Source organism: Trachypithecus francoisi, unplaced genomic scaffold, assembly GCF_009764315.1.
Source record: "Trachypithecus francoisi isolate TF-2019V2 unplaced genomic scaffold, Tfra_2.0 Lachesis_group1, whole genome shotgun sequence".
NCBI classification, from domain to species: Eukaryota; Metazoa; Chordata; class Mammalia; order Primates; family Cercopithecidae; genus Trachypithecus; species Trachypithecus francoisi.
The window spans coordinates 177,377,412-177,521,590 of NW_022681454.1; the positions used below are offsets into that span (position 1 = coordinate 177,377,412).

Consider the following 144,179-nt stretch of genomic DNA (forward strand, 5'->3'; position numbering starts at 1 on the left):
CTGTTAAATGGTGATAATAATAAAACCTACCTAATAACCTTGTTGTGAGGATTAAGCAAGTTAACAAAAGTATGTAAAATAGTACCTGGCACATAGTAAGCAATTTGAAAGTGTTTGCTCACTATTTACTCACTGGCTCACTCCTTTGTAAGGTAACATTCTAACTCCGCTCTTCCCTACAGGTTAAGTTCCCAAGGGCTTTCAAGGCTCTCTATTTTGCAAAATCTTAAATTCCATATTACTCACAGCAAGTCATTTAATAAGTGTTAAATAGAGGTGAGATTGGCTAGAAGTGATCTTCATTCTAAATGAAAACCTTGGGAAGCAGTGTGTGTGTGTTTGTGTGTGTCTGTGTGTGTGTGTCTGTGTGTGTGTGTGTTTATGAGAGTGCATGAGTGCATTTGTATTCTAGAACTCCACCTTCTGGAATATGAATATTTAGGAAGAACATATCTAGGCTTTCGGTACACCTATTGAAATGGGGGAGTTCCCTTATCTCCCTCGCATTGCATGTGACTGGCTTCTTTGGTGCCCCGCTGGTCAAACCCCTAGAGGAGCATGCAGACGGGCAGCTGCAGAGGTCGTGGGGAGCGTTTTTGGGCTCTGACCCCAATGCAGGGTCTGGGGGTGAGTGTTTGCGACTCCTGAAGCCCAAGTGGGCGTGTGTTACAGTGTGCTCCTTCAACTTTGCTGTCTGCTGATAGCTTGTGTTAATCAGCTTGATAGACCCTCTGCCTTACTGCAAGGGCAGAGGGCTTCCTGTATCTTGAGTTCTTGCCCAATGTACTGAAAAAATCGTATCACACGTGAGCTCAAAGGATGAGTGTAAGGTTTTATTGAGTGGTGGAGGTGGCTCTCAGTGAGATGGGTGGGGAGCTGAAAGGGGGATGGAGTGGGAATGTGGTCTTCCCCTGGAGTCAGGATGCCCAGCGGCCCCCAGTCAAACTCCCCTCAGTGTCCACGTAGTTCCCCCATCCCTGGTCTGCTGGTGTCTGCTGGTGTATTCCTCTGCTCCACTTGATGCCCAGTCACTTGTGTCTGTGCCTGCTAAGGTCTCAGGCTTATATGGGCACAGGCTGGCAGGGGCATGTCAGGCCAGAGAGGTCTTGGAAAATGCAACATTTGGGCACAAAATCAAAACAGGAGAACCTGTTCTCACTTAGGTCTGTGAGCACAGGGCCAAGGGTGGAGCTCTCACCAGGGACCCTGCCCTTCTCTTTTTTTTTTTTTTTTTTTTTTTTGAGACGGAGTCTTGCTCTGCCACCCAGGCTGGAGTGCAGTGGCCGGATCTCAACTCACTGCAAGCTCCGCCTCCCGGGTTCTCGCCATTCTCCTGCCTCAGCCTCCCGAGTAGCTGGGACCGCAGGCGCCCGCCTCGTCGCCCGGCTAGTTTTTTGTATTTTTTAGTAGAGACGGGGTTTCACCGTATTAGCCAGGATGGTCTCGATCTCCTGACCTCGTGATCCGCCCATCTCGGCCTCCCAAAGTGCTGGGATTACAGGCTTGAGCCACCGCGCCCGGCCGACCCTGCCCTTCTCTACCCAGCACTTTCCTGCCCCCGCTCCCGTATCACTATCAGTATAGTAATATATACAGATAAGTATCAAACCCTTGCTTGAAGAGTGAAAATCTCTCCAAATCAGAAAGTAAGTGATTTTTGGCAGAGGCATTGAAATAAATTATGTTCCTGGTTGCTGGTGGAATGTCAGTATTTCCATTATAAACGTCGATTCAAATTCAGATGCCACAGGATGGAGTTCACTGTGTTCCATTAAAGCCTTTGAATTCAAGGGTGTGTGTGGCCTGATTCCTTTCAGGTTATTATACAGTTTTCCTTGAAACATGGATAAAATTGGCTGATTCATTAAATTCCTCATGACATTATGCTAAGTAATAAATTAAAAAACAAACCCATACAGGAAATCAGGTCACAAAAACTAACAATCTTTCCTACACATCCACTTGTTTCATTTGCAGCCATTTTTATGTACTTCAGTTTAATTTATGAGGAGTTCAGTTTAATTTATGAGGACTCCTAGAATCTTTTGAAGAATCTGCTGGGAATTTGTTGCTCTGTGCAAGCAAAGACCTATGCTTCCTTTAAGACCCAACTCAAGTCACACCTCCCATTAATCTTACTTAACCCGAAATCTTAGGTAACTCTTCTTATGGACTGTGTGTTGTGTTCCCCAAAATTCACATATTAAAATCCTAGCCCCCAGTGTGATGGTGTTTGGAGGAAGGGTCTCTGGGAGGTGATCAGGTTACGAGGGTGGAATCTTTATGAATGGGATGAGTGCCCTCATGAAAAAGACCCCAGTGTGATGGTGTTTGGAGGCAGGGTCTCTGGGAGGTGATCAGGTTATGAGGGTGGAACCTTTATGAATGGGATGAGTGCCCTCATGAAAAAGACCCCAGTGTGATGGTGTTTGGAGGCAGGGTCTCTGGGAGGTGATCAGGTTACGAGGGTGGAACCTTCATGAATGGGATGAGTGCCCTCGTGAAAAAGACCCCAGAGAGCTTCCTCGTCCTCTTTCTGCCGAGTGAAGATACAATGAGAAGTCAGCAGCCAAACAGAGCCCTCATAGGAACCCAGTCATGTTGGCACCTTAATCTTGGACTTCCAGCCTCCAGAATGGTGAGAAATACTTATTTGTTGCTTACAAGCCACCCAGTCTAAGGTACTTTGGTATAGCAGCTTGAACTGACTAAGGCATTCCCTGGCCCAGTGTTTCCACTGGTTCATCATCATAATCACCTATGAGTTTTTGGAAAAAAAAAAAAACCCAGGCCAGATTTCTAAAGATTCCCATAGGTAAATCTGGAATAGACCCAGTAACAACTGTAAAAGTTCCTTTGGGGATTATGATGATCAGGCAGATTTAGAAGCCACTTGTCTATCTCAATCTTCTAGTACTTCATAGGTGTGCTGTAGATGAGTTTAGAAATACTGAGCTCTTGCAGACCTGCTTTTCTGAGAACGATTTCTCTATCCACAAGTAGTGGGTCCTGACAAGTTTAATTTTGGTACATTATTTTCTTTTGGGGCATGGTGATTTGACCAAGAGAAGGTATCTGATGTAAGCTGAGTCAGACTTTTTTCTTGTTTTATTTGAATTGAGAGATTGAGCCTGAAAGAGGTGGGAACTGTGTCACTTAGCAGAGCATCAGACTCAAGGTCCACAGTGCCCCTGCTGGGCTTCTGGGGCTTTTCTGCTTCCTGCCTTTTCTGAGGCCCATTGTCATCAACTCTTCCTGGAGTTCCTGTGGAACACTCTGTATTAGGGCCCTAGGACTGCCATAAAAACTACTGCCACCTGAGTGCCCCTAAACAATAGAAATGAATTCTCTCACAGTTTAGGAGACCAGAAACCCAAAATCAACGTGTTGGCTCACGCCTGTGTTCCTAGCACTTTGGGAGGCTGAGGTGGGTGGATCACCTGAGGTCAGGAGTTTGAGACTAGCCTGGCCAACATGGCGAAACCCCCATCTCTACTAAAAATACAAAAATTAGCTGGGTGGCGGGCACCTATGCTCCCAGCTACTCAGGAGACTGAGGCAGGAGAATCACTTGAACCTGGAGGGCAGAGCTTGCAGTGAGCTGAGATCACGCCACTTCACTCCAGCCTGGGTAAAAGAGTGAAACTCCGTCTCAAAAAAAAAAAAAAAAAAAAAAAAAAAATCAAGGTGTGGGCAGGATTGGTTCCTTCTGGGGTCTTTTAAGGAGAAACTGCCCCAAGTGTCTCCCCTAGCTTCCTTCTGGTGTTGCCAGCAATCCTTGGCACACCCTGGTTGCAGACACATCACTCCAATCTCTGTGGCCCCTCGTTTTTTTTTTTTTTAGGACACCAGTCATTGTATATAGAGCTCATCCTAAATCCAGGAAGAGTTCATCTCAAGATCCTCAACTAATTACATCTGCAAAGACCCTATTTCCAAATAAGGTCAGATCCTGAGGTTCTGGGTGGACTAGATTTCAGAGGGACACTATTCCATCCCCTACATGCTCATTTGCTTGAGTGAGTTGCCAAAGACAACATGCTCAAAATCTCAAAGACAGAGGGGATCTTTCTTCCCCAACATTTATATCAGTCCCATAAGGAACTCAGGAGTCAGCTTGGGTCATGTTACCACCCCTGGACTGTATCAAGGGAGGCGGGCACTCTGATTGGCCAGCCTGAGTCACATGCTCATGTGCACTGGGGGATTAGGAGTCAGGTGACTGACAGCTTCACCAGAGTCACATGGGATGGAGAAAGGAGTTTTCCAAAAGGGAAGGAATGCTGGGTAGATATAATTGCAACTCATCTGGTTTCAGATTTGAAGGAAAAATAAAAATTGCAATTGATATTTCCATAGTTCATAAAATTTAGAGCAAATTGGCCCCCAAACACTCCCTCTTTCCACAGACTTAGCAAGCTTTAGTTACAGGGTTCCTACTACCTATTAATAAAAGATAAAAATTCTCAGATAAAGGACCTAAACCTTAGTCTCTCCATCTCAAAATTGTTATCCATAAAATCACTGACTGTGTTCAAAGAAGTGATAGTTTTTCACATTGACACAGCACTTTGCACGTTCATATCTATTATCAAAATGGATGAGCACAGTGACTCCGGGAGACAGGCACGTGCTATTATCTCCATTTTGAGGATCTGGAAAACAGAGGGCAGAACACCTAAGACATTTGCCTGAGGTCACATGATCAGCTTGTGCAGAACCAGCCTCAGAATCCAGACCCGCCTGATTCTTGAACAGCCTCTACACTTATTATAATGGCCCTATTCTGGGATCCCTTGAAAGCCAGGAGAGCACTCTGGAGAACACCGTCTTCCTCTCAAGCAGCTTCTCCATAACACAGGGTTGCTCTTTTGCTGGGAGACGCTAAGACAAACTTTTGATCTCACAAACACGTTTTTCTTCCTCAGAAACACACATTCTCATTCCGAAGAAATGCAAAGCTCAGAGGTTTGTGGAAGAATCAATCTTTGCTCTCTTCTAGAAAATGAAAAAACAGGGAGCTTTGATATTGTCTTCTCCTCCTTATAATAAAACAACAGGCCGGGTGTGGTGTCTCATGTCTGTAATCCTAGCACTTTGGGAGGCCAAGGCAGGGGGATCACTTGAGGTCAGGAGTTTGAGACCAGCCTGGCCAACATAGCAAAACCCCATCAATACTAAAAAAAAATACAAAATTAGCTGGCGTGGTAGAGTGCCTGTAAGCCCAGCTACTCGGGAGGCTGAGGAATGAGAACCGCTTGAACCTGAAAGACAGAGGTTGCAGTGAGGTGAGATCACGCCACTGCACTGCAGCCTGGGGGACAGAGTGAGACTCCATCTCTCTCTCTCACACATGCGTATGGCTCCATTCTCTAGAACTTTGAGGACTGAGGCTTAGGGTGATGGGCTTCAGTTGTGACGAGAGGGACTCGTCAGGACTTGGGAAGGTATCTGTGTGTAGGTGTGTCCATGTACTTCGTGGGCATATGCATGTGGTGTGGCATGAAGTAACAATGTTAATTTTTCTGCAGTGTGATTAGTTCCCAGGCAATAACGACAGAAACCAGACAGCATTTCTTCACTATCTGCAGAACTGCAGGAATTTGCGCCATTTGCCTCTTCCCAGGCCTCCTGAACAATTGAAAAGGAACCCAGGAAAAAGGGTGGAGAAGAGGGTTAATTTTAGGTGTCAGCTTGGGTAGGTCATGGTACCCACATATTTGATCAAACACCCGTCTAAAAACAAATAAAAACAAACACAAACCTTTGTTGTTTGTTTGTTTTTGAGTCAGAGTGTCACTCTGTCACCCAGGTTGAAGTGCAATGGCATGATCTCGACTCACTGCAACCTCTCCCAGCTGGGTTCAAGCGATTCTCCTGCCTCAGCCTCCCCAGTAGCTAGGACTACAGGCACTGGCCACCACACCCAGCTAATTTTTGTATTTTCAGTAGAGACGCAGTTTCACCATGTTGGCCAGGCTAGTCTCAAACTCCTGGCCTCAAGTGATCTGCCCTCTTCGGCCTCACAAAGTGCTACGATTACAGGCATGAGTTCCGCACGCAGCCTCAAACACCTTTGTTGCTGCAAAGGTTTTTTTTTTGTTTTATTTCCTTTTATGTTTTTTGAGACAGGGTCTCACTCTGTCACCCAAGCTGGGGTGCAGTGGTGCGACATGGCTCACTGCAACCTCCGCCTCCTGGGCTCAAGTGATCCTCCCACCACGGCCTCCCAAGTAGCTGGGACTATAGGTGAGCATCACCATGCCCAGTTAGTTTTTGTATTTTTTGTAGAGGGGGTTTCCTCATGTTTCCCAGGTGGTGCAGAGGTATTTTAAAGATGAAATGAACATTTAAATCACCAGACTTTGAGTAAAGTAGATGGTCCTCTGTAATGTGGGCGGGCCTCACACAAGCAGTTGAAGGCTTTATGAGAAAACTGACTGAGATTCCCCTGAAGAAGGAATTCTGCCAGCAGACTGTCTTGGGATTTGACCTGCAGCATCAATGCTTCCCTGGGTCTGCAGCCTGCCAGCCTACCCTGCAGACGGTGGGGTCACCAACAACACTGTGTGAGCCTACTCCCGGGCACAAATCTCTGAATATAAATCTCTACACGTCCTATTGGCTCTGTTCCCTCCAGCACATCCTTGCACACACGCTTCTGGCCACCCCGGGATGCCTGCTTTCTCCCTTCACTGGTCACATGGCTGTTTTGTTTCCCTGTCACCCACCCCGGGCACATGGACTCTGCTGTATCTTTTCTCTTCCCTTGTAGGCTGGTCCTACCGAGTAAGGGGTTGTTTTCGCACATGGGGTCATTGCCTAGTATCTCCCCGTCCCCTGCTCAGATACACTCTGCCCCTTGGGCTGAACTTGAGCTGATGACTACCAAGCATTGCTGCCTTGCATCAGCGCTCAGGGACGTCAGCATCACAGCTCCTTCTGGTTTCCTAACTCCTCTTTGAAAGACATTTCTAGGGGAAGCCATCATTTCTAATTGCCTTCAGAGGTTATCACCAAAACCTCCTTTCTGAAAAACAATTAGTACATGTATACAGTAAGTCCTCACTTAACATCGTAGGTAGGGTCTTGGAAACTGTGACTTTAAGCAAAGTGTATATAGCAGGTCCTTGAATAACGTTGGTTATAATGTCGATGAGGGAAAAAAGCTGTTTCATTATACATTGTTTTGCTTAAATTTACAGTTTCTAAGACCCTATCTATGACGTTAAATGAGGACTTCATGTATATTCAAATGAATTCTCTTTCTGAGTCTCTAGATACAGACTATAATGTGAATTCTAATCATCACGTTATTTCCTGAGCTCCTGTACGCTCAGTTACATGCCTTAGCTTTGATTTTGGATATGCTAATCCTCATGTTAAGTTCACCATCATTTGGAAAGTAAAACATCAGATCCTCTATCAGCAGCCTAGGGATGCTCACATTTAATTAAATACAACTGGGAAGATACTTCTTTAATAATTGTTTAGTCTATTGCCACTTATCAAGTAAGTATATAGCAGCTCTAATCTTCAGGAATAAGTGACTGTCACCTGCCTTCTTTTCTGTAAAATGCACAAATTGCCATGAGCTCTTCTTGGTCTTGGAGCTACTTTTCTTTTGAGGGTGACAATCTGTTCCTTTACTACAGTACTTGAAAACTTGTCCTTGAAAATGACCCAAGAGACCAGGGAAAAATGCAGTGAGCCTCCTCTTTGAGGATGACACAGTCAGTGCTTATCTTTACCTCCCTCCCTAGCTCCCAAGATCTAATGAAAAGGATATACAATATATTTTCTTAAGAGAATCAATCCATTCTCCATCACAGAGATGGGAAGGAAGAAAGGCTGCCATCATTAAAGCAGAATTTGATGGGGTGGGGGGGATGGTACAGATTGCTGAAATATTGAAAACAAATGGCCTCAATTTAGGAAGAAACTAAGGCAGAGAGTTCCACCACTAAACACAGGCATTGTCAGAGGCGTGCCATTCTCCCAAACAGAGCCCCAGAGAAACTCCAAGCTTAGGGTCAACAGTAACGAACACAGACCTTAGTTACTGACTGCAGATTGTCATGTCTCACTGCCACTTTGCACATAAAAATAGGAAAACATAAACATCAAATAGAGATGTGTGTAAAGGATACTAATAGAGAAATACACATGGCCCTTATGCACATAAAAAGATGCTCAAATTCGCTAGTAGTCTAGTAGATAAGTGCAAAAAGAATGACGACAATATACCATATTTTACTCATTTGAAAGCTGATACTATCTTGTTTCAGTAAGTGTATGGGTGAATGGTCTCTGCCTGTTGGTAGGAATCTAAAGGTATAGTTTTTTTTTTTTTTCCTTAACTGCTCCAGAGCTAACTCCTAGGCAGTGCACCTAGAGTGAGTCTAAAAGTACAGTCTTTTGGCCGGGCGCGGTGGCTCAAGCCTGTAATCCCAGCACTTTGGGAGGCCGAGACGGGCGGATCACGAGGTCAGGAGATCGAGACCATCCTGGCTAATACGGCGAAACCCCGTCTCTACTAAAAAATACAAAAAACTAGCCGGGCGACGAGGCGGGCGCCTGTAGTCCCAGCTACTCGGGAGGCTGAGACAGGAGAATGGCGTGAACGCGGGAGGCGGAGCTTGCAGTGAGCTGAGATCCGGCCACTGCACTCCAGCCTGGGCGGCAGAGCAAGACTCCGTCTCAAAAAAAAAAAAAAAAAAAAAAAAAAAAAAGTACAGTCTTTTGGGATAATAATTTGTCGTCATCTAACAAAATGTCCCACGTCTTCATACAGCAATTCTTCTTCGACTTTACAGACATATTGACACATGCAGAAGAATACAAGTGCAGGAATATACCACGTAACATTGTTTGCAATGGCTAATAATTAGAAACAATCTATAGAGAAATGGATAAGTTACACAGTTTATTCATAGTAAGGAAAACTATGTTTAAAAAATCTGACATGGAAAGACCCTCAAGATATATTGTTTAAAAAAATAAGCAATGTGCACCCGGGATAATCCCAGTGAACCCAAGGTAATCACAAGTGTCCTTACAAGAAGGAGGCAGTGGAGTTAGGGTTGGAGAGATGATGTAAGGATGGGCACAGAGGTCAGAGAGACGAGAAGATGCTTTGAAGATTGAGGAAAGGGTCTTGAGCAAAGAAATGCAGAAGTCAGAAAAGGCAAGGAGACAGAATCTTCCCTGTAACCTGTGCCTCTTTTGTTGTTGTTGATTTTTAAACAATTACGAACATACTGAAATTTTCAAGAATAGTAGGACTTTTTTCCCTGAACCACGTTAAGAGTAATGCTGACACAATGCCCCATCATTCTGAATTCTGTAGTTTGTGATTCCTACAAACAAGATTATCCTACACAAGCAAAAATACCACCAGCAAAATCAGGAAATTAACAATGAGATCTTCCTACAACCTAACTTTACAGATTCCACCCCAGTTTCTCCAATTGCCCCAGTCATATCCTTTATAGCCAAACGATCCAGGGCAGGGTCTCCCGCTGCGTTCACTGGTCATGTCTCTACCCACCTTCAATCTAGAGGCTGTCTTCTCATTGCCTTCTATCAGGTGGCACATGATTCCAATTTGTCCATTCCTGCTGATATCAACTTGATTAAGGTGGCATTTGTCAGATTTCTCCACTGTGCATGACTAGTCTTTTGGAATCAGTAAGGAAATGTGAGACTATTTAAATATCTCCTTCCTTCCTGCCTGCCTGCCTGCCTGCCTGCCTGGCTGGCTGCCTGCCTTCCTTCCTTCCTTCCTTCCTTCCTTCCTTCCTTCCTTTCTTTTTTTTGAGATGGAGTCTTACTCAGTTACCCAGGCTGGAGTACAGTGGCGTCATCTCAGTTCACCGAAACCTCTGCCTCCTGGGTTCAAGGAATCCTCCTTCCTCAGCCTGGCGAGTGGCAGGGATTACAGGCGCCTGCCACCACATCCAGCTATTTCTGTATTTTTAGTAGAGATGGGGTTTTGTCATGTTGGCCAGGCTGGTCTGGAACTCCTGACCTCAGGTGAGCCGCCCACCTTGGCCTCCCACAGTGCTAGGATGACAGGCATAAACCACTGTGCCCGGCCTCAATATCCCATTTCTTATCAAACATTGACTCACTGATTTTAGTTTCCATTGATATTTTTGGATGGATTATCGCCCTATTAATCACCAAACAGTGCTTTTTCTAATTGCATCATTTTTTTCTACATTTACTTGTTGCCGCTTGCTTGAGTGTCCTATTGTATGTCATATTGCATTCGTGCTGCTATAACAAACTACTATAACCTTAGTGGGTTAAAACAACTTAAATGTATTATTTTATAACTCTGGAGGCCAGACATTCCCCATCGGTTTCAATAGGTTAAAATCAAAGCACTGGCAGGCCTGTGTTCCTCTTGAAGGCACCAGGGAAGAACCCGTTCCCTTGCCTTCTAGCTTCTAGAGAACGCCTGCATTGCTGGGCTGTGGTCCCCTCCTCTATCTTCAAGCTATCAGCGCAGCACCTTCTCTCCTCTCTGATCTCTGCTTTCATCCATTTATCCTCTCTCTGATTCTGCTCCTCATGGCTGCCTTGTGTAAGGACCCTTGTGACCACACTGGGGAACTCCCCCCCCATAATCCAGGATTATACACACTCATCTGTATTTAAATCTACATATTATACATAATATAGACATATATTTATATAATATATGTATTATATCTATATTTATCCATATAAATTTTTTTTGAGACAGGCTGTCATTCTGTCACCTAGGCTGGAATGCAGTGGCACGATCTTGGCTTACAGCAGCCTCAACCTCAACCTTCTGGACTCAAGCGATCCTCCCACCTTAGCCTCCCAAGCAGCTGGGACTACAGGTATGCACCACTGTGCCTGGCTGATTCTTAATTTTTTTGTAGAGAAGGGATCTCACTATGTTGCCCAGGCTGGTCTCAAACCCCTGGCCTCAAGTGATCCTCCCATCTTGGCCTCCCAAAATGTTGGGATTAAAGGCAGGTGTGAGCCACTGCACCCAACCCTTATCTATGTATTCAAAGCCATGAGTTTGCACCAATGCCTTTAATTCCAATCCAACACCACAAGGTTCAGATTAGTTGTCTTATTCACCCTGCTGGTCATTTCCAACAATGAAAAGTCTGACTCCTACCACTTTCAGTACGTTTCACTATTGGACTAATCCCTCTTGTGTGTGTTCATTCTCCCTTACTGGCCAGACTCCTCCACTCTCCTTACCCTACGCAGTCTGCCTGGCGAAAACAATACAGAGACTGCCACTAAGCCCTACTTTTCAAATTTTCTTTTTTTCCCTCCCTCCCTCCTTTTTCTTTTTCCTCCCTCCCTCCTTCCCTTCTTTCTTTCTCTTTCTTTCTCTCTCTTTTTTTTCTTCCTTTCCCTTCCCCTCCCCTCTTCCTCTCCCTTCCCTTCCCTCCTCTCCCCTCCCCTCCCTTTCCTTCCCTTCCCATCCCTTCCCTTCCCCCTTTTTTTTTTCAAGGACGGTCTGGCTCTGTCACCCAGGCTGGAGTACAGAGTGACCCGATCTTGGCTCACAGCAGCCTTGACCTCCCTAGGCTCAAGCTATCCTCCTGCCTCAGCCTCCCGAGCACCTGGGACCACAGGCCTGCACTACCACACTGGGATAATTTTTGTGTCTTTTGTAGAGACAGGGTTTCACCATGTTGCCCAGGCTGGTCTCGAACTCCTGAGCTCAAACGATCTGCTCACCTTGGCCTCCCAAAGTGCTGGGATTACAGGCATGAGCCACCGGGCCCAGCCTGTTTTTTTCTTAAATAATAATACTTATTTAGAACTAAATATGAAATCATCCAAATTTCATAGTATCCCAAATTAGATTAAGATGATTACTGTCGACTGGAAAAGGTAGTATTACATGTGGCTTAATTCCTTTACTGTGTAGTCCACAGAGATTGAGACTTTAATCTTCATATTGAGTGGAAAATAAGAGCAAATATGTTCAGATGACAATAAAAGAAAGTCAGATTAGACTTTCAGACAAAATTACATTAAATATATTTTGACATTGAAACAAGTGACCAAGAGCAGTTAAGGAATTTCCTTGACTCATGACCTTTACAGTAAGAGTTAACATAGAATCCAGGCGCAGTGGCTCACACCTGAAATCCCAGCACTTTGGGAGGCTGAGGCGGGCAGATCATGAGGTCAAGAGATCGAGACCATCCTGGTCAATGTGTTGAAACTCCGTCTCTACTAAAAATACAAAAATTAGCTGGGCATGGTGGCGCACGCCTGTATTACCAGCTACTCAGGAGGCTGAGGCAGGAGGATCACTTGAATCCGGCAGGCAGAGGTCGCCGTGAGCCGAGGTCACGCCACTGCACTCCAGCCTGGCAACATAGCAAGGCTCCTTCTCAAAAAAAAAAAAAAAAAAAGAAAGAAAGAAAGAAAGAAAAAGAAAAACTCAGCTGTTAAACATTTCTTGCTCAAATAACTTCTGTAAAATGCTTAATAGAATATGATCGTATCAGTCAGGGTTCTCCGGAGAAACAGAACCAATAGGAGATACACGTGTGTGTGTGTATACACACACACACAAAGAGAGAGAGGGGGAGAGAGATTTTAAAGAATTGCTCGAGTAATTGTGGAGGCCGTCAAGTCTGAAATCTCTGGGACAGGCCCACAGGTTGGAAATTCAGGTAGGAGTTGATGTTGCCATCTTGAATCCGAAATCCGCAAAGCAGGCCAAGCTGGCCGGAAACTCAAAGTTTCTGTGCTGCAGGCTCCAGGCAGAATTCCTTTTTTCTTGGGGGGGGATAATCTACTTTCCTCAAAGTCAGCTGATTTTCCATATCAATCACATCTACACAACACCTTCACAGCGACATCCAAGTTAGTGTTTAACCAAGCAGCTGGGCCCCACAGCCAAGCCACGTTGACACATAATGAACCGTCACCCGTAACTCTCTCTCTTTTCAAAGAGACATTGATTTTCTTTCGCAATCACTTCCGAAGGTTTGACTATTTCCTACGCACTGTTTAACTAACATTGAATTAAGTCTTAGTTCCTAATAAAGTTTTGTTAACACATGCATACAAATCTTATTAGAAAATTGATTTGCATGTGTTAGAAAACATATTTATTGCGTTATTTTGGAACAGTTTTTAGGTTTTGCATTTTCTCTTCTGTGGTCATATATTGGATTTTCTTTGATGATTTTCACTGATGTCAGCTATTTGGGGGAAATATAGATTATTTTTACAAAACGTGTCACTGAAAGGGTTTGGGCAAACAACAGTGGGTCTTTTGGCGCAGGCTGGCACTCACACGCACAGATGCTGCAGCTCAGTCTCCAACCCTCAGACCACGGCGGAGGGACACTTGGGTCCGGCTAGTTGGACTAACACAGCCCCGGACTGTAAGAGAAGGCCTCAGGGACCCCGCCCCCACTCAGTTGCGTTCTCTTTTTAAAGAGCAAACCCGAGTGGCCTTGCCAGGGGGAACAAAATGGCTGCTTGGGCATCGGGCAGGCTGGGCTTAGGTGACAAGCTGTTTAGGCAGCTCGCTGTCTGGAGTGCCTGTTGCCAGCACCTGTTGACCTTGTGGGAAGTTTCATCTGGGCACAGCCCCTCCTGCGAGGGGAGGGGGGAGGTTCTGGTCCCATTTAGATTGTTGCCAGGCAACCGATAACTTCAGGGTCAGACTGTCCTGTTTGTCTTTCCACAAAGTATACAGACAACCATAAACAAAGCATAGCTTAAGTAACGTTTAGATTGTTGAGGGAACATAAATAGGGCTTGTTTTTTCCGTCCCCCTCGCTCCTTGCCCAAAGATGTTACTGATTTGAAACAACTTTTAGATGATCTGCGTGCAAGAAAAAACATAGGGATGGTCAGGCGCGGTGGCTCATGCCTGTAATCCCAGTGCTTTTGGAGGCGGAGGCGGGCGGATCACCTGAAATCAGGGGTTCAGTTCCGGCCTGGCCAACATGGCGAAACGCCCTCTCTACTACAAAATACAAAACTTAGCTGGGCGTGGTGGCACGTGCCTGTAGTCCCAGCTGCTTGGGAGGCTGAGGCAGGAGAACTGCTTGAACCTGGGAGGCGGAGGTTGCAGTGAGCCGAGATGGCGCTACCGCACTCCAGCCTGGGTGATAGAGTGAGATTCCGTCTCAAAAACAAAACAAAACAAAAACCAAACGAGGACAAATATCCCATAAGCTAACGCTATGATGATGTTGTCACAAATTACGAGTGGCCTCAATGGAGTGTGGTAGTTTTACAATTTACTGTTTAAATAATGCAACTACTTAAGTGGTGTATGTTCAATAACACCACAGAACTATTTAATTGTTTAATCATTCAGGGCTACATTTCATTATTTCATCTCTGTTACATTTTAATCCATCCTCTATCAACACCATAGCAAACCTTCCCTCTAGACCTGTGTGTCCAATAAGGTAGCCACTAGCCACATGTGGTTATGTAAATGAAAACTGCAATTAACTAGTTTAAATGAACAGTTAGTTCCTCCCTCACCCTAGCCACATTTCAAGTGGTCAATAGCCACATGTGGCTAGTGGCTACTTTATCAGGTAACACAGCTAAAGGACACTTCCATCATTGCAAAAAGTCACATTGGACAGTGTTGCTGACCTTTGGCAGGAAACAAAATCTTCAAGTGTCTGGTGTTCAGGTTTCATAAAAAAGCTTGTTTACACCAGAAATGGGCAGAATAAAAAAGAAAAAAAAAAAGCCTGCTTAGGAGAAGCAATATTTATGGATGATTGGTGGAAGGGTGCCCATCTCCGTAATTTATTTGAGTTTTAGCTTTGAATCAAGCAAGCCCATAGCAGTGTTTCTGGATCACAGAGTCTTGGCGCTCTAGAAAACTTTTCTTGGAGCCACATTTTAGGATTTTGTCCAAGAACTCATTAAGAAATAACCTTGTGAATATTGCTGTGCAGAAAGTAAAGAATTAAGCATGATGGGGACCTGTCAAAGGACAGATGTGCTAGTCTGATGTAGCATTTGCCGGACAAATCTGAGAGAAATTGAGCAGCAAAATAAATAATGATGAAATGGATTACAGAATCAACCCAGCAAGAAAATAGTCTGTACTGGCTGGGCGAGGTGGCTCATGTCTATAATCCCAGCACTTTGGGAGGCGGAGGTGGGTGGACCACTTGAGGTCAGGAGTTCGAGACCAGCCTGGCTAACATGGTGAAACACTGTTTCTACTAAAAATACAAAAAAGTAGCTGGGCTTGATGGCAGGTGCCTGTAATCCCAGCTTCTTGGGAGGCAGAGGCAGGAGAATCACTTGAACCCGGGAGGCAGAGGTTGCAGTGAGTCGAGATCACGCCATTGCACTCCAGCTTGGGCAACAAGAGTGAAACTCCGTCTCAAAAAAAAAAAATTGTCTGTACTGATGTAAATTAATACATGGAGGCAAATGGGAAGTTGTTTCTAACCATGGAATGTCAACAAATGAATGCCCAGGGAATAATGGAACTCGAACATCCCCACTTGGCTATTGTTGTAGACATAATTGTTTTCTGGAAGAGTCAGCAAATAAACTAGTGGGTTGGATATGAGACAAGAGATTTTTATGACACCAAAGTGTCTCCTTATAAGTATTTATTAATTATAAAGGTAAAAAATAGTAACTTTACAGTGGAGAAACAGCAGACGCTACCTTAACCAAGCATTCAAAAGTAACATCACCAGTAATGGGAAGAGTAGATATCTCATGCCCCCTGACGGGATACACTGAGGACTCACTACTACTTCTGAGATGTTCCTGCCAAAAATACTGAATCTGGATCTAATGAGGAAGAATAGACAAACCCAAACTCGGAAACACTCTACAAAGCATCTGGCCTGTGCTGTCCAAAATGTCAAGGGCTTGCAAGACAAAGAAAGATTTAGGAAGTGTTCCAGATTAAAGACCAAAGAGACATGATAACAAGTACAAATTTGAGCCTAGATAAGACTGTTGAGCAGAAAAAAACCTCTTTTTTTCTCTTTTGCCGTAAAGGTATTTAAGAAAAATGATAACATCTGACAAGTCCTATATATTAGGAAATACTACTGTATTGATGGTAACTTCCTGATTTTGGTCATTGCACTGTGGTTACAGAAAAGGACATTCTTGTTTTTAGGAAGTATGCACTGTAGTGTTCAGAAGTAAAGGGGCATAGTGTCTTCAGCTATCTCTCAGATGGTTCAGAAATATGTAATCCCCCACTTACAGTCCAAGGTCTCCAGCGGATGTCTGAAACCAATCCACGTGTATACTGTATTTTTCCTATATGGGAACACCTATGGTAAAAGTCAGCTTAGAAACATGGCACAGTAAGAGATTAGTAACAATAGTTAATAAAAAAAAGAACAATTATAACTATACTGTAATAAAAGTTATGTGAATGTGGTCTCTCACTCTCTCAAAATATTTTCAAACCCCTTTGATGCAGGCAACTGAATCCACAGAAAGTGAAATCGCCGATAAGGGGGGATTACTGTATGTATGTACATGTATAGAGAGAGACAGAGGGAGAAATACATTGGGAGAGAGGCAGAGAAGGAGAACAGTAAAGTAAATATATGGGAGGCCGGGCACGGTGACTCATGCCTGTAATCACGGCACTTTGGGAGGCTGAGGCAGGCAGATCACCTAAGGTTGTTGTAACCAAGAGAGTTATAGAGAAACGCCACACTTTGAGACAAATTAAGGAGTCCTTTATTAGCCAGTGACCAGGAGGCAGCTAACGATCAAAATTCTCTCAGCCTCGAGGAAGGGGCCAGTTTTGTTTCTATACCATGGTCTAAATAGGGGAGGGGGGAGTTTAGCTGAAGCAATTTTTACAGAAGCAGAACTGGCATAAAGTTAAAAAATTAATTGGTCACAAAAGCTTTACAAAAAAATAAACAGTTCCAGGTGTAGGGGCTTAAACTATCACAAAGAGATAAATGCAGGGGCTTTGGGTGCCATCCACAATGCACGTCCCCAGGAGCTGCTGGTGCAACTTACCTCAATATCTTATCAGTAACTGCATTCCTGGACGTGCTTTGAGTCAGTTTACACTAGTTATGCCCTTAAGGGAGGGAGGTAAAGGGGGCTGCAAGTGAAGACATGAAAATGGAGTCTGTCCGGCTCTCTTTCTGCTAGGAGAGAGTCACTCAGGTTAAAACAAGGTAGGGTACCACAAAGTCCAGAGTTCAAGACCAGCCTGGCCAACATGGTGAAACCTCATCTCTACTAAAAACACAAAAATTAGCCGGACGTGGTGGCGTGTGTCTGTAATCCCAGCTACTCAGGAGGCTGAGGCAGGAGAATCGCTTGAACCCACGAGGCAGAGGTTGCAGTGAGCCAAGATCGAGCCACTGCACTCTGATTTGCTTTAATGCGACCCCCAGAGCAAATGCCAGAGAAAAGGCAAGTAGGCAAGGCAAAAAAACTTTATTTACAAGCCAATGTGAGGGAGGGGCGAGGTTCACCGGTCCACACAGGAGCAGGGGCCAAGGAAGCTCGCTCCGGCGTTCTCGGGCGAGGTTCCTGGGTCCCGCGCACGAGGAGGGGCCAAGGAAGTTCGCTCCGGCGTTCTCGGGCGAGGTTCCCGGGTCCCGCGCAGGAGGAAGGGCCGAGGAAGTTCGCTCTGGCATTCTCGGAGGAGGTCCCTGGGTCCCGCATACGAGGAGGGCCCGAGGAAGCTCGCTCTGGCGTTCTCGGACTAGGTTCCCGGGTCCCGCGTACGAGGAGCAGCCGAGAAAGGTCGCTCCGCGCGCCCGCCGGGAGCGGCTTTTATATCCTGGGCCCGGGAGTGGGCGGGCAGTGGGCGGGACATAGGCGGGTCTGGGGCGGGTCGATAGGCGTGGCTAGGCGGGTTCCGGTTTCTCTCCGTCGGAGGTCGGGTTGCGCCTGCGCAGTCGACCCATGTCTTTCCCGGGCGCAGGAAAGTTGACAGTGAAGAACCCAGAACTGCGCCATCTTGCCTCCGTTTGTCCAAACACACTCCAGCCTGGGTGACAGAGCAAAACTCCATCTCAAAAAACTCAAAAAAAAAAGTGAATATGTGGGAAAGTACAACAAATATAACATTGGGGAATCTAGATGAAGAGTATTAGCAACTTCTTTGTACCTTTTTTGCAATTGTTTGTGGTCTGAAATTACTTCAAAAATGAAATGAATAGAAGAAATAATCTTATGAAATCCGTTACTGTACTTGTGGGAGGCTTAAACCTCTGCATCCCAATTGTGAAACTTCATATGAGCAAATTCTTACAATTAAAAGCTATAAAAGCTTTAAGTTTTTCCAAAGATTGTACATTTTCTCTTTTTGCCTGTTAAAAGTATGAAACTGTTTCCCTTTCATCCTTTATGTTCAGAAGGCTCAGGACTAAGGAGCATCTGTAGTTCCTAGCTAACTACAGTGACCACGGAGGACCCTATAGAAAATGCTCTGTGGGCCGGGCATGGTGGCTCCCGCTTGTAATCCCAACACTTTGGGAAGCCGAGGCGGGTGGATCACCCGAGGTCAGGAGTTCGAGACCAGCCTGGCCAACATGGTGAAACTGTTTCTACTAAAAATACAAAATACTGTACATAAAACCCCACCAGGTGGCGACTCATGTTCCTGTCCCCACTTTACAGATGGTCAAACTGAAGCACAGACAAGTTAGGGAGCACACAAGCTTACCAGCTTAGAAAGCAGGAGAACCAAGGGTAGAATCCAGGCAGCCAGCACTGTTAACAAACTGAAACCACGCTGCCATTCAAAGGTGACAATCACAGAGGGAGGGAGCTCACTTCATGTTTGCATGAAGATCTCAGAGCAGATCTCAGCGCAGAGTTGACAGAGGCAACAGTTAAACAGTGTTGAAAATAAATACACGTCCATATTATATTCTTAAAAAAAAATTTTTTTTTTTTTTGAGGCAGCATCTTGCTCTGCTGCCCAGGCTGGAGTGCAGTAGTGTGATCTGGGCTCACTGCAGCCTCAACTTCCTCAGGCTCTAGTGATCCTCCCACCTCAGCCTCCTGGGTAGCTGAGATTACAGGCGCCTGCCACCATGCCCACTAAATCTTGTATTTTCACCATGTTGGCCAGGCTCGTCTTGAATTCCTGGTCTCAAACCATCTGCCCACCTCGGCTTCCCAAAGTGCTGGGATTACAGATGTGCACCACTGAGCCCAGCCTATTGTAACAATTTTTAAATTATCATGTGGAAATGTCTAATAAAATAAGAATTTTAGCAAAATACAGGGTATTTTTCATGAAATTTTCATATAAATAATTGAAACCCGTTGCATTTATTTTGGGGGTTTTATTTATTTTTACAGAGTCTCACTGTCACCCAGGCTAGAGTACAGTGGTGCGATCACAGATTACTGCAACCTCTGCCTCCAAGGTTCCAGTGATTCTCCTGCCTCAGCCTCCTGAGTAGCTGGGATTACAGGTACCCATCACCATGCTCATCTAATTTTTGTATTTTTAGTAGAGATGGGGTTTTACCATGTTGGCCAGGCTGGTCTCCAACTCCACCGTGCCTGGCCTCCCGTATATTTACTTTACTGTTCTTCTTCTCTCTCTCCCTCCCAATGTATTTCTCTATCTCTTTTTATACATGTACATATATTACAATAATCCCCTCTTATCGGCGATTTCACTTTCTGTGGATTCAGTTGCCTGCATCCACCCATCTCGGCCTCCCAAAGTGCTGGGATTACAGGTGTGAGCCACCGCGCTCTGTCCCCATTACATTTATTGATGATGCTCTCACGTATGATATCAGAGAACTGGATCAGGGAAGGCAGGATTTACAGGCTAGAAAAATATTGTTAGGGAGTCACAGATAAGGCAAAGTTATGAGGGTGAGTGTGGGTGTGTGTGACTGAGTGTGAGTGTGAGCAAGTGTGAGTGAATGGGGGTGACTATGAGTCACCCTAGGACAGGAGGGTGTTCTGGCCAGAGCGGGTCCCACCTGGTGCCCTAAGCTGCTGTGAAGGACTGTGTGGCCACTCCCGACCCTGAGCTGGAATAAGCAGGTTAAGTTTTTATCTGACTTGTTTCGATTAATCCAAGATGTGAAAGGAGTAGGAGAGCTGGCTGTTTCTCTCCATTATTGTTGTGTAGGAAAAAAGAAAAAAAGATCAATATAGATATAGTAATCCCTCAGTATCCACAGAAGATTGGTTCCAGGACCCCTTCAGATACCAGAATCCAAGGATGCTCAAGTCCCTAATATAAAATGGCTTAGTATTTGCCTAGAACCCATACACATCCTCCCATATACTTTAAATCATCCCTAGATTCCTTGTAATACCCAGTACAATGTATTGCTATGTAAACAGTTGTTATATTCTATTGTTTAGAGAAAATTGATCCTCCCAAAAATGTCTGTACATGTTCAGTGCCGGCACAATTTTTTCCAAGTATTTTCGATCCACAATTGGTTGAATCCAGCAATGCAGAACCCATGAACATGGAGGGCTGACCATATATATGTGTGTGTGTGTATGTGTGTGTGTATATGTATATATATGTTTTTAAACATATGTATGTATATATATGTTTTTAAACATATGTATATATGTAAAACTGTTTAAACTGTTTTTAAACATATGTATATAAGTATGTTTTTAAACATGTATATATGTATGTGTGTATACACACACATATATACACACATGTGTATATACACACATATATACACGCATGTGTATATACATATATACACACATTTAAAAATATATACATATATATACACACGTTTAAATATGTATATAGATATACATATGTTTAAAAACAGTTTAAAAACTGTCTGCGGGGGAGAGGCTGAGTAGAGAAATGTGGTCTTTGGGCCAAACACAAGTACCTACCAATGATAATAAAAAAAGCAGGAGTAGGCTGGGCACAGTGGCTCATGCCTGTAATCCTAGCACTTTGGGAGGCCAAGGCGGGTGGATCATTTGAGGTCAAGAGTTGGAGACCAGCCTGGCTAACATGGTGAAACCTTGTCTCTACTAAAAATATAAAAATGAGCCTGGCATGGTGGTATGTGCCTGTAATCTGTAATCTCAGCTACTCGGGAGGCTGAGGCAGGAGAATCTATTGAACCCAGGAGGTGGAGGTTGCAGTGAGCCAAAATCACACCATTGCACTCCAGCCTGGGAGGCAGAGCAAAAACTCCGTCTCAAAAAAAAAAAAAAAAAGAGTATTTACTAGCTGACTTGGATCCGTCTTACGTACCACCCCAGCCTGGCCTGGCCCAGCTGGAGTCTCAGAGGCCTAGGCAGGAGGCTGCCTGCCTGGAGCAGGGACCGGGGATGCAGAGGTCGGCTGCAGGCACCTACCGGGCTCCCTTTTCTTAGCATGAATTGTACCTACCACCTGGCTACTGCCAAACAAGTGTGGGTTCTTCCCATCAATCTAGCTCACAAAACCCTGTATTTTCCTTCATAAAATTACTGTAAGTTGTAATTATAAGCAAATGTACTTCTACTTAACTTTTAACAGAACAGCTTGCACAGATCCATCAAAGAAATTAACCAAAGAACCAAAGAAACTAACATCATAAACAGAGGCTGGGCACAGTCATGTTGAGGGTGACCAACTCGTCAGTAATTGTCTCGTTTTATCACTGAAAGTCCTGTGTCCTGGGAACCCCCTCAGTAGCCTTACTGTTGGGTGGTTTATCTTGGCTGCAGGATAACTGCTGGTACACACAGGCAGCTTTGTGCAAACTGGGAAAAGGAGACCCATCCTTTTGGCAGACCAACCAGGAAAAAGGTTTTCTTTGTCCACGTTGAGACTGTCTCAAGCCTGGGCACACCACTTGGTGATTCACGGGAGCCCCTTGAGCAAGTACAAACACAAAGTACAACAAGGATGGCCTTGCTTTGCTGGGATCACAAATTCATGGTCCAGGGGCTGAATTCTAGCCCATGGCCATATTGTTTTAGGCCTGTTTTAAAAAATATTTTAAGTATACCGATGCGTAAAATTCAGGAGAGTCTACATAAAAACACAACTTTTAGGCCAGGTGTGGTGGCTCATGCCTATAATCCCAGCACTTTGGGAGACCGAGGCAGGTGGATCACCTGAGGTCAGGAGGTCGAGATCAGCCTGGCCAACACAGCGAAACCCTGTCTCTACCAGTGATACAAAAACTAGCTGGGTGTGGTGGCACACGCCTGTAATCCCAGCTACTTCGGAGGCCGAGGCAGGACAATCGCTTGAACCCGGGAGGTGGAAGTTGCAGCGAGCTGAGATTGTGCCACCACACTCCAGCCTGGGAGACAAGTGTGAAACTCTGTCTCCAAATAAATAAATAAAAATAGAAACACAACTTTTTGTCTACTCTTTAAAAGATCTAGTAATACTCTACTTTTCTTCTTCCATGGCACCAGCAGGCTGAAGTCACATAGCAGCCGCTAACGTTGAACTCCACAAATCACCATACTCCGCATTACCCCTGACTGTCACTGACTTGGAGGCTGAGTAGAAACTCATCATTCCTTAGTCCTTTGTGTTGTTTTTTTCTCTAAACCGAACCTGCTTACGTTTTGTGACGGCCCAACCCCTGTAGGCTTTGTGGTTTTTGTCTGTTTGAGACAGGGTCTTCCTTTGTCACCCAGGTTGGAGTGCAGTGGAGTGATTTGTCACCCAGATTGGAGTGCAGTGGTGTGATTATACCTCACTGCAGCCTCAAACTCCTAGGCTCAAGTGACCCTCCTGCTTCAGCCTCCCGAGTGGCTGTGACTGTAGTTTGAGCCACTGTGCCCAGTTCCCGGGCGTTTTTGTAGCATTCAGTCCCTGCTACTATCTGACTCTCCACTGATGACAAGGTGAGGCTGCAGCAAGTTCAAACCTTACAGACTCTTGGCTTAAGCCAGAAAACAAGAGCATCGTCCTTGGAGTCCTGCCAAATCTCATTGCATACTACTGGTTCTTAGTAAGTCCAGACCAAACCTTCCTTGTTGGTTTTTGTTGTGGTTGTTGTAGTTGAGACAGAGTTTTGCACTTGTTGCCCAGGCTAGAGTGCAATGGTGTGATCTTGGCTCACTGAAACCTCTGCCTCCCGGGTTCAAGCGATTCTCTCCTGCCTTAGCCTCCTGACTAGCTGGTGTTACAGGTGTGCACCGCAACGCCCAGCTTATTTTGTATTTTTAGTAGAAACACAGTTTCACCATGTTGGTCAGGCTGGTCTTGAACTCCTGACCTCAGGTGATCCACGCACCTCGGCCTCCCAAAGTGCTCAGATTACAGGTGTGAGCCACTGCACCCGACCCAGACCAAACCTTCCAACAGCACATGAATGTTGTATTTTTGCACTTCCATTTGTCTGCAATCTCAGATTTGTCATGCATGTCTTTAGGGTTCTGGTGGCTTGGAGGAAGGATCATGTATCTACTGTGTTTGTGTTTAGATTTCAGGGAGAGTAAGGCTTTTAGGAGGACATTGCTCCTGAGCCAGATTTTGAGGAAGGTAAAGGACAAGAGGAGCGGGATGAGTATTTCAGATTGAGGATGTGGGCCAAGGAGAACCAACCGCCCATAGCGAGGGAGAACAACCTGCCCTGGGGCTCCTTGCAACTTTCCCGGCTGTCTTTCTCCCCCTTTCTGTAGAGGCTGATGCTATCTGTGATACCCATCTTCTATAAGCTGTCAGCCAGAAACATCTGCTGAAATAAAAGCCATCTGTTCAGGATGCTGAATGCGAGGTTGTTGGGATCTCCCAGGAAACACACACACACAGATGAACTTACTCCAGGGAAGCCAGACTTGACGTGGACCCTCTGGGGCTTTGACAGCCCTTGGCCTGCAGTGGATGTCCAGAATCAGGGAAGACATTGGTGTGGCCTTCTCGGTACACCACGGGCTCCCATCAGGCAGAGGCCGCGCTGTGTGAGCTGGTGTCTCCCTTTTGACTCAGGGAACGTGCTTGCTTGTCTGCACTGTAGTGAGTCCCCAGTGAAGTGAAACGGCAGGTCTTCAGAGGCACAAAAACGCCAGCTGTTGTGTGTCATGGACAGACACACCAGCCTAGGCGAGTCAGAGGCAAACCCAGAATAAATGGATCCGCTGTGAAATGGGATTAACACCGGTTTCTACCCCATGTGGAGATCAGAGACTGGGCAGTTATTACGTGAAAGTGGATCTTTGCTGTGCAGGTCAGCAGAAAGAGGGGTAGTGAGCTGGAGACGGGTGGGAGATCAACCAAGGGCTTCCATTTTTGTTAGCTGAGAGATATTGGAGCATGCTTGTTTGCTGAAGGGAATGAGCCGGTAGATAGAAAGTAGATACAAGAGAGAAACGGTTGACTTGTGGAAGCCTTTTGAGAACATTAGAGGCAATGGGGTTTAGAACCCAAGTCGGCCTTGGGTAAGAGCAGAGGCGTCTGATCCTGTGCACCAGGAAATCGAATATGGGTACTCCTATAGCCAGGCTGTAGCTGTGGTGCTGGGTGGATGAGTTACTTAAAGCAAAGAATTTTCCTCCAAACATAGATTGGCACTTAATTAGAGGCATTAATATGAGTTTCATGGGGAAAGGGGACGTGAACTTAGGATATGGTTGAGAGAGGCAGGTAAGGGGATGGGACATGAAGTTGAAACTCTGGGGTTTTACTGTAGCATGTGGGCTCTGAGAGTCTATGGAACAGTGCATCTATGCCGGGACAGGGAAGAGAGGTGGGAAACAGAATTGCCAATCTTTACAGTTTTGCCTAGGCTGTCTATGGTAGTGCCGCAAGTTTTGAGTTAATGACTCTTCACCAAAATCTTTTACTTAAGTGTCCACAGATCTACCTATTCCTGATTTAAGCTGTAAATCCAAGAAACCAAATTCTGTTGAGCCAGCCAATGAAGATCAGTTTCAGCCGGACGCGGTGGCTCACACCTGTAATCCCAGCACTTCGGGAGGCCGAGGCAGGCAGATCACTTGAGGCAAGGAGTTCAGGACCAGTCTGGCCAACATGGTGAAACCCCATCTCTACTAAAAATACAAAAATTAGCCGGGTGTAGTGGTGTGGTCCTGTAATCCCAGCTACTTGGGAGGCTGAGGCACAAGAATTGCTTGAACCTGGGAGGTGGAGGTTGCAGTGAGCCAAAATCATGCCACTGCACTCCAGCCTGGGCGACACAGCGAGACTCTGTCTCAAAAAAAAAAAAAGTTTCCACCACGGGGAAGAGTGAAGAAAATTGCTAGGGAAGCTGTCCAGCCCAATAGCCTCAGAAGAGGGACAGAATTCCCTGGAGTCAGATTTAGACATGGGGTCAAGTGTTTACTTTGCAGCCAGACCTGGGCCCATAGTCTAGGTGGAGATGTCTGCCAGGTCTTCCCTTCTGAAACAGTCACTCAGCATTTCTTTCAATAACAAATAAAATCACTGAATGTGCGAAAGCGAAATGATTTAAGGGCGACATTTAGAAAGATGAGGAAATTTTAAACTGATTATGAGCTTCTTCAGAATGATGTTTCTCCTTTCACATAATCACAACATGGAGGCCGGGCGCGGTGGCTCACACCTGTCATCTCAGCACTTTGGGAGGCCGAAGTGGGTGGATCACCTGAGGTCAGGAGTTCAAAACCAGCCTGACCAACGTGGTGAAACCCCGTCTCTACAAAAAATACAAAAACTAGCTGGGCGTGGTGGCACGTGGCTGTAATCCCAGCTATTCGGCAGGAGAATCGCTTGAACCCGGGAGGTGGAGGTTGCAGTGAGCCGAGATCATACCACTGCACTCCAGTCTAGGCGACAGAGCAAGACTCTGTCTCAAAAAAAAAAAAAAAAAAAAAAAAAAAAAATCACATGTCAGTTAATAGGATTGCAAAAAAAAAAAAAAAATCACAACGTAAGTGTAGAAATTGAATATATTTTTGTTTTTAATCACTGACTCAATGCAGAAGTAGATGTTCTGATTTCAAGCATGATGCGGTTGAAATGACAGGTACAGCTCAGGAGGGAAACAGTGTACAACAAATTCTGCAGCTTATTAAGAAACAGGAGGCTTGCTGGGTGCAGTGGCTTATGACGGTAATCCCAGCACTTTGGGAGGCTGAGGCGGGTGGATCACTTGAGGTCAGGAGTTCGAGACCAGCCTGGTCAACATGGTGAAATCCCGTCTCTACGAAAAATACAAAAATTAGCCGGGTGTGGTGGTGGGTACCTGTAGTCCCAGCTACTCAGGAGGCTGAGGCACTAGAATCGCTTGAACCCCAGAGGCAGAAGTTGCAGTGAGCTGAGACTGTGCCACTGCACTCCAGCCTGGGCAATAGAGCAAGACCCAGTCTAAAAAAAAAAAGAAAAGAAAAAGGAGGCTTAAGTAAAATGCAGGATTTTGCTCTATATTATACTTTGCTCCATTGTATAGGTAGAAAAAAAATAAAATTTTAAAGACGTTATTTACTAACAGTGGAAAGTGGTCAGGTTTTTGTGTGTGTTGTTTTGTTTTTTCAGTCTCAGACTGGACTCTCTAGGACATTTGCCCTGTTAAATGGGTTGGTGCCAGAGATAAAACGCTCTGGACACTCTAACTAGTGGATTGTTAAAATTCACCAGACTGACTCCCTGCCACCTTTGGCCTAATCTAAGCACTGTTCTGGTTCAATTCAAGGTCATCTGATTTGATTCCATTGAAAACCTCGCAACCATTGAAGTCAAGCAGCAACTTAAGATTTAGAAAAGTGGTTTTCAATTTTTTAAAATAGAACTCACAGATTTTATGTCACAACCCAGTACTTAAATATATACACACTCATTCTAAAGCAAGCCAAAAATGTTTCACAAACAGTATCTACTCTTAGAACACGTATTGCATTCTGATCAATATATTCTATTCAACTCTGTTCTGTTCATTAAAAAAGATGTTGCTAAAAATCTACTACATTGACATTGTTTTTTTTTTTTTTTTGAGACGGAGTCTTACTCTGATGCACAGGCTGGAGTGCAATAGCACGATCTGAACTCGCAACCTCTGTCTCCTGGGTTCAAGTGATTCTCCTGCCTCAGCCTCCCGAGTAGCTGGGATTACAGGCACCTGCCATCACGCCAGGCTAATGTTTGTACTTTTAGTAGAGACGGGGTTTCACCATGTTGTCCAGGCTGGTCTCGAACCTCTGACCTCTTGGTGATCCGCCTGCCTCGACCTCTCAAAGTACTAGGATTACAGGTGTGAGCCACTGCACCCGGCCCTAAATTGATTTTTATCCACTAATGGGTTACAAACCAGCCTGCCTGAAAAACACAGGTTTAGAAAATGTATTTTTCTCTATTTTAATCATATATGTATTAGAATAACAGCCAAGATTTTATAAACTGGAAAACATTTGATATTAATATTCAAGGACATCTGATTAGAACAAAGGTGACAAAGGTATTTATTTTAAAAATAATAACCACCACTTATTGCCTACTCTTACAGTATTAGGCTCTTTACAATATAACATTTTCTCGAATCTCTGCAATAACCTTGTAATTTAGGGTACTATCATTCCCATCAAGGGATGAACCCCAACCTCACAGAGGATAGCCAGGAGTAACAAGACCCCAAAGGAGACGACCAAGCAAGCAAACAGAGGGACCCGCCACAGTGCACGGTTGCTGGCAGTAGATGAGACTCGGTGGATCCGAGCGAGACAATTCATGACTCTCAGCACAGCACGTGACAGCAGCTCAGCGTGACAGAACTTGGTCTCCTGACCCCAAGTCCCATGGCACAGGCCAGGCTCTGCACCTTTGATAGCAAGTGGGAAGAGCCAGTCTCCTCCCCATGGGGCAAGCAGTGCCCGGGCAGTCATGCTGTGGTTGCCTCTATGTATAGCTACACAAATGGCTACTGGTCAGAGGGTGGAGGGCCTTGCAGGTTGGCATAGTCTGCAAAGACACGCAGGGCCCCGGGGCCGTGGTGGACTGACTCTCTCAATAATTCTCCATTTTATAGCAGAAAGACACCATTTTCTTCTTCTTCTTCTTCTTTTTTTTTTTTTTGAGACCGAGGCTTGCTCTGTCGCCCAGCCTGGAGTGCAGTGGCGCAATCTCAACTCACTGCAACCTCCGTCTCCCAGGTTCAAGCAATTCTCCTGCCTCAGCCTCCCGAGTAGCTGGGATTACAGGCGTCTGCTACCACGCCCCGCGAGTTTTTGTATTTTTAGTAGATACGGGGTTTCACCATGTTGGCTAGCCTGGTCTCGAACTCCTGACCTCAGGTGATCCACCTGCCTCGGCTTCCCAAAGTGCTGAGATTATACAGTAGGCGTGACCCTCCTTGCTCGGCCGAAAGACATCATTTTCTTAAATCTACACAAATAATGTGGCAGAGTATTCATTCTCATATATTCCCCTTACTCTGATGCAAATGCTTTCCTTTGATCCCCTATGTAATCTGACGCCTTTGACCCAGGACATACCTGAAGATAACTGATGAGTCTGGGCAAGTAATGACACAAGACTTTATCCCTGTCCATGGATCATTTCACACAGACAAGCATAGACGTGGAAACAATTTCTAGAAGTGGAATTTCTGGACCAAAGGCCTTTGTGATTTTGATGGATATTGCTAAATTGTCCTTTTTCAAGGTTGCATCAGCTTACACTCAAAACAGCTTGTGAGAGAGAACCGGTTTCCTCATACCTTTGATACGTCACCAAGCTATTCTGTCTTCGCCAATGTCACAGGAGAAAAACAGAATCTCTCTGCAGTTTTAATTTCTCTTGTGATGAGGGTGTGTCCTTTTGTTTAAGAGAAATTTACATTTCCTTTTCTGAAACTGTCACATCAAAGAGTTTGTTATGTATAAGGATACTAAAAGTACTTTTTCTTAGGTTTATTTATGCAATTTTTTTCCAAGCACAATTTTTTACATTTATGTCATCAAATGTAACATTTTCTTTATGGCTTCAGAGTCTTGTGTCATACTTTGGGAAGGTTGTCTCATCTGAAACTATTTTTAAAATCTCCTTTTCTTTTTTTTTTTTTGAGACAGGGTGTTGCTCTGTTGCCCAGGCTGGAATGCACGGGCGTGATCACAGAATCACTACAGCCTTGACCTTCCCAGCTCAGGCGATCTCCCACCTCAGCCACCTGGGTAGCTGGGACTATAGGCGCATGCAACCACACCAGGCTAATTTTTTAAACTTTTTGTAGAGATGGGGGTCTCACTGTGTTTCCCAGGCTGGTCTTGAACTACTAGGCTGAAGCGATCCTCCCATCTTGGCCTCTCGAAATGCTGGGATTACAAATCCATTTTATTTTAAGTTTTTTTCATCGCTCTGAATTTACTGCAATGTTAAGAGTGAGATAGAAGTACCTTTCCTTTTTCCCCCAGTGGTTGTTTGGCTGTCCAATACGACACACTCAAGAAATTGCATATTAAATTTTCTCATTTATATCTATATATATGTCTATTTCTGGGCTCCATTTTTCTTTCAGTGATCTGAGCAGGTATCAGCACAGTATCACTTTAATTCCTGCTGCTGGAAATGTTTGACTAATTTTTTTTTTTTGAGACGGAGTCTTGCTCTGTGGCCCAGGCTGGAGTGCAGTGGTGTGATCGCAGCTCACTGCAATCTCCACCTGCCGGGTTTAAGCAATTCCCCTACCTCAGTCTCCCAAGTAGCTGGGACTACAGGTGTGCACCACCACACACTCAGCTAAGTTTTGTACTTTAGTAGAGATGGGGGTTTTTGTATGTTAGTAGAGACGGGGTTTCACCACGTTGGCCAGGCTGGTCTCGATCTCCTGACCTAGTCATCTGCCCACCTCGGCCTCCCAAAGTGCTGGCATTACAGGCTGAGCCACCGCACCCGGCCATGTTTGGCTAATTGAAAGAACTAAACTCACATCATAACTGTTTTTGAACTTTTTTTTTTTTTTTTGTCTATTCTGGTATGCTTCGTTTTCCTTAAGAACTTTGGAATCAGCTTTTCTTTCTTTTAAAAATCCAGTTGCATTTTCACTGGGATTACCTTATTTACAGGATTGCCTTATTTCTAGGGTCAGTTAAGCAGAACTAATATCATTATCAATTGATTTTTTTTCAATTGCTTAGGCCAAAAACCAATTTGGAGTTATCTTTGATGCCTCTAGCTCTCCCATATCCTTCATCTGATTCACCAGCAAGCTCGTCAGCCGTTCCTTCACTATACATCCAGAAACTGACCGCTTCTCACCCACTCCCACCTCCCACCCTTGTCAAGGAATCATCATTCTTCACCCACTTCCTCAACAGCTTCCTAACTGGCCTTCCTGCCTTCCCTCTTGCTTGACTATTCTCAATACGCAAATCAGATCCCCTCACTCCTCCACTCAATACAGACACTCTGGAGGCTTTCCGCCTCACTCAGTAAAAAGCAGAGTTGGAGCAGAGGACACAGCCGGAGCAGAGGACACAGGCAGAACAAAGGCCACAGGCAGGATCGTGTTGGGGAAGAGCAGGAGGGGAGGGCTAGAGTTGGCAGGAGTCTATACGGCCTTAGAGACCAGTTCACCCTTAAAGTAGCCGAAACTAGTTACCCCCGCAGAGTGGGGACTGTGATAGGAGGCAAAAAGATCTTCTTTCACAAAAGTAAAAGCCTTGCAGAACTACTTGCCTTTAAAACTATCTACATGTATGACTTTGATAAAAATACAAAATAAGAAATTTTAAAACACTGACATACGAAAAGAAAAATATAGAAACCAACAGAAAAATGTAACAGATGGTATTTGTCAGCATGCAGTGGGAGTTCAGCTTTCCTTTAGCAGATGGATGGACATTCTTATAACCAAAACTGCATGATTTCCCAGTTATCATGAGGATTTCAAACAGAAAAACTCACATCCATCAATTTAAAATTTAATTTGTGAGATGCCCCTGGAGCTAAAGAATATTTTGTTAGTGTAATTTATCAAGTGAAATGGCAAAGTGACAATGGTAGGTTTAGCGATCTTCAGAAAAACAGAAGGGGGAGGAAAAGGTTTTATAGTTTGTTTTTTTTTGTTGTTTTTTTTTTCTTTTTGAGAGTCTGTCTCTGTCACCCAGGCTGGAGTGCAGCGGCACGAACTCGGCTCACTGCAACCTCTGCCTCCCGGGTTCAAGCAATTCTCCTGCCTCAGCCTCCGGAGTAGCTGGGACTACAGGCCACCCAGCTAATTTTTTATTTTTAGGAGCGATGGGGTCTCACCATGTTGGCCAGGCTGGTCTCAAATGCCTGACCTCAGGTGATTCTCCTGTCTTGGCCTCCCAAAGTGCTGGGATTACAGGCGTGAGCCACCACGCCCAGCCCATTGTTTTGTTTTAAAAATAATCATACTGTTGGGTAGATATTTGAAAAAAGTGTGACTTTAGGAATACACAGGATAGTGAAGAGAATAGGAACGCTGAAGCTTCCTGTGAAGAAGCCTCAGAGATGAAAATCTGCCGTAGGCTCCAGGGTCCAAATCTTCGTATGTTCCTTCACAAATGAGATCGACTGTAAGCGACGCAGAATACCTGCTGCCCTCCGTAAAAACAAACATATGGCATATGCAGCTTCATCTTGCCGTAGGAGCAGAAGAATGAAGAGCCGGAGCAGTTAGGAGGAAAAGCTTCCTCCTAAGTTGATTCCACAGCTACATTAAACACAAACCTTTTCCTCGATTGCTTTGTGTACTCTAAAAAGCGTCCCAGTGTTAAACTCTTAAGGTTGATTTCTAATCACCCAATTATGAAGCAAAATATTTTAAATCTGCATCCCCCTCCACTCCCCAGCAGTTTCCTCCTTTTCTAAGTTGGATTCCCTTTCACTAACAACAGAGCATAGACGTGGTTTGGTATTTAAAATCTCAAGAATAGTTTCCCAACAGGCCAGACTTCGTGGCAGGCCCAGAAAAGGACCTATTATAGCTCCAGAGGGCTGCAGCCAAACAGGCAAGATCACTTAAAACTTCCCAGGTGCCAGCAATAACAAACGGAAAATGGGCAGGGGTGGGGACGCTTCCTGTCTACCGTATCACCACCATCAACCTATTACAACAATTTATTCTGGAAACTAGATTGATACAGGAAGCTCAGGAAGCAAAAATGGTATTCCACTAGAAATGAGAAAGTCAAACTAATTTTCTTATTTTAGGTTCACATTAGTGAGAAATTAAGGCTATTAAAATTACTTATCTATTTATTCAAGCATTGCCTCTTAAAATGTTCTCAGCTCTTCATATAAGCAAAAATTATGCAAGAATTTTCATTATTACAAATTTACGAAGTCATTAAAGATGTCACTCTCAATCAAACACCTGCTCCTCTCCTCATACTGTGCAACGTAGCTTTACTTAATTGATCTTCAGGAATAATGCAAAAATCAATGATAAAGGTCCTTAGCACTTTGAAAGGCACATTTTGTGCCTCTGAAAATTAAGTCTTCATAGAAAAGTCGTTTCATCTTTCGCATGCTCTGATCAGTGGCTTTCACACTTTTTTCATGACTCATTTTAGTAAATTTTACATAGTGATTCAGTACCCATACATGCACACCCCAAATTAAAGTTTTCACAGTGGGAAGAAAACCTCTTACAACAGGTAGTGCATGCTGGTATTTTCTGTTCAATTCTATTGCCTCCCATTCCATTAAAAAATGCTAGTAAAGACCCCTAATTTCCTCACTAAAGGAACACAAATTTGAAAATCACTCTAGGTTACATATTTTTTTTTCACATTAACTGAAAATACTGAAATTTTGAATCTTAGATGACCAGGCAATCCCTCTTGTTCTGTTTTCACTATGGAATATTCAAAGGTAAAAACGCGCAAACACAAATCTCTATTGTTACTACATAGCATGACTCTTATATTTATTATTTTTGAGACAGGGTCTTGCTCTGTTGCCCAGGCTGGAGTGCAATGGCGCAATCTCTGCTCACCACAACCTCTACATCCCAGATTCAAGCGATTCTTGTGCCTCAGCCTCCTGAGTAGCTGGGATTACAGGCGCCTGTCACCTTGCATAGCTAGTTTTTTGTATTTTCAGTAGAGATGGGGTTTTGCTGTGTGGGCCAGGCTGGTCTTGAACTCCCAGCCTCAAGTGATCTGCCTGCCTCGGCCTCCCAAAGTGCTGTGATTACAGGAGTGAGCCACCGCACCCTGCCAAATTTATTGTTAAAGCAATCACAGACAGCCTTCCGGAAACACTGGCCGAATCCTCAAAACTGCCCTCTTCTGCGAATCTGGAGTCCTAGTTACTTGGGAGCCTAGGTCCTGGGGAGGCTGCAGTGACTTTCGATCGTGCCACTGCACTCCAGCCTGGGTGACAGACAGGGCAAGACCCTATCTCTCTACAAAAAAAAAGAAAAAGAAAAAGAAAACCCTCCAAAAAAAAATCCAAGATCCAGGGTTAGGCCTATCTATAGAATCAAGCAGGACTTGGTGAAAGCTTGAACCAACCAACAAATAAAAAAAGTTGTGGCCTGTGAAGAAATGATGTGGAATGATTCGAATGCTGCAATCAAAAGGAGAAAATCCAAATTGCCGGCTTCGTACCAGTTTCATTCCATAGGATATTTATACATATCAGAGTGGTCAAGGTTCACTGCAAGTGTATTTGTCATCTTTAACTTCAATTTCAATTTTTTCATTTCAAGAAGTTCTCTTTGGTTTTCAAATCTTGTCTGATAATTTTCTTGTTCCCTATTCAGTTTCTTATTTATTTCAAACACACTGTACAGTATCACTATACCCTTGCAGCTCCCATTCCCCTAAGATTTTTGTGGCAGGCTCTCACGCTTTGCTTTTATGTATTGTGATTTTTTTTTTTTTTTTGAGGCGGAGTCTCGCTCTGTCGCCCAGGCTGGAGTGCAGTGGCCGGTTCTCAGCTCACTGCAAGCTCCGCCTCCGGGTTTACGCCATTCTCCTGCCTCAGCCTCCCGAGTAGCTGGGACTACAGGCGCCCGCCACGTCGCCCGGCTAGTTTTTGTATTTTTAGTAGAGACGGGGTTTCACCGTGTTAGCCAGGATGGTCTCGATCTCCTGACCTCGTGATCCGCCCGTCTCGGCCTCCCAAAGTGCTGGGATTACAGGCTTGAGCCACCGCGCCCGGCCTGTATTGTGATTTTTGACGGTGAGAGCACACTCCATAAACTCTTTATGGGGCAGCTGGTTGGTGGTCTGGGTTCAAGTTGAGTTCTGAAAGAACACAGCAGATGTGTGTTCATTTCTCACCTTTACCTAGAGCCCCTAGCGATTTGGTTCTACTTTCAACTAAAACATTGGCTTGAGGGTTTCTGTTTTAAAATCACACATGGGGGAGGAATTTGGGCTGAAATCCCAGTGTGAGGTAACCTGGGGGCACAAACTGTCAGGAGTGTGTGTATATACACTTACATATGTGTATATATATGTATATACTTGTATTTCACTCTTCCATTCAGAACCACAGTTCAAGACAGAAATGTCCTCAGCGCTCGCACTGAAGGATGGGCCTCAGTTTTACAGATGTTTCAGGGGTGTGACTCCCTAACCTAGGCTGATCCTGGCCTTCATCTCGTGTCTTCTGGACCCTTGAAACTGAAAACTAAAGCTGTCCTTAACCTCTAGGTTCCAACTTTCACTGAATTTTTTAGCCTCTAGGCATTCCTTATCGTCTGTGAGCTCATTTGAAAAGTATTTTTTAGGTCGGGCCGTGGCTCACGCCTGTAATCCCAGCACTTTGGGAGGCCAAGGTGGGCGGATCACAAGGTCAGGAGATCGAGACCATCCTGGCTAACACGGTGAAACCCCGTCTCTACTAAAAATACAAAAAAATTAGCCAGGCGCAGTGGCGGGTGCCTATAGTCCCAGCTACTCCCCAGGCTGAGGCAGGAGAATGGCGTGAACCCGGGAGGCGGAGCTTGTAGTGAGCTGAGATAGCGCCACTGCACTCCAGCCCGGGCAACAGAGAGAGACTCTGTCTCAAAAAAAAAAAAAAAAAAACAAAAACACATTTTTTAATCCAACATTTTGAATAGTTTCTAGTAGGAGGGTACATCTTGCACCATAAGGCCATGCAGATTTATAAAATCAACAATTCTCTCTGAAGTGATGTGAAATAACACGTGAAGATAAATCACTGTGTGTAATTCAGACTTTATTGCTTATTAATTATGTCACTCCACAACATTTTAAGTAAACAGACATTGAGAAAATATACTGGGAGTGTTAAACAGATGACGGCAATATTGATGAGGCTGTTCAAGTGTTTTACATAAGGTAATAAGAGGCACCACCATCACCATCACTCCTAGAAATTTGTACATTTCATATAAAAAGAGTAAAAATAGTTCACTGGCATGTAAGTAGCATCATTCTCTGTAATCTATGAGCCATAATAAGCCTGAACAATTTCAGTCTCCTCAGAGCAAAACAAAGTATTTTATTCCACCAGCAGATGTTTCTTCCAAAACAAAAGACAAACCAATACAACGACAAATACTACCCACACACAACCCTGAAACGTAAGTTGCCATATTCCAGTGGTCCTGAATTTTAACGTTTTGCTCTATATTAATTCAAGAAATAAAATGTGAAACAGTTTTTGAAAATGAGATTAACTCCTTTGCTGTCATTATACTTACCCTATAATTCAAACTATTTAGCTGAAGTCAGTTAATGAGTGAAAACTGCGGACACAGCTCAAACTACTCTTAACTTCTTTAAACGTTTATTGTTCTATCAAAACTCAGACCCAAGCTGCACAGGTGTAACTTGAGGCACTAACAAGCTCCCTACCAGACATAACAGTTTTATGTGTTCTTAAAGCTGGGCGCATATACAAAATCACTGTACAAACACATAAACATCAGAAACTTTTCCTGGTACAAGCAGACCAATAGTTTCCTCTATTATTATTATTTTTAAATCAAGCACGTGTAACAGTTCAGCATATAAAAGACTCCCATGTACATGATTAAAAAGATGCTCAGGTTGAGAAATACATTTGAATACTTGAAAAGACACTCCAAAAAAGAAACAAGACTTGAAATGTGGCTTTATGTTGAACCATTTAGGAGACCTCAGTTATCCAACAACTAAAAGCACACAACAGCAGATAAATAGGATTTTATTAAAATCAATGTCTCCAACAATACAAAAATTAAACATTAAGGCATCTTTTACTCCCATCCTGGTATATGCAAGAGAAATGTTTTAAAGAAGGGCCAGTATTTCTTACTGAAATGCTTTCTAGTGTATTTGGCAGATTTGCTTTTATATTCTCCTATTCTGCATATCACTCAAAGCACTCATGATCAAACATCTTGAACCAAATCAAGAGAAAAGTATAAACAGATATTAAGTTATTAAAGGGAAGCAGTTGACCTTTCAAAAATTAAAAGAAACTACAGAAAGTATCATGTATAAAGTTCAAATACCAGCATTTAAATTTCTCTGAAGCAATTTATGGTTCAGTAATTAAGCAAAAGAAGAGATGAAGACTTAAAGATGAGAAGCCTATTAATATGGATTGCACCATGGAGTAACTGTTCACTGAGTACTCTGCTCCACTGGGATGACAGTTTGAAAAGGGCTTCATCCTCCTTTAAGAAAATAGCGCATCCACCAGGATAAGATCATATAAATTAACACTGATTCTTATTCCCCACGCCTGTTGATTTACGAAGCTCAAGAGGCTTCATAAAGTATACTAAACTAACATTTTCACCTTTTATTAAGGCAAGTTTGTGAAAATAATTTAATACAACCAGATCTCTTCATGAACTTTCAACTTACAACCTTTTTAATGTAAGAAACATACAAAAAATTGTTTTATAAAAAGCCACCTCAATACCAGAAAATAGTAATGAAAGATTTTGAACCCAGTTTTACTTTTTAAAGAATGCTCTTTCCTTGTCTCAAATTCCAAGTGCTACTCACTCATCATCCTTAGAGCCAGTTTTGCTTAACTATAAAAAAAAGAGAGAATATAGTCAACAAGTTTAAGTGATGTTTTCTGAGTTCATTATTTCCATGGAGTATCAAAATTAAACTATAGGCAACAAGGTTCAAGTAACTTAAATCACCTGTAGCTTTTATCACATGTAGCTACTTTTCAACTTCAAGCTCAGCTACTTCAAACAGGTTTCAAAATGTAACCTCGACAAAAATCTAAACTCAACAGAAAGAGGTGGTGGGTAGGTAAGTGGACACTCTTGAAGCTTTCTAGGGAATAAACTGGAACCAAGAATACACCAATAGAAGCACCATCTATAAAATGAATGACATTCTTCAAGTTCTTGTTTTCTATCACACATTCTTTTTTAAATTTTCTAAAAATAATTTTAAATTGTGGTCAAATAAAAAAATACGTAACATAAGATTTACCATCTTAACCAGACAATACATTCTTATGGTTTTGAAAATATAAAAGTCTTATTTTTGCATTGCAGTTTTTTTTCTAAGAAAAATCTTTGGCAGGGGTTGGCAAATTTGGGGTAAAGGGGAGCAGATAAAATACAAAGACGATTCTGATCAGACTAGTGCTCCAGCTACTGAGAAAGGCCACTGCACCTGACAAGAATGCTAGAGGGTGTGGGAAGTTGTGAAAAGCAGAAACTACTAAAGGTGCTGGTTCTCAAATATTTCGGCGCCTGAGGACCTCCTCCCATTCTTAAAATTTTAAAACTTTTTGTAGAGAGGGAGTCTCACCAAGTTTCCCAGATGGTCTTGAACTCCTGGGCTCAAGCAATCCTCCTGCTTAGGCCACCCAAAGTGCTGGGATTACAGGCGTGAGCCACCACGCCGCACCCCAAATCTCTTTATTATCAAGCTCAGTGGAAGACAGCTGGCTTTTCACAAATATGCTTCAACAGTAAATCAGGTATAATGGAAGACAGCTAACAACAACACAGTAGCAGTACTAAGAACAACCTGGGTTAATATGCACATCCTCAACCTACTAATTGAGAACATTCTGGTAAACACAAGAAAATACGTAAACACAAGCACACGTTCTCTTAGTGCTTTAAGAGTATTAGTGACGGCATCATCAAATGTCATGTAGCCTCTGGAAAACGCCAGAGAAGTTTCATAAGGAAATGGGTTAAGGCCAGGCGTGGTGGCTCACACCTGTAATCCCAGCACTTTGGGAGGCTGAGATGGGCGGATCACTTGAGGTCAGGAGTTCGAGACCAGCCTGGCCAATATGGTGAAACCCCTATCTCTACTAAAAATACAAAAATTAGCCGGGTATGGTGGTGCATGCACATAGTCCCAGGCTGAGGTAGAAGAATTGCTTGAACCTGGGAAGTGGAGGTTGCAGTGAGCTGAAATTGCGCTACTGAACTCCAGCTTGGGTGACAGAGCAAGACTCCATCTCAAAAAAAAAAAAAAAAAAAAAAAAAAAGGGTTAAAGGGCACACATCATCTTAGTATTATGATGCAAATAGTGTTGACCTTGCCTACCCTCTGAGACAGTCCCTCAGGGACATCCCAGGAGTCTAAAGCCCACAGTTGGAAACTACTGGCTTAGCATAATAGATTCAGAGACCAAATTATGTCTAAGCGGTAACCTCCTTAAAAATATCTTCTTTCGGGCTGGGCATGGTGGCTCATGCCTGTAATCCCAGCACTTTGGGAGGCCGAGGCAGGTGGATCACCTGAGGTCAGGAGTTCCAAGACCAGCCTGGCCAACATGGTGAAACCCCATCTCTACTAAAAAATACCAAAATTAGCTGGGCGTGGTGGCAAGTGCCTGTAATTCCAGCTACTTGGGAGGCTGAGACAGGAGAATCACTTGAACCCGGGAGGTGGAGGTTGCGGTGAGCTGAGATTCCGCCACTGCACTACAGCCTGGGTGACAAGTGCGAAACTCTGTCTCAAAAACAAACAAACAAGAAAAACAACAAAAAACTTCTTTCATCTCCCAAGATTACTGGATAATTTGAATTTTACTCTTTGTAACAAATTGGAGTTCTATTTATATTAACAGGGACTCTTAAAAATAAAAACTTCTGGAGCTAGGGAAGGAGGAGCACTATCAACACCTTTAGATCAGATTCTTTTTCTTCTCACTTTTGGCTTAAGAGCTGCACTAAGAGAGGCAACATTTTGACTAAGAAAATTACTCATTCTGGAGCACAGTATATTTGGAGGAAAGAATGAATTTAGCTGGTTAGGCTTTATGTTGGTACACGTAGGACACATGAGCATCCATCGAGCATCAGTGAAGAAGGGCCTGGGAAAATGAGAGAATGCCGGAGGCTTCACTCACACAGCCCAGCCGTCTTATACAGGGGAGGAAGAAATACTGCGTTTCTTCCAATTGTAAGTTAGGGCCGCACTCCCAGGAAATAATTTTGTATTAGCTACTGGGAGCACTAAGATTATTTTAAAGTTTCAATAGAAAATGCATTCCATGGAACAAACTGCTGGCTTTCACATAAAGTTTAAGAAAATGGCCAGGGCTGGGTACCGTGGCTCATACCTATAATACTAACACTTTGGGAGGCAGAGGCGAGGGGGATCGCTTGAGGCCATGAGTTTGAGACCACCCTGGTCTACATGGCGAAAGCCCATCTCTATTAAAAACACAAAAATTAGCCAGGTGTGGTGGTGCATGCCTGTAGTCCCAGCTACTTGGGAGGCTGTGGCACGAAAATTGCTTGAACCCAGGAGCAGAGGGTGCAGTAAGCTGAGATTATGCCATTGCACTCCAGCCTGGGTGACAGAGCAAGACTCAACTTCAAAAAAAAAAAAAAAAAAAAAGCCAGGAGCAGTGGCTCATACCAGTAACCCCAGCACTTTGGGAGGCCAAGGTGGGATGATCACTTGAGCCCAGGAGTTCAGAACCAGCAGCCTGGGCAACAAAGTGAGACCCTGTCTCTAGTAAAAATAAAAAAGTTGGGTACTGTGGCCCCCACTACATGTGATGCTGAGGTGAGAGGATCGCCTAATCTGGGGAGGTCAAGGCTGCACTGAGCCATGTTCACGCCACTACACTCCAGCTTGGGCAACAGAACCAGGCCTTGTCTTCAAAAACAAAACAATAACAAAAAACCCAAAACAAAAAACAAAAAGGTTTAAGAACACACTGCTTGTAAATTACCTGTATTTGTGGGTCCTCACTAAAATCCTAGTCTTTAACTACCCTTGCATCACATTAAACACTTCTCACAGTAGTTGTGGCACTAAATGGAATGCAAATTTATTTCATTAAGTCCTACAAAGAGAATTAATTTACTGTGTTAAAAATTAGTTTAAAGTATTTGAAACTACAGCTAATACAAGAAAAATTTGAGACGTGTAGGCAGATAAATTCAAAATGAAAGCAAACAATTTTAAACAAAAACAGAAAATTGTTCTTGGTATGATGAACAACTACGTTTAAGATCTGTCCTTAATAAAACCCACAAAAACTGGGGCCAGGTGTGGTGGCTGACGCCTGTAATCCCAGCACTTTGTGAGGCTGAGGTAGGAGGATCACCTGAGCCCAGGAGGTCAAGACCAGCCTGGGCAACATATCTGTCTCTGCAAATAACGAAAAAAAATTAGCCGGGCATGGTGGCACATGCCTTTGATCCCTGCTAGTCAGGAGGCTGAGGATCACTTAAGCCTGGGAGGTCAAGGCTGCAGTGAGCTGTGATCACGCCACCAGCTAGCCCGGGTGATAGGGCAAGATCCTGTCTCAAAAACAAAAAACTTAAAAGTAATTTCTACTAAGAAAGTAAAACATTCTTTTCTATATCTGGTTTTCTTCAGTTTCCACGTATTGTTGATAACTTGGAGTCATATTTAAGAATCTGCAGTATTTTTTCTTGAGATGGAGTCTCACTCTGTCACCCAGGCTGGAGTGCAGAGGCACGATCTCAGCTTACTGCAACCTCCGTCTCCTGGGTTCAAGCGAATTCTCTTGCCTCAGCCTCCTGAGTAGTTGGGACTGCAGTTGTGTGCCACCATGCTCAGCTAATTTTTGTAGGGTTTCACCATGTTGGCCAGGCTAGTCTTGAACTCCTGACCTCAGGTGATCCAACCACCTTGACCTCCCAAAGTGCTGGGATTACAGGTGTGAGCCACTGTGCCCTAAGCATCTGCATTCTTAAGATGTACTTACATAGTCATACTATATTGTAGTTGTAACTTCTGCAAATTTTCCATTATTTAAAAAAAAAAAAAAGGATCTAAAATTGAGAGTGTAGGGAAGAGAAGAATGTAAAAGGTATTTCAAAAATACTTACATGCTGAATGTAAAAAAGAAACAGACATCCCAGTAAATTTCAAAGGTTGTGAAGGGGAAAACAAAAAATGAGAATTTCATTATTTGCTGGTAATAATCATAACAAGTTCAAAGACTAGAATATAAATGTTATATACCTTAACAACATCAACCCAGTTCCAGCCTCGAGGAAGTTCTCCTTTGTGATCTAGAAGACAAAAAATAGTAACTTTATTTCTAAGACCAACCAACTAGCTTTAAATTAATATTCTAAATAATATGTAATAATATAAGATTTTATATACTATTGTTCACAAATAGGTTAAAAATTTAAATGACATATTACTAAGTTGGAAAAAGAGTTTATCATTATGAATCGATACTGTTCTCCTGGGAATACTTGCAAAATATTTTAGGTATACTCCTTTTTTACATTTATGGTATTGCTATCCAAGACAAAACCTGATATCAAGGAAAAAATACGGAGATGCGTTGGTAATGCCAGGAAGAGCAGTTAATCCATTTATTAGTTTCATGCATTTGGATGAAGCTACTGCTTTATATAAGGTCACTGTTTATTTAAGTAAGAAGTTGTATTGCTCTGTTTAATACATTAGTATTTCACACCCAGAAGCTAGGCTTAAGACAGGAGGACTCACAAATATATGTTTGGCTTGGCTTCAAGACTAAGAGGAGGGCTGGCTAACTTATGTATTAGTTGCTATGCTCTGATAAAATATTCATTATTTAATCTAACATTCTTTAAAAAGGGCTTTAATCTGTTGGGATTGCTTGGAAACTAGCTTATAATTCATTCATGTACAAAGTGCTTTTATTCCTTTAACAGAATATTCAAACTTAAAGAATAGTTTAACAAATACTATCTAAAAATTCTTCAATTTAAAATGGCTTGATTTCCTTTATGCTTGATGTATAACACACACATCTCAACTTTATGAAACCTTCAAAATTTACACTCAAAATAAGTACATTATATGAATTTTCCAGCTAGGGAAAAAGAAATTAACCCATGATACTTATAGGAGAGAAGCAATATTATTGGAGCTCAATTTTAGATGCTATTGGTTCTTTTCTCTTTCATGCCAAGAAGAATCGTATCCCACTGGTTACTGGTTATAGGGGGCACATCCCAGTTTTGGTTAACTAAAACTTAGCCACAGTGCCGTGGTTGTCCCATTAACATTTTATTTAGAATGAAAGCTCCAAGTCACAAACTCCTATACTGTCATTATAGGAGGGCAATGGCTTTAGGTGGGCATCATCAAAGAGATGAAGGTAGGGAGATATTAATGAAACAGAGTGATCACAGGTCATCACGTATGAAGGCAACAGTACCTCACTGACATAGACGCTACAACATTCAAAGAGAGATAAACCAAACTCTTGACAACAGACTGTAATGGCTAACAACTTACTGTTTCAGTTGTCTTTATACTTTAATGCTGCTCTGACATTAGGTAGAATGAATTCCTACATTTTTTTTATTTCACAAACCATTACCATTTCAAAAATGTTTTTTGGGGACAAACACAGAGTTGCTATTTGCCATAGACAGACATTAAATAGAACATAAATCACAGAAAACCTGCCATTCCATTGCAAAAGAAAGGGCATTTAAAAGGCCCTCACCAGGCCGGACACAGTGGCTCAAGCCTGTAATCCCAGCACTTTGGGAGGCCGAGGCGGGCAGATCATGAGGTCAGGAGATTGAGATCAGCCTGGCCAATATGGTGAAACCCCATCTCTACAAAAAATATAAAAATTAGCCAGGTGTGGTGGCACATGCCTGTAGTCTCAGCTACTCAGGAGGCTGAGGCAGGACAATTGCCTGAACCCAGGAGGTGGTAGTTGCGGTGAGCCAAGATCCGGCCACTGCACTCCAGAGCCAGATAGAGCGAGACTCTGTCTCAAAAAAAAGAGGCCCTCACCAAAATAAAAGGGTCTGTTCTTCTCAAGAGAAACTTTTAACCTCACATAGTAGCACACACATAGATACAAATGACAATGTCCTCATTTGCCCGGTGAAAAAGTTTACAGACTGTTAATCAATTTGCAAGTTTTCAGGTTAAATAAAGAAAAGCAATCAAATATTACTGTTGGTATGAGCTGGAGTTTATAATCTTCTTCTAAAGAATTCTTGTTTAGAACATATGAGAATTCTGTTCTCAAATATTATTGTTGTATAAATAAGTTAACTACAGGCAAAAATGTTAAATTATTTATCACACTAACACCTAATGGTATACCAGTATTCATTTCAAATGAAAGCTGTATTTCAAAAAATTTTTAATAACACACAGCTAATAAAGAGGTAAACACAATCCCAAACATGTTAGAGCTCCAGGTAGAACGTGTTTTTGTAGACTATTTGAATGTTCCTCAACCTCTAGACTCATTTATACTTTGCCACTCAGTTACCTTTTTTTTCAAATGGCGACCTCTTGTGATGAAGTAGTAGTAAAGATTTTCTTTTTTTTTTTTTTTTTGAGACAGAGTTTTGCTGTTGTTGCCCAGCCTAAAGTGCAGTGGCACAATCTTGGCTTGCTGCAACGGCTGCCTCCTGGGTTCAAGCGATCCTCCTGCCTCAGCCTCCCGAAATATTTTCAATATACATATGTGACCCAAAAGTTCACTGGCCCAAATGCTCCAAGAAAGAGTAGAGAATTAATCTAGATATAGCCACCAGATCACACTAAAAAGCAATCCATTTATCTGGGTTATAAAAGAAAAAGAACAGCCGGGTGTGGTGGCTCACACTTGTAACCCAGCACTTTGGGAGGCAGAGGCAGGCAGATCACCTGAGGTCAGGAGTTCAAGAGCAGCCTGGCCAATATGGTGAAACCCCGTCTCTACTAAAAATACAAAAATTAGCCGGGTGTGGTGGCATGTGCCTGTAGTCCCAGCTACTCAGGAGGCTGAGGCAGGAGAACTGCTTGAACCTGGGAGGTGGAGGTTGCAGTGAGCTGAGATCATGCCACTGCACTCCAGCCTGGGCGACAGAGCAAGACTCAGTCTAAAAAAAAAAAAAAGAGAAAAGAAACACACACAAACCTGTTTTGTCTGCCAGCTTACGCTTCTGGGCTTTGGAAAGTTGTTCTTTTTTGTCTTTTTTCTTACTTGATGGGGCTGTATTAGGAGTTTCAATTGAGATGATATTGCTTATCGATGTCTAAAAAAAAGAAACAATTATCAGCCTCATACCTTACAACTTGTGTTACACTAAATACAGCTATACCCTGAAGTGGGTTGATAATTTTTGCATTGATGAAATAAAAGAATCCTGTATTAGATGATTAATTTTTAAAATCAGGTGCCCTGAACACATTATTGGTTTCACTTTTTTAAAAGTTCAGATCAAAGGACGTCATATTAGTTCAATTGTTATAACCAACATCCTGGGAAGGAAGATCTGATTATCAGCATTATGTTCAAGATCTGAGGTTGTAAGGTAGTTTTACAATTCAATTAACTTGCTATTATTTGGAAATTCAATTAAAACCTTTTTTTTCTTTACAGAGCTATTTCTCACTGTGAATATTTGACAGTTTAAACATGTCTTTAGAAAAATCACATGTGCCTACCTAGAACATCCTGGTTTCCAGAAGAAAAAATGTAAGACACTTGGATTAATGTAGTCAGGGTATATGATAGCTAAAATTTAAAACACTTACTAGGTCTAAGCACTGCTGCAAATGTTTTCCACATACCACACATTTGATCCTCACCACAATCTTAGGAGGTCGATACTACATAACCCCCATTTTACAGATGAGGAACTGAGCACAGAAAGATTAAGAAACTTGCCCAAAGTCACAGAGTTGGTAAGTGGTGCAGTGATGTGAACCCAGGCAGTCTAGCCCAGAGTCCATGATCTTAGCTACCACCCTCCACTGCTCCTCCAGTTGCCTCTTGGGGTTCTGTGCCCTGTTGGGAATGTGAAAGCCAAAACCACTCAAACAGAAAACAGGCCTTGCTGCCAAAAGGTTACCACTGGGGGTTCACAAGACAACACTAAATTATACTGAACCACTCAAAGTCTTTTAGTTTTTAGTGCATGATGTGGTGCAAAGGGGTCTCATACACAGTTGTTTAAGGCCATGAAAGAAATATTTCCTAAAACTATTCTAGAAATAATAATAAAACAATTTTTTCTATTCAATAAAGTTTCCACATGCTGCAACACCTACAAATTGAACTGTGGCAAGACTACTTACAACAAAACAAGCCTCATGGAGAAAGCAATTTCATACTTATTTTAGCACTGCATAAGAGATCCCTTAGCTGTCTAAGCTTTATGAAGAGATTAGACAAATACTGGTCTTTGATAAAGGATAAAAATCTAGAGAATATAATATCATTTTCTAGGTTAAATAGAAAAAATCTGAAATTCATTGTTCTTATTTAACTCAGGGGTAACTCTCACTTTAACAAAGTCTTCTTCCAATTCTGAATATATATTAACTAGTACAAATTTATTACTAACAGCAAAACCAAAACAACAAAAGAATCTGGCAAAAAAATAATCACACACTCACTGCGGAATTAATGGGATTGTGATGCTCCATGAACTGCTCTTTATTGTCTTTGGCATATTCAAACAATGTATAGGTCATCGCGGTTCCCAGATTAGCGTCCACTGCTTCCTGCAGCTTGGCTAATATACTCTGCTTTACAGCAGACGATCTACAATACACAGCAAAAAAACCTTACTGAGAGAAAAGTGTAACAGAGCGTGAAATGAAAAGCAGTAAAAACAAGACACTACTCACATGGTGTTGTTAAAAAAAGCGTTCATAGATAGAATTGGAGGTGTTTGGGGATATGTTTCTGTCCAGGAAATCTCTATTAAGAAGGCTTTGGGATCACCATTTTCACCTATCTGAAGAGAAGGGGAAATCTTAGGCTTGTAGAAAGTGATAAAAAGACAGAAAACTAAATTATAATCTTCAAAAGGGTGAATTCTTTCCAATACTCATGCTCAGATCAGAAATGTAATATTCTGAAAAGTACAGGGATACAGGCTAGGAACGAGCAGGGGTGAAAGGAGTCACAGGACAGTCTGATTTTAATTTAGTCCTAGCATGCCTTCATAGGTTCAGTTTATGCCCATGTCCTGTCCCTAACCAGCCTACCAGCTTTTCTAGTACCACGCCTACATCTTAGGGAGTTTTTAGTGTTTTCACCAGTTTTCTGAGGATGAAAGTAAGACATCAACTTATCCGTGGGATACAGAAAGAGAATGGACAAAAGTAATTCACAAACTCGACACACCTCATCTTTGTTTTAAGTTATCCAACTGCTAAATCCCAAGAGGCACAACCCCAAGAGGTGTAAGAAAATGAAATTTAAAACTGAGAGAAAGAAGGAAAAGGCAAAGGATAAGGGAAAGGAATGCCTTCAGCTGATAACAATTTCTGAATAAAGACACTCTTCTTTTGCTCTGCCAACTTTTTATTTAAACATTTTTAATCTTAATAGAAATAGTATTTCTATTGAAATAGTATAATGAACACTCACTGACATTGATCTTATTCACCAAATACTTTTTGCCCCATTTACTTTATCCATGCCCCTTTCCACCATAGCATCAACTCCTCCTCTCCCCAATGTGATTTTTTCCCCCTTTGGTTTTTGCTGAAACATTTAACAGTAATGAAATTTCCTCAATATTTGAGTAAAGTATCTTAAGAAAAGGACAATCTTCTTCATAACCACAAGATCATTATTACACCCAAGAAATTCAACATTGGTACAAAAATACTACCTAATGCATAAACTATATTAAAAACTACCCAATCATATCTAAAGTGTCCTTTAATAGGCATCATCCCAATCCACAAATCCATAATCCATTGAGGGATCATGGATTGCACTGGGTTGCTCTGCCTCTTTATTCTGCTTTAATTTAGAACAGTCTCCAGCCTTCTCCCCTGCCTTTTTTTTTTTTTGAGATAGGGTCTCACTCAATTGCCCAGGCTGGGGTGCAGTGGCATGATCACAGCGGTTGCAGTGAGCTGAGACTGTGCCACTGCACTCCAGCCCAGGCGACAGAGCAAGAGTCTGTGGCAAAAGTGAAAAAATAAAAAAAGAAATCAGCTGGGTATGGTGGCTCATGCCTGTAATCTCAGCACTTTGGGAGGCTGAGGTGGGCGGATCACCTGAGCTCAAGAGATCGAGACCATCCTGGCCAACACAGTGAAACCCCGTCTCTACTGAAAACACAAAAATTAGCCAGGCGTGGTGGCGCGTGCCTGTAGTCCCAGCTACTCGGGAGGCTGAGGCAGGAGAATCGCTTGAACCCAGGAGGCGGAGGTTGCAGTGAGCTGAGATCGCACCACTGCACTGCGGCCTGGCGACAGAACAAGACTCCGTCTCAAAAAAAAAAAAACCACAAAAACCTCCCACCTCAGTCACTCAAGTAGCTGGCATATGCCCTATGCCAGACTAATTTTAAAAAACTTTCGGTAGAGATAAGGTCTCCCTATGTTGCCCGGGCTGGTCTCGAACTCCTGAGCTCAAGTGATCTTCCTGCCTCAGCCTCCCAAAGTGCTAGGATTATAGGCATGAGCCACTGTGCCTGGCTTCCCTTGCCTTTTAAACCAAAAATAATACAGGCTAATTTTCTTATATAATGTCCCCAGATCTGAACTCATTCAAATTAAACATTTTTGGTAAGAAAACTATAGAGGTGATGTGGCATCCTCCCATAGCACCATATAAGGAGGCACACAAGATCTTCCAGAATCATCACTGGTGACGCTAAGATTGATCACATGGTTAAGGTGATCTTCTCCAGATCTCTTCAACGTAAACCTTTTCCTTTTGTAATTAAGGAATAATCTCACTGGGTGAGGTGGCTCATGTCTGTAATCCCAGCTCTTTGGGAAGCTGAGGCGGGAGGATTACTTGAGGCCTAGAGTTAGAGACCAGCCTGGGCAACATAGCAGGACCTGTCTCTATTAAAAAAAAAATCATCATCTGTGGGGCAACTCTACAGTTGTTTCTCAACAACCTTTCACCCAAAGGCTTTAGCCTTCATTAACAGTCCTCAATGGTAACTGAATCAACTATCATACTGGTGGTTGCAAAATGGTGATTTTCTAGTAAAACTATGGAATGATACATGAATCAACATCTCATCCTTGCACAGGCTATGCTAATCTCCTCTGTATTGTTATTAAAATAAATGTAGGGATCTACTGATAGACCTGGATAAGGATTATCTCCATAATAGATGTCATTGGTTTATGTTTATTTATTTATTTATTTATTTTTTTGAGACGGAGTCTCGCTCTGTCACCCGGGCTGGAGTGCAGTGGCGCGATCTCGGCTCACTGCAAGCTCCGCCTCCCGGGTTCCCGCCATTCTCCTGCCTCAGCCTCCCGAGTAGCTGGGACTACAGGCGCCCGGCTAATTTTTTGTATTTTTAGTAGAGACGGGGTTTCACCATGGTCTCGATCTCCTGACCTTGTGATCCGCTCGTCTCGGCCTCCCAAAGTGCTGGGATTACAGGCGTGAGCCACCGCGCCCGGCCATGTTTTAAACATAGATGATAAGAAGTAGGCCGGGCGTGGTGGCTCAAGCCTGTAATCCCAGCACTTTGGGAGGCCGAGACGGGCGGATCACGAGGTCAGGAGATCGAGACCATCCTGGCTAACACCGTGAAACCCCGTCTCTACTAAAAAATACAAAAAACTAGCCGGGCGACGAGGCGGGCGCCGTAGTCCCAGCTACTCGGGAGGCTGAGGCAGGAGAATGGCGTAGACCCGGGAGGCGGAGCTTGCAGTGAGCTGAGATCCGGCCACTGCACTCCAGCCTGGGCGACAGAGCGAGACTCCGTCTCAAAAAAAAAAAAAAAAAAAAAAAAAAAAAAAAAAAAAAAGAAGTGATACAAGTTACCTGCTTCATGCAATCGCCACGTCCTTTCTCATGGTGCATTTAGGAATAAATTATCACATGCCTCACACTGTGCTGGGTACTGAAGATACAAAGATAGAAACAAGGCCATTCCTATCTTCAAGACAGATATTTATATAATTTACAAAACTGCAATATGAATAATAATTCCAAAGTAACAAAACAAAGTATGAAGAAATGGGGAATGGCTAATTCTGATTCAAAGTCAGAGCAGACACAGGAGACATGGCCCAAATATTAATGTGTCACAGAGGAGGCCTGAGCTAGGCCTTAAAGGAGAGGCAGGGGCATAATGGACCTGAGGTGAGGGAAAGATTAAACAGTGTGTGCAAAAGCACAGTACTAGAAAAAAATAACGGGGGAAAATCTAACAACCCATTATGTCTAAGGCAGGAGAGTGGTGGGGAAAGTTTGGAGAGACAGAAACAAACAGAAGGATTTGGAGTGTCATGTGAAAAAATTTAGTCCTCATTTTATAGGCAAGAGGAACCCATGGAGAAACATTCTTTTTTTTTTTTTTTTTTTGAGATGGAGTCTCGCTGTCACCCAGGCTGGAGTGCAGTGGCCGGATCTCAGCTCACTGCAAGCTCCGCCTCCCGGGTTCACGCCATTCTCCTGCCTCAGCCTCCCGAGTAGCTGGGACTACAGGCGCCCGCCACCTCGCCCGGCTAGTTTTTTGTATTTTTTTAGTAGAGACGGGGTTTCACCACGTTAGCCAGGATGGTCTCGATCTCCTGACCTCGTGATCCGCCCGTCTCGGCCTCCCAAAGTGCTGGGATTACAGGATTGAGCCACTGCGCCCGGCCTGGAGAAACATTTTTGAACAAGAGAATGGGATGACAGATGTTTCAGACAGCCAGCTAGTACTGTTGGAGGACTAATGGTGGAGTATAAGGGGGAAGCTAAAGAAAGTACTAAATCAAGGAAGTCAACTAGAAGGCTACCAGACTATTCTGTGCAAGAACTGAGTAGTGTGACTTAGGACACAGGCAGAACTTTACCCCTGACCCTTTGACTATCAACACACTGTCTCCTAATCTCATGTCTCATTCCTCTTAAATCCATGCTATGGGTCACATCAGTGTCTGTCTGATAGTACATATAAATGTCCTGCAGCATTCTGCACGGTGTGCTCTAAATCACTGCCATGGTGAATGAGACATTTAGGAAAGTATAGGGAAATTCTCAACCTCCCATTTGCTAAGGAGAGAGTAATAACTGGATTCAAATAGAAGGGCCTAGGACTTAGATCCACTGTTAACTCGAGACATTTGAGGTCCCTGGTCATTATATACTTGGAGATGGTGTAAGGACTGTTAAGCTTGAAAGGGAATTGAGAACAGAAACTTATTTTCTGTGATGGTCATCCATCGATCCTGCATAAGGATCATTTCTCATAGTTTAAATTGTGACAATGTTAATAATAACTGTAAATCTTTTCCAAAAACTTTCCCATTTCGCTACTTATAATCATTTGCTTTTTTTTGCGTCCTGCTCTGTCGCCCAGACTGGCGTACAGTAGCACAATCTCTGCTCACTGGAACCTCCGCCTCCCGGGTTCAAGCAATTCTCCTGCCTCGGCCTCCCAAGTAGCTGGGATTACAGGTGTGCACCATCATGCCTGGCTAATTTTTGTATTTTTAGTAGAGACAGGGTTTCACCACGCTGGCCAGGCTGGTCTTGAACTCCTGACCTCAGGTGATCCACCTGCCTCAGCCTCTCAAAGTTCTCAGATTAAAGGTGTGGGCCACTGTGCCCCGCCTACTTATAATCATTTGAATAAAAGGTTTATATGACTTATTTACAAAATAAAATACTGTTACTATTTTTTTTTTTTTTGAGACAGAGTCTCACTCTGTCACAGTGGCGTGATCTCGGCTCATTGCAAGCTCTGCCTCCCAGGTTCACGCTATTCTCCTGCCTCAGCCTCCCGAGTAGCTGGGACTATAGGCACGGGCCACCATGCCCGGCTAATTTTTTGTATTTTTAGTAGAGATGGGGTTTCACCATGTTGGCCAGGCTGGTCTTGATCTCCTGACCTTGTGATCCACCCACCTAGGCCTCCCAAAGTGCTGGGATTACAGGCGTGAGCCACCGCGCCCAGCCCTACTGTTACTATTTTATGTTAAAGATAAGATCACATAATTTTTAAGGTTTTTTCCATTTCTAACAGCTTATGATTCTGGTACAATAAAAACAAGTTTATCCTGGTTTTTTAAAAGTTTCTGAACTAAGTTTTCAAATGTTAAAAATGACTGATGTTTGGGTGATGTTTCCATTTAAATGCTATAGAAAATACAGACATAATAAATTTAAACAAGTTTAAAAAACAAAATAAGAATTTTTAGCCACTTTTAGTCTTTTCTAGCAAAGTTCTAAATGCTCTTACTCATGCCATGTCTTACCCTATATTGAAAAGAAACCGGACTTAATTCCCGGAAACTTTCATCTCCTTCATAAATAGAGCGTAATGCTTCTAGTTCCATCTGAAATAAAGAACTGAATGAGTTTTGTTTAGTGGCATAAATGAATTAGAAATAGAGGGTCTTTACTTTCTCATTCAAGCCCACTCAACTATGTAAAGCTTGACTAACTTACATACCTTAGATACTTACCACACAGGTGCATGCAGCAACACATGACAAAATTACTACCAATGATACTTTCAAACTCTGTGTCAGGCACTGCTAAACACTGTACAATGTATTATCGCACTGACTTCTCCCATCAACCCTGTCAAGAGGCTCCTATTATTTTCTCCTTCCTACGGAGGCAAGAAGTCTCCGCTTAAAGCCACTCCAGAGCAAGTGCTCTCAGCACCCTGCTGAAGAGGAACCTGGGTGCAAACAGCATTAAACCTGAAAATAAGAACTATGAAAAACAATACTTTCCCATTATTTACACACATTTCTTTTATATGTAATCCTTCCCACAGTGATACAAAGCTTTAAAAAAACACCTAAGGGCAAGAAAAATAACTTGAAGAAAAAGGCTGACAAGTATCTCCCCGAGATGAGACAGGACTGTCAGAGAAAATGTAACTAGTAATCCTTGCTTGGACATAGTTCTTAGAACATTTTGGTATTACAACTGAGAAGTTCATCACTGTGATCACTGACGAATACCCGAGAAAATAAGTAAAGAAAGACTGCACTTGGGTACACGTTTGAGTTTTTCAAAAAGATGCAAGTCATGAGTTCTACAAACTAAAGATGGTGAAAGTGGGCTTGATCTACAGCCAAAATTTTAGAAAAGAAATTATTGGATGGGCGTGGTGGCTCACGCCTGCAATCCCAACACTTTGGGAGGCCGAGGCGGGCGGATCACTTGAGGTCAGGAATTCGAGGTCAGCCTGGCCAACATGGTGAAACCCCATCTCTACTAAAAATACAAAAATTAGCTGGGCGTGGTGATGGGCACCTATAGTCCCAGCTACTCAGGAGGCTGAGGCAGGAGAATCGCTTGAACCCGGGAGGTGGAGGTTGCAGTGAGCCGAGATCAGGCCACTGCAATCCAACCTGGGCTGCAGAGCGAGACTCTGTCTCAAAAACAGCAATAACAACAGCAAAAAGAAATTATTGAAGAAATAGTGTGTGAGGAACTGGGAGATGAAGGAGTAGTTCCTAAGACCTAGCAAGCATATGAAAAACAAGATATACTCTTCTTAGAAAGGGAAACTTGATTGGCACGATGAAGAAAGGCATAAAACACCAACTATACAGATTTCAGCCAGGCTCCACAGGTTTCTCTTGCTACCTTTACAGAAAAAAAAAAAAAAAATACAGAAATTCAAGCTGGATTCAAGAATAACTAAGATTAGATTAGAACAAAAACCTTACTCAAGATACAGTACTACTCCCGCCCCTAATCCTTTCCCATATTTTAATTAATGACTTGGACAGGTACAAAAATAGAAGGCAAGTTTATTAAATTTGTAGATGACAATTTGTTGGGATGGTGAATAATGCTGATGGCAGAATAAGAACCCAAAAAGTCTTTGAAAAGCAAGCTAATGATGAAATTTAGCAGGTTAAGTAGGACTTGTATTAACACTTAGCTACCTAAATATAGAAATTGAAGATGAAAGACAAATTGCTTGGTATAAAGCACTTAAAAGATTTTAGTTGACAGTAAATTTAACTAGACAAAACAGCATGATGCCACAATTTTGAAACAGGACATTTAAAAGATTAAAATCTGTCCACAGACATGTGATTCCAGGATAGTGAAGAAATGAACAAAGAATGGATATGTGAAGACAAGCTAAAAGGAACCACTTCATCTGAGAAGAGGTGTGAGAAACTGGGCAGGAAACTATCTGCAAAGATCAGAACATCGATCATCTGAAAGAAGAATGAAATTTTCCTGTTAAACTGGAGATTCCTGGGCCCACCACAGAAATTCTCATTCAGTAGGTCTGGGGTGGAGTGCAGGCATCTGTTTTCCAGCAACCATCTAAATGGTTCTAAGGTAGGGGACTATGGTCAAACTCTAAGAAATATTACACTGTATGTTCTTTGCTTTGCAGGGAGACAAAGCTATTAATGTATTCACTTAGAAATTTACCTGGCAAGAATATTTTAGAAGAGATTCAGATATCAACTAGCTAGCTTGTTGGACTTTGGGTTCTCTAAAGGTTAACTTCCAATCCAGAGATTCAATTACATTTATCATGTAAAAGTGGTAAGTTTCAAGCATTATATTCTAAATTAACAGTGAACTTATCTACCACCCAGTAAAAACTGGTTTCTAGTCCCGATTCTACCACTTACTTACCGTGCAGCCCTGCGGCTATCATCTACCTACCTATCAAAGTTAGAAGGTTCCCCTACAGACGGCCTGTGGCACCCACTCCCAACTCTAATACTGCATGATTCAATGTCAAAATGGCATCTCACCAGGAAATATCTGAGCATAAACCGTAAGCTCAGGTGGTACATGAATGCTCAAAACAGACAGACAGGTAAAAGATTTCCCCAAACAATATGGACAGAAGCATCACTAATGTCATTTTCTTCCATGAGAAATGTAACTAACTCAATTAGCCCTCTACTAGCCAAGAGATTTAAAAAGGTGACCAGACTAAAATTTAAAGGTGATCAGCCTAACTCAGTAAACAGGCACTGAACACATGGGATTCAAGGAGAGGCAAGAGCACTGGATCGTGTACCAAGGACGCTCATCCCTGTTATTAAGGAAACTAGGGGAGACTCCAGGATTTGCAAACATGAAAAATGAGGGGGGAAGAGAGGCAGAGGCGGACTCCTGATCATTCACGCGCGCTTGGGTGGGACCCTGGGGAACTCGGGGCACCCCGGCCGGCTCCGAGGGCGCAGGGCACGTGCCGGGCAGCCCGTCCGGGCACCAGGTCTCACCGGTGCCCGGGGCTGCGCGCTGCGCCCGCGCTGGGAGTGGGCCCTGAGCCGGGTGGCTCACCTCCTGGTCCTCGTTGGCACTCATCGCGCCGGTCGCGGGGCGCCTCCTGAGCGGACGGCTCTCCCAACAACGAAGAGACAGCGCGGGCAGCGGCCCAGAGGCCGGGCGTCCCCCTTTGGCGCCTCGGTTGTGGCGGCGGCACGGCCTTCGCACTGGCAGACGCCAATCGCGTGCGCCCGGGGTCTCGGCAGCGCCCAGCCGCCGGCGGTGGGCTGTGGGATAGGAGCAGGAGCCGCGGCTGGTGGGGCCTGGGAAGTGCGGCGTCTTCCTGACGCTCGGAGGAGCGGCGTAAAGTTCCGGGACAGCGATTGGTGTAGAGCGCTGTCACTCAGGCCCAGAAAGTGCTTCCTGTGCTGGGGGAGGTGGGTACAGGGAAGTCTCGCCTGTTGGAGCTGGCTGTGGGGCTGCAGCGGTGGGGACGGGCCCCAGCGTTCTGTGACATCCCGCCGCCTCCCCTCGTCTTGTCCCGGCTGGCGGCGACAAGCCTCAGCTGCAGCGGGCCCGGGGCGTGGGGCCTGGGTGAGTCCGGGCCGGGAGACCCGCGGGGCGAGGCGGGATCGCAGAGGAAGAGAGCTAACTCTTAACAATGCTGGTTTGGGGGCCTGCGTTTTGCAATCCCATCGACGAGTGCAATCCTGGCACTTCTCTTTTAGACCCAAGGAAAGACGCACCCATTTCTAGGGCTTCCCAGGTTTAAGACAGGGGAATAAGAGGAGGAAGATATCTGCCTTTAGGGACTGCAATGTTACTCCTCTGCCTTTCCTCGCCGGAGCTACCAGAGCGGATACTGCGACCATGGGGGCGGTGTTTCTCCTAGGCTGGGTTGTTTTCTTCTCATCTTTTACATCGAAACATCGTTTCGTCCCCATACTGTCGTTCCTCTTTTGTTCGTTTTGTAGTTGAACATCTCTCAATCCCATTCTCAGCAGCCTTGTGTCCTACACCCTGAACTTCCAGTTAGTTAAAAGAAAAAAAAAGCAACCGCATTAGGTTTTAGGGTTTTTTTAGTTCCCAATTTGATTGGGCCACTTTTCTTACCTCTCACGCTAGTTTCCAGTTTACTTCCCTTGCATTCCTGGATCTCCCATCCATTATTCACCTCCTATAGCTGCGCTTCCTTTCATGTATAGTTTCCTTGGTTGCTCCATTGGCTTCTTCCAGGATATCTGAAAATTTCCCCTTCCAGCCTGTCATTGAGATCCTTTCAGTCTGCGCCTGTGCATATCGGTGTTCTCATTCAAATTCCTTTGCTGCAGAATAAGCACGACCATTTCAAGTGCCATGGGAGAACGTGGCAATAATTTCTGTTACAATTTTCATGCAGTGATTTTGGAACAGATTTCCCATAATTTAGATCTCTGCTGTCCAGTTCTGTAGCCGGTAGCTACATCAGGCATTTGAAATAGGCGAGTCTGAATTGAGTTGTGCCGTGAGTGTAAAATACACACCAGATTTTGAAGACTCGGTACAAAAAAAGGTAAAATATGTCATTAATAACTCCTATATTAGTGTCAGTATGATAATATTTTGGACATACTGTACTGCGTTAAATTGAATATTATTAAAATGAATTCCATCCACGTTTTACTTTTTAATATGACTGCTAGAAAATTTTAATGTATTTATGTGACTTGTATTTGTATTGGATGACACAGTCATTCTTAGTTCCTCTTATTTCAGCTCCATATTCAAAGACCACAGCTATGTCTTTTGGGACTCTGGAGTTATTACAGGAAATGGCCTCTAGTCCAGACTCGTTCATATTAAGCAAAGGTGCCCGTATTGTGTTTTGTTCACGTGTTTTTTGTTGTCGTTGTTGAGACGGAGTCTTGCTGTGTTGCCTAGGCTGGAGTGCAGTGGTGCGATCTCGGTTCACTGCAATCTCTGCCTCCCACGTTCAAGCAATTCTCCTGCCTCATATTCCTGAGTAGCTGGGACTACAGGCGCGCTGTCACCATGCCTAGCTAATTTTTGTATTTTTAGTAGAGACGTGGTTTTACCATATTGGTCAGGCTGGTTTTGAACTCCTGACCTCGTGAATCACCCTCCTTGGCCTCCCAAAGTGCTGGGATTACAGGCGTGAGCCACTGTGCCCAGCCTGGTCACCCCTTTTTAATTTTCATTCCCAAATTACCCAGAACTAGACTGTTTCTTTCTCTGAACATGCAATCCTTTGCCCTCATAGCTTAATCCTGTCCTAAAAATATTTAAACAATTCTAAAACTATCTGTTGTAGACATTTCTGGCAAGCTTTGCAAATCATTTATTCAATACCTATTGTTCTTTCAGTACGTAAACACGAGAAAACTAACAGTCTTTCCTAAATTAACCTTTCAGTTGAAAATATTCCATGTCTTGGGGATCAGGTATTAGCCTAAGTGTGCCTCACTTTTCACAAAGATTCTATCAGACTTCTCTATAATATACTGGTGTAGATTACCTTTTAAAAGAGCCTCATGACACATTCGTTTTCAAATAAGATTATATTTAAAATATAGTGATAATATTGTTTGGAATAACTTTTTTTTTTTTTTGCGACACAATCTTGCTCTGTCACCCAGGCTGAAGTGCAGTGGCACAATCATAGTTCACTGTAACTGTAAACACCTAGACTCAAGTGATCCTCCCATCTCAGCCTCCAAAGTGGCTGGGACTACAAGTGCGCACCACCATGCCTGTCTATTTTCTTTTTTATTTCTTTTAGAGACAGGATCTCACTATGTTTCCCAGGCTGGTCTCAAACTCCTGGCCTCAACAGTCCTCTGGCCTTGTCCTCCCAAAGTGCTGGGATTATAGGCATGAGCCACTTGTGCCTTACCTGAATTCTCTATAGTATACTGGTATAGATTGTCCTTTAAAAGAACCTCATTTGGGAGGCCAAGGCGGGCAATCGCCTGAGGTCACGAGATCAAGACCATCCTGGCCAACATGGTGAAACACTGTCTTTACTAAAATACAAAAATACTAGCTGGGCGTGGTGGCACATGCCTGTAGTCCCAGCTACTAGGGAGGCTGAGGCAGGGGAATCACTTGAACCTGGGAGGTGGAGGTTATAGTGAGCTGAGATCATGCCACTGCACTCCAGCTTGGTGACAGAGAGAGACTGTCTCAAAAAAAAAAAAAAAATATATATATATATATATATATAATGATAGTCTTATTTGGGATAAACATAGTTTTATATACTTACAAAGTCAGGGCATACTTTAGATTTATTATGGACTGATTCTTAGCTAAAGAATGCAATGGAAACATCCTCTGAGAAGTTTCCATTCATTGTTAGTTTTTCCCTTACAGATTTTTCTTTAAAGAGTACATTTTATATTGTGGCAAATGAGACAACATAGCTACTATTTAGATAATTACATAAATTAAAGGCTATTATTTTAATAATATCCTAGGTATTCAGAAATTCAATATTAGCAATTATAGAGAAATTAGAGGAAGTTTATTATATGTAAGTCAACTTTTTCTTTTATATTTTTCTTTCAATATATTTTTCTTTTATGGATGAAATAGATCATGTAGATCTATTTTAATTTTATCACCTTCTTGCTTTCTTGGTCTACTAATTTCAAAGTTCTGTGTGCATTTTGAGACATTACTGAAAATACCCATTTGTCTTAAAGTTGGCTTCAACATTTTTAACATGAAAGATTTTTAAAAAAATATCATATAGTTATTACATTTTAATAGATCCAATTCAGGAATTAAAGTTTTCCCTTTTTCTCTCTTCTGTTTGCGTGACAGTTTGCAGATACTCAAATCCTTTTGCCTTTTTGTAATGATTATTTTATTTATTTCATTTTTTTTTGAGACAGAGTCTCACTGTCACCCAGACTGGAGTGCAGTGGCATGATCTTGGCTCACTGGAGCCTCTGCCTCCTGGGTTCAAGCGATTCTCATGCCCCAGCCTCCAAGTAGCTGGGGTTACAGGCATGTGCCACCATGTCCAGCTAAGTTTTTTGTTTTTGAGATGGAGTCTCGCTCTGTCGTCCAGGCTAGAGTGCAGTGGCGCGATCTCGGCTCATTGCAACCTCTGCCTCCCGGGTTCACACCATTCTCCTGCCTCAGCCTCCCGAGTAGCTGGGACTACAGGTGTGTATTTTTAGTAGAGATGGGATTTCACCATGATAGCCAGGATGGTCTTGATCTCCCGACCTCATAATCCGCCTGCCTTGGCCTCCCAAAGTGCTGGGATTACAGGTGTGAGCCATCATGCCCGACCAATTTTTTGTATTTTTAGTAGAGACAAGGTTTCACTGTGTTGGCTAGGCTGGTCTCAAACTCCTGGCCTCCAGTGATCTACCTGCTTCAGCCTCCCAAAGTGTTGGGATTACATGCATGAGTCACCATGCCTGGCCTTGTAATGATTTTTTTGTAATGATTTTTAAATAGAGATTTATATATTGGAAATGAATATGAGGTGTTTTTTTTTTTTTTTTTTTTTTTTTGAGACAGAGTTTTGCTCTTGCTGCCCAGGCTGGGTAAATGAATATGAGGTTTTAAAAATTAATTATGTATATATTAACCTTTGTATTTCAGGTTTTTTGTGACATCGTAAATATGAGCCCCACACAGTGGGACTTGCCTGTGGAACTGTGTTGCCGGCCTATGGCCTTTGTTACTCTTACAGGCCTGGATGTAGTTTATAATGCAGTCCATCGAGCGGTCTGGGACGCCTTCTGTGCCAATCGGAGAGCTGATCGAGTACCAATTTCTTTCAAGGTGCTCCCAGGTGACCATGAGTATCCCAAATGTAGACCCAAGGTAATGGCACTGTGCTGGTATGTGTTCTTTCCCTCTCTCTCTCTCGTGTGTGTGTGTGTGTGTGTGTGTCTTTTTTGTTCTGTTGTGTGTGCCAAGTTTATCAAGACAGTGGTCACAGCGGTGCATAAAGAAAGCCTTAGGCATTTTCATGTAATACACTGCATGTCTATTTAATAATAGTTCTTTTTTTTTAAACTCAGGAATCATTACTTCGTAAAGCTTCTAGCCTATGAACTTCGGTTTTCCCTTTTTTGTTTTTAGGAAGAAAACCCAAGTCTCCATATTTTTAACATCGTCCCCTCTAAAAGGAAGGTCTTGCAGTCCCCACCGTCATTACTAATGTCGTTTTTGAATCCCATGGTCTGTGTAATTTGGCTCAGTTTCACAGATTTCTTGAGCACTTGCTTTGTGATAGGCACCTGGAACTGTGCCACAAGCCAGTGATATGAGTTTAAGACAGAGTCCCTGTTCTTCAGGAGTTACACATAAACTAAGGCAGTTTCTTCATTGCAGAATGAAGAAAGGTATTAAGTTCAAAACTGACTTCTAAGGTGAATGACATAGTAAAGACTACTTTACCTTAGGTAATAATTATTATCATGATGCTAGTATCACTAATAGCTAACATAGTTGTAAAAAAAACAGTAAAACAGTTTGCTGTTTTAAGCAATTTATGTATATTGATTATTTGTTATTTATCATAATCTTATGAGGTTGGTTTGAAAGTTAGGTGATAAAACCCTTTTAGTTCTGAACCATACCCTTTTTTGTCCTTTTGTCCTAGAGCAGTGTCTCTGATCTCTGGACCAAGTATGTCATCATAACCTGGGTTATTTATTAAAAATGTAGATTGCAGGCCTCCTCAGTTGGTCTCTGGGAATATAGGACTTGGTCACTAGCTGATTATTTTGTGTGTGTTTGAGAACCACACACAGGAGACACCATTTCATCCAGCCCTGGAAACTGAGCTGTCTGAAATTGTGCAAATAATAGCATCCCAGCCCTGGCCCTTACACGATTATTTTTCTTTTCTTTTCTTTTTTTTTTTTTTGAGACGGAGTCTCGCTCTGTCCCCAAGGCTGGAGCACAGTGGTGCGATCTCGGCTCACTGCAAGCTCCGCCTCCCAGGTTCACGCCATTCTCCTGCCTCAGCCTCCCGAGAAGCTGGGACTACAGGCGCCTGCCACCACATCCAGCTAATTTTCTGTATTTTTAGTAGAGACAGGGTTTCACCGTGTTAGCCAGTATGGTCTCGATCTCCTGACCTCATGATCCACCCGCCTCAGCCTCCCAAAGTGCTGGGATTATAGGCTTGAGCCACTGCACCAGGCCTACACAATTATTTTTCTTTAGTGTCATGTTTGTGTCAAGAAGGCAGGGGGCCCAGCACAAGCCCTCTTTTCTCCTCTTTTAATGCTTGAATTCAAGCTGCTTTTCATTTCTCTATTCCCAGCTCTTGGCTGAGTCCCCATGTTATTTGGTGTCAGCTTTCCTTAGAGACCTCATCTTTCCTTAGTGGAGGCAGACATTGGATCAACATGAAGTGGAGTAGTCTGAGCCAGCACAGGTGATTTGGAAGGAATGTGAGGTTTCCACTGCATCCTTCAGGGCTAACATTCAAATCCACAGCATCCTTTTCCCACTCTGTGGCACTTAGTGCTCAGACCCAGGTGACTCCTGTGAGGCTTCTATTTAAGAATTGTGCTCTGCTTTTTACTTCATCCACAAGTGAGGTGAAACGCCATCACAGCAATATGTCTTTGAAATAAACAAAGCCATATTGGATTTTAAGTAATATTTTTTTTGAGCAGTTTTATAAGAACAGAAGCTGGAATGGTGAATAATATAAGTAGAACTTACCCGGAAATGGACTACTATTTTTTTTTTTTTTTACAAAGTATTTGAGACCCTTGACATCATTAGACATGCATCATCATTTTATGCATTCAGTTATGGGGCTGATAGAAACTCTTTGGCTTTAGTCATTCTTTAAATGGGAAGTATCGCTTCTCCAGGGTTGAGAGTCCACCTTCAACACTTTCTAGTTCTTTCTGAATCTGTAAGCCTGAGTTTCCTAATCAAAAACGGGAGGTGTGTATATTGAATGAGATCAATGCACATAAAGTGCTTGGCACTCAGTAACAGGTGGTTTCTGCTGCTCTCATGTAACTTCAATTTCTGCCAATGTTTGCAGAGAACTTCATATGAGTGGTACATTCCTAAAGGGATCTTAAAGACTGGCTGGATGAATAAGCATCTGAATCTGGTGCCAGCCCTGGTGGTTGTGTTCTATGAACTGGACTGGGATGAGCCTCAGTGGAAAGAAAAGCAGTCTGAGTGCGCCACCAGAGTGGAGATAGTCAGGTATGATCTTCTGTGTCAGGGCGGCTATTTCAGTTTGCACATGTGTGTTATTCACTAACATTTCTTGAAGGCAATGGGGTACCGTTCAGACTGCAGTAGTCACTTTGGGGATTGACTTCCAATTAATCTTGTTCTCTTCCTCACACGTAGCATAATTATTGACCGTATTTAGTGCTGGGTATGTGAAGAAATTTAGAAGACTAATTGGTCTCAATTTCCAAATGTTTTTCTTGTATTTATTATCTTTTTTGGAGACATAGTAATTTACTGTTTAGTCTCTTAAAACACTTTGCTTTATCACTATTTAAGTTTGAAATAATTTATTCTTTTTGATGACTACTCTGCAGTGTATCACCATAAAGAAGTAAGTTGCATTATAACTTTTACCTAGAAGTATGCGTTAATCTTTTCCTTTTAAGGAAGATTTTTAAGATTAGAAGATGTGAGATCATACTTTTAGAATTTAAATCATTGTGACATATATGTGCTTTGTGTGCAGGAAAAGATTTCTTCTGATCTTGGTTTTTTTAGTTGAAATTTATCTTTAGTTGAATTACCAAGGTTGTATTTTATGTGAAGTCATGAATACATTTTTTGAAGTTAAAATAATTAATGTTATTATTGCTTTTTCATTGCAGGCAAAGTTTACAAGGAAGAAACACAAAAGTTGCAGTCGTTCTGATTCAGAAGAAAACCCCTTTGCCCCCAGGTATCAAAAGTCTATTTAATTAATTAATTGTTTTATACCTCCAATTCTTATTAAAGGGAGATGGGGGTTTTTTGGATGTTTAAATCTTCTATGCATTCAGTTACAGGGCTGATAGTGCGTTAACTTTAAAAAGCACCAATGATACATGGGCAAATGCTTATTGTAAAAAATTAAAGATAGTAAAGAATGCAAATCTTAAGTCCTCTTCCCCTAGTTCCACTTATCTTCTTATGTAGGGGATATAGGAAGACATGTTTAATTCACAAAACAATTAATTCGCTTGAATTTTTTTACAAGAGTATAATTTTTTTTGGCTTCCAAAGCTTTCCCAAAAAGAATATAATTTACTTATCTAAGATAGATTTGAAACTGTATTCCTTATATGAAATTTTTTCATTAGTTTTCTGTAAGGCAAAGAAAAAGGCTGGATTTGTAGTTTTCTCTTGGAAAATTCCTTAGTTTCAGATTCTTATTTCCCCTTTCCCAGACTTTTGTAGACCAAAATATATTTTTGTTTCTGTGTTGAAACTTACAGCATCCAAAATGGTTTTGGAGACTTCTTTCATGAATTATTGTTTCCAGTTTTAGTTATGTTTTTTGAAATAGTTAAGTGGTATATCTGTTGGCATTACTTGGCCACCTATCCTGGCTCCGTAGAAAATTCCACAGTGTTTTCCTGACAGGCATATACTGTGTGACCTCTAAGAACCACACAGAGCTTTCAAGGAACCCGTGAGTCCTGTTGATGTGATAAAAGCCGTTTGGGTTTTTATTCCTAATTCTATTGTTCAGACTTGGGGAAATACTTATTTGGGAAGCACGTTAGTTATTTTATTTCTCATTCATCTCGATGGGGATTCTCAACAGGAGAAGATGTCATTGCTTCCGAAAGGGCTGCAGCTTTATGCAATGCATGTGAGCTCTCAGGAAAGTCTTTGTTTGTACTGCCGCACACTGACCACCTTGTGGGTTATATTATAAGGTAAGGAGAGGTCTTTTAAAGTTTTGTGTTTTTAGATTATTAAGAATTGAAAAATGTAGCTTAGACCCATTTATGTTTTTAAAAATGATGTTCATGAAAAACATTCATATGATACAGAGGCTATGGAGTAAAAATAAAAGTCTCTTTTGTCAAATTCTTAATCCTCTCCAATTCCTGGAGGTAACCAATATCAATGGTTTCTTTTTTTTTTTTTTTTCTGAGACGGAGTCTCGCTCTGTCACCCGGGCTGGAGTGTAGTGGCCGGATCTCGGCTCACTGCAAGCTCCGCCTCCCGGGTTTACGCCATTCTCCTGCCTCAGCCTCCCGAGTAACTGGGACTACAGTCGCCCGCCACCTCGCCCGGCTAGTTTTTTGTATTTTTTAGTAGAGACGGGGTTTCACCATGTTAGCCAGGATGGTCTCGATCTCCTGACCTCGTGATCCACCCGTCTCGGCCTCCCAAAGTGCTGGGATTACAGGCTTGAGCCACCGCGCCCGGCCATCAATGGTTTCTTAAGTTTCCTTCCAAAAAAATGTCTTTTTGTATAGGAAGAAATGTATGTATTTCTGTATAGTATCTATGCCACACCCACAACCACAAAAACATAAATGTGCTCGTTTGATAGACAGTGATCTTCCACTTAACCTTACCTCATGGACACTCTTCCATATGTGCATCTAGGTCAACTTTATTTAAAGAAGCAAAGTTTGTATGTTTTTCCATTATACTTTCCAGTAATTACCTAATGTCCTTGAGTGACATGTCTGTCCTCTTTTATGAGAGTGTCTCCACTCCATTCTGGCCTCTTTGCTTCATTCTTGAGATGTTGATGTATCTACGTAAGTAATTTTTTAGGAAGGGTCTGAGCCCTATCATATCTTAAATATCTTTATAAAGCCTTTGTGTGTAAAGGGCGGATTACCTGGAGACACATTACCTCAAAAATTACATGGCCATTATTCATTGTTTTGTAGCATTTATTGTTACACAGAAGTTTTGTAGTAGTACATTTTATGCTAGGATATGTTTAGATATGAATATTTTCATTGATTTTGACTGTAAAATGGTTTTCCTTTTTCATTCTGCATGTGTCCTTTGTTAACTCATGAAGAGTTTTATTTATTTTTGATTATTGCTTCTCTTGCATTTGTTTCTTTCTCGGAAGCAAACTTCTGAAAATGATCTGCTGCAGGAGGTTACCTGGCCTTCTCACTGGTATATAAATGACCAGGCTTCTAAGAAAGAGCAGCATAGATTTAGCAGAGAACATGCAGAGGAATGGGATCAAATGAAAAAATGAATTGCAAAGAAACCTAAATGCAGTTAGCAAAATAAACCTTCACACTGGAAGCAGTAAACAGTAGAATTCACACCACAGGAAATCAAGTCAGTGGTGCCGAAGATAACATTGAGATAATTGCTTGGAATTCAGAGGAAAAGAATAAATGAGTTTTGTTCCTTAAATGCAGACATATTACCAATAGGGAACAGAGAGAAGAGAGGGGCAGCTGGTAGCACACGCAGGCACTTTTCTTTCCACCAAGGCTCATCCCAGCGTCACACCTCGCCTCAACTCTCCAGGCCTGGACAGCTCCCCCTTGACTCTGCATTTCAGTGCTTTCCTATTCGCAGTGCTGTTCCTTGTCAGATGCTTTCATAGTCATGCCCACCTGCTAGCTCTCCTTTTCTGGGCTCTCTCTTACTCGACATTTAAGGCTTCAATGAAGCCTTCGTTAGAAAGCCATTGTCCTGTGTGCTACACCCTGCCATAATGACTCTTCACCGAGCAGCATTACCTTCCAGAGACTATTTGGCAATGCCTGGAGACTTTTATGATTGCCACAACTGAGGGGTTGCTGTATTGGGTTCTAGTGGGTAGAGGCCAGGGACGTTGCCATACACTGTACAGTGTACAGGACAGCCCTGCACAACAATTACCTGACTGAAATGTCAGCAGTGCTGAGCTTGAGAACCCTACCTTAACCATCAGTGACCTTGCCTGCCTCAGCGTTCAAATTTAGGCAGTTATGGATTCAAGACAAACAGAGGATGGGGCCCTGCCCTTAACCACTTGTAGTTTTGTTGTGGATAATGAAACATCTACATAAGGAGTACTTTGTCAAAATAACGGATGTAAACAGCAAGTTCCCTGGGTCCATAGCCTCCAGTGTGTGGATACAAGATGGGGAGTGCATGACAGTCCATTGGGGATAAGGAAGCACACAGACCCTTTCTTCAGATTTATAGTTTATCTTCAGAGGGAGAGTAACGCTGAATATCAGGACATCTTCATCTCATTGATCTGGGAGGGAAGTAGCAGAGCTACTGATGGCACACTTATTCCTGTGCTTTCAGAGCCTTTTGAGGTATTACATGTACATGCTACAATGATTTCATTAGTGTTTTTTTAAGTGTCAGAATGTTAGAATCTTTATAAAACTTGTATAATGCATTGGGAGTGATTGTGAAAATCTTTTGTATTGGAGAAGTTTGCTGATCATTTCAAAGCAAAATACAGGAGTTGTCCAAGTTAATGATTCGAGTAAGCATTTTTCTTTTATTAAAAAGTAAGTTTTCCCAACGTTCAGACCTTTCCTCTTAGGAGAGTAGGCTGCCTGTGTCATGCTTACTAGCAACTGTTTAAAAACCACACACATATTTTGCCTTTCAAAACAAAGGTGACAGTTGAATAATGAGTAAGAAAGCAAATGCTTCTCAGAGAAAAGTTGTGCTATAGAGAGAACATGCCAAAAATGGCTCTGGAAAATATTGGAAGCAGTTTTCTTTTCTTTTCTAAGATGGAGTCTCACTCTGTCACCCAGGCTGGAGTGCAGTGGCACGATCTCAGGTCACTGCAACCTCCGCCCCCCAGATTCAAGTGATTCTCCTGCCTCAGCCTCCCAAGTAGCTGGGATTACAGGCCATCTTGACCTGGCTGGTCTCGAACTCCTGACCTTAGGTGATCCGCCCACCTTGGCCTCCCAAAGTGCTGGGATTACAGGCGTGAGCCACTGTTCCCGGCCTTGAAAGCAGTTTTCTAATTAGTTTAAAATTATTTGAAGCAAAGAATTTCAATGGGCCTGAACTCCGTTGTTAAAAATACAAAACAATGTATGCAGATGTACAGATCCGTGCAGTTAGATTTTTGTCTCTGATCTTCGTCTTTCCATAAATTAAAACTCGGAACTGCCGTAAGCATTTGGCTGGGCGGGGATGATATTGAAGCAGTATTTCAGTCTCCCTTCTGTCCCCTTTTACTGAAAAGGCCGGAGGGGAAAGGAAAAAAAGGATGTAAGGACCCCACCCCCATCCCTCCCAGCCCCAACTGCTGCTCCTGCTTCTGCCCTTGTGCCTTTTATTTGCAGTCTTTAGCACACGATCTACCTTCAATATAACTTCCTTTTAAGTACACAGTAGTTCCTCCTTTTGTCCTCCAAAGTTGTGTGAATGTTTTTGCCTCTTAGGTACTTTACAAAATTCAAGAACACCCCTTTTAGACATAAATCTGCATCTATAACTTAGAAGCTACAATGTCCTAGAATGTCCTTTACCTGAAAACTGGTAGCTCCTCTCTTTCCTGGAATCAGTGCTAGTTTTTCAAAGTTAGTTGCAGTGGCTAAAATATATGTTTGTATGCTCTGAAAAATGTGCTTACTTGATATGTTAGTGCAGTGGTAGCAGAAAATGGACTCCAGCTGATTTTTATATTATTATTGCTAAGAGTAAATATACGTGTTTTCTAATAAGTTAGAATAGGGAGCAGTTTGTAATTAAAAGTTTAACCTAAATTATCTGGTAGGATAAATTCTATTTCAGGACAGGTCAAACAATAAGATATAGATAACTGTGTGCGTATTTGTATATAGGTATGTACGTGTGCATCTTGTCTAGCTCAAAACAAGCTGAGCAGGTTCCTACCTTCATAAAGAAGCTGATTTAAATGTGGAGACCGAAAGCATCCTTGTTAAATCCCACAGAGCACTGCAAGTGTCAATTCTGTAATATAGTTTGTAAGTTTTACAGGATTTCAGAGAAGAAATGAATAGATGCGATCTGGGAAGGTTTACGGAAGAGGAAGGTCTGCAACTTGCTTGAAGGTGTGGATTAGTGGGAGGAGGTAGTGTTTATTTCGTACAGAGGAATGTCATAAAAAAGCATGGACAGGCTGGGCTTGGTGGCTCAAGCCTGTAATCCCAGCACTTTGGGAGGCCGAGACGGGCGGATCACGAGGTTGAGACCATCCTGGCTAACACGGTGAAACCCCGTCTCTACTAAAAAAATACAAAAAATTAGCCGGGCGAGGTGGCGCGCCTGTGGTCCCAGCTACTCCGGAGGCTGAGGCAGGAGGATGGCGTAAACCCCGGGAGGCGGAGCTTGCAGTGAGCTGAGATCCGGCCACTACACTCCAGCCTGGGCGGCAGAGAGAGACTCCATCTCAAAAAAAAAAAAAAAAAAGCATGGACATTTGAAGTTCAGCTGGTTTAAATCACTAAACGGGAAGAGTGAATCAGTTGGATTTTTTTTATTGTAGAACAAAGAACACTCAAGGGCTCTTTCCTTAAAAGAGCATTCTTAAGTGTTTGGTGTTGCCTTAACAGCCTCATGTTTGAGTATCGGGTAAAAAAATTAGTCTTTTCAGCAACCCCCTTATGTCTTGACTAGATTTGTCATTTCTTTCTTTCTGTTTGTGAATTATAAGGTTATAAGGTTTTCTCCAAATGAACCTCAAATAATGAAGAAGTGTATGAATTAAAAAGTGGAAGCCTTGCAACACTTCCGCTCTGTATCCCGTGATGTCTCTGTAGCCTGTCACGGTGAACGCGAGGGGAAGATTTGACTCTGTGTCCCTCAGTTTAGAGGAAATAATAGCACTTACCAGGCCTGCTTCCTTTCAGTCTTCTGTATGGACTGTTGAACGGGTATTTTATCTCTAAGTGCACATTCAGCTTGAAAACTAAAACCACACTTATCTTTGGTATTTACTGAGACAATCTAGATTAATAATACTGATTCTCTATTTGAGAAGGATTTTTTTTGTTTTGTTTTTGTTTTTTTAATCATTCAGAATAGCCTGTAGACATATTTCTGGTTACCATAACATTAGACATTCTAGTCAGTGCCTCGTTGCTGTTTGCAATTTTTTTTTTTTTTTTTGAGACGGAGTCTCGCTCTGTCGCCTAGTCTGTAGTACAGTGGCGTCATCTCCGTTAATTGCAAGCTCCGCCTCCCGGGTTCATGCCAGTCTCCTGCCTCAGCCTCCCGAGTAGCTGGGACTACAGGCGCCCGTCACCACACCTGGTTAATTTTTTGTATTTTTAGTAGAGATGGGATATCACCGTGTTAGCCAGGCTGGTCTCGATCTCCTGACCTCATGATCTGCCCGCCTCGGCCTCCCAAAGTGCTGGGGTTACAGGCGTGAGCCACTGCGCCCGGCCCCTATTTGCAAAATTTAAAGGACAGCTTAGGTTAATACATTCCTTCACACATTATTTGGTTCAAGGTTGATTCTAATTTTGTCATATTTAAACATTTTTAAAACTACAGTTTTGAAAATAGAAAAATCTTAAAAGGCCGGACATGGCAGGGGCTCGTGCCTGTCATCCCAACACTTTGGGAGGTTGAGGCAGTTGGATTGCTTGAGTCCAGGAATTTGAGACCAGCCTGGGCAACGTGGCAAAACCTTGTCTCTACAAAAAATATAAAAATTAGCTGTGTGTGGTCATGTCTGCCTGTAGTTCCAGCTACTCTGGAGGCTGAGGTGGGTGGATCACTTGAGCCCAGGAGGCTGAGGCTGCAGTGAGACTTGATCCCACCACTGCACTCCAGCCTAGGCAACAGAGCGGGACCCTGTCTCTAAATAAATAAATAAATAAATAAAATTGTAACCTAGAAAATCAAATTTAAAATATAATATCTGATATTTAAGTTCATCTTTTATCTGGCTATGAGTTCTGCTTTCTTTCATGCCCTAGGCAGATAACTCCTAATGACTTCTTTTCACCAAAGAAAACTTGAGTTGTGTATCCATCTCTGGTCAGATTTTCTTGTTCCTGTGTAGGTGATAGAATGATGGACGACTTAAATCACACAAATGTTTTCACCTTATTTGCCAGTTCTCATTTTTGGTTCTTTGCCCATTAGTTTTCTTATTCCTTTAAATTCTAAATACTAAAATCACAAAAAAAGTGAAATCTAATTGAGTAATAACTTTTTTTCAGACTTTTTATAAAAATATAAAATAGTAGGGCAAATGTCCTTTTAGAGATTCCGACCAAATTTTAGGCTGGGAGCGGTGGCTCACACCTGTGATCCTAATCCCAGCACTTTGGGAGGGCAAGGTGGGTGGATCACTTGAGGTCAGGAGATCGAGACCAGCCTGGCTGGCCAACATGATAAAACTCACCTCAACTAAAAATACAAAAATTAACTAGGCGTTGTGGCACATGCCTGTAGTCCTAGCTACCCGGGAGGCTGATACACAAGAATCACTTGAAACAGGGAAGTGGAAGTTGCAGTGAACCAAGATTGTGTCACTGCACTCCAGCCTGGGTGACAGAGCCAGACCCTGTCTCAAAAAAAAAGAGATTATCAAGTGTTTATGAGTCAGAAAAAGGTATTTTTATTTGTTGTATCCTATATTATAAATAATTTTAAATGGCTTTTGGATGGTCTTGTTTTTAGACTTTTTAATCTGAAAATTCAGGTTATCTTTTGCTTCACTTTGTCTTATTCATAATGTAAAATAGATATTTCTGTCACCGTTTTACTTTCAGGTCTCACAAATATGATTCTTGAAAAGGTTGGTTTAAAATAACTGTAATATTTAAATGCTGGTTTGGTTTTCTTTAACAGATTGGAAAATGCCTTTTATGAACATGCACAGACTTATTACTACACTGAGATCAGAAGAGTAAAATCTCATAAAGAATTTTTGAATAAAACAACACACCAGGTACGTGATTTTTTGCAATAATAGAAGCATTCTAGAGTGGATTATTACTATTTTTGAGGTGATTATTACATGTTGTTAATACTTTAATGTTTTCAATGGTTTCAGCATTTCTAAAGATTTTTTTAAAGCTTTTAAAAATTAATTTGTTTTTAAATTAGACTCTTTGCTCTTAAAGTTCTTAAAGGTAGATTTTTATAAGCCTTCTTAACTGTACCCTTACTTGTGGGAATAATTCTTGGATTTCAGTTTTGAATATTTTTCTTCATTCTTTTATGTTTCCTCGTAATAAACATTATTATAATTTTCACATTTTAAATAGAATATGTATAATAGTGATTTTTTTTGTCTTTTTTTAGCTTTTATTTGTTAGGCATCAATTCAAAATAGCTTTCTTCAGTGAGTTGAAACAAGATACACAAAATGCGCTGAAGTAAGTTGTTAAGCTTTCAAACTAAATGTTTCCTATTTTTATATTAACAATAACATGAAATGGCAATTTCTGAATCTCAACCAAACTATAATTAATTTTAAAGTGTTCATATTGCTTAGATTTAGGAATTAGTCTAGAGATGAATGGAATATAATATTTTAGGATTTTAAAAATTTTTCATTTTTATTATTGGAAGTAAATTTCATTGTGTCATAAAGCTTTCTGGTTTGATTAATTAAATTTTGTGAGCCACAGAAATGTAATATTAAAATTTTCACCATCTTCTTGACTATTTTTTATGTGTATATTCAGTAAAATTCTTGTCAGAGACTGATTTAAACATTATCTAAATCAGACTTGACTTTTTTTTCCAAAATAAATTTTTATATGTACCTCTTCACGAATTTGCATGTCATCCTTGTGCAGGAGCCATGCTAATCTTCTCTCTATTGCTCCAATTTTAGTATATGTGCTGCTGAAGTGAGCATCAGACTGTTGATTTTTATAGGTTTATATTACTGGTACATTTATTGAATTCAAGTATTTTTTAATTTAAAAAATTTTAATATCAGTTGCATCATTTTCCATTTGAAGTCTCTGCTTAGAGCTTTGAAGATTAGTTGCAGATGTGTTGGCAGTGGTTCAACATTTTAGTCCTTTGCTTTTTACCAAGGAGAATTTAATGAAACTTGACCTCTTTGTAGCTTTAACTCCATTTTTGAAGACAAAGGTATTAAAAACAGCTAATTTATCCCAGAATTGAGGAGGGGAAAGAAAAATAAAAATAAATAAAAATAATTTTAGTATTCACAGGAATATTGCAGAAATATCTTCTCTTTGTTGTTTTGAGAGGTTTAAGGACCAGAGCACCAAGTTGTGTTTCCTGAATCTCAACAACTTCATGTAACTGGCTTTAATGTAGTTTATTTGTATTGTTTTGAGACAGAGTTTTGCTCTTGCTGCCCAGGCTGGAGTGCAGTGGCACGATCTCGGCTCATTGCAACCTCTGCCTACCGGATACAAGTGATTCTTCTGTCCCGTCCTCCCGAGTAGCTGGGACTATCAGCACCTGCCACCACACCCAGCTAATTTTTATATTTTTAGTAGAGACAGGGTTTCACCATGTTGGCCATGCTGGTCATGAACCCCCGACCTCAGATGATCCATCCGTCTTGGCCTCCCAAAATGCTGGATTTACAGGTGTGAGCCACTGCGCTTGGCCTGTAGTTCATTTTTATGGATGGTATTAGTTTAAATCCTCCAATTTCAGTTCTGTTCAAAAGTAATTCTGGAAAGAAATACTTTTACCTGGAGAAGTTATGAACAGACTTTTTCTATGAAAAGCCTGTTTTGAGATTTTCTCATTACCTTCCATGTGCAAGGTAGGCCCTGTTCCTACCAGGCCCTCCTTTCTCACTATGCTTCTCCTTCCGTATGAGCTGCCCTGAGGACATTTTTCCCTCCTCTGTAGACTTTCCCTGAGGCCAGTAATATTCACTTAACCTGTAGAGGTACTTGGGGTTAAAAAGCTGTTAACCTGTACTGTCTTTTTTTTTTTTTTTTTTGAGATGAAGTCTCGCTCTGTCACCCAGGCTGGAGTGCAGTGGCACAATCTCAGCTCACTGCAACCTCTCCCTCCTGGGTTCAAGGGATTCTCCTGCCTCAACTTCCTGAGTAGCTGGGATTACAGGCATGTGCTACCACACCTGGCTAATTTTTGTGTTTTTAGTGGAGACGGGGTTTCACCACGTTAGCCAGGCTGATCGCAAACTCCTGACCTCGAGTGATCCGCCCACGTCAGCCTCCCAAAGTGCTGGGATTACAGGTGTGAGCCACCATGCCCGGCTGACCTGTGCTGTCTTGATATCACCTTTGCTAATACAATTTCTATTTGTTTGAGAGCCTGTAATGGTACTTTAAAATACTTACGTTTTTTAGCAGAATGCTTATTTTTCTGGACAGTTGTCCAATTTCCTTTTTTAAGTTACCTGTTTGTTATTGACCGATGTTGATGATGAAAATAACAATGCACATGTCATGGTTCTATTCTTTATGAAATCATTGATTCCTCTCACATACATTTGTTAATAGCTCATTTATCAGGAAACCAGAGATTGACATTATTGAGCACTAAGAAATGTTGAGTAACTATTCTGTTATTTCTAGTGATTTGGTTGTAGAAATTGTTTATTAAACTAATTTATATCATTATTAACCACCCTCCCCATTTAGGAATTATAGGACCGCCTATAATCTTGTACACGAATTGAGAGCCCATGAAACTAATATTCTGGAAATTAAGACTATGGCAGGATTTATAAACTACAAGGTAATAGTTCTGCTTCCAAATACAGGGAATTTGTGTTTAAATATTCAATGATCTTTTTAAAATTTGAATATCAAAATTAGTTTCTTGCTCTGAAAAGTTAGTATTTGATTAATTATGATCTCTCCTTTTATATCCTTTTTCTCAGAAGGGCCTTGATTCTTAGTAGCCTATTTATAGTAGTTGTGTTTTGAATTGATAAATTCTAGAGGTTTCTAAAGTTTGGAAGGTTTTTTAGTTTTTGTTTATTTGTTTTTCAGTGGGAGCAAGGAGGAGTTGAGAAGAAAGCTGCCTGTATTACTGAGTTTTAAAAGATAAAATTATTAGAACTATGTGACTCCTTGGTTTAATGGCACAGAAGAGGTGTATCTATTCACCTTAGAGGAAACTTTTTTTTTTTTTTTTGAGACGGAGTTTCGCTCTGTTGTCAGGCTGGAGTGCAGTGGTGGGATTTCGGCTCACTGGAACCTCTGCCTCCCGGGTTCAAGCGATTCTTCTGCCTCAGCTTTCCGAGTAGCTGGGACTACAGGCATGCGCCGCCACACCCAGCTACTTTTTGCCTTTTTAGTAGAGATGATGCTTCACCATGTTGGCCAGGATGGTTTCGATCTCTTGACCTCGTAATCTACCCGTCTCGGCCTCCCAGAGTGCTGGGATTACAGGTGTGAGCCACCGTGCCCAGCCAGAGGAAACTTTTATACCTACTGTTTGAGCATTTTATTTTGAGATTGTGCATCACAGGAATAGATGCCCTCAGAAGTCAAGCAACAGCTATTTGGTTTGATTTTAGTTTTTTCACATTTATATTAAAGATGCCTGACACTGTGTTGGTGATGTATGGCCAAATAGATGCTTTAATTCACTGTTTTTTTTCTAATAGGAAAAGATTAGAAACAACCCAATTATAAGTGATTGGTTATGTAAATTATAACTGTAAACAAAGGAATATTAAAAGCTATGGAGAATAAGGCAACTCTATGTAGTGATATGGAATGATACCCAAAATATATTGCAAGATGAATAAAGTCACAGAGTAGCATATTTAGTGTGATGTTGTTATTTGTATAAAAACAATAGTTTTATAGAAAGGCATACACATACTTACCTGTGTTTAGAATATATCAGGAAGCATATGGCAGAAACTGCCTCTAGAAAGGGAAAGTAGATGGCTGAGGGACAGGAATGGATGAGACACTGACTTTTCATATGTTCCTTTGTACTTAAAAAATAAAAGTGAAAATTGTAACAAGCATATGGAAATACATTTAGGCTTTGTTTCTTCCTTTTTTCCTTTTACCCCAAGTACGTAAATATTAGTACTATTTTGAAATAGCATACCAGACACAAAATTTTCAAGAATTTCTGTAATACTTGTTTGATATAGAGGTAACTTTGCTTTAATTATGCTACAGAAAATCTTTAGCTTTATGGCAAATCTAAAACTGAAAATTGATCAATCTTTTCTGTTACCTGTTGGACATCGTTTATTTTAGTCCATCTTTATGTTCTTCATTGGGGATAATTTAAAATTCTATTCCACGTTTTTTAAAAGCTTTTCTAAAGTTTAGAATAAATTATGTACAAACACTGAGTTATTTTATTTCATTTCTAAAAGGGATATATAACCTTTGGTTTTAGCATAACCATTCTGATGAGGAAAATTAATTGTATTGCAAAGAGCTTCAGAAAAGGAAATGTCATAGTCTTTTTTTAATGTGATTCTCAAAATAGTTTTTAAATGAATATGCCTTTTGACTTTCTTTTTTTCCCTTTATTTTGGGATCAATTTTACATTTTGCAGATCTGTAGGCTGTGTTTTCAACACAACACCCCATTAGATGCAATTGCTCAGTTCCGGAAACACATCGACTTGTGTAAGAAAAAGATTGGAAGTGCAGAGTTGTCTTTTGAGCATGCTGCATGGATGTCTAAACAGTATGTTTTACATTGTACTTTTAGAATATTTTTAAAAATAATATATAGTACTTGGAGAAATAGCATGGACTCTGGTTCTAAAACTGAACCAGTTTTTTGGTCACTAAGTAGGTTTTTGATGATGTAGCATAAGTATGTTTGTATGTTTCTGGTAATACTGTAGATTGATATTGTTTGTATACAGTTCCTTAATGGCAATTATTTAGTTCATGGTACCATCTTTTTCATTCAACATATATTTATTGAGTCTCTACCATGTGTCTAGGTCCTGAGGATATAGCAGTAAACAAAATTCCTGCTGTCCTGGAGCTTACTTTTTGAGAATGAAGTTTAAAAATTGCTAAAATGAAATTGTTCCCAGGAACTTGGGTGTATTTGTTTGAGTGGTAGGAACTATATTGAGATTTAGTTTGATGGTATATTTATGAAGACTTGTTAGAAGAGATGACTTAAATATAGAACCTATCTGTAGCCTACAGTTAGTGTGTATTAATATTTACAAAGAAATTACAACAAATATTAACTGTTCATCACTAGCACCATTTTAATACAATCTGCTGAGATTAAGATTCCCAGGATGAATTACCAGAAATAAGCTTCTTTTTCTTTTCATTCCTTTTTATTTCTTGATTTTTTTTTTTCTTTAAGATTCCAGGCCTTTGGAGATTTATTTGATGAAGCGATTAAGTTAGGGTTAACAGCTATTCAAACTCAGAATCCTGGTTTCTATTACCAGCAGGCAGCATACTATGCCCAGGAGCGGAAACAGCTTGCAAAAAGCCTCTGTAACCACGAAGTAAGTTACTGACTCCACATTATCTAGCACGTAGAAAAGTTATTCTTCTTTTGAAAGAAGCTAGAACTGATTGGTGTCGATAATTTTTTCCAAGTCTTTAAATTTAATGAGTTTTTATTTTTTATAGTTTTAGGAATTACATTGATTTTTGGTTTTAGCCCGAGTACTCTATTTTCACCTGTGAATTGAGCAGACATTTTTCTTTGAAGAACTAACTTATTTTTGGCAGTAAGTTAGTGACTATTTAGACAAGAGAAAATTACTTTAAAGTAAAAGCCGCATTTTCATCCTTGTTACACTATAAATCCATTGTTTTGTTTCTACGATCACTGCTGTAAGAGTTTGGAAATATGTTTTGACCCACTGGAGGGGATAACTTTTGACTTCTTTCTCTTCCTGGGGTTTCCTGTATGGAGACTCTTTTTTGGAGAGGGAGTCTCGCTCTTGTTGCCCAGGCTGGAGTGCAGTGGCGCAATCTCGGCTCACTGCAGCCTCCACCTCTCGGGTTCAAGTGATGCTCCTGCCACAGCCTCCTGAGTAGCTGGGATTACAGGTGCCCGCCGCCACCCCGGGCTAATTTTTGTACTTTTAGTAGAGATGGGATTTCGCCATGTTGGCCAGGCTGGTTTCGAACTCCTGACCTCTGGTGATCCGCCCGCCTTGGCCTTCCAAAGTGCTGGAATTACAGGCGTGAGCCACCGCGCCCGGCCTCCTGCGTGGAGACTCTTTAAGGGTCTGAGGAATAGTGTTAATTGCATAGTTTCTTAAACTTGATATTTCATTTTGCCTTTTTCTTGGATAATTACGTTTAGATATCAGTTTTCCTATAAACACCTTTAAAATAAGAACGTGGTATACATATTTAATACATTTATATTTATAGAGTTACATCAGTTTATTTTCACTTAAAACCTACAGTTCTCTGAAGATGAGTAAATATTATCAGTAGTACTATCTTTAAAACTGTTCTGGCCGGGCGCGGTGGCTCAAGCCTGTAATCCCAGCACTTTGGGAGGCCGAGACGGGCGGATCACGAGGTCAGGAGATCGAGACCATCCTGGCGAACACAGTGAAACCCCGTCTCTACTAAAAAATACAAAAAACTAGCCAGGCGAGGTGGCGGGCGCCTGTAGTCCCAGCTACTCGGGAGGCTGAGGCAGGAGAATGGCGTAAACCCGGGAGGCGGAGCTTGCAGTGAGCTGAGATCTGGCCACTGCACTCTAGCCTGGGCGACAAAGCAAGACTCCGTCTCAAAAAAAAAAAAAAAAAAAAAAACTGTTCCAAAAACAAATAGATTGCATATTAATACTTAATGATTTTTTTCTCTGAAATGATGAGTTAACTGTTTTTGCCATGTTATTTGTATGATTTATAATTTTATTGTATGTATTATATTTCAAAAGTTTGGCATATTCTAATTTGAACACAGTATTTTAAAAAGTGATTAAAACTAGATTTTATAAGAATGTAAGGAACTGGACATTAATAAATATCATTGGTTAAAATGTAAAATAATATTTCCATCAAATAATAATTTGAGAAGCTTTAAAACTATGCATATCTTTTGACCTAGAATTTAATTTTTGGAGATATTAAGGCAGCTAATAAATTCTGAGATAAGTACCAAAATTTATTTATAAAGTTGTTCTCACAGATTTATTAATTGTAAAATAGAAATAAGATGAATAGCTGTAGGGAATTCATTAAAATATGCACTAGCAAGCAGCCATGAAAAATGATGTTTTAGAAGAATATTTCATGCTGGGTTAAATATACAGAATATGTTTAAATGAAAGAAGGAGGTTGAAAATTAATCATTCACAAATTTTTGCCTGTGAAATCTGGAAGAATGATAACATACTTTCTTAATAGTGGGAGTTGGTAGTAGGTTTATAAGTAATTTAGATTTTCATCCTTTTCCTTTTGGATGTTTTCTACATTTGTCATGTGTTACATTTTGGTTTCAGAGGGAAAAGTTAAAAAGAAGAAAAAGAAAGCACTGTAAATCTGTCAGTTCTGGTGCCAGAAATATTCCCCCACAATACAGCATTTCATAGAGAAGTGATAAAGAGGGAAATCGTGTCTTCTTTGTCAAACTCCTTGTGACATTGTTTTCATTTACACAAACAGCATGGATGCATGTGGAATAAATATAGAACATAATTTGCAATATAGTTTTACTGGCTTATTAGAGCAAAGATTTAAAAAAGTGAAGAAATTACTGTGAAATATTCATCAGAATCAGATTGATTTTTATAAGACTACCTAAATATTAAATGAAACATTTTTAGCTTAATTTTTGTTAAAATTTATGTTAAAATATTCACAAATTTGATAATTGAATGTATGTTTGGTGGTTGTATTTATGAAAAGTTTTTTGTTCAATCCAAGATTGGGCAAGAGTTGATTTGCAATGAGTTCCATAAACTATTATTTAGGTTTGTGTTTTAATTTACAGGCTTCTGTAATGTATCCCAATCCTGATCCCTTAGAAACACAAACAGGCGTTCTTGACTTTTATGGACAAAGATCATGGCGACAAGGAATACTAAGTAAATAATTTTTCCCTCCATCCTTTCCTCTCAACCTCAAAAGGCAGCAATAGCTATAATAGATTTTCCATTGGCTGCAGGTGCATAAGAAATGATGTTGAAGTAAAAATGTGTGCTTTTTAAACATTGTTTTCATTTTTAGAATGCTTTGTATGTATCACTACATCTTAGAGTGACTTTCTAATTAAAGTCATTGATGTGATTAAAACATTTATCTGGGTGTGGTGGCACATGCCTGTAGTCCCATCTACTTGGGAGACTGAGGCGGAAGGATTACACCTGTGAACAGCCACTGCACTCCAGACTGGGCAACATAGTGAGACCTCATCTCAAAAAAAAAAAAGTACAACATTTGAACATCTTTTGTTTTAAATGACACATGCCACTGCTGTCTTATTTCAATATTTTAATTCCAGTTAACTTTAACAATTGATTTGACTTTTTAAAACAGCATTAACTTGTATTACCTTAACAACAATTTCTCTGCATTTTTTTAATGCTTTATACATAATTTAATTCAAGCAATTGAACTAGAACTGTTAAATTACTGGCTAGGCGAAGTGGCTCATGCCTGTAATCCCAGTGCTTTGGGAGGCCAAGGCAGGAGGATTGCTTGAGGCCAGGAGTTTGAGACCAGCATGGGCAACATAGGGAGACCCCATCTCTACAAAAAAATACAAAAATTAGCCACACATAGTGGCACGTGCCTGTAGTCCCAGCTACTTGGAAGGCTGAGATGGGAGGATCACTTGAGCCTAAGAGGTTGATGCTGCAATGAGCTGTGATTGTACCACTGCACTCCAGCCTGGGCAACAGAGCGAGACCCCATCTCAAAAAAAAGAAAAAAAGGAAATGATTTAATCTCCAGTGAGTGTATCCTCTATAGAGGATGATATTAACATTGCTTTTCAGATCATTGATTCCAGTAGGTAGAAGAACATGGAGCTCAATAATGTTCCCATCAGAACAGAACACGGAAGTTTCCATGTTAATAAAGCTGCCTCTTAGCATCTTTAAGATTCTAGAATGTTGAAGAATCTGAAATGATTATATTAAATAAAGGTTTCAAGGAGTGTACACATACAATATTCACGTGAACATTTATATTAAATGAGCTATCTAGAATGGGTTGTGTCTCATCTTACACAGGTTTTGATCTTTCTGATCCTGAAAAAGAAAAAGTGGGAGTTCTTGCCATTCAGCTGAAGGAGAGAAATGTTGCTCACTCTGTAAGTTTTGTGTCCAATATAAACTATTTTTTACACTGTTAAAAAAATATATTTGTATTGCAATGTTTTGCACTCTACTTTTTCTACTAGGAAGTCATCATAACTCTCCTGAGCAATGCTGTCGCACAGTTCAAGAAGTATAAGTGCCCGCGAATGAAAAGTCACCTAAGTATGTATCCACAAACGTCACCATTGCATGCAACTTTGAATGACTTTAAATTACATACATAAATCTTCTTTCCTTTATAGTGGTTCAGATGGGAGAGGAATATTATTACGCAAAGGATTATACCAAAGCTTTGAAGTGAGTCTTGTTCACGATTTACTTTTACAAGTATTTGGATTATCTGAAGTGAAATTGAAATAGAAATCGGTGTGGAAGGAGTTCGTATTTTCACGTTTATTTCTATTGCTGTTAAACTCCATTTTGTAATGTGTTTTCAAGTGCCATTAATGGCACAATCTTTTTCAGCATTTTAAGAAATCTCACGTTTAGCTAAATAGGAGAATAGCTGTTCAACCATCTCAGTAAGATTTTTCTAAACTTACATAAAATGAGGAAAGTACTTTTTTCTCCATGAACTCTTCAAACCCTTTCTTGTGAAGCCGGTTCAGTATTACATTTTGTCTTCTTTGAGGTTGCTGGATTATGTGATGTGTGATTATCGGAGTGAAGGGTGGTGGACTCTGCTCACGTCTATATTAACTACAGCTCTGAAGTGCTCCTACCTCATGGCCCAATTAAAGGATTACATTACTTACTCCCTAGAACTCCTTGGCAGAGGTAACCTGATGTTTTTTGAGTAAAATTCTTGATATATAAAATTATTTAGTACCTTTAAGCTTTTTAAAATTTAAAGAATAATTCGGTTCCAGATAATTAGTATACTTTTACTATGTGCATATCACTGTGCTTAGTCATCTTAAAGAAGTATTTTATAAAGTTTTTAAAACAATAAATGGGGGTAGTAGACTTAATTATAAGTACTTACAATGTTTTTCCTTCATTCTTCATACTAGCTTCAACTCTAAAAGATGACCAAAAGTCTCGGATAGAAAAGAACCTCATAAATGTTTTAATGGTAGGTTGGAATTGTTTATATAGAGTGTGGTATTAGGAATATGTATACCTATATCTATATCAACTAATGCAAGTCGTGGTTTTTTTTCAACTAGTTGAATGAATGTTAACTCTGTGTTGATGCAGAATGAAAGTCCTGATCCAGAACCCGACTGTGATATCTTCGCTGTGAAAACTGCTCAGAAGCTGTGGGCAGACCGGATTTCTCTGGCTGGCAGCAATATTTTCACAATAGGAGTACAGGACTTTGTGCCATTTGGTAGGTAGCTAACATCTACAGTATGATGTCAGAGAAATTGTCTTTCTCTACAAAATGAATAGATGCGGAATAATAAACACAAAAGTCAAGAAAGAATTTTCAAAGTAGAATCATGTTATAGATAAACTGATTTTTGTGTGTGTATCCCCTCAGTGACTTATAAAGATAGTTAGGATCTTAAATACTTAATTTATGTTTTAAGATATACTTTGCTCATTTGTAGTTCAGGTGTTATTGGAAACACTTGATACTTATTTAAAAGGTTGTGCTTTACTGTCTAGGTGGGTATTTTGAAATAATAAATTTATTTTCTTTTTCGTTTAAAATCTTGTCCTCTACATTTCAAGAGTAGCTGTATTTTTAAAATTAAAGATGGTTTTGAAGCTATATTTATTTAAATTTTATTTTATATTATTTATGTATTTATTTTATTTTTCTTTTTTGAGACAGGGTCTCACTCTGCCGCCCAGGCTGGAGTGCAGTGACATGATGTCAGCTCACTGCAACCTCTGGCTCCCAGGTTCAAGCGATTCTCCTGCCTCAGCCTCCTGACTAGCTGGGATTACTTACAGGCGTGCACTACCATGCCCAGATAATTTTTGTATTTTTAGCAGAGGTGGGGTTTCACCATGTTGGCCAGGCTGGTCTTGAACTTCTGACCTTGGGTGATCTGCCCGCCTGAGCCTCCCAAAGTGCTGGGATTACAGGCATGAGCCACCACACCTGGCCTATTTATTATTCTTTTTGAGATAGAGTCTCGCTCTGTCGCCCAGGCTGGAGGGCAGTGGTGTGACCTTGGTTTACCACAACCTCCACCTCCTAGGTTCAAGTGATTGTCCTGCCTCAGCCTCCCTAGTAGTTGGGATTATAGGTGTACACTACCACGCCCAGCTAATTTTTGTATTTTTAGTAGAGACAAGGTTTCACCATGTTGGCCAGGCTGCTCTCAAACTCCTGACCTCAAGAGATCGCCTGCCTTGGCCTCCCAAAGTGCTGGGATTACAGGCGTGAGCCACTGCGCTCAGCCTAAATTTTATTTTTATAATAAAAAGAGCTCATTTGTCTCTTGAAATGCCTTAAGTGCAGAAGTCAGTAAGAATGGTCAGTGCAGATGTATCTTTCTGAAGAATGAATTTGGTTGACAGGATGTTGTGGGTCATGGGTATCTGGTTGTGCATAACGCAGCCCTTGTGTTTTATTTCTAGTACAATGCAAAGCCAAGTTTCATGCCCCAAGTTTTCATGTTGATGTTCCCGTTGAGTTTGATATTTATCTGAAGGCTGATTGTCCACATCCCATTAGGTTTTCCAAGCTCTGTGTCAGCTTTAATAACCAGGTAATGGTGCCGTTTCATGTGTTTTTACCACGTTTATCTTATTGAAGCTTGTGTTAACCTAAATAAAATGAGCTTAGTGAATTTTATGTCTGATGGTTTCATAGTAACAAATGAACTTTGATAAGGTCTATTTAAAAATATATTTCTAGGGCCGGGCATGGTGGCTCATGCCTGTAATCCCAGCACTTTGGGAGGCCGAGGTGGGCAGATCACAAGGTCAAGAGATCGAGACCATCCTGGTCAACATGGTGAAACCCCATCTCTACTAAAAATACAAAAAAATTATCTGGGCATGGTGGCACGTGCCTCTAGTCCCAGCTACTTGGGAGGCTGAGGCAGGAGAATCACTTGAACTCGGAAGGCGGAGCTTACAGTGAGCTGAAATCGTGCTGCTGCACTCCAGCCTGGGCTACAGAGCGAGACTCTGTCTCAAAAATAATAATTTATATATACACACACACACACACACACACACACACACATATATTTCTAAACTTCTAGCAATCCAAGTTTACATTTTGCTTACTCCAATTTTTGTTTTCATTCTATGTTTATGAAGTCTAAGAATTCTCTGTGTTTGTGTGTGTATATATGTACCCACACAGTATATGTATATATATATACTTTTTAATTTTGTCTTTTTTGAAACGGGGTCTCGCGCTGTTGCCCAGGCTAGAGCGCATTGGTACAATCATAGCTCACTGTAGCCTCAACCTTTTGGACTCAAGAGATCCTGCCACCTCAGCCCCCTAAGTAGCTGGAACTACAGGCACCTGCCCCATGTCCAGCTAATTTTTGTATTTTTTGTAGAGACAGGGTTTCGCCATGTTGCCCAGGCTGGTCTCAAACTCCTGGGCTCCAGTGATCCACCAACTTCAGCCTCCCAAAGTGTTAGGATTACAGGTGTGAGGCATCACATCTGGCCTTATTTTTTTTATAATGTATACTTGAATTCCAAATAAGTTATGTTCAGAATGAATAAAATTTTTTTTTTTTTTTTTTTTTTTTGAGATGGAGTCTCGCTCTGCCGCCCAGGCTGGAGTGTAGTAGCTGGATCTCAGCTCACTGCAAGCTCCGCCTCCCAGGTTTATGCCATTCTCCTGCCTCAGCCTCCTGAGTAGCTGGGACTACAAGCGCCCATCTTCTCCCCCAGCTGGTTTTTTGTATTTTTTTTTTTTTTTTAGTAGAGATGGGGTTTCACCGTGTTCGCCAGGATGGTCTCGATCTCCTGACCTTGTGATCCGCCCGTCTCGGCCTCCCAAAGTGCTGGGATTACAGGCTTGAGCCCCACCGCGCCCGGCCTATGAATAAAATTTAAAAAATAATTTGGTTTATATTCTACTTCTGCATTATTAGTTAATGTTACTAGTTTATGGTTATAAAACTAATTTATGTTTGATATTTAAAAAATTGAAATGGAATAGATGGATATAATGTGAAAAGTAAATGTGTGTCTTCTTTCCACTCCATTCTCCCACACACCCTCTATGTTAACTTCTTGAATAACCTAGACATTTTCTGGGCACGAATATATAAGCAACTTTTCTTCTTGCAGAATTGGGATCGTATCATATTTCCTGCATTTGAATATATTTGAAGCATTATATAGTATATTGTCAAGTACTTCATTACAACTGTGTTATTATCTCATTTAGTAGATAATCATCTTTTGATTACCCAGAAAGTATAGTGAGTCTTTCACCAACAAGCATTTATTGAGAGTTACGATATTCTTAACATGCTGAATCTGAGTATAGCATATGTCGACCTCATTAAAATGTAGGCATTTTGGGGACAAGGGCCAGGACAGAATCAAAGATTGTCCAAGTAGGTAATGAAGACTAAATGGCGTTGTATAGGCGAGGAAGAAGTACAGCTGTGGTGCGCATGCTGGAGAAAAGGGAGGGAGTTCCAAGAATGAAGATGAAATTACAGTAGGTCCAAAAGATGGGAGGGGAGAACATGTTTGGCAGTGAGAAAACACTGCATGGAAACAGAAGTGCACAATCTGTGTTTCTGGTGAAGTCAAACTCACTAGATCAGAGGGTTTATAATGCTGAGTATGGGAAATGAGGCCAGGTGGCTTAAAGGAACCTTGAAGAGTTAAGCGGGGATAGGCTAGCAAACAGATGTCTCTCAAGATTTATTCATTCTTTTATCTGTGTTTTATTTATTGGATGGTGATAGAGAAACGATGTTATCTGTTTTACTAGAATTTGATTCATAAGCAATGAAAAATATCTCTAATATAAATGATTAAATGAAGCTGGGTCACCTGAAGATCAGTATGTTTTATTCAACTTCAGACCCTTACCCAGGGATTTCCTCTAATCAGTTTGAGAATTTTATTTTATTGTGTGTGTGTGTGTGTGTGGTTTTTTGTTTTTTGTTTTTTGTTTTTTTTGTTTTTTTTTTTTTTGAGACCAGGCCGCACTCTATCTCCCAGGCAGAGTGCAGTGGCTCCATCTTGACTTACTGCAGCCTTACTCTCCCAGGCTCAAGTGATCCTCCCACCCCAGCCTCCTCTGAGGAGCTGGGACTACAGGCACATGCCACCATGCGCAGCTAATTTTTGTATTTTTTTTTTTTTTAATAGAGATGGGGTGTTGCACTTTTGCCCAGGCTGGTCTCGAACTCCTGGGCTGAAGGAGCCCACCCACTTCAGCCTCCCAAAGTGCTGGGATTATAAGTGTGAGCCATCATGCCTGGCCCAGTTTCAGAATTTTAAAGCAAGAGCATGAAATTTATTCTTAAAGTTTTAAGAAACTTTATTCTAGTAGCAAAATAGAAACAATATCATGGAAGCCAAATAGAGGCTCTTTATATTAATCCACGTACAAAAGTACAAGTATTGGAATTAGGATGCTGGTGTTGGGCATGGAGATTTAGGGATACAAGAGGCATTTAAAAATAGATAAATCTGCATTGCCGAGTACATAGAGTGGCTGAAAAGTGGGGATAGGATGACTAGTTCATTCCTCCTTGCCTTTTCTCACTTAAAAGCATCACTTCTTCAAGGAAGCCTCCCCTGACTTACATGAGTGAATCACTTAGCCAGGCTCTCATAGCCTTAGTAGTACTAATCACACTGTGGTTTCACCGTTGTCTGTGTGATTATTTGGTAAATTACCTGTTTTCCTTACTAGAATCTAAGCTCCACAAGGGAAGAAGGGCAGAGGTTTTTTTGTGTGTGTTCGTTTGTTTTGTTCGTTATGAAATTAGAGGGTCAAAACAAGGACTCTTTTTTTTTTTTATTAAAAAAAGATACTCTTTTGCGCAAGCTGGAGTGCAGTGATGTGATCATAGCTCATCTCAGCCTCAAACTCCTGGGCTCAAGTGAAGTATGGGGACTCTTATTTTACTTTTCCCTTAATAGCCTACTATTTCATTTCTTTTCTTTCCTTTTTTTTTTTTTAACAAAAAACATAAACTTCTATAATTAAAAACTAATAAAAATGCTAAAATGGAATATAAAGCGATTAGTTTTAAAGTTTAGATTATATTCTGAATATATCTTATTTGAAATTCAAAATACAGGCCAGGCACAGTGGCATATGCCTATAATCCCAGCACTTTGGGAGGCCAAGGTGGGCGGATCACTGGAGGTCAGGAGTTCAAGACCAGCCTGGCCAACATGGTGAAACTCCATCTCTACTAAAAGTACAAAAATTAGCTGGGCTTGGTGGTGGGTGCCTGTAGTCTCAGCTACTTGGGAGGCTGAGGCATGAGAATTGCTTGAACCTGGGAGTTGGAGGTTGTAGTGAGCTGAAATTGTGCCACTGCATTTCTAGCCTGGGCGATGGAGTGAGACTCTGTCTTAAAAGAAAAGAAATTCACAATATAAACCATAAGAAAAAAAGTATAGTAGGTTTTATAAGCATGGAATAGAAATGAAAATTAGTGGGAAAGTATAAAACTTGAACTGTGTAAGAGTTTCTATGAAGGTAATTTATATGCTGGGATTGAAGATGGCTCTTGGAAAGGTCTTGATATTTATTGAACAGGTGAGAATGGTGATTCCATAGATAGAAACATGAACGATGTCTTCCTTCACTCATCTATGAGGATTGTTCTCTTCTGGGAAGGCAGATGCACATTCACTTTGGGACATGCTGAGTTTCAGGTGGTAGTGGACATGTCCTCTAGACAGTTGTGGATATAAGCTTGTAATTAAGGAAATAAGACAGAATAGGACAACTGTATGTGAGAGATACTAGCAACAATGATGTAGTGTATGTGGAAACAAATACATTTTCCAATGAAGTGAACGTAGAGAGAAATGAAGACCTGAAAGAAAGCAAAGGAATGGGGCTGGGCTTGGTGGCTCACGCCTGTAATCCCAACACTTTTGGAGGCTGAGGCAGGAGGATCACTTGAGCCCAGGAAGTTTGAAACCAGCCTGGGCAACATAGTGAGACCCCATCTCTACAAAAAATAGAAAAATTAGTCAAGTGTGATGGTACATGCCCATGGTCCCACCTAGTTTCGAGACTGAGGTGGGACTATCCCTTGGGTCCAAAAGTTTGAGGCTGCAGTGAGCCGAGATCATGCCACTGCACTCCAGGTGGGAAAAACAGGAAGTAACTAAGCGGGACGAGAAACCCTAAAGATTATAGCATCACAGAAGCCAAGTAAAAAAAGGCTCTTCAAGAAAAGGAGGTGATAAGCAGTAGTGTCCAGCACAACAAAGAACAAACTGTTTCTCTGGGAGAGAGGTATCTAAATATTTTCAAAAAGCAGTTCATGTGTAGTGAATTGTTTTATTATGGCAGTAGTGAGTGGATAAGTGCCTCTATTTGGCATAAAAATACTTCCTTTTATTAGTAACCCTTCATAATGCTTCAGTGTTTGTGGAGTTAAAACTAAATGAGCTCCAAAGCACTTGGCATTTAGTGTTAGCAAACATCTGACATTTGATGACCTCTCTTTACCTCTTTCAGGAATACAACCAGTTCTGTGTAATAGAAGAAGCATCCAAAGCAAATGAAGTTTTAGAAAATCTAACTCAAGGAAAGATGTGCCTAGTTCCTGGTAAAACAAGAAAACTGTTATTTAAGTTTGTTGCGAAAACTGAAGATGTGGGAAAGAAAATTGAGGTTAGTTATGAAATTTGTTTAAAAATATTTTTAATAATAAAAGTATGTTTATATCAGAATATTTTAAATAATACAAAAGCTTATTAAGTAAAAAATGAAAATCTTCTACCTGGACTTCCTAAAGGAAACCATTCATAATAGTTTGGGAGGTTTCCTTCCAGACATTTTTCTGTGAACTATTTGTGGTATAAATTTTTTTTCAGTTAAAAAATTGAGAATATATGTAATAAACTGTAGCTGGCTTTTATCACTTGATAGTGTATACTAGATATTATTTCTTGTTAGTACGTAAACCAATCTTGTTTTTTAATGACTACATAGTTAAGGAGTTTTAAACAATGTATATTATGTAATATAGCAAATATATTTTTTATGTTATTCAGACTGAATATCTTTTGATGTTTAAACATTACTGAGTACATATTCTTAAAGAAAAATGAGCATATATATTTTAAAGATTGATATAGTATAGATAATTGAAATGCCTTTTAGAAATATAGGATCTAGGTAATACCTTTATTGAGCATAAACTCTGGAGCCAAACTGTATGGGTTTAAATTGCAGCTCTCTAGCTTACTAGCTTGTGGCCCTGGGCAGTTAATTAGCTTCTTTGTGTCTTCTCAGTGTATTCATCTGTAAAATGGGGATCTTAAGAGTACTAATCTCTTAGGATTTCATGAGGATTAAATCAGCTAGTTAATGTAACTTGCTTGGAATAGTGATTAGCACACAGTAAGCACTCATTAAGTGCTTGTTTTTCATGACTTGAATGGGAATGGTTAGTTAGCTAATCTAAACTTGGTACCATTGCTAAGATAAATGGTTTATAAAGTTGTACTACCAATGTTCCCATAACAGTTTCTGTGAACATGTTGATTTTATTATTCACCAGTATCCAGAATTGTTTGCTTATTCATTAAAAAAAAAAAAAAAACTTCATGATTTTGACTAAATGCCCTAATTGCATATTTGATTTTTTCATGCCGAAGGAAACTTACCAGACATAAATTATAGTGAGTAAGCCTATTTTGAGTCCTTTTGTTAATGGTTTTAGTTGAATAGAACATGTATTCAATTAATAAAGCATTTTATTGCTAATACTATAAATATTTTCAGGAAAAATATTTGTGGAATCAGAAATTAGGTTATAATGTATCCATAGCCATCACAATATTTATTTCATTCAGCAACCCCTAATTGAGCATTCGTTACATCAGGGACTATGCCAGATGCTAAAATCATAACACTACTGTACAATCAGCCTCTCAGTAGAAAGTCAGGTTATTGTCTCTGTTTTAAAGGTGAAATCTGTTTAAAGTTGGAACCCAGAGCGCAGTTAGTCTCTGTCCCAGCCCGAGTAATACCTTAATAGCAGGTGTTCTGACTTCTGTCACACTGGGGTCTCTAGATGAACTCCATGGTCTAGCCGTCGACGATGTAATTTTGGTGAGAGGGGATGGTGACAAGCACATACGAGATGGCATTTCTGACACTTTTTTTTTTTAGATTACTTCAGTGGATCTTGCTCTGGGCAATGAGACGGGAAGATGTGTGGTTTTAAATTGGCAGGGAGGAGGAGGAGATGCTGCTTCCTCCCAAGAAGCCTTACAGGCAGCTCGGTCTTTCAAAAGGCGACCTAAGCTACCTGACAATGAAGTTCACTGGGACAGCATTATAATTCAGGCAAGCACGATGTGAGTCTGCTTTGCTAAGCTGGTATTAAAGATCACCCTCTTATTTCTTTAGCTATTTTTTTTTTTTGGAGGCAGAGTCTCTCTCTTGCCCCGGCTGCAGTGCAGTGGTGTGATCATGACTCACTATAGCCTTGACCACTTGAGCTCAAACGATCCTCCCACCGCAGGTGCCACCCTTGCCTTCCCCAGTAGTTGGGACTACAGCCAGGTGCCACCATGCCTGACTAATTTTTGTATTTTTTCTGGAGATCAGGGTCTTACTATGCTGCCCAGGCTTGTTTCAAACTCCTAGGCTCAGACGATCCTCCTGCCTCAGCCTCCCAAACTGCTGGGATTACAGGCCTGAGCCTCCACACCCAGCCTCTTATTTCTTTTAAATACTTTATTTAAATAATTTATTTGCTTTTTTTTTTTTTAATCAGTTACTTAGCTAAAGTTTCTTTTCAAAGGATCATTTCCAGAGTTCCAAACATTTCTGTACATCTGCGACACGAGCCCCCTGCTCTGACTAATGAAATGTATTGTTTGGTGGTGACTGTTCAATCCCATGAAAAGACCCAAATCAGAGATGTGAAGCTCACCGCTGGCTTAAAACCAGGTAAGCATTCCTTTTTGTAAGTTTGATCAGTATTAATCCAACATTAAGTAAGCATCAGTGATGTCAACTCTAGGACTCTTGTTTAAAAGAAGGTATGGCATAGTGCTCTTCACACAGTATTGATTATTGGGATAATGTTTGAATTCTTTGTTTTGAAGAACCACTATTAACTCTTTTAGGACAGGATGCCAATTTAACTCAGAAAACTCACGTGACTCTTCATGGAACAGAACTGTGCGATGAATCCTACCCAGCTTTACTCACTGACATTCCTGTTGGAGACTTACATCCAGGGGAACAGGTAAACTTGGTCAACTGGGATTGAAGAGGAAATCGATTAGTTTGTAGTTTTAAATATATAGTGAGTTTTTAACAGTTCAGAGCATTTTAACAGCATATTCTCAGACTGAAAAAGTGATTTAACTAATGAACATTTCATACACATTTTACATACTTAAATGTGTAAAATGTCTTAAGCAGTTTTTCTGCAAGGGAGTTTAGAAAACATGCTTAACATGAATTAGTTGGGTAATAAAATAACCATTGTTTGTAACTTAGTGCAGTAACTTCTCAGTCAACTTCTGCTTCCAAACTAGATACAAAAATGTTTTGGAAGTTGAGAGTAATAATTTCTAAAAGATGCAGTAGTAATGATCCCACCCTTACGCTGTGGCCGGAGTGTAATCAGAGGGCTCTTCTACAGTGGCGGCTTTGGTCAGTTACATTGTAACGTTCTGTAAAAGTGATAAGGAATTTAGCCAGTTGGTATAGATAAACTCTAGAAGGTGGGCACACTATCCTAGAATATGTATCAAGAGGAAATATCTGTAAAATTAAATATTAAATTACAACATTTATTTTGTTACAGCTGGAAAAAATGTTGTATGTTCGCTGTGGAACAGTGGGTTCGAGAATGTTTCTTGTATATGTTTCTTATCTGATCAATACAACGGCTGAAGAAAAAGAAATTGTTTGCAAGTGCCACAAGGTAATTTTTTTATAACTACTTTATGAAGCGTCGTATGTGGAGTAGTCCCATTCTGTGTTATTTTAGTGTAACTATAAAATAAGCAGCTTGGGTGCTTATAGTCTGTTATAAATTTTAATTAAACTTTTTAAAAAATCACTTATGTTGAGTTTTGTTGAGGCTGGCATTCACTGCTCAAACATTAAACAGAAAATTGGCTTATGTGGCTTTTTTTTTTTTTTTTTTTTTTGAGACGGAGTTTTGCCCTTGTTGCCCAGGCTGGAGTGCAATGGCACGATCTCGGCTCACTGCGACCTCCACCACCCGGGTTCAAGCGATTCTCCTGCCTCAGCCTCCCGAGTAGCTGGGATTACAGGCATGCAGCACCACACCCAGCTAATTTTTTGGATTTTTAGTAGAGATGGGGTTTCTCCATGTTGGTCAGGCTAGTCTTGAACTCCCAATCTCAGGTGATCTGTCCACCTTGGCCTCCCAAAGTGCTGGGATTACAGGCGTGAGCCACTGTGCCTGGCCTATATGGCTTTTCATATAGAGGATCAACAGATTTGAGATCTCAAGCAAATCACACATGAGATAAAATCTGTAAAGTTGACTTATATATAGAAGGTTCTGGAGAAAAGGAGGTCTCCCTTTGAAAAACATTTTTCTGTTATTAAAAAATACTGGTAAAAATTGTTTTTGGTAAGTGCACATAAAAGTGAAAATACAAACGATCACAGTTACAGTTCACAACTCGAAGGCAACTGCTAAGTCTTTGTATTTCTTTTTGGTCTCTTTTCTGTTTCTAGAGATTTTGAACAGGCTGTGTTTCTAAATAGATTTAACTGTGCTGTATATAATGTTTATGTTCTCTTTCCTTAATAGAACATTATGATACTTAGTATCTTCTTGGTCCTGACAGTAATGTTGTCTTAGTTTTCTCTTAGGAATTGGGTCCTCAACCCAGCAGAGCAGAAGGCCTAGCAGTTTGGGGATTTGTAGTTTTGTTACTGCACAGAGTCTGGGCTGTGGGCTGTTTACAAGTCATTGGGAAAGAAAACCATCTCAAAATTGTTAGTATTTTCCAAGTGGGAGAGAAGAAGGCATGTAATGTACTGTTGAAAATTCCTCATAGCCTGGTATAATACATAGAGTCCTATATGGTAACTTAGGAGATAAGGGTGCCAATCTCAGCACATTATATCTATTGTCTTATCTGGTTTTTCTAACAACCCTGAGGATTATGAAACTGGGACTTAAAGAGACTGTATGAGTTGAGCATCCCAAATCCGAAAATTCAAAATCCAGAACTTTCTGGATTTTCAGATTTTCTAAAATCTGAAACTTTCTGAGAGCCAGCATGACACTCAAAGGAAATGCTCCCAGGAGCATTTTGGATTTGGAATGCTCAACCAGTTAAGTATAATCCAAATATTCCAAAATCCAAAAAATCGGAGAAACTTCTGGCCCCAAGCTTTTCAGATAACCTGTATAACTTTCCCAAGGTCACATCATTAGGTTCAAGGTCACAGAGCTAGTAAGTATGTATTGAGCCAGGATTAGAATTCGGCTCTGTCTGGCATTACAGCCTGAGCTTTTAACCAGTATGACCTTTTTTAAAGGTTTCTTACCAAGAGGTTGTGTTATTTGTTTTGAAAGATGAAATAACCCCATTTTATTTTATTTTCTCTTTTTTTAAAATTTTGACATGAGGTCTCACTGTGTTGCCCAGCTTGGAGTGTAGTGGCATGATCTTGGCTCACTGCAAACTCCACCTCCTGGATTCAAGCAATCCTCCTATCTCAGCCTCCTGAGTAACTGGGACTATGGGTGTGCACCACCACACTCAGCAAATTTTTTGTATTTTTGGTAGAGACAGCGTTGTGCCATGTTGCTCAGGCTGGTCTCAAACTCCTGATCTCAAGCAGTGTGCCCACCTCAGCCTCCCAAAGTGCTGGGATTACAGATGTGAGCCACCATGCCCATCCCTCATTGTTTTTCTAACAGACTCTTTTAGAAAGGAGATGTAGCATGTTGGTTAAGAGTGTAGGCTCCATGGCCAATTACAGTTCTGCTTCTATGCCTTTGTTACCTTCCGGCTATGTGACCTCATCTTAAAGTGGCAATCATAATAGCACTTGTTTCCTTGTGTGATTATGAACATTATATAATACATGTATAGTGATGATAGCAGTGTCTGTAACATTACATTATTATTATCTTATTAGTCATTTTGAGTTGAGGTGTAGTAAGAACTTAGACAAAAGGAAGACCCTAGCTTTTTGGAACATCTGATTCCTCCTCTGTAAAATGGTGATGATGCCCGCCCTGCCTACTTCATTAGATCCAGAGATAAATAATGTGTAAGAAAACACATTAACCGGGTGCTGTGGTTCACTGCTTTAATACCAGCACTTTGGGGTTCTGAGGCAAGAGGATCATTTGAGGTCAGGAGTTCAAGACTAGTCTGAGCAACACAGCAAGACCCCATCTCTAAACAAATAAAATATGGTAGCTGGGCATGGTGGTGTGTGCCTGTAGTCCCAGCTACTCAGGAGGATCACTTGAGCCCACGTGTTCGAGGCTGCAGTGATCTGTGATGGTGCCACTGTATTCCATCGTGGTTGCCAGAGTGAGAGCCTGTCTCCAAAAAAAAAAAAAAACAGTACTCAGTTCTTTCGACACAAATGTTATCTAAAAGAAAGGCCTTTACTTCTTAGTATGTATAATTTGGGGTTATTTATTGATCAGTGATAGATTGTGTTTTTTAAAACTTTATATAAAAAGATTTAGAAAATCCATTGAATGTGCCCTTTACATTTTCTTGCAGGATGAAACTGTAACAATTGAAACAGTCTTTCCATTTGATGTTGCGGTTAAATTTGTTTCTACCAAGGTATGTTTCTATAAGGCAAACTAGAAATCATTTAGGTTATAGAAATGGACTGAAATGATAAAATGGATTAATGTAATTCCCGACAGACCTTTTATCTTCATTTGTGACAGTTTGAGCACCTGGAAAGGGTTTATGCTGACATCCCCTTTCTGTTGATGACGGACCTCTTAAGTGCCTCACCCTGGGCCCTCACTATTGTTTCCAGTGAGCTCCAGCTTGCTCCATCCATGACCACAGTGGACCAGCTAGAGTCTCAAGTGGACAATGGTAAGTCTTTGGTTCATTACCGCTTAAAAGAGCAGGAGCAGCATGTGTGCATGAGTGTGTATGTGTGTGTGTGTGTAATCTTGCAATGGAAGAGTTAATTAGCTTTTTCTAAGTGAGGGAACTTGAGACCTGCACTCGTGAAAGCAAATGCATATGGAATTAGGGTGGAATTCGTGTCATTTATAATACCATTTGCTTGAGTATACCTGATTTTAAAAGGTCAGATTTTTTTCCTACTCTAAGGAAGTTATACTTTGAAAATGCACTTCACCAAAAGAATTCTTTTTTCATTTTTGAATTTTTTAAAAATTTTTGCTCATTGACTCTTAATGTTTACTGTTTTTCATAATTTGAAATGAGAAAAGGTATTTATTAAAGAAACTTTGGAAAATATAGAAAAGTAGGAGATAAATTTTCTGAGTCACCCAAGTAAAACAATTTGTAAGACTGACTGAAACCCAGGACAACACCTTTCTGGTTTCAAAAAGTACTAATAATATCTTTTGCTTTCACAATGTCTTCATGAGTTTTTTTTCATCTCTCCTTGAAACTTTGTTTTCTCTTGTGTGTTTGGAAATCATTGTCTCTGTCCTACTTTGTTTTTCTGTCTCCTTCCCTTTTTCCTTATTGTGCTAATTGGGAGTAATGAGCTTTAGGGTCAGGCTGAACTGGATTCGGTTCTCAGCCCTACCACTTGCTCTTTTGTGAACTTGGATGGTTCCTTTCGTCACTTCTTAGAGTCAAAGAGGATGATGTATGTGAAATAACTAAGTAATATATATGAGAAAATATGAAATATCTTAACTCAGTGCTCATTTTCTAACAGCTCAACAGAAGCTGCATTCCCTCGTCCAGTTGGAGGGGTTGTTGTATGTACACTTGATCCAAGCTGGAAACTGCAGAAAAAAACTACACTCCTTCACACACACATCCATCCTTCACACCCACATCCGTACATTTTTTGAATCCAGCTTTTCATCTCCATTCTCAGTGCCATCCTCACCATTTCTTTCACCTAGTCTATAGAAGTAGGTCCTTAACTGTTTTCTTCCTTGGCAGTCATTCTCTTCCATAGCCTGCCTTTTCATATTGCCACTAGAGTTTGTGACACACTGCACCTCACCTGGTCAGGCTCTGGCTGACCTTCCCAGCTGCCTCTCCCCGAGGCTGCTTATTGCGCTTTGTTCTCTCCCAGTTTTCAACCAAGACAAACTTAGGGCATTCTTCCAACATTGCCCCCAGCTGCTTTTGAACATATATTTGGAACTTTTGTCCAAAACCTTCATCTTTTTCAAGCTGTTGAACTCTGGCTTGAATCTGAGAGATTCATGAGCTCTTCAGGGCTCATGTAAACTTGAACTTCTTGTTCCTCCCAAGCAGGGCTATGGTGTTTTGTACATACCTACATTGTAACACTTACATTATATTGCAATTACTTATTTGTAAATATGTCTCCCTTACTAGACTGTGTGTTCCCTTAGAACCTGAGCTGTGTCTTAATTCATCTTCATATCGCCAGCATCATAGTACTTAGCTAATAAGTGTTTACTAAATCTCTGGCTTGAACTTCCAATATATTAGTTTCTTACTGCTGCTGTAACAAATGACCACAAAGTTAGTGGCTTAAAATGACACAGATTCAACTATATTAAAGTTCTACAGGTTAGAAGTCCAAAAAACAAGGTGTCAGCGTGGTTGCGTTCCTTCTGGAGGCTCTCAGGGAAAATCTGTTTCTTTGCCTTCTCCAGCTTCTAGAGGCCACCTGCACTCCTCCGCATGTGGCTCCTTCCCCTGTCTTCAAAACCAGCAGTGTAGCACTTCTTTCTCACAAATTGACGCTAATGTTAATTGTTTATAAACATTGTGATCATTTTGTTGAACTTCTTAGAATGAAGGAGAACTTTGGTAGAGTTTAATATGAAGGGCCCAGGTTTTTTAAAAGGCGATCTCTACAGGCACCAATTGATATGTATTTTATTCACTGGGCTACAATATCATTTCCAAGTCCTTAACATTATTTAAAAGTAATTAAAGCAAAGGTTGATCCAGCTTTTTTCCCTTTCACTGCTGTTATCTGTCCACAGTCAGAACTCCATTCATCTGTCACAACCTTCTTCATTAGAAAACCTTAAAAATAACCTAATGTTCAGAACCTTTGTTATTGTTATTACTTGGGAGTTTCACTCACAGATTGCTAAAATTGCCATTAAATGAGTACTATTGCCTGCTTGCATTTAAAGGTGAGACATTGCAGGCTCTGAAGAGCTGAAAGGTGGAGAAGACTTGGTTTGAATGTGTGCTTATCTTGTCATCAGGGAATGTACTATAAAATTGGCAGGAGGAAAGCATTCTTGCACAGAGGTGAATAGCCATGTGAGGCAATATTGAGGTGGTATGAATGCTATTAGTAATATAGGCTGAGTATCTCTTACCTGAAATTCTTGGTAGCAAAAGTGTTTCAGATTTTGGATTTTTCAGATTTTGGAATATTTGCATTATACTTAGTGGGTGAGCATCCCTAATCTAAAAATCTGAAATCTGAAATGCTTTAAAGAACATTTCCTCTTTTAAAAAAAAAAAATTTATTTTCATTTTGGAGCCAGGGTCTCACTCTGTCACCTGGGCTGGAGTGCAGTGGCAGGATCATGGCTCACTGTAGCCTTGGACTCCTGGGCTCAAGCTATTCTCCCACCTCAGCCTCCCAAGTAGCTGGGACCACAGGTGCACACCACCACACCTGGCTACTTTTAAAATTATCTATAGGGACGAGGGCTCCCTGTGTTGCCCAGGCTGGTCTCAAACTCCTGGAGCTCAAGCAGTCCTCCTGCCTTGGCTCCCCTAAGTGAGATTGTGAGTCACCACACCTGGATGCATTTCCTTTTGGAATAACCTTTGCGTGTCTTGTTGGCACTCAAAGCATTTCAGATTTTGAAGCATTTTGGTTTCAGATTTTTAGATTAGGGATGGTCAACCTGTATGTGTTTACTCAGAGAAAGCCACAATTTTCTGGAATGGTATTTTGAGTACTTTAAGAGTAACTGGGGGGGGCGGAGCAAGATGGCCGAATAGGAGCAGCTCCAGTCTCCAACTCCCAGCGCGAGCGACACAGAAGACCGGTGATTTCTGCGTTTTCAACTGAGGTACTGGGGTCATCTCGCTAGGGAGTGCCGGACAATCGGTGCTGGTCAGCTGCTGCAGCCCAACCAGCGAGAGCTGAAGCAGGGCGAGGCATCGCCTCACCTGGAAGCACAAGGGGGAAGGAATCCCTTTTTCCTAGCCAGGGGAACTGAGACACACAACACCTGGAAAATCGGGTAACTCCCACCCCAATACTGCGCTTTAAGGAAACAGGCACACCAGGAGAATATATCCCACACCTGGCCGGGAGGGTCCCACGCCCACGGAGCCTCCCTCACTGCTAACACAGCCGTCTGCGGCGATCTATCCGCAAGGCAGCAGCGAGGCTGGGGGAGGGGCGCCCGCCATTGCTGAGGCTTAAGTAGGTAAACAAAGCCGCTGGGAAGCTCGAACTGGGTGGAGCTCACAGCAACTCAAAGAAGCCTGCCTGTTTCTGTAGACTCTACCGCTGCGGACAGCGCACAGCTGCAGCCCATTAGGGGAAAGAGCGGGGCCGTGGCAGACGCGAACGACTCTGTCTGACAGCTTTGGGGAGAGCCGTGGATCTCCTAAGGCGGAGGTTGAGATCCGAGAACGGGCAGACTGCCTGCTCAGGTGGGTCCCTGACCCCTGAGTAGCCTAGCTGGGAGACATCCCCCACTAGGGGCAGTCTGACACCCCACACCTCACAGGGTGGCGTCACCCCTGAGAGGAAACTTCCAAAGAAAGAATCAGACAGGTACACTCGCTGTTCAGCAATATTCTATCTTCGGCAACCTCTGCTGCTGATACCCAGGCAAACAGGGTCTGGAGTGGACCTCAAGCAATCTCCAACAGACCAACAGACAGTCCTTCTGACTGTCAGACGGAAAACTATCAAACAGGAAGGACACCTATACCAAAACCCCATCCGTACGTCACCATCATCAAAGTCCAGAGACAGATAAAACCACAAAGATGGGGAAGAAGCAGGGCAGAAAAGCTGGAAATTCAAAAAATAAGAGCGCATCTCCCCCTGCAAAGGAGCGCAGCCCATCGCCAGCAACGGATCAAAGCTGGTCAGAGAATGACTTTGACGAGATGAGAGAAGAAGGCTTCACTCCATCAAACTTCTCAGAGCTAAAGGAGGAATTACGTACCCAGCGCAAAGAAACTAAAAATCTTGAAAAAAAAGTGGAAGAATTGACAGCTAGATTAATTAATGCAGAGAAGATCATAAACGAAATGACAGAGATGAAAACCATGACACGAGAAATACGTGACAAATGCACAAGCTTCAGTAACCGACTCGATCAACTGGAAGAAAGAGTATCAGCGATTGAGGATCAAATGAATGAAATGAAGCGAGAAGAGAAACCAAAAGAAAAAAGAAGAAAAAGAAATGAACAAAGCCTGCAAGAAGTATGGGATTATGTAAAAAGACCAAATCTACGTCTGATTGGGGTGCCTGAAAGTGAGGGGGAAAATGGAACCAAGTTGGAAAACACTCTTCAGGATATCATCCAGGAGAACTTCCCCAACCTAGTAGGGCAGGCCAACATTCAAATTCAGGAAATACAGAGAACGCCACAAAGATACTCCTCCAGAAGAGCAACTCCAAGACACATAATTGCCAGATTCACCAAAGTTGAAATGAAGGAAAAAATCTTAAGGGCGGCCAGAGAGAAAGGTCGGGTTACCCACAAAGGGAAGCCCATCAGAATAACAGCAGACCTCTCGGCAGAAACTCTACAAGCCAGAAGAGAGTGGGGGCCAATATTCACCGTTCTTAAAGAAAAGAATTTTCAACCCAGAATTTCATATCCAGCCAAACTAAGCTTCATCAGTGAAGGAGAAATAAAATCCTTTACAGATAAGCAAATGCTTAGAGATTTTCTCACCACCAGGCCTGCCTTACAAGAGACCCTGAAGGAAGCACTAAACATGGAAAGGAACAAGCGGTACCAGCCATTGCAAAAACATGCCAAAATGTAAAGACCATCGAGGCTAGGAAGAAACTGCATCAACTAACGAGCAAAATAACCAGTTAATATCATAATGACAGGATCAAGTTCACACATAACAATATTAACCTTAAATGTCAATGGACTAAATGCTCCAATTAAAAGACACAGACTGGCAAACTGGATCAAGAGTCAAGACCCATCAGTCTGCTGTATTCAGGAGACCCATCTCACATGCAGAGACATACATAGGCTCAAAATAAAGGGATGGAGGAAGATCTACCAAGCAAATGGAGAACAAAAAAAAGCAGGGGTTGCAATCCTAGTCTCTGATAAAACAGACTTTAAACCATCAAAGATCAAAAGAGACAAAGAAGGCCATTACATCATGGTAAAGGGATCAATTCAACAGGAAGAGCTAACTCTCCTAAATATATATGCACCCAATACAGGAGCACCCAGATTCATAAAGCAAGTCCTTAGAGACCTACAAAGAGACTTAGACTCCCATACAATAATAATGGGAGACTTCAACACTCCACTGTCAACATTAGACAGATCAACGAGACAGAAAGTTAACAAGGATATCCAGGAATTGAACTCATCTCTGCACCAAGCGGACCTAATAGACATCTATAGAACTCTCCACCCCAAATCAACAGAATATACATTCTTCTCAGCACCACATCGCACTTATTCCAAAATTGACCACATAATTGGAAGTAAAGCACTCCTCAGCAAATGTACAAGAACAGAAATTATAACAAACTGTCTCTCAGACCACAGTGCAATCAAACTAGAACTCAGGACTAAGAAACTCAATCCAAACCGCTCAACTACATGGAAACTGAACAACCTGCTCCTGAATGACTACTGGGTACATAACGAAATGAAAGCAGAAATAAAGATGTTCTTTGAAACCAATGAGAACAAAGATACAACATACCAGAATCTCTGGGACACATTTAAAGCAGTGTGTAGAGGGAAATTTATAGCACTAAATGCCCACAAGAGAAAGCAGGAGAGATCTAAAATTGACACTCTAACATCACAATTAAAAGAACTAGAGAGGCAAGAGCAAACACATTCAAAAGCTAGCAGAAGGCAAGAAATAACTAAGATCAGAGCAGAACTGAAGGAGATAGAGACACAAAAAACCCTCCAAAAAATCAATGAATCCAGGAGTTGGTTTTTTGAAAAGATCAACAAAATTGACAGACCGCTAGCTAGACTAATAAAGAAGAAAAGAGAGAGGAATCAAATAGACGCAATAAAAAATGATAAAGGGGATATCACCACCGACCCCACAGAAATACAAACTACCATCAGAGAATACTATAAACACCTCTACGCAAATCAACTAGAAAATCTAGAAGAAATGGATAATTTCCTGGACACTTACACTCTCCCAAGACTAAACCAGGAAGAAGTTGAATCCCTGAATAGACCAATAGCAGGCTCTGAAATTGAGGCAACAATTAATAGCCTACCCACCAAAAAAAGTCCAGGACCAGATGGATTCACAGCTGAATTCTACCAGAGGTACAAGGTGGAGCTGGTACCATTCCTTCTGAAACTATTTCAATCAATAGAAAAAGAGGGAATCCTCCCTAACTCTTTTTATGAGGCCAACATCATCCTGATACCAAAGCCTGGCAGAGACACAACAAAAAGAGAGAATTTTAGACCAATATCCTTGATGAACATCGATGCAAAAATCCTCAATAAAATACTGGCAAACCGGATTCAGCAGCACATCAAAAAGCTTATCCACCATGATCAAGTGGGCTTCATCCCTGGGATGCAAGGCTGGTTCAACATTCGCAAATCAATAAACGTAATCCAGCATATAAACAGAACCAAAGACAAGAACCACATGATTATCTCAATAGATGCAGAAAAGGCTTTTGACAAAATTCAACAGCCCTTTATGCTAAAAACGCTCAATAAATTTGGTATTGATGGAACGTACCTCAAAATAATAAGAGCTATTTATGACAAACCCACAGCTAATATCATACTGAATGGGCAAAAACTGGAAAAATTCCCTTTGAAAACTGGCACAAGACAGGGATGCCCTCTCTCACCACTCCTATTCAACATAGTGTTGGAAGTTCTGGCTAGGGCAATCAGGCAAGAGAAAGAAATCAAGGGTATCCAGTTCGGAAAAGAAGAAGTCAAATTGTCCCTGTTTGCAGATGACATGATTGTATATTTAGAAAACCCCATTGTCTCAGCCCAAAATCTCCTTAAGCTGATAAGCAACTTCAGCAAAGTCTCAGGATACAAAATTAATGTGCAAAAATCACAAGCATTCTTATACACCAGTAACAGACAAGCAGAGAGCCAAATCAGGAATCAACTTCCATTCACAATTGCTTCAAAGAGAATAAAATACCTAGGAATCCAGCTTACAAGGGATGTAAAGGACCTCTTCAAGGAGAACTACAAACCACTGCTCAGTGAAATCAAAGAGGACACAAACAAATGGAAGAACATACCATGCTCATGGATAGGAAGAATCAATATCGTGAAAATGGCCATACTGCCCAAGGTGATTTATAGATTCAATGCCATCCCCATCAAGCTACCAATGACTTTCTTCACAGAATTGGAAAAAACGGCTTTAAAGTTCATATGGAACCAAAAAAGAGCCCGCATTGCCAAGACAATCCTAAGTCAAAAGGACAAAGCTGGAGGCGTCACGCTACCTGACTTCAAACTATACTACAAGGCTACAGTAACCAAAACAGCATGGTACTGGTACCACAACAGAGATATAGACCAATGGAACAGAACAGAGTCCTCAGAAATAATACCACACATCTACAGCCATCTGATCTTTGACAAACCTGAGAGAAACAAGAAATGGGGAAAGGATTCCCTATTTAATAAATGGTGCTGGGAAAATTGGCTAGCCATAAGTAGAAAGCTGAAACTGGATCCTTTCCTTACCCCTTATACGAAAATTAATTCAAGATGGATTAGAGACTTAAATGTTAGGCCTAATACCATAAAAACCCTAGAAGAAAATCTAGGTAGTACCATTCAGGACATAGGCATGGGCAAGGACTTCATGTCTAAAACACCAAAAGCAACGGCAGCAAAAGCAAAATTGACACATGGGATCTAATTAAACTAAAGAGCTTTTGCACAGCCAAAGAAACTACCATCAGAGTGAACAGGCAACCTACAGAATGGGAAAAAATTTTTGCAACCTACTCATCTGACAAAGGGCTAATATCCAGAATCTACCAAGAACTCAAACAAATATACAAGAAAAAAGCAAACAACCCCATCAAAAAGTGGGGAAAGGATATGAACAGACATTTCTCAAAAGAAGACATCCATACAACCAACAGACACATGAAAAAATGCTCATCATCACTGGCCATCAGAGAAATGCAAATCAAAACCACAATGAGATACCATCTCACACCAGTTAGAATGGCAATCATTAAGAAGTCAGGAAACAACAGGTGTTGGAGAGGATGTGGAGAAATAGGAACACTTTTACACTGTTGGTGGGATTGTAAACTAGTTCAACCATTATGGAAAACAGTATGGCGATTCCTCAAGGATCTAGAACTAGATGTACCATATGACCCAGCCATCCCACTACTGGGTATATACCCAAAGGATTATAAATTACTCTACTACAAAGACACATGCACACGTTTGTTTATTGCGGCACTATTCACAATAGCAAAGACTTGGAATCAACCCAAATGTCCATCTGTGACAGACTGGATTAAGAAAATGTGGCACATATACACCATGGAATACTATGCAGCCATCAAAAAGGATGAGTTTGCGTCCTTTGTAGGGACATGGATGCAGCTGGAAACCATCATTCTTAGCAAACTATCACAAGAAGAGAAACCAAACACCGCATGTTCTCACTCATAGGTGGGAACTGAACAATGAGATCACTTGGACTCGGGAAGGGGAACATCACACACTGGGGCCTATCATGGGGAGGGGGGAGGAGGGAGGGATTGCATTGGGGAGTTATACATGATATAAACGTCATGCACATGTACCCTAGAACTTAAAGTATAATAAAAAAAAAAAAAAAAAAAAAAAAGAGTAACTGAAGTTTTCTGTTTTCTTTTTCTCTACCCCAAAGTGTTTACTTTGGAGGCATGAAATAATCTGGAAAAAGAAAAACAATCACCATAAAATATTGAGTCTGTCTCAAAGCTTTTCACATTTATTAGTTTCCTTAGGACTTTCTCGCAGATACACAGATGCCTTATTGGATTTTATTGTGATGGAATATTGATACGTTAGCAAAAACAGTGAACTTTGTGACCTTGAAAAAGTCATTTAACATCTCTGAGCCCTACTTTCTAAGTCTCTACAAATAATATATAGTGGGTGAGATGTTCTTTCTTTGTTGCTTGGATGTGAAACTCTCCTTTCATAGATGAAACCGTTGCCTAAAGAGTAAAAAGCTCTTCCCTGTAGTTGTCTTACAGACTGGAGAGAGTGCTAGTGAATGCTTTTGTCTTCGATGCCCATCTCTTGGAAATGTGGAAGGTGGAGTAGCAACCGGGCATTATATTATCTCTTGGAAAAGGTAAAAATTATGTCAATCCTGTCTTTTCTTCAATGTCTTTGTTATTCTGATACCTTTCTTTTTCATCTTTGTCACTTAATATTTGAGAGTTTCTGTCATTCTGAAGAGCAGAAGTCACGTGGATATGAACACAAAGCTGAAAAAGATAATTAAACCTGAGTTTGTGCTTGTCACAATTTGTGACTTATATGCTATTGAAATTTTAGCCAAACTAAATCTGTACACAAAGGGTGTATGTATAAGAATGTGCATGGGCTGGGCACAGTGGCTCACACCTGTAATCCCAGCACTTTCATAGACCTAGGTGGGAGGATCGCTGGAGCTCAGGAGTTCGAGACCAGCCTGGGCAACGTGGCGAAACCCTGTCTCTACAAAAAATACAAAAATTAGCCGGGCTTGTTGATGCACACCTGTAGTCCCAGCTACTCAGGAGGCTGAGGTTGGGAGGATGACTTGAGCCCAAAAAGTGGAGGTTTCAGTGAGCTGAGATTGTGCCACTGCACTCTAGCCTGGGCAACAGAGCGAGACCCTGTTTTAAAAAAAAAAAAGTTCATAGCAGCATCAATTGTAATAGGAAAAAAATGGGGGGAAAAAAACAAAAGGTAAATGCCCATCAATAGAAAAGAGAATAAATTGTGGCACATTCGTACAGTGGAATACTATATATCAATGACATGAGTGGACCAGAGCTACACCATCAACATCTTAAGGTAAAGTGAACAAAGCAAGCTACTGATGGAAATATGAATAAATTGCATGTATATGACTTTGAAAAACATGCTATATATTTCTTAGGACTACATACATAATTTGGAAAAGTATAAAATACATAGAAATGATAAATACCCAATTCAGGATAGGGGTTACCTTTGGGGTAGGGGGATACAAGCAGCTCTGCAGGAAGATTCAGTTGTATCATTGTAATTTCTTTCTTAGACTGGGAAGTAGATACATGATATTCATGTGTATTCTCTTGGTGTGGCTTATTTTCAGAAATTTTAAAACAGAATAAAATGAGAAAAGAGTCAGAAGATACTAGTTTTTTTTTTTTTTGAGACAGAGTCTCGCTCTGTCACCCAGGCTGGAGTGCAGTGGCGTGATCTGGGCTCACTGCAAGCTCCGCCTCCTGGGTTCACGCCATTCTCCTGCCCCAGCCTCCTGCGTAGCTGGGACTACAGGCGCCCACCACCACGCCTGGCTAATTTTTTGTATTTTTAGTAGAGACAGGGTTTCACTGTGTTAGCCAGGATGGTCTCGATCTCCTGACCTCGTGATCCACCCGCCTCGGCCTCCCAAAGTGCTGGGGTTACAGGTGTGAGCCACCGTGCCCGGCAAGTAGTTCTTTTTGTTTTTTTGTTTTTTGTTTTTTGTTTTTTTGTGAGACGGAGTGTCACTGTGTCACCCAGGCTGGAGTGCAGTGGGAGCAATCTCTGCTTACTGCAAGCCCCACTTCCCAGTTCATGCCATTCTCCTGCCTCAGCCTCCCTAGTAGCTGGGACTACAAGGGCCCACTACCACACCTGGCTAATTTTTCGTATTTTCAGTGGAGATGGGGTTTCAGTGTGTTAGCCAGGATGGTCCCGATCTCCTGACCTCAGCCTCCCAAAGTGCTGAGATCCACCTGCCTCAGCCTCCCAAAGTGCTGAGATTACAGGTGTGAGCCACCGCACCTGGCAGAAGATATTAGTTTTAAGGGAATGTTTATACAACTCGGAATAATGAGTAGGAAGATCTGAATGTAATGGCTGTCACGAAAAAGTTATAAATTATCAAAATTGACTAAAGGAAAAATTTTTAACCTATCAAAACAGTAACTGGAGGAAATTCATGAAATTACCTTCAAAGAATATGTTTAGTATATGTAATTACATGGTATGATTTATTGTTTTCATGTTATACATTATATGCAAAGCATAGAACAAGAAGGAAAATTTCCTGGGTTTGTTTGTGAAGAGCACCCATACCTAAACCTGACAAAGGCAGAAAATAAAAAGACAACTGTAGGGCAGCAGTTCTCAAACTTTTTGGTCTCAAGACACCTTTACACTTTGAAAAATCATCGAGAACCCTAAACAGCTTATTTATGTGAGTTATATGCATAGATATTTACCATGTTAGAAACCAAAGCAGAAACTTTTTAAGAATGGAGAAATAGGTAATTTTATTAAGAAGTAAATAAACTTGTCTTTTCCCCATTCCTGAATTTACCATATTGATGTTTAGTTTTATTTATTTGTTTGTAGGTGTCAAAACAGCATTTTAAAGGCACTGCTAAATTATTCCATCATACTACAGTATTACCACAGAGATATATTCATTTATTATTGATGAAGGCTTAGCTGCTTTGCCTGTTGCTTTTGCTCTGTGATAGTTTGCACATCATGTCAGCTGCTCCACCCTTAGACTCACAAGGGATTTCCCTGGCACCACCCCTGTAGTTCCCACTTTAACTGTATCACAGGGAAAATATTTAACAGTTTCATGATATTACTTCAGCTCCATAAATATTGGAGCACCACTATGTTTGTTGAGTTCTTCAGTTTCTACCATATACTTATAGTGAGTTACAACAGAGTGGTCTGGGGCCCGCCTGTAAACCATCCTCAGTGAGTTAAGGAATTTACGTCATAATGTAAATCACTGAATTGTTCCTGAATTGAGAAAGCCTTGCTACCCAAACACTGTATTAAATGGTGTGCATCATGACTGACAGTCTCACACACCTCCTGACTTATCCGCTGCTGGTAACACACAGCGGCCCTGGGTTATAACAGTTTGTTAATTGGAAATATTCAGAAGTGTGATTTTAAAAGTTCTTAACTTCACAAAACTATTTCCAGGCCGGGCACGGTGGCTCAAGCCTGTAATCCCAGCACTTTGGGAGGCCGAGACGGGCGGATCACGAGGTCAGGAGATCGAGACCATCCTGGCTCACACGGTGAAACCCCGTCTCTACTAAAAATACAAAAAATTAGCCGGGCGAGGTGGCAGCACCTGTAGTCCCAGCTACCCGGGAGGCTGAGGCAGGAGAATGGCGTGAACCCGGGAGGCGGAGCTTGCAGTGAGCTGAGATCCGGCCACAGCACTCCAGCCTGGGTGACAGAGTGAGACTCCGTCTCAAAAAAAAAAAAAAAAAACTATTTCCATTAATAATGTTTTGCGAGGCCAGGTGCGGTGGCTCATGCCTGTAATCCCAGCACTTTGGGAGGCTGAGGCAGGTGGATCACCTGAGGTCAGGAGTTTGAGACCAGCCTGGCCAACATGGCAAAACCTCATCTCTGCTAAAAATACAAAAATTAGCTGGGTGTGGTGGCATGCTCCTGTAATCCCAGTTACTCAGGAGGCTGAGGCAGGAGAATCACTTGAGCCCAGGAGGCAGAGGTTGCAGTGAGCCAAGATTGCGCCATTGCACTCCAGCCTGGGTGAGAGAGCGAGACTGTCTCAAAAAAAAAAAGGCCAGAAGCGGTGGTTCACGCCTGTAATCCCAGCACTTTGGGAGGCCGAGGCAGGCGGATCACGAGGTCAGGAGATGGAGACTATCCTGGCTAACACGGTGAAACACCGTCTCTACTATAAACACAAAAGAAAAAAATAAATTAGCCGTGTGTGGTGGCAGGCACCTGTAGTCCCAGCTACTCGGGAGGCTGAGACAGGAGAATGGCGGGAACCCGGGAGGCGGAGCTTGTAGTGAGCTGAGATCGCATTGCGCACTGCACTACAGCCTGGGCGACAGAGACTCCATCCCAAAAAAAAAAAAAAATAATGTTTTGGGAAATGGATAAATAACATAGTTCCTTTGAAACTAGTTGGTGAATACACGTTTCCTGTTTTTGATGAGCTTCTTTCATAAAATGTGAGTTTAAAAAGATGACCTCTTCTGCCACAGGACCTCAGCAATGGAGAACATCCCTGTCATCAGAACTGTCATCACTCTGCCACATGTGATTGTGGAAAATATCCCTCTCCATGTGAATGCAGGTAGCGGAATTCAAATTTTACTTGATAAGAAGGACCCAATAACAATAGTTATTTTAACTTCTAAGAGTTTAGTTATTTTAACATTCTATTATGAAAGTTTTTCAACATTTGTAAAAGTAGGTTATGGCCAGTCTTGTTTCATCTCTACTTCTACACACTCCTCCTACCTCTGTTATTTTCAAACAAATCCCAGATACCGTTTCAAGCCATAAATACTTTCATATGCCTGCTTGAAAAAGAATGGCTGTTTTAAAATATATAATGACAGTACCATTATCACGACTTTAAAAATTAGCAGTAATGTCTTCATGTCATCAAATTCCAATGTTGAAATTTTCCTAGTTAACTCTGGATGGTTTTTCAGTTTATTTTGAGGTTTATACAGGAATTGATGGATAAGTCTTATACTATACGTCTGTAACCTATATGTAGGCTGGTAAGCTGACTATCTCTCCCTCCTCCATGCCCTTTCTCCTCTCCCCACTGACCATTAACCCCTCTATCACCTCTTCCAATACCACTTTGTCCTTCTTCTCCCTGCCCCCATGTCTTCCTTGCTGAAGAAACTAAGTCATTTGTCCTGTAGAGTTTCCCACAGCCTGGATTTTGCAGATGACATGGTGTTATTTTTCGATGTTTCTCTGTCCCTATGAATTGGCAGCCTGTCTGTAGGCTTGATCAGATTCAGGGTCAAGTTTTTGGCAAGAAAGCTTCATAGTTAATGGTATGTGCTCCCACTAGGAGGCAGGTAGTATCTGTCCATCATTCTTTCTTTACTGGAATACTTTATCAAGAGAAACTTCCCTTTATCAACTGTTTGCTTATCCTGATGTCTCTAATTTACAAAACCTGGGTGTAGTGCTCACCAATAGCATATATGTTAGAATGGGAGTGGTGCAGAGATGAGCATGGCCTCGTGCAAGGACGACACTCAGATTCAGGAAGCATTCCATATTTTTGTATCCTAGGAAAAATAAAATGGCAGAACTGCCAGAACACACACACACACACACACACACACACACACCAAACAACAGTGTATCCACAAATGAATGAATGAAGTTTTACTTACAACTTCACTAAAACACAGCTTTTGCTTATTCTAGTTTAGGAACCATGATTGGTATTTTGGGAAATCTTTTATGGATTTAAAAAATGATCCCTAAAATATAATTTGGTTCCTGATAGCCAGGACCCTGTCTGGGCCAGTCATTTTTAGAAGGACACTTACTTCCTTAGCCTGTTTTATCCTAGTCCTACTGCTGCTGTCCGAGCAAAGAATTGTCTTACCTGGCGAGAGTACAGTAACACCATTCATTTAAATGATACTGTGTCTGTAGAATGAGATTCATTTACAAACCGAAGCCATAAGTGGTGAGCTATTTTTGAAACCAAGAGAAATGTGTCGTCTTTCTCTGTAGATCTGCCGTCATTTGGGCGTGTCAGAGAGTCCTTACCTGTCAAGTATCACCTACAGAATAAGACTGACTTCGTTCAAGATGTGGAAATTTCTGTGGAGCCCAGTGATGCCTTCATGTTCTCAGGTCTCAAACAGGTACAGGTCATTTCCTATGTTGTTTATGTTGACACAAAACTGCAGCCAGGAGACGGAGAGCTGTACCTTTAGTTTTTCTGAATGAACTGAGTAAAGCTGACTGTGGCCCGTGTTGTTTTGGTAATAGTGAATTTTTAAGCACCTTCAGTACAGCTACCTATAAAGGTGGGTTACCCTTGTGACATCATTGAGATCAGACGTGTGGTTCTTATAAAACAAAAGTCCACAAATCCTTGGACTGTATTATAATATGTTATAATTTCTGAAAAACTTAAAGAGTCCCCTTGTTACTGATGAGTGTGTGTGTGTGTGTGTGTGTGTCAGTGTGAGGCCTGAAGACTACACTGTACTCATACTAACAGTCCATTTTTCTATCAGTGAAGTTTCGTAGAAATTTTGATTTTGCATAGACTATACTTAACCTTTGGTGTGTTTAGATACAATTTTGTTTCTATACTTTAAATTACCTAGACTTTTTTATTCATTCAGTCAAATCAGAGTTGGAAAAGTTCATTGGATTTTTAAATGAGCAAACAAAACACCCAGGCAGAACTATGCTTCAGTGAGAGTCCAGTCCTCCACTGTCAGAGGGATAGCAGAGATGCCCCTCCAAAGTCAGGAAATACTTTGTAATGAACAAGGGCACAATTAGAGAACAAATGTGTCTTAACACCTGGAAGTGTCTACCCTGACTAATGACCTGCTCTGCCTGTTCTGAGTGCTGTGCTTGTTGTTAAATGCAAAATAGAAGTTTATATGAAATATGCTGTATGTTCAGGTACTGTTTTATATTTATAATATACAGCATTAAATATACCAGCTATAACATTTACAAATGAGTAAGCTTTTTTCTTGAGTGTCTTGATTTTTTCCAGGTGTTCACTTTTATAAATAGTAGGAAATATAAAGATGCTAAAATCTTACCAGTTTGTGTACTTTCTTAAAGTATTGTCGAGGATTTTCAAAACATCTTTTTTTTCCTCCTGTAGTTACTTAACGCAAAGGTAAAATCCTTAAAAGAAAACAGAAACCACTAAGTAGATTAGAAAGAACTAATTTGTCTTATATTGGCATAATGTCTACAAGTAGACACTTCTACAAATTATCCCTTAACATATTGTGAACATAAAATCTACCTGGGCTAAGAAGAAAATATTCACCTGCCTAGTGTTCTCATTCTTTAGGAGGTATAAGTTACCATTGCAGGTCTTGGTAGAAACAGAAATCATGCATGTCTTTCTTACACATTTCCTGTCTGCCATGTCCTCAACTCATACTAATTCAGCCCTACACTTTGGAATCTGTTTGGAAGGTGGACTAGGAGAGAGTGAATATTGCACTAGAAGGATTTGGTTATCCAATCTTTTGTAAATAATTGAGGATAACAACATATAGATATTGCACATATGTGTATTTGATTATCTTTCTCTGTGACTTTTTATGATGCAGATTCGATTACGTATCCTCCCCGGCACGGAGCAGGAAATGCTATATAATTTCTATCCTCTGATGGCTGGATACCAGCAGCTGCCGTCTCTCAACATCAACTTGCTTAGATTTCCTAACTTCACAAATCAGCTGCTCAGGCGTTTTATTCCTACCAGTATTTTTGTCAAGGTAAAGCTTAGACATTTTCTGCATTTTAAATTCAAAGTCTTAAAAACAAACCGACTTCTTTTTCATGTACACTTCACTGAACAGTATTCTGAGGCCAACAGTGATCGTTTTGCCTTTTATTCTATGTATTTGGCAGTATTGCTATTCATTTCTATAAAGTTGCTGTTTATAGAATCTAATTTCAAAGATTTGTATTTCCTTAGGTAAATAATGATTTATCTTTATAATATCCTTAAGCATATTTTCTCTTTGGCTTAGTAAAGTATGCTTTAAAATTGTAATTTGTAACTAGTCTTTCATCAAAATGAATTGACTTTAAATATTCTTACACTTTCCTGATTCCCTGTAACTGTGTAATATTGGATTTAGCTCTCTTCTGAAAATGACCATCTCTCAGAAACTATACTCTGATTTACTGTTGTTTTTTTTTTTAAATTACACAATTTCCAGGTTCCTACAATAAAAGCATACGTAGGATGGGCAGTGTGTAAGAGAGTGGATTGGAGGGATGAGTGGTTCATTTAGCTCAGCAGTCCACCTCTGATTGTCCCTCCCTGATACCTAAATAAGAGCCATCCCTTCACATGCTTCTGGTGTCCCTCTAACATACATATATATGAATATACATATACATGAATATATGTCACTGCTTTGCGGCCTCTTTTAAGTTTCTACCCTCATTTGGAATGACAGTTTATATTGCTCACTACTTCCTTTTTTGTGTCTGTCTTATTCAAGTTCAGGGGAACCATTCCTTGTTTATATAATCCAGGATTTGGTAAATTATCTGTTAATATATTTTCCGTACTCTGCCAGCTTTTATATTTCCAGAGTTTTATACAGAGTTTTTTCTATCTGTATAAAAAAACCCTCCCAAGTTCCTATTCCACACCATACTTTTAAATTGTCAAAGAGGCCGGGCGCGGTGGCTCATACCTGTAATCCCAGCACTTTGGGATGCCGAGGCGGGCGGATTACGAGGTCGGGAGACCGAGACCATCCTGGTTAACACTGTGAAACCCCGTCTCTACTAAAAATACAGAAAATTAGCCGACATGGTGGCACATGCCTGTAGTCCCAGCTACTCGGGAGGCTGAGGCAGGAGAATTGCTTGAACCCAGGAGGTGGAGCTTGCAGTGAGTGGAGATTGCGCCATTGCACTCCAGCCTGGGAGACAGAGCAAGACTCTTGTCTCAAAATAAACAAATAAATTGTAAAAGAAAAATCTCATAATTTTGGATCTCCTTATGTTTAAACAGTGACTTTTTGAATATTTTCACCGGATCCCTTCAGTCTGATGCTTCCATTGGCCGCACACTCCCATGGTGAAGTCACTTTGCAGGGCAGGGGAGGAGTCTCATGACTGGGTGGGGGAACAGAGGGGAACAGGTGGCCTCTGTCATGTCCTTTTAGCTGTTTGACTCTTTGAAGTTTGCTATTTTTAAAGTTAGAAGTACTGTTTGAATCATTTAGACGTATGTAGACTTGGTCATATTCTAGCTGCACAGAAATAGCTTGTTTGAAATACTACAGTAATGAATATTGAAAAGGAGAGAATTTTTTTTCTTTTTATAATCTTTTTACTCATTTACACCAGGGGAATATAGCACCTTTCATCCAAAGAACTGAAGGTGCTTTACAAACACGAACATTTAAAAAATGATTATATTTTTAAAACCTGGAGTCTTGCTGTTAAATCTCTTTGATTCCAGATACACAATTTTCTGGAAGTGATTATGTTAGGGACAATGAAAGAGGCTCAGAAAGAATTCTGATTTGAAAAGGAGAGATTTTTGATTCCATCAGTTAATCGATTTCATTCCTTTCTCTGTTGATCAGGAGACCCAAACCTAATCCCAACTAATGCTAGCTCAGTCTTTTGATTTTCTCTCAAGGTAAACCTCTTCTGGGTAGTGTTTAAATTCACAAGGAAAGGTTCCAGAAGATAAACATTTTTAAGTTTTAACATAACTAGCATGCCCTTTTTAACTGCAGGGATCCCTTTTCTCAGTACAAGTACCACCTTTTAGCAACTTGACTGCTGCCAAAAATGTTGACTGGATTCTGCAGAGCCAGCTCTTTTATCAGTTAGGAAAACTTATAATTAAAAAATTTTGGCCAGGAGAGGTGGCTCATGCCTGTAATCCCAGCACTTTGGGAGGCCAAGGCGGGCGGATCACCTGAGGTCAGGAGTTCGAGATCAGCCTAGTTAACATGGTGAAAGCCCGTCTCTACTAAAAATACAAAAATTAGCTGGGTGTGGCGGCAGGCCCCTGCAATCCCAGCTACTTGGGAGGCCGAGGCAGGAGAATTGCTTGAACCTGGAAGGCAGAGGTTGCAGTGAGCCGAGGCTGTGCCATTGCACTCCAGCCTGGGCAACAGAGTGAGACTCTGTCTCAAAAAAAAAAAAAAAAAAAAAATTGCCATTCCACAGTGTATATATAGTGTACATATTTCAGAACATCATGTTGTATGCCATAAATGTCTACAATTTTGTTTTACTTGTCACACTAAGGACAGTGGCTGAGGATTACCCTTTCCCACCTACCGGACAATCACGGACTGAAACTTTAGGTCCCAGTGCACCTGTATTAAACTTCAGAGCTGTGCTGTCCAGTATAGCTGCTAGCCACATGTGGCTGCTGAGATCAGTTTAAATGAAATGTACTTCGTTACACTGCTGCTCTTCAAGTGCTCAATAGCTAAATGTAGCTAGTGGCTGCCATAGCGGACAGTGACGTCCTAGGCAAGGTTGAATCCATACTTTTCTTCCTTTGAATAAAAGACTTGGGTTTTCTAATTGTATGATGCACTCATGTTTTGCTCCTGTTTGTAAAAGCTACATTTGGCAGGGATTTCACTAGCTTGAGCCATGATTTTGTTTCTAAAATTGAGCAGCTTCCATCAGTACTAAAAAAATAATCAAGAATCAAGGATTGGGAACCTATTTCACTCACTCCGTTCCTGCCGTGAATGTCTGGAAGCTCTACTGAACTGTGTTTATGTATGTATGTACACACACACACACACACACACACACACACCCCTGTATACATCTGAGCAACCACAGCAGCAGCAAACTGAAAGAGGAGTGCTGTCTTCACTGCCTCAGGAATTCCTCAGAGTCTTTCTGCTGAAAGCGTAGCAAATCACTTCTGATTGTGAACACTTTTCTGTTTCATTTCCCGATCATCTTTCTCATGCTTTCCCCACAAACGTCTGCTATTGTATATCTGTAAAATAAAATAAAATTATTTGTAAGAATTTTATTCTTTCAGCTGCTAGATATCCCTCTGGGATGTTGTTAACCTGCCAGAAATGTTACAGCTAAAAACAGTTATGATACCTTTTATTCATTCTTAGTCTTGACTTTTCTGATGCGATGTTTTAAATTCTTTCAATCAGTGATCTTAGAAATAGGGCAGTTTTTGTTTTTATCTCCTGCTTTTATCCTCGCAGCATGCGTTGGAGTTCACTGCAGAAACTTTTTCTCAAACAGGATATTAGGCCACCTTGAGTCCCCAAAAGGGACTTACCTGTCAGCTCAGGCTCTGGGCCTGCTTAAACCTTGAGACATAGGAGGGCCCTGAGCAAGAGAGAGAGAATAAAACTATCAGTTAAGCAGGAATGATAAACGAGGTTCCATTCCACATGCCGTCAGTGGGAGATGGCCTGGCAGTAGCTGCTGGAACGCAGGGTTGAGAGAGAAGTACTGACCGAAGAGGATTCGGCGGGTGGAAGTGCAGAGTCAGCTGGTGATGGATGCGGGCGAGGGCGGCTCCCAGCCTGTGCCGTGGCCATCCCCAGGTGCAAGTGAAGAACGAAAGAGGTGGGGTGAGAGGAGGAGAATCACCACATAACCATTTTTATTTTGATGCTTACACTCATTTATTCTGTTTTTGTGAAGCAGTTTCAAGAATTTCAAAATCCTTCCAGTTAATAGAGCTTTTGTTATATTGTAACTTTGTAAACCCACTTTGTTTTCCCACTTTAAAGCCACAGGGTCGACTCATGGATGATACCTCCATTGCTGCCGCATGATGTTGAAGATGGGCCCTTGGCTGTGGTTACAGAGACATTGGGCAGAGCTATACGGGTGTTCCACTGTGAACTCGAGCTTTGATCATGGTAAAAAGTTAATCTTTTCTATTTTTTAGTGGATGTTATACCAACTATTCAGAGGAACCATACTTTGAAAATATTAGGAAAATCTGTCTTACAGTTTCTCTAATAAATATTTGAAATCTCAGTATGACATGAAAGGATGTCAGACCATTGTTATTGTTGAAAGTCATTTGATGAATGGTAAATGCTGTCAAAAGTAAGTGATTTGCATGTATAATATCAGGAAAATTCAGCATCCCAAGTATGACTGGACAAAGAGAGTAGATGCACCAATGCCTGTGCCATAAATTTCCGAATCCCCTACGTGTCTCTTTCAGAACTGGCCAGACCGGAAATAATCTATTCTCAGAAATTCAGTGTGTACTCAGAATACATACACAACATAGGGAGTTGTATGACTGATAGGGAAAACTTCCAGAAAGTTTTAATCAAAGCAGTTTAATTAAGGTATCAAAAATACCTTTGCTTAGTATCAAAAAATGTCAAATAGGTTCAGCTTGTAGCCAAAATATGGATCATTTATGAAGCAGGTTCATATTTTAGAGGTGTTAATAAAATCCTCATCTGAAAAGAGCCAAACTGCAAGGATTTGATTATAAACATAATTTCATAGACTAAAAGTTTTTGGAAAAGATGCAGGGTCTGAGTCAGACCTTTTGGTTATATTGTGCAGTTTCAAAAGAACTATTTAAAACTCTTGCAAACTCATGTAAATAAAAATCGTAGGGTGAAAATTTTATTTGTTAAAATATCTTAGTAATTTAAAACTACCCGATTTCCTGGAAAATTTTATTATTTGAAAGGTGGAGGAATTGTAAAAAGGAAATAGTAATGTAAATAAACATGTTCTCTTTCAGATATGCTTGTCTGTCTGTATCTTTTATTTTGAGCTTGTTTGATGAATGAAGAGGTTTTACAGAGCATGGCTCTTCACGTTTTTCAAAATGTCTTCACATTACTTGGAGATTCATTATTTTTGTTCAAATTCAGTCATTTCTTTCATGGCCCATGTTACATTTCCACCCAGAATATAAAAAGCCCTCCAGTTGATACTCTGAAATAATAACTGTGAAGAATTCCAAGCTGTGATTTCCATGTTGGTGTTGTAATGAGAGAGGGAGTGCTTTTAAGGAAAGGACAGCAAGTAGACAAGTGAAGCTCACCTTTTAATGGGGAGGGTCCATGCAGTCCCAGCAAATACCCTTCTGAAGCCTTCTCACTTGGCCTTAAGATTCAGAAAAAGCACCCAAAGTGTCCCAACTCAGTTTAAAAGTTAGACATGGGTTGCATTATTTAATGGTAGAGTGGATAAATAGCAGTGATGGTAATTTTCAGAGCGGTTATGTGCATGCAGCATTAGTGATTAGAGATTGTCAAACAAATATGTGATAACCAAATAGAAATCTCGTCTCCTCAGTTTTTCATGCCATGTGGACTCACCCCACAGGACTGAATCTTCTCCAGCTGAAGCATTATGAATGAATGCTAAGTAAAAGCATTCAGTTATATAAGGAAACAAATTCTTATATTATTTTATTGTCCCAGTATTCTTACATACCCATTTTTACACTTACAGATTTGTTCTGAAACGTTTCTAATGAGGGACACTCCTGCTGTTCTTTTTTTTTTTTTTTTTTTGATACAGAGTCTCGCTGTGCTCATTCTCTTGCCCCGGCTGGAGTGCAGTGGTTTGATCTCAGCTCACTGCAACATCCGCCTCCCAGTTTCAAGCAATTCTTCTGCCTCGGCCTCCCTAGTAGCTGGGATTATAGGTGTGCACCACCATGCCCAGCTAATTTTTGTATTTTTAGTAGAGACGGGATTTTGCCGTGTTGGCCAGGCTGGTCTCAAACTCCTCACCTCAGGTGATCCACCTGCCTCAGCCTCCCAAAGTGCTAGGATTATAGGCGTGAGCCACCGTGCCTGGCTATACTCATGCCATTCTTTGGTGACCATAACCATACCCTTTATTTTAGCAAACGATGTTATTCTCGGACACACCTACTGAAGAGCTCCATAAAATTCACTAAATGAGTATAAAATTCCATGTTTTTCATGAAAAACAAAACTGCATAGTTCAATTATATTCAGGTTTTCCTTAAAGATCAAATTGGTGAAAAAACATTCCCTTCCACTCAATTTACTTATGCCTGCAAACAAAAGAGAACGTGATCACAAGGCCTTATTGTTTCTGCTTTCTGAAGCATGTTTTACTGGAGGGGGGAAGTAGAACCAAGGTCAAAACTGCCATGCAAGCCCACTCAGGGTGCACTGCCTGAGTTAGCCCTGCTCTGTAAGGAGCTGTATTAAAAAGGAAATAACTCAAACTGCCAAGTACCCCTGCATTTCAGGGCCTCTGGATCATCCAAGTTACACTCCAAGCAACTTTTTTTTCTTGTTTTACTATGCTCACTCCAAACGGTTTTTTTTTTAACTTCTATTTTCTCTCCATTGAAAGAACATAAAACTCATAGTAATCTTGAAGTTGGTTTTTTTATTTACAGAATACACCCTTCCAAAATGTATCAACATGAGGCAGAGTGCGGTGGCTCACACCTGTAATCCAAGCACTTTGGGAGGCTGAGGCAGGCGGGTCATTCAAGCCCGGGAGTTCAAGACCAGCCTGGGCAACATGGCAAAACCCCGTCTGTACTAAAAATACAAAAAAATTAGCCGGACATAGTGGCTCGTGCCTGTAGTCCTGTAGCCTCAGCTACTCAGGGAGCTGAGGTGGGAGGATCGCTTGAGCCTGGGAAGTCAAGGCAGTAGTGATCACATCACCACACTCCAGCCTGGGTGACAGAGCGAGATCCTGTCTCAGGAAAAAAAAATAGTGTCGTCGTGCATGGTAAATGGAAACCTACAAATATGACCTCGTTAGGTTGGTCATGATTTCTAAACTATCTTTCCCAAATGATAATTGGTAACATTTATTGAGTACTGTGATGTGCCACATGGGTATGTTTTTATCTCATATAACAGTCATAAAAGCTCAATGTGGTTTTAGGTACTCTTATTATTCCCATTTCAAAGATGTGAAAACTCAATAGCAAAGACTTGGAACCAACCCAAATGTCCATCAGTGATAGACTGGATTAAGAAAATGTGGCACATACACACCATGGAATACTATGCAGCCATAAAAAAGGATGAGTTCGTGTCCTTTGTAAGGACATGGATGAAGCTGGAAACCATCATTCTCAGCAAATTATCGCAAGAACAGAAAACCAAACACTGCATGTTCTCACTCATAGGTGGGAATTGAACAATGAGATCACTCGGACACAGGAAGGGGAACATCACACACCGGGGCCTGTTGTGGGGTGGGGGGAGGGGGGAGGGTTAGCATTAGGAGATACATCTAATGTAAATGACGAGTTAATGGGTGCAGCACACCCACATGGCACATGTATACATATGTAACCTGCACGTTGGGCACATGTACCCTAGTACATGTATGATAATTAAAAAATAATAATAAAAAAAAAGATGTGAAAACTTAGGCGCAGAAAGGTTAAGTAACTTGCCCAGTGTTCTGGTTATCCATTGCTACAAAACAAATCTGCCCAACGTTTAATGGCTTAAAACAACTGTCATTATCTTTATGGTTTCAGTGGGGCAGGAATTTGGGAACAACTCGTTCTGGCTTGGGGTCACTCATGTAGTTGGAGTCAAACAGTAGCTGGAGTTAGAATAGGGCCAACTGTGAGAACCAGGGAACGGAGGCAGCTTGGAGCTAGCCAGGCACCTCTCTTTAGTTAGGGTTGCTCCATGTGTTCACCGGGATTCCTCACAGCATGGCCGGCTCAAGGTGGCTGGACTGCTTACCCGGCAGCTCAAACCTCCAGTGAGAATGGAACCAGCAAGGGAAGGTGCATCACCCTTTTTGACCTTGCCTTCGGTATCACATAACATCACTGCTAGGGTCACAGTCCACCCAGATTGAAGGGGAGGGAACACAAACTATAAATGTCACCTCTTGAGGGGGAAATGGCGTCATCCAGAAGGTATAGGACAGGAGGTGTTATTGCATCCATCTTTGGAAAAGAGAATCTGCTGTACCTAGTGACGTGGCAAGTGGGAGAAGAGCTGGGACTCTAATCAAGGCACTGTTGTGCAGAGGCCATGACACTACACAGCCACCATTCTAATGCTGCCAGGGCTTAGTCCTAAATAGAAAAGGTTGATAACATTAAAGATGAGTGGGCCTGGGGGCTTTACCATTCGCTCTCCCTTTGCCTATGTCTGAAAATTTCCATTATAAAAACATAACAAAGGATAGAAGGTAGAAAGAGCCCCAGGGAAGGATTAACTTTCTAGAGTGTGAGGAGGAAGCTGCAGGGAGGTAGGGCTTCCTCAAGGAGTGACATTGACATTGGAGTTGTTTTGTTTTTGTGTTCATAATAAAATGATTCTGTGCTTTTGTTTTGTGGGAATGCATTTCCATCATCCATGAACAGATAAATATGTGAACTGGATTTTGGAGGACATAGAAACGTTTGTAAAATAAACAGATCAAGGAAGAGCTTTCCAGGGGATGAAAGGGACTGTTGGCATGGGTCCCTGCGGCACCCTGGCATGCCAGTGCTTTGAACGTAGACAGACTTGTCCACTGTTGAGTAAACCTAACCTTTTATTTGTTCTACCTTAGATATTCAGTGATAAGAGAATGGTAGGTGGGGGATGAAACTCATTTCAGAATGCAAGAGCGCTTGCTGCTGTCTCCCTGCTGCCTCTGGGGAGGAGGGCTTCTCTCCTGGAGCTTTTGGAGGAAGCTGGTCTTCTTTTTGGTAATGCTCATAAGATTGAAGAACTGTAGTCTGACAAAATATTTGATCTTGGAGAATAATTCAAAATCACTATCTCAACAAGGACTGAATTCCAAATGCCAAATTTAACAGGAACAATTCAGAAACCCTTAATTCAAGATGAAATAGACCAGGCGCAGTGACTCAGACCTGTCATCCCAGCACTTTGGGAGGCCTAGGAGGGCGAATCACGAGGTCAGGAGATGGAGACCATCCTGGCTAACACAGTGAAACCCCGTCTCTACTAAAAATACAAAAAATGAGCTGGGTGTGGTGGCGGCGCCTGTAGTCCCAGCTACTCGGGAGGCTGAGGCAGGAGAATGGCCTGAACCTGGGAGGCGGAGCTTGCAGTGAGCCGAGATCGCGCCACCACACTCCAGCCTGGGTGACAGAGTGACACTCTGTCTCAAAAAAAAAAAAAGATGAAATACGGAATTATTCAGTCATAGGATGGGAGGAGCGCTGAGGAGCTATTTTAAAAATCAAATAGCTGATATATTTTTTTAATCAAAGGCATTAGTGACACAGTTGGGCAGACTACATTTATGATATTCTCTCCCCTTCTGATTGCCATCCTTTATTTCATTTTACTTTTTTATTGTGACCATTTCCAAACACTGTAACACACTTCCATGCTATACTCAGCTTCAGCCATTAATGCCTTGCCCTCTACCATCCATCCTCCCTAACTCATTTCACCAGAAAGAAAAGGACTTTTAAAATTACATAACCACAATGCATTATTACATCTAATCAATTATTTCTTTACATTGTCTAGTATAATAACCTATTCAATTTTCCCTAAGTCTTTTTACAGTTGGCTTGTTTGAATATGGATCCAAACAAGGTCCATCATTATATTAAGTTTCATTTAATGTAGAACCATCCCTTCCCCCTTTACATCCCCTATTGACTTGATGAAGAAATGGGTCAGTTGTTTTGTAAAATATCCCACATTCAGGTTTTGGTTAATTGCAACCCAGGGTGTTTATGTAACTTGTTCCTCTATCTGCTGTTTTTCAAGTGGACTGGGAGAGTTACAAGCTGGCATGAGCTCAAATTCTTTCTCCCTTTCATCCGCCCTCCAGTTCTTCTCTCCTCTACTTCCTTCCTTCCACCCTCCTTCTCGCTCCCTCACTCCTTCCTTCCATCTTTCCTTTTTTTTTTTTTTTTGGATAAGACTATTTCATAGGTGATATTTCCTATTGCCACACTTCATGTCTAGTTGTCTTTCTTTTCGTGATAAGATTGATCAATGGGTTTAGAAGGTGGTAGCGTAATTCCTTTATCATAAGGTTCAGCTAAACAGCTATCGATGCAGTTGTCTGAATTGAATGACGTTCATTGCATTGACGCATCGATCGCTGTTTAGCTGAACTGTATATTTAACTTAAATATGTTTTAAAATTAGAAGTTATTCAATTAGAAGTTTCAAAATGTAATTAAAGAATGCTATTCTGCATTCATTGATTGGAATTCTTAGAGATTTTTTTTTCCTCATCCACTAGGTCTATTTAATTACCCTACAATATCGTTTCCACAGCAAAGAGAACTTTTTTTCTTATTTCTTATTTCAGCTCATCAGACAAGGAAGCAAAGATAGTTTTTAATAACCTAATTCCTTCTCTTTATTTGTAATTTTCTTCCTTTTTTTTTTTTTTTTTCAGAGCCTAACTCTGTCACCCAGATGGGAGTGCAGTGGCATGATTTTGGCTCACTGCAACCTCCACCTCCCGGTTCAAGCGATTCTCCTGCCTCAGCCTCCCAAGAGTAGCTGGGATTACAGGCACGCACCACCAAGCCCTGCTAATCTTTGTATTTTTAGTAGAGACGGAGTTTCACCAGGTTGGCCAGACTGGTCTCCAACTCCTGGGCTGTAGTGATCTGCCCGCCTCAGCCTCCAAGTGCTGAGATTACAGGAGTGAGCCCCAGCGGCAGGCCTCTGTCTTTTTAATTTTCAGTGTAGTGAGTTGGTGGCTCTCCTATCTCTAATGTTATCCCAGAGCTTCCGTGTTTGTGCTTGGTGCCCTCTCCGTTTCTCCCCTGTTATTATGGAATGATGATGTAAATTAGGAGCCTGGGGTCAGGAATCTCAGGTTAGGGTGAGGGCTTTCCGGTGGCGTTGGCAGCGGCTGGCGCCTGCGCCCTCCGTGCAGGAGAGCAGCTCCCTCCAGCGGCTTCCCTCGTGCTTTGTGCCTTGCCCACCGCTCAGACGCTGTGCTCTGAAAAGTAAAGTTCACAAGGTATCTTCAGCTGCAAGGATAAAATCAAGACGGCAGCTTCAAACACAACCTTTAGCAACTTAAATCAGTATTAAGGTAAGGATGGTCCGAATGCTCACCTTGGGAAATCAGTGAAAGGGCCTGACATGGACAAGAGTTTAAATTATGTTTAATAAATGTTCACTTTATGTTCATTCTTTGAAAACGGGTACTTATTGAATGACAGATCTTTTACCACACGCACACTAACAGATACGCGTAACTGCGCCCTGTAGCATTTTATTTTCCGGCTACTTCCCCCCAACCCGCGGTCAGGTGGCAGTGTCCACGGTGCTTACGGCGAACGCAAGGGAACAGGAGGCGATCCGGTGCTGCTTTCCTTACGTACACAGAAAATTCACCCAGGCCGGCGTGGCGGTTCACGCCTGTAATCCCAGCACTTTGAGAGGACAAGGCGGGTGGACCACTTGAAGTCAGGAGTTCGAGACCAGCCTGGTCAATATCGTGAAACCGCGTCTCTACTAAAAATACCAAAATTAGCCTGGCGCGGTGGCGGGCGCCTGTAATCCCAGCTAGTAGGGAGGCTGAGGCAGGAGAATGGCTTGAACCCGGGAGGCAGAGGTTGCAGTGAGCCAAGATCGCGCCGCTGCACGCCAGCCTGAGCGACAGAGCGAGACCTCATCTCAAAAAAAAAAAAAAAAAAAAAAGGTAAAACAAAAAACCCACACCAGCCCTGCCTCTCTAGCTCGGCCTGCCTGCCCGGCTCCCGCTCCCGGTCCCGGCTTCTCCGGCCAGGCCGCGGGGCCGTTCGGCGTGGGGCGGGGCGTCGGGGAGTTTCTGCAGCGGTTAGACCGGCCCGGGGACCTCGGGACAATGAACCTTTCTGTTTTAAAGCCGGAACCCAACGGGGCCACGCCGCGAAGAGGCTCCCCTGCGGCTGGCACGAGAGACCTGCAGGAACTCGTGCGCGCCCAGGGGAGCGGGCGCCGTGGAGCTGGGGGACGCGGCCAGCGGGGGCCGCCAGGGAGCGGCCGTGGCGGGACCAGGACTCCGGCGCGCCCCGCCGCCGCTAGCGCCCGCCAGGGAAGCCCGTCCGACGCGGACGCTGCAGGGGCCTTCTGCGCCGTCGCCACCTGCAACCGCGCCGCGGCCGTTTGCGGGAGGCTCCTGTGGCTTTTCGGAAGCACAATGCAGAACGTCGGGTGAGGGTTTGCAAAGCCGCCCTACCTCGCCTCTGCTGCACCTGGCCTCTGCCACATCTGGCCTCTGCCGCACCTGGCCTGTCTGCTGCATCCGGCCTGTCTGCTGCACGTGGCCTCTGCCACACCTGGCCTCTCAGCTGCACCTGGCCTCTCAGCTGCACCTGGCCTCTCTGCTGCACCTGGCCTGTGTGCTGCACCTGGCCTCTCTGCTGCACCTGGCCTCTGCCGCACCTGGCCTCTCTGCTGCACCTGGCCTCTCTGCTGCATCCGGCCTGTCTGCTGCACCTGGCCTCTCTGCTGCACCTGGCCTCTGCCGCACCTGGCCTCTCTGCTGCAGCTGGCCTCTCTGCTGCACCTGGCCTCTCTGCTGCACCTGGCCTCTCTGCTGCATCCGGCCTGTCTGCTGCACCTGGCCTCTGCCACGCCTGGCTTCTGCCACATCTGGCCTCTGCCGCACCTGGCCTGTCTGCTGCACCTGGCCTCTCTGCCACACCTGGCCTCTCTGTTGCATCTGGCCTCTGCCCCACCTGGCCTCTCTGCTGCACCTGGCCTCTGCTGCACGTGGCCTCTCCCGCGCCTGGCCTCTCTGCTGTGTCTGGCCTCTGGTGCACCTGGCCTCTTGGCTGCACCTGGCCTCTCAGCTGCAACTGGCCTCTCAGCTGCAACTGGCCTCTCAGCTGCACCTGGCCTCTGCAAACTCAGGTGCCCTGGAGCTTCCTACCCGGAAGTGAGTGCGTGCACACTGCAGGTGCTAGGTGCTCCTGACCCCATGCCCCTCCTCCTGTCTGTTCCGTTTGGTTTGGCAGATGGTAGTGCTCTCAGTGGAGCCTGAAACCTTGATAATCATGGCTTTCTTTGTAAGAAGGACCCTCTTCCTTCATGAAATCACTTTTATTCGGATTACAGAGATCTGTCATAGAGAGATTCAGTACTTAACAATAACGTGGGGAAATGATCACTAGGTCCTGTCGAAGAAAAAAAGCAAGGACAGAACAGTGTCTATGGTAATGGTCCTGTTTTGTAATACAAAACAAAACAGACACTGCACAAATACAAACCCAAAGGAAAATGATCATGCATAAAAATATTGTTCTGGGCTGGGGGCTGTCGCCCATGCCTATAATCCCAGCACTTTGGGAGGCCAAGGCAGGAGGATCGCTTGAGCCCAGCAGTTCAAGATCAGCCTTGGCAACAAAGCGCGACTTCTTCTCTACAAAAATTAAAAAGAAATTAGCCAGGTGCTGGTGTGGGCCTGTAGTCCCAGCTACTCAAAAGGCTGAGGTATGAGGATTGCTGGAACCCAGGAGGCCAAGGCTGCACTGAGCTATGATTGTGCCACTGCACTCTAAGCGGGGTGACAGAGCTGGGCCCCATCTCTCTCTCTCTCTTTCTCTAGAAAAAGTTTTTGGATTGTTGGATTGTACAGGTGATAATAATTTTATTTTATTTATCTGTTCTGAATGGTTTACCACAGTAAGCATGTTTTTTTCTTTTTTCTAAGAAGGGCTAATAAATGCTTGCTTTTTGAAAGGAACATAGATCTGCCGGGCATGGTGGCTCACGCCTGTAATCTCAGCACTTTGGGAGGCGGAGGCAGGTGGATCATGAGGTCAGAAGTTCAAGACTACTTGGGAGGCTGAGGCAGGAGAATTGCTTGAACCTGGGAGGCAGAGGTTGCATTGAGCCGAGATGGTGCCACTTCACTCCAGTCTGGGCATCAAAACGAGACTCCACCTCTAAATAAATAAATAAATGGAACATAGATCACAGCACCAGAGGGAAGAGACCCAGCAGACGGGTCCTATGCACACACTTACTCCCCAGTGATCCACAAGTCACCCAGGAGGCAAAATATATGAAAGCTACATCAATGTTCCAGGATGAGGGTTGCCATTAAGAAGTTTGTTTCCAGCCCTGAAATCTGTTCCCATTTGAACAAATACTACTCTTAGGAATAGTATAGGGCTCCTCACCACCAAGATGGTTTAAGCAAAGGTCATAGGCCCTGCATGTCTAAAAATGTAACGCTGACATTCTCTTTGGGTGAAAGCATTGTTACGTGTCTCAGACAAGGAGTGTTCTATTCAACACTGAAGCACACATGCTTGCTTGTGAGCTGTTACTACAGACTTGCCTGAGATACATCCAGCCCAGAAGGGCAGGCACAGTGGGCAGCATGTGGATGGAGGGGGACCAACCAGGAGAAGACACAAAGATACATTTTTGAGGCTTCATTGTTTCCCATCTAAAAGTCCACCCCCATTCTAGTGGCCAGAATTGACTGCGGAGAAGGCAGGGTGCCCAGGAAGAGGACTGTGTGGTAAACATAGCATTATCACTGCCACAGGAGCCTTGCAAGGCTCAGCTGAAACTCCACCTCCCTCCACAGCCTTCAGGGGTCCTTCTGGTCCTGTGGACTCTTCTGGCATTTCCTGTATGGATGCCCATCTCGTACCTTTTAAGTTTTAAATTTTTAAATTATATTGATGTATTTATTTGAGACGGAGTCTTGCTCTGTCGCCAGGCTGGTGTGCAGTAGCACTATCTCAGCTCACTGCAACCTCCGCCTCCCAGATTCAAGCAATTCTCCTGCCTCAGCCTCCCAAGTAGCTGGGATTACAGGCACACGCCACCATGCCCTGCTAATTTTCGTATTTTTAGTAGAGGCGGGCTTTCGTCATGTTGGTCGGGCTGGTCTCGAACTCCTGACCACAGGTGATCTGCCCTCCTCGGCCTCCCACAGTGCTAGGATTACAGGCATGAGCCACTGTGCCCAGCCCATCTTGTATTTTTTAAATGCTGCATTCTGTCTCTCGACTAGCTCTTTGTCCTATACCTCTTTTCTCCCTAGTGACCAACGCAGGGCTCAGATGGGGTTGAACACAGCCATTAATGGCCAAGGGATGACTTAGATGCTCAAAAGTGTGCAATCTGGGCTGTCTTGTTACTGAAAACAGTTCTGTGAAATGCCACAGTCAACAACCACTTGCTGGTTTAACTCAGTGACTGAACTGGATACAGTGACTAGTGAGAATCCAAATAGTATGGAGGCCCAAGGTCAGCTGCCTTATTGAGTCAGTCAGCAGGGAGAAAGCTCTCCACCAGAGTACCCAGAAGTGTAGTGGGCTACCTTCAGGGACCTACGTCATGGATAGCTACAGGATGTGGTTCTAGATGTTCTGTCAATCATATTACTTGGTGCAGTTAAATAAGGATTTATTCACTGATCAAGCCGAATTTTTAAAAATGTGTACCTCCCGAATGCTAAAAATGGAATTAGAAGCAGCCAATTCTTGTAGAATTGCTGCCTTCCCTTTCTCTATTTGTGAGACAGATATGGAGAGATCCCGGCCTTAACAGAATCTTTTCTTTTTTTTTTGAAATGGAGCCTCACTCTGTCGCCCATGCTGGAGTGCAGGGGCGTGATCTCGGCTTACTGCAACCTCTGCCTCCTGGGTTCAAGGGATTCTCCCACCTCAATCTCCCCAGTAGCTGGGATTAGAGGTGCCCACTGCCACGCCTAATTTTTTTTTGTATTTTCAGTAGAGAATGGGTTCTCGCCATGTTGGCAGGCTGGTCTCAAACTCCTGACCTCAAGCGATCCACTTGCCTCAGCCTCCCAAAGTGCTAGGATTATAGGCATGAGCCATTGTGCCTGGCTAAATTTTGTATTTTTGCAGAGACATTTTCACCGTGTTGGCCAGGTTGGTCTCGAAATCCTGACCTCAAGTGATCCACCCGCCTCGGCCTGTCAAAGTGCTGGGATTACAGGTGTGAGCCACCACGCCTGGCCTAGATCCCAGACCTTAACAGAATCTACTTTTTAAGGGCACATCCCCAGTTTGGCCAATGCTAAGAATACCATTTTGCCAAATAGTAGCTTGTTCTGCCTTCTGCGCAGCTCTCCACTGGATTCTGTTCAGTCGAAGGGGATGGCACGAGTGAATGCCTCCGAACTGTGTGTGTAAGGAGAGGGAGGGGCTGGCAGACATCTTGTGATTGACAGCAACCCAGTGTCGGTCCATCCATCATTCATTGGTCTCTGACCCCAGCACAAATCCCACCAAGGCTGTTGGAACCTGGGTAGAGGAAGCTGGGGTCTCGCACCAGAAACAAACGTTCCTTACTAACAAAGGAGCAGCTTTCCCTGGAAGTTGACCGGGTCCTGCATCTGCTCACATATGCCTTTCCACTGCCTGGGAAGACAGAGTGGGAACCTGGCTGGGCATTTGTAACCATCTTATCCAGAGTCCTATTTGCACGTGGATGGAGACTTTTCTTATTGTACTCTGAACTGTTCATTCATTCTTTCACTTAACAGATACTGTTTGTTTGTTTTGTTTTTGAGATGGAGTCTCGCTCTGTTGCCAGGCTGGAGTGCAGTGGCACGATCTCTGCTCACTGTAACCTCCACCTCCCGGATTCAAGCAATTCTCCTGCCTCAGCCTCCTGATGAGCTGGAATTACAGGTGCACGCTGCCATGCCGAGCTTTTTTTTTTTTTTTTTTTTTTTTTTTTTTGTATTTTAGTAGAGACAGGGTTTCTTGAACTCCTAAGCTCAGGCAATCCGCCCACCACGGCCTCCCAAAGTGCTTGGATTACAGGCGTGAGCCACTGCGCCCGGCCACTTAACAGATGTTTATTGAACACTAAAAATGTGTCAGGTGCTCTCTCAAGCCAGTTCAGGTACATTGGTGAACAAAGCCCACCAAGACTCCCACTTCCAGCCTAATGTGGCCAGGAGGGGTTCTCATAGCAGACACTCTGAGGTGTCTCAGCCTTTAGATTGCGGGAAACAGATCTAGACTTAAGCCTCTGGCTGAGGGGATGCCGCCAAGTGACCTAAAGCGTTTCAGAGCCCTAATTAAACCTGAGGGCATAGCTTCAGTCTTGCCACAGCTTCCTAAATGGGTCTTCCAGCAGAACCATTAGACATGCCAAACAGACATGTTGTATTCACCGCCTTGTCTCCAGCTCCCCTAGAACCATCCATGGTACATTAGAAGAGAAGAATATTTGTTGCATATATAAGTGAATTTAGGCCTACTCTTTAGAAATGATTTATTCCCCAGTTGCAGATTCCTCTTTTTTTTTTTTTTTTTTCCTTTCCTATTCCTTGTTCTTCTTTCTCGTCTTCTTTTTATTTATTTATCAATTTATTTATTTCAGGGACTTGCTATGTTCCGCAGGCTGGTCTCAAACTCCTGGCCTCAGGCAATCCTCTCGCTTCAGCCTCCCAAAGTGCTGGGATTACAGGTGTGAACCACTGCACCCGGCCTTTCTTCTTCGTTTTCCACATTTACGTTTACATTTGAGAACTCCCCCCTCACCCCACCCCATGTCCATTTGTCATTTGCTCAGAATCAAACCACAGAGGCCCAGGCCAGGCGCGGTGGCTCACGCCTGTAATCCCAGCACTTTGGGAGGCCAAGGCAGGTGGATCACCTGAGGTCAGGAATTCGAGACCAGCCTGGCCAACATGGTGAAACCCCATGCCTTCTAAAAATACAAAAATTAGCCAGGCGTCATGGCACATGCCTGTAATTCCAGCTACTGGGGAGGCTGAGGCAGGAGAATTGCTTGAACCCGGGAGGCGGATGTTGCAGTGAGCTGAGATCATGCCACTGCACTCTAGCCTGGGTGACAGAATGAGATCCTGTTTCAATAAATAAATAAATAAATAATGGGCCCATATGAATGCCCATAAAAGCACTGGCCATAATCTTATCTAATACCCTAATATCTGGAAGCTTCCAGGTCCCATCACAGCAAAGTCCTGGTGCTTTTGAAAGCAGAAATCGGCTCATGCCTTTAATCCCAGCACTTTGGGAGACTGAGGTGGGCGGATCATGAGGTCAAGAGATCGAGGCCATCCTGGCCAACATGGTGAAACCCCGTCTCTACTAAAAATACAAAAATTAGCTGGGCATGGTGGCGCATGCCTGTAGTCCCAGCTACCTGGGAGGCTGAGGCAGGAGAATCACTGGAACCTTGGAGGCGGAGGTTGCAGTGAGCCAAGATGGCACCATTGCACTCCAGCCCGGTGACAGAGTGAGACTCTGTCTCAAAAAAAAAAAAAAAAAGAAAAGAAAGAGAAGGCGGAAACCAAAGCACAGTGATTTTGACTGCACCCTTAATTCTCATGGCTAGTTCCAGGTAAGTTGGAGATGTACCGTGGCTGACATAATGTGCCTAAGGATACGGAGAATTTCTGTCGAAGTGTAAGAATGAGAGTTCTATCAGACAGTGCAGGCTGATGGCCATGTCATTCATTCACCACGGGCACTCTAGCCCTAAATCCCTTTGCAAAAGTTTTTTTGTCTTTTCCCAAGCCACGTTTCTTTGTCCTCCCACCAGGGAAAACCCCAGCTGACATCTTTTCTTCTGGAGACAGTAGAAGATGGCGTCTCTGGAGGGCTCTTCAAATAAAGTAGGAGGCAGATAATAAAAAGATTTTGCCTTTTGGAAACGTCCTCAGAAACCCGTTATGGTATTTCATCAATCACAAAAGTGGGAATTGAGTCACCTGCCCGAGCCCAGTAACCAGGACAGTTGTAGCAGACGCTGGACGATGGCCCTGACAGATGTGACTGAGTCTCCCTCGCCTTCTGTTTTGTTTGTGTGTCCAGAACTCCTATTTGTGAGAAAATTGTATTCCCTGCGCTTGAGTCCCGGTCTTCTGTGCTGACATAAGGAATTGTAAGCAGCAGGGCCCTGGCTGCCGCGCCGCAGGACTCCATCCGCCCCAGGTCTCTGTGCCTGCTGCTGGCTGGGCAGAGGCCCTGGGTGATCAGAGGCTGCACCGGTGAGCCTGGGCAGCCCCGTGCATCCTGATAGGACACGTGTAGCCTCTGCCTCTCAGTGAAATCTGCCTGCAAGATTTGCTCTTATTTTCTCTGCAGCAAACACTAGGATGAACTTTATTTTCTCATTGAAAACAAGGTACCGGGAAGGGATTGTGTACCCGCAGACGCACAGAGCCTTGGCTTCAGACTCTCCCTTGAAGCCCAGGAAGCCACTGTCATTGACCACATGTACTGAGTGCCCATCTGAGCAGCACTACAGGAGCCGCTGGACTGTCCGTGATCCCTAACAACCCACATGTCCAGAGAGGGCGTTTCTGTCTTCTTGGGAGGGAGGCCTGTTGAGCTGCCTCCGCACCTCATGATGCCAGCAGTGGCACGTGGAGCTACACCTGCACACTTGGCCTCTGGCTGCAGGGGTGCCCAGGGCGTTCACCATCAGATAGCACCCCACTGCCTGCCTCTCCTCTGCCCTCCTGAGGGACACTCCTCAGCTCCCGTGACCTCTTGGAGTCCACATTTGCCATCCTGCTCACCTCACCAGGCCCCGGAAGTTGCAGGCTGCAGGTGGGCAGGGGAGGCTGCCACCACTGCTTGGGATCCCGTCTCCTGGTGGCTGCCTGCAGAGACCACCCAGATAAGAGGACGAGCAGTTGGTGTCCGGTGAGACAAACTTCAGTCAATGACAGACAAGAGTCAGTGGATAAAGTCTGCCTTCCTTCATGGACGGTTTCATGATACTGTTTACAGTTTAGTCAGCCTCTCCAGAGACATCCTGTAAGGCAGAAAAATCACGGCTTTGTGAGGAGCTCAGCAGTGCGCTTGTATTTGCTCTCCCTCCTTGCTCCTTCCTTCCTTCCCTGCTTCCTCCTTCCCCTTTCTTCCTTTTCTCCTTCCTCTTTTCCCCCTTCTCTCTTTTTTCTTTCCCCTTTTCTGCTTCCTCCTTCCCTCCTTCCTTCACTGATACCTTTTGGGATTACTCTCCCTAGTAAAGCATAAGCACAAATGCCTTGTCCTTGGTTCTGGTTTCCAGAGAACCTGGGCTAAGATAAGTTTATTCCAGAATATCTTGATCTTGAATTTCCTTCCTTCCTTCCTTCCTTCCTTCCTTCCTTCCTTCCTTCCTCCTTCCTCCCTTCCTCCCTTCCTCCCTTCCTCTCTCCCTCCCTCTCTCCTTCCTTCCTTCTTTCCTTCTCCCTCCCCTCCCCTCCCCTCCCCTCCCCTCCCCTCCCCTTCCCTTCCCTTCCCTTCTTTTCCCTTCCCTTACTTCTGTTCTTTTGACGGGGTCTCACTCTGTCGCCCAGGCTAGAGTGCATGGTGGCACAATCTTGGCTTGCTGCAACCTCCGCCTCCCATGTTCAAGTGATTCTCCTGCCTCAGCCTCCCGAGTAGGTGGGATTATAGGCATGCACCACCATGCCCAGATAATTTTTGTGTTTTTTGAAGAGACGGGGTTTCACCATGTTGGCCAGGCTGGTCTTGAACTCCTGAACTCAAGTGAATTGCCCACCAAGGCCTCCCAAAGTGCTGAGATTACAAGTGTGAGCCACCACTCCGGGCCCTGACTTCTTTTTGCAATTTAAAACAGTGTTTGCAAAATTTTTGACCTAGGCCATTCATTTTCTTATTTTTACTATGTTATTTATAGAAGGAATATATATTTATAGTAGAAAATTTGGAAAATGCAGCAACATATAAATAAGAAAATGAAAATAATTCACCGGCCATTACTGAATCATGAAGACCTTGAACTTTCTGGAGAATTTTCTTCTAGTTTTTATTCTTTGCATCAAGAGTGCTTATTTTCTAAGTAGTTGTCCTCAAAACAGCCAGACGTATTATTTTAAAACTAACTCTCATGCCTGACACTAAACTCATTTGCAGATTTTTAATTTGTATTTGTTAGAGACAGGATCTCATGCTGTTACCCAGGCCAAAATGCAGTGGTGCAATCATAGCTCACTGCAGCCTCGAACTCCTGCACTCAAGTGATCCTCCTGCCTCAGCCTCCCGAGTAGCTGGGACTACAGGCAAGTGCCAGTACACCTGGCTACTTTTCTTAGCTTTTATTTTTGTCTCGCTCGTTGCCCAGGCTGGTCTGAAATTCCTGGGCTCAAGCTATCCTCCCACCTTGGTCTCCCAAAGTGCCTGGATTACAGGCATGAGCCACCATGACCGATCTTATTTGCAGTTTACATGGCCAACTTAAATTGGAGTAATACAAACCCATAGGGTAAGATTCCTAAGAGTATTCTCAGGAATTAATGGACATTGCCACAGTGGCTAACATGCTTTAAAAATGCTTTAGTCATTGGTAGTTTTTCTGCACACCCATTAAGCACTAATAATACCCTCTCACAATGACGCTCAGAGAACAATAGGGCGTGGGAGGAGGGCTGGTGATGGCTTTCTATAAATAAGAACTAAAGAACCATCCGGAGGTTCAGTTGAGAGATGTTAGGCAGTTAAAGTGATTATTGCTAAAATAAAGAATATTCGTTTTGGTTTATTGGAAGCTATGTTAGCATTTTGGGAGCCTGTGATTAGTTATTAATAGCACAGACAGTGATGAGTCAGTCTTGGCTTCTCTGTTTGTAAGTTGTTTGACCTTGGGGTATTACTTAAACTTTTTATTTTTATTTTTATTTTTGATACAGAGTCTCGTTCTATTGCTCAGGCTGGAGTGCAGTGGTGCAATGTTGGCTCACTGCAACCTGTACCTCCTGGGTTCAAGCGATTCTCCTGCCTCAGCCTCCTGAGTAGCTGGGTTGACAGGCATGCACCACCATGCCTGGCTAATTTTTGTATTTTTAGTAGAGACGGGGTTTTACCATGTTGACCAAGCTGGTCTGAAACTCCTGACCTCAGGTGATCCACCCACCTGGGTCTCCCAAAATGCAGGGATTACAAGCATAAGCCACCGTGCCCAGCCTATTTAAATTTTTGAGTTCCAGTTTTCTCATCTGAAACACGATAATAGGTAATAATAATAAAAACTAAAAATCTTGCAGAATTCTTCATTTATGTATTCAACAATTGTTTGCTTAGTGCTGTCTAACAAACAACTGTTCAGGAGGCTGCAGTGTTTGGGATATAGTAGTGAATGATACAGACAAGGTCTTAGCTATCTTGGAACCCACAGTAACAGCTCAGCAAACGACAGCGTCATCAGCACTGCCACCTCCACCATTGTCATTGTTGTCATCAGTGAAATTTCCCTTAATGTTGAATATTGATTTAAGAACATTGGTTAGCCCAGAGCACTGCATTTTTTAAAAACTAGATTAAACTTTTTATGTTGAGATAATTATGGATTCACATTCATTTGTAAGAACTATTACAGGGAGATCTTTTGTACCTTGCAAAACTAGAGTACAAGATCACAAGAGACTATTGACACTGATATAATCCACCAGTCTTAATCAGGTTTCTCCACTTTCACTTGGTGTGTGTGTCTGTGTGTGTGTGTGTATATTGAGTTCTAGGCAATTTTATCACCTATGTAGGTTGATATACCCACCACCATAGGGAAGATATAGCATAGGCCAGGCACAGTGGCTCATACCTATAATCTCAGCACTTTGGGAGACCAAAGTGGGAAGATTGCTTGAGGCCAGAAGTTTTTGAGAGCAGCCTGCAACACAGTGAGACCTATTTTTTTTTTTTTCTAAGATAAAATCAAAACAAAACAAAACAACAAGATACAGAAAAGATCCATCTCTAGGAGGATTCCATGTGTTGTTAACTATTGCCGCCCCCGCCGCGGCCCCCCGCCCCGCGCCCCGCCCCCCCACCCGGTCCCCCTTATACAGTTCCTCATCTCTGGCAACAACTAATCTGCTCTCCATTTCTTTCATTTTATCATTTCAAAAATGTTATATAAATAGGATAATACAATATGTAACTTTTGGGATTAGCATTTTTCACTCAGCATAATTCCCCAGAAATGAACCTGATCCTTTTTTTCGTTTTTTATTTGGAGGCGGGTGGGAAGGACCATCCCTCTGTTGTCTAGGCTGGAGTCCAGCGGCGCGATCTCGGCCCACGTAGCTTCCGCCTCCGAGGTTGAAGCGATTCTCTCGCCTCAGCCTCCAGAGTAGCTGGGATTACAGGTGCGCACCACCCTGCCTGGCTAATTTTTGTAATTTTTTTTTTTAGTGGGATCGGGGTTTCGCCGTGTTGGCCATGCTGGTCTTGAACTCCGGACCTCAAGTGATCTGCCCACCTCTGCCTCCCAAAGTGCTGGGATTACAGGCATGAGCCACCGCGCACGGCCTAACCCGTTCCTTTTTATTGTTGATTACTATTGCGTGATGGATGGACCACAACTTAACTAACCATTCACATATCGAAGGACATGTAGGTTGTTTCTAGTTTTTAAATACTATGAACAGAACTGCAATACATATTTGTTTACAGGTTTTTGTGAACATAGTTTTCGTTTCTCTGAAATAGATTTCTAAGAGTGCAATTACTGGGTCTTATGTAATGATATGCTCCAGTTTACAACAAACTGCTAAATTGTTTTCCAGAGTGGCTGTACCATTTACATTTCCACCCGTCATACATGAGCGATTCAGTGTCTCTGCATCCTTGCTACCATTTGGCATTGTGACTGTTTTTACTGTAGCCATTTGGATAGGTGTGTAATGATACCTGTGGCTCGCTATGCTTGTAATTTGCATTCCTTGACAGCTAGTGGTGCTGACCATCTTCTCTGGTGCTTATTTGCCATCTGTACTTGCTCTTCAGTGAAAACATACCTGTTCCATTTTCTAACCGGGATTTTGACATTGCTGTATTTTGAGAGTTCTTTACATATTCTAGACACCGGTTCTTTGTCTGACATGTTGTTTGCACACTTTTTTTCTCCCAGTCTGTAGCCTGTCTTTTCATCTTCTTTGAGGAGAACAGAGCAAAAGATTTTAATTTTGATGTGGTCCAATTTATCATTTTTTCCTTTTATGGATTTATTTTTAGGGTCTAGCCTGATAACTCTTCGACTAACTCTAGAGCCCAAAGATTTTCTATGTTTTTTCCTAAAAGTCTCATAGCTTTTGTTTTATTTTTAAACCTGTTATATACTTTATGTGAAATTCCAAGGGAATTTTGAGAAATGCCTTTTACTTTTGTAAAAGTTCATACTGAGATTTCCAATTCAGCTTTAAGATTACAGAGTTGTTACTTTTAAAAAAATTAAATGTATTGGCCAGGCACGGTGGCTCACGCCTATACTCCCAGCACTTTGGGAGGCCAAGGTGGGCAGATCACCTGAGATCAGGAGTTCGAGACCATCCTGACCAACACAGTGAAACCCCTGTCTCTACTAAAAATACAAAAATTAGCTGGGCGTGGTGTCCTGTGCTTGTAATCCCAGCTACTGGGGAGGCTGAGGCAGGAGAATCACTTGAACCCGAGAGGCGAGGTTGCAGTGAGTTGAGATCGCGCCATTGCACTCCAGACTGGAGACAGAGCAGGACTTCATTTAAAAAAAAAAAAAAAGAAAAGAAAAATTAAATTGAGTAAATTAATCTCTTATATCATTGAAAATCTTAGTTCGTAATGATAATAACGCAATTACATATTGGCTTTATTCTACAAATACCTAAAATAGTTTTTGTTTGTTTGTTTGTCTTGTTTGTTTTTGATACGGAGTCTCGCTCTGTCGCCCAGGCTGGAGTGCAGTGACGCGATCTCGGCTCACTGCAAGCTTCGCCTCCCAGGTTCATGCCATTCTTCTGCCTCAGGCTCCCGAGCAGCTGGTACAGGCGCCCGCCACCTCGCCCGCTAGTTTTTGTATTTTTAGTAGAGACGCGGTTTCACTGTGTTAGCCAGGATGGTATCGATCTCCTGACCTTGTGATCTGCCCACCTTGGCCTCCCAAAGTGCTGGGATTACAGGCGTGAGCCACATAGCCCGGCCCCTAAAATAGTTTTAAAATAAAAATACCATTATTACTAAAATACTATTAACTGTATTTCAGATTTCTATGGGACTTTGTGTCCTTAGATTATACATCTCTAAGGATATACAGTAAAATTGTTTCACTTAATAATTTCACTTAATTTGTTAATTTGCCTTATTAATTCACTTAATGGTTTCACTTAAATAATTCCTTTCTCTGTCTGCTTGTGCCACCAGCTTTATATGTACAGCAGCTGTATTTCAGTTTGTTTTTCATTTTTGGTTTTGCTTTGTTTTTAATTGGTGATTTAATTTTATTTTTTTAACCATGTGAACCATGTACAATGTTCTTGAAGTTTCTAAATGACACCACAAGGTAAGTTTCACTGAAGCCTTGCTTGCCTCCCAGTTCTCTGTAGTGTTCTAACCTCCACTCCCACAGGGAACCATTTTTATGGGTTTTTGGTTTTTGCGTCCTTTGTTTTTATTTTTGTTTTGCAAATTTAGGCAAATGTCTAATTTTATTTATTTCTCTTTTCTTATACAAAAGGTCTCAGTTCTATTATACTGCTTTAGGATAGATATGCCATGTATCTCTCTCAATATATATTCTTTTACAATGTAGATTTAAAGTTTTTGGTATGTTTTAATATTCAGGAAGTTTTGTATTTTTGTTCTGATTGTTATCTTGGTATTCATATCTTTGTATAAGAACTTTGAGTCCTTCTTTTTTTTTTTTTTTTTTTTGAGACGGAGTCTCGCTCTGTCGCCCAGGCTGGAGTGCAGTAGTTTGATCTCGGCTCACTGCAGCCTTGAACTCCTGGGCCAAAGCCATCCTCCTACCTCAGCCTTCTGAGTAGCTGAGACTATAGACATGTGCCATTATGCTTGGCTACTTTTTAAACATATATATATATTTTTTATTTTGGTAGAGATGGGTTCTCGTTATGCTGCCCAGTCTGGTCTTGAACTCCTGGGCCCAAGTGCTCCATGCCTCAGAATCCCAAAGTGCTGGGGTTACAGGCATGAGCCACCATGCCCAGTTCAAGTATCTTTTTATTTGTCAAAAGATTACTTACATTATTATTTGTTCAGATCTATTTATTTGATTTCATTTTAAAGGAAATCCTATATCATATTGTCATAGACTTCCTTTGCCAATCTTCTATATCTATCTTTTCAAAAATATTTTTAAAAATTTTCTGTTTGGGCTGGGTATGGTGGCTCATGCCTGTAATCCCAGCAGTTTGGGAGGCCGAGGTGAGAGAATCATTTGGGCTTAGGAGTTTGAGATCAGCCTGGGCAACATGGTGAGATCCCATCTCTGTAAAAAAATAAAAAGATCAGCTGGGTGTGGTGGCGAGCACCTGTAGTCCCAGCTACTCAGAAGGCTGAGGCAGGGGGATTGCTTGAGGCTGGGAGATTGAGGCTGCAGTGAGCCGTGATTGCGCTACTGCACTCCAGCCTGGGTGACAGAGGGAGACCGTGTCTCAGAAACAAACAAGCAAGAAACAACAACGAAAAAATGTCCCATTTGATTTTTGTTTCCTTCTTTCTAATCTCAATGTCTTTGCTATGCTTTCTGTAATGCCTCATGTAACTTCTAGCTTAGTCTTAATTTATAAAATATTATTTTCTATTTGTTTTGAGCTCTTTTGACACATTTCTATTATTCAGCTATCTAATTTTTAATGTATTTATGATACATTTCTGTAGCTTCTGAAGTTTTTAGAATTACTTTGGGTTTATTTTATATTAGGACGTATTTTTCATTTGCTTTGTGGACATATTTTTCTTGCCTTTCCCGTGCCTTCTTATCTGTTAGCACAATCAGTATCCTTTTACTTTTTTCTTAAAATATCTTTGGGGTTTTATTACATTTCTTTTTTAATGTTTTTGTTTTGTTTTGTTTTGTTTGTTTGTTTGTTTTTTGAGACAGAGTCTTGCTCTGCTGCCCAGGCTGGAGTACAATGGTGCAATCTTGGCTTACTGCAACCTCTGCCTCCTGGGTTCAAGCGATTCTCCCGCCTCAGCCTCCATAGTAGCTGGGATTACAGGCATGCACTACCACGCCTGGCTAATTTTTGTGTGTTTTTTTTTTTTTTTTTTTTTTTTTAGTAGAGACGGGATTTTGTCCTTTTGGCCAGGCTGGCCTGAAACTCCTGACCTCAGGTCATCCGCCCACCTCAGCCTCCCAAAGTGCTGGGATTACAGGCGTGAGCCACCGTGACTGGCCATAATGTTTACACTTATATGAGACAGTTTTTTCCTGTAATTTGAGGGTAGTATTGTCACAGAGAGAGTACGAGATAGGCCCAGGTAGCTTTCTGGCTTGAAAACTCCCTTCTCTATTGTTACTTCAAAGTTTTCCCAAAAATGGCTATTCTCTGTCTTCACCTCCACAGCTATGAGATCTTTCTCCTTTGTTTTGTCTCTCTCTTTATACCCAGTACCCTGATCTGATCGATTTAGATTCTACTACCAGAAGTCTTCCTTTTTTTTCTGTTTAGGGTAGGTTCTTTTCCTTCTAGCAGAGGGATTTTGTTGAGTACGTCTGAGGTCTTCCAGGACCTAGGTCATCCTAGTTTCCTCCGAGCAGAGCCCGCTCACGTAGGGTGAGTTGCTGTTGGCAAGGGCTGTGTTACGAGGCTCTCAGGCTGACTAAATTCTTGGCTTACTCTCGCCCGAAAGACGTGATCATGTGCTGCTCGCTTCAGATCTGCAGCCAGTGACGAGCTGTATTGGGAGTATTTAGACCACAAACCCCAGCCAACACTACGAGTCAAGGTTGGTTGTGCTGCGTTTGTTTGTCTTGGAGAGCTGATTTCACTGGCTTTTAGCCCCATCAGAATTTCCCTTCCTTTCTTCCCCTAGGTTCTTCACACAGGTGTTAATGCTGCAAGGGTTCTGAGTGGATTTTGTTGATAGTGGTGGTTTGATCCTCCTCGCAGTTATTCAGGAGTTCCTGGGGAAAGTTTGTCACCTAATTTTATTAAAAATACTGTCTGAGAGTTGTCTAAATGTTGTCATCCTATTGCTGTGGGTATTTGGAAAAACTGGTAATGGTCTTACCTGGACTGGAAGCCCCCAGAAATCCTTTGGAATGTGACTGGTAACAACAGTGCTCATGTCTTTATGATACAGTAATAAGTAACATTGTCACGTTTTTATAGCAGCACTTCATGGTTTACTTAGTCCCTTTATGAGACAGAGCAGGCATAATTTCATTTTGTGGACCAGGGTCTGTAAGAGTTAAATAATTTGTCCATTTATAGCTAATAAATGGCAGAGCTGGAGTTTAAACTCAAGTTTCTAACTCAAATCTAGTGATGTATATTAAAGTATAAATACATTTGCAAAGAATGTTTAATCTGAGCTAATATGTTATCAAAATCTAGGGTAATATTTAGAATTTTGACCTCTAATGGACTAAATACCCCAATATTTGAATTACTTAATTAGTCACCCTTCCACTGAAGCATCTTCTCTCTCCAGTCTCTCCCTTTTTGTAAATAGTACCCCACTTTCCTGGGTACTCAAGCTGGAAACCAGGAAGCAGGGCAAAGAGGTGTTCCTTCCACACTGTAATTCAGGAATGCCAGAAAATTGTCTTCTCTTTTCCTCATGCCCTTCATACAAATTCCTCATGGCTCACTGATGCCTGAAATTCCATCATTTATTGCTTTGGCTCACAGCCAGGAGAAGGGATGCCAGGAAGCCATGCACATGCCTTCCTTCCTAGTATTGACTGGGTGCCAGGCATCTGTTATTGACTCTCCATCATTCTTCTGCATTACCCTTTTTCTAAGTGAGGGAACCAAAGCTCAGAGAAGTGAAGTAATTCTGATAGAAGGCAGGTTGATAGAAGATATAATAACTGAACCCAAGGTGGGTTGACTCCCAGATCTGTGATTTAGCTACTCTTCTAGGCTCATATTTATGTGGGCCTAGCACTGCATTAAGTATTTGTCTTACTGGATACTTGTTCTCAGGGCAAATCAGCACAGTACCTGATGAAAGTGCCCTACCTGTGTCAATTTATGCCTCACCACTGCAGTGCACTCACAAGATTTCTGACTGCCTGAGGTCATCCTCTGGCTCCTGCTCTTTCCAGCAGTGCTATCATGGCAGACTAAAAGTGTTATAGAAACACCTGAGGGCTCAGTCTAGGTCCTGCTGCTCGCTGCACAGAAAGCCAATCGCTGAGACAACAGTATTACCAAGGAAGAAGGCTTTAATCGGGTGCTACAGTTGAGGAGATGGGAGTTCAGTCTTAAATCCATCTCCTTGATTGACTGAATCTAAAGGTTTATATAGCAAGGAAGGAATGTAACAATGTGTGAGAAAACAGTAACTGGGGAGGGGCAAGGAAGCAATCATGAGGAGTGAGGGGCCTGGCATCTCATTGTCTGGATGTGGGTAATTGATGAGTTTCAATTCTTTGATATATTTTTTTGAGAGGTCTGAAGGTCATTTCCTGAGGAAGGAATTCACAGAAGACAAATGTAAGTTCCAAGCTTTTTAAGACCAGAAGGGTCAATTTCTATGTTTATGTTAAAAACTATCCATGGTACTACTGGGTCAGTTTCAAAAGCATGGGAAAGTTAACTCTCCCACCCCAACCCCGGCAGCCATCAATCAATGACTGATGGGAATGGCTGTATAAAAGCCGCAGCTGCCTTGCCTCTTGTGAGGGAAAACCCTGCACTGACTCTCAGAATTCTACACTGGGATTAGGTTCCAGTTGTCCACCTAATGACACTTTTGATAATACATCCTTTATGAGCTGCCCTTCTTACCCTGTCTCAGTTCCAAGCTTACCAATAGATATTTCCTGGGATCCTTTCCAAAATAATCTAATCTACTTGCACTTGAATATTGGTATTGGGGTTCCCAAGGTCTGCTTCTTTGGAACCCAAACTAAGGCAATCAGCATCATCTAAAATACAGATTTTCAGGAGGAGAAGGGTTGGTGGACTTTGAGGTCATCAGGCATTGAAGTGAACAGAAAAAGAGCTGGGCCACTCTCGTTTGTTCCCAAATCATTACTACATCCACGTGTTCCTTAGTCCATCAGTCATAGCCAGGGAGATGGAGTCACACGTTCGTCCATGAACAGATATTATGCCAGTTCTAGGGAACAGGGATAATGCAATGAACAAAATGGATAAAAAGCTTTGCCCTTATGGAGGTTATAGTCTAATGGCTACCAAGAGATTCTTTAAAAGAACCAAATGGGTCTTCTAGGAGGGAATAATACATGTCTGAAATAATTTTAAAAATTGTACAGGCTTAACTTCAGGAGAAAGGACATGAATTTGAAGACAGATGAAAAGAAATCATTCAAGCTGAAGCACATAGAGCAAAAATATATATTTTTTAATGAGCAGAGCCTCAATAATTGTGGGACAATATCTGACATGTAATTAGAATCTTAGAAGAAGCAGAGAGAGAGAATGTAGCAGAATATTTATTTGAGGAAAATGATGACAGAATTTCCAAAATTGAGAAAAAGTAGTTCAACTTGTAGACCCACGAACTTCAGCACATCCCAAACAGGATACATTTAAAGAAAATTACCATAAACAAATCATCAGCAAATTGCTAAAAAACAGAGATAAAGCAGCCAAAGAAAAAAGACACATTGCATAGAGCAGAACAAAGATCAGAAACAAGGCAGAAGAAAATGGAAAACCATCTTTAAAGTGCCTATAGAGGGAGGAAAAACCTGTCAACCTAGAATTTCATAACTAGTAAAAGTGTCCTGAATTATCCCAAATGAAGCCAAGTGAATTGCCTGGATCATCTGATCTGTGGAAGCACTGGTTTGGATAAGTTAGGCTCCAACATGTGTCAGAGGGATGGCAGAGTGTGATCAGGACCCAGCCTGCCTGAGTCCAATTTGTGACTCCAGCTCTCACTAGCCAAGTGAAATTGGGCAAGTTCCTCAGTTTCTTTCTGCCTCGCCTTCTCATCTCTAACATGAGGATAACAATAATATCCACCTCACGTGGATATTTTATGGATTAAGTGAATTATTTTATTTCCAACAGTCTGAGGATTTTCCCAGTATCTTTCTGTTATTGATTTCTAGTTTAATCCCATTATGGTCCAAGAATATAAGAACATATTTTGTATGACTTCTATTATTTTATCTTCATTTTTAAATTTCTTTTTTTTTTTTTTTTTTGAGATGGAGTCTAGCTCTGTCACCCAGGCTGGAGTTCAATGGCACAATCTCGGCTCACTGCAACCTCCGCCACCCGGGTTCAAGCGATTCTCTTGCCTCAGCTCCCGAGTAGCTGTGATTACAGGCGCCTGCCACCATGCCCGGCTGTTTTTTGTATTTTTTAGTAGAGATGGGGTTTCACCATGTTGGTCAGGCTGGTCTCGAACTGCTGACCTCAGGTGATTCACCTGCCTCGGCTTTCTAAAGTGTTGGGATTACAGGGTCTCACTGTCACCCAGGCTGGAATGCATTGGTGTGATCATAGCTCACTATAACCTCAAACTCCTGGGCTCAAGCAATCCTCCCACCTCAGCCTCCTAAGTAGCTGGGATTACAAGCACACACCACCATTCCCAACTAATTTTTAAAAATTTTATGGAGATGAGGTCTCACTTTGTTGCCCAGCTTGATCTCGAACTCCTGGTCTCAAGTGAGCCTCTCACTTTGACCTCCCAAAGCTCTAAGATTACAAGTATAAGGCACTGCACCCAGCCACAGGTTATTTTATTTTATTTTTTCTTATTTTTCTTTATTCCCTTTGATCTATACAATTAACACACAAATTCTTTTGAATTGTAAATGTTTGTTTAATGACTCAGGGTATAGTCTATCTTGGTAAATATTTCCTATGCAGTTGAAAATAATGTGTATTTTGTTGTTGGGTGGAGTGTTCTATAAATGTCAATTAGATCCAGTTGATTGATAGTATTGTTCGATTATTCTAAATCCTTGCTGATTTTCTGTCTGCTGGTTGCATTACTAAGAGAGGCATATTAACATCTCCAACTATAATTGTGGATTTGCTCAAGTTTTCTTTAAGCTCTGTTAGTTTTGCTTTATGTATTTTGAAGCTCTGTTGTTAGATGCATATGTCTTTAACTACACCATTGCATGTGAGCTGTGACCTGAAAGATAAGATGCAATTTTAAAATGCCAAAGCCAGGAATAACATTCCAGGAAACAGGCATAACTATTTTAAAGGCACCAGTGAATTAGAGGGCCTGGTATGGTCAGGGAATGAATGACAAGCACCATATGAAAACAGTGGGAGAGAATCACCAATGAGACATCAAATCCACTATACTTTGTTGTGCTAACCTGTGACTTGAATTATCCACAAGGATGCTAAGGGAATTATTTGGATCATTTGCTCTGTGAAAACCACAAATCTGGATGACTTAGGCTGCAAAGTGTGTCACATGGGCAATGGAGCGTCATCTGCAGTCAGCCTGCCTGAGTCAATTTCTTTTTCCAAAATGCACTAGCTGAGTGGACTTGAGCAAGTTCCTCAACTTCCTTCTGCCTTGTGTTCTTATCTGTCACAACAGAATTTCAAAAACAGATGAAAATATTCTCATCTGATAATAGTGATATCCAGCTCAGAGGGCTATTGTAAGGATTAAGTGAGTGGACCCATGGAAAGTGCTTAGAATGGTAACCACTCAACAAACAAAATCTACTGTTTTCAAAAGCAACTGTCAGAATTAATTGAATGAACTAGGCAAAATAGCACCTTGCTGTCTTAGTCTCCTAGGGGCTGCCAAAACTAAGTAGCACAAACTGGGTGACTTTCAACACATAAATTTATTCTCTTACAGTTCTGGCGGCCAGAAGTCTGAAGTCAAGGTGTCCACAGGCTAAGCTCTCTGTGAAGGTTCCTGTGGGCAATCCTTCCTGGACTCTTCCTAGCTTCTGATAGTTGCTGGCCATTCTTGGTGTTCCTTGGCTTTTGGCAGCATAACTACAATCTCAGCTCTCTTCCCTCTATGTGACTGTTTCCAAATTTCCCTCTTCTTAAGGGGACATCAGTCATTAGATGAGGGCCCATCCTAATCCAGTATGGCTTCATCATAACTGGAAATACATCTGCAATGACCCTATTTCCAAATAAGGTCATCTTTGCAGGCTCCAGGTGGACATGAATTTGGTGGGAGGAGACAGTCTTCAGCCTAGTACATATCTTCATTGCCCACGTTCCTTGACAACGTGCTCTAGATAGCCAGTTTTCTAGAAGGTGCAAATTGTTTTACTTTGACCCTTTGGTCAAAAATATTTCCAAATTTCTTTGCTCACTTTTTAATTTTTTGAAATCAAAGATAACAACTCCAATTGCACTTCCTTTATAGACCTAGCCCATCAGTCATCTGTCGTGGAGGTCTGTGACAAGGTTTTAAGTGCCCGTGCTCTGTGGTTCTCGGGTTGGCACACTAGAGTTTGTCTGTTTTCTTTCCATTTATGGCTGTAATTTGTCCTTTCTTGCTGCTGTGGGCATTTGGGTTAGTGTGGAGCTTCTCTCTCATTTCTAAATTTTTGTGAGTTAGAAACCAGAATTCCATGTTTGTTACAGCT

General features: G+C 41.9%; 2 protein-coding genes, 2 non-coding genes and 1 pseudogene across 9 annotated transcripts; 2 read left to right on the plus strand and 3 right to left on the minus strand.

Annotated features, from left to right (window-relative positions):
• Positions 1–35,053: 35,053 nt before the first annotated feature.
• On the minus strand, positions 35,054–54,798 carry RWDD4 (RWD domain containing 4). 6 transcript variants are annotated; one of them, XM_033215778.1, is made up of 8 exons: positions 54,506–54,778; positions 51,475–51,555; positions 45,922–46,027; positions 45,688–45,835; positions 44,204–44,321; positions 41,290–41,339; positions 41,154–41,156; positions 35,054–36,884 (listed from the first exon to the last, which is right to left on the minus strand). In XM_033215778.1, exons 3-8 carry the CDS (start codon positions 45,945–45,947, stop codon positions 36,852–36,854), a joined length of 378 nt encoding a protein of 125 aa, XP_033071669.1. In that variant the 5' UTR covers positions 45,948–46,027; positions 51,475–51,555; positions 54,506–54,778; the 3' UTR covers positions 35,054–36,851. The 6 variants fall into 6 exon arrangements, with proteins under 6 accessions (XP_033071669.1, XP_033071671.1, XP_033071667.1 ...); XM_033215775.1 differs by having other exon boundaries at positions 35,055–36,884; positions 45,922–46,031; positions 54,506–54,790; XM_033215780.1 differs by lacking the exon at positions 51,475–51,555 and having other exon boundaries at positions 54,506–54,798.
• Positions 48,258–48,361, minus strand: LOC117086473. Its single transcript, XR_004438382.1, has one exon. It is a non-coding gene; the product is annotated as a U6 spliceosomal RNA (small nuclear RNA).
• A 50-nt stretch (positions 54,799–54,848) lies between the features above and the next one.
• On the plus strand, positions 54,849–115,520 carry TRAPPC11 (trafficking protein particle complex 11). The gene is made up of 30 exons (XM_033215774.1): positions 54,849–55,024; positions 59,051–59,275; positions 61,470–61,639; positions 62,278–62,348; positions 63,216–63,330; positions 70,184–70,283; positions 70,640–70,713; positions 72,946–73,042; positions 74,841–74,974; positions 75,623–75,770; positions 78,229–78,322; positions 79,472–79,551; positions 79,642–79,720; positions 79,801–79,855; positions 80,190–80,335; positions 80,572–80,633; positions 80,759–80,891; positions 82,097–82,227; positions 87,168–87,323; positions 88,830–89,017; positions 89,467–89,615; positions 89,795–89,916; positions 90,484–90,603; positions 93,413–93,478; positions 93,589–93,745; positions 103,276–103,387; positions 107,274–107,365; positions 108,787–108,920; positions 110,370–110,537; positions 114,534–115,520. Exons 2-30 carry the CDS (start codon positions 59,072–59,074, stop codon positions 114,576–114,578), a joined length of 3,402 nt encoding a protein of 1,133 aa, XP_033071665.1. The 5' UTR covers positions 54,849–55,024; positions 59,051–59,071; the 3' UTR covers positions 114,579–115,520.
• Positions 71,095–71,201, minus strand: LOC117086439. The gene has a single exon (XR_004438352.1). It is a non-coding gene; the product is annotated as a U6 spliceosomal RNA (small nuclear RNA).
• On the plus strand, positions 108,224–108,324 carry LOC117086478 (annotated as a pseudogene).
• Positions 115,521–144,179: the final 28,659 nt, after the last annotated feature.

Coding starts and splice junctions, on each gene's coding strand:
- RWDD4 (XM_033215775.1), bottom strand. CDS start 54,529: ATGAGTGCCAACGAGGACCAGGAG. Junction 46,032..51,474: donor CGGTTTCTTTTCAATATAGG/GTAAGACATGGC, acceptor CCTTCTCTTCAG/ATAGGTGAAAATGGTGATCC. Junction 45,836..45,921: donor GCTTTTTTTAACAACACCAT/GTGAGTAGTGTC, acceptor TGTGTATTGTAG/ATCGTCTGCTGTAAAGCAGA.
- TRAPPC11 (XM_033215774.1), top strand. CDS start 59,072: ATGAGCCCCACACAGTGGGACTTGCCTGTGGAACTGTGTTGCCGGCCT. Junction 62,349..63,215: donor GAAAACCCCTTTGCCCCCAG/GTATCAAAAGTC, acceptor GATTCTCAACAG/GAGAAGATGTCATTGCTTCC. Junction 93,746..103,275: donor AGAGTCTCAAGTGGACAATG/GTAAGTCTTTGG, acceptor TCTTCCCTGTAG/TTGTCTTACAGACTGGAGAG.